Source organism: Lissotriton vulgaris, chromosome 8, assembly GCF_964263255.1.
Source record: "Lissotriton vulgaris chromosome 8, aLisVul1.2, whole genome shotgun sequence".
NCBI classification, from domain to species: domain Eukaryota; kingdom Metazoa; phylum Chordata; class Amphibia; order Caudata; family Salamandridae; genus Lissotriton; species Lissotriton vulgaris.
Window position 1 is genome coordinate 1,428,717,016 of NC_141696.1, and position 144,179 is coordinate 1,428,861,194.

Below are 144,179 nucleotides of genomic sequence, written 5' to 3' on the forward strand. Positions count from 1 at the left end.
TTTGAGAGTTATTATCAGCCTTAATATTAAACTCATCCCAAGGCTCAACTTCGACCCCCTTCTGGATAAGATAAAACAAGATTTGGATCGGGTAAATAGTCTTCACCTATCAATTGTAGGTAGAGGCAATTTTTTAAAAATGAATGTGCTACCCAGGTGTCTATATTTATTCTGTGCTATTCCCCTTGCCATCAATGATAAAATATTAAAAACATTAAACTCTTTCCTGTCCAAATTCATCTGGCAGCAAGGCAAGATTCGGAGGTCACATAAACTACTTTCACTACCACTGGAGAGACGTGGGCTTGCTATACCCAATACAATCCTGTATCATTGGGCGACATTTCTTCAACACATTGCTATTTCGATCTGCTTCTCTACCGCTGAAGGCAACGTCGAAATTAGCTCAATACCATCAATATATGAGCTTATACTTGGGCAGAAAGCGAAAGGTCTTTTTCTACGGCATACAGATTTGATGTACTATAGAATGAACTGTAAATTTGCTACTATAACTAGTGCCCTGAGGGTATGGAATAAGATTACTAAGCATATGCATATTGGGAAAATCAATAGGTACACACCTCTGTGGCACTCAAATGTTACAACTGGCATGGATTTTGATGCTATAGTGAAAAAATGGGAAAGGCTTGGTATTAGAACAATTAATGACTTTTTGTTAAGAGGTTTTGAAACTACCTTTTTAGATTTAAAACTGAAATATAATTTGTCTAATGGAGATTACCTTAAATTTGTACAACTGCATGCTAAGCTTAAAGCCAATGAATCAACCATCTGCTTGCTTAGAATCGAAATTATTGATGTAATGAGCAGATCAAAGACTAGATTTGGAATACTGTATGATATCTGAATGACTAAAATCCAGGACGATCTTGAAAAAAACAAAGTAAAGTGGGCAGCCAAACTGGGCGACCCAAATGTTGACATTTATAGAGTTTTAAAATTGACCCACCTTCTTTTTATGTCCAGTAACCTCAAAGCGCAGCTTTTTAAAACTATTTTCAGTCTCTATTATACTCCGGCTAAGTTACATGCATGGGGTAAAAGAGAGAATGACCTGTGTCCCAGGTGTTCACTTGGACCAGCGACCATAATCCACATGTTTAGTAATTGCAGTGAGTTGGACTTAATAAAAAGCATGATCTCAGACTTTTGGGAAGAACTGTTTGGACATAAACTCCCTGATTCTGACTATTTATATTTGTTGGGCTATGACAACTCTTTAAGCCTGTCAAGAAGTGAAGAAAGACTTTTATTTATTGGTACAGCGGTATTAAGAATCATCTTGTCCGCACGCTGGAAAGAGTCTGATCCTCCCAGCTTCCAGATGTGGCTAGCCCGTTTCTTAGCGGTTTATAGCTATGAAACAACTATTTATGCCACAAGGGGCTGCAAAGCAACGAAGCTGGGAGCTGTAATTTGGCTTCCTGTCAGTAACTGGAAAGCAGGAATAAGCCCGACTCTTCGGGGTAGTAATTACTGTTAGAGCTATATATTGTTGATGCTGCTGGTTGGTCCCTGTGTTTGTATCCTCTAACCTTTTTCAAGACGTTTTGATGTCATTGTTTCAGTTTTCAGTTTGTCTGCATCTGCTCCAATATTCTTTTACAGCATATTATTATTGTGTTATGTACTATTTTGAATTGTGTGTTTTTTGACTCGTGTCTGTCCTGGTTCAATAAAAAAAAAAAAAAAGAGATAATGTTCTGAAAAATATTTAGTGAAGTCATTGTATAGTCAATCCTCGACTTTACATTGTGCATGAAATAAGTATATGCTGGTGGCATATCTGCTTTAAATCGACCGTTAAGAATTCACAGACCCATCGGTTCCATGTCTTTAACAAATTGTGTGCCCATTTCATTACTGAAGGAATTAATCTCTTTTCCTAGCTCCTGCTGGGGAATTGACCATTGGTGGTCTTGTGATTGATTTATATCGTCCCTTATAAAAGGTGACATTAGGTTTAGATTAAAGTCCCCAGTGATCACATAGTCTGCTATAGGGTCTTCCAACATTTGTTCCATTAAAAAATTATTAAGAGTTGCACAAGTTGATTCCCTACTAGTATGTGTTGGCTGGATATATACATTAATCAGATATAAGATTTTAGATTTCTGATTAGTTGTTTTATATTTCAGTTTAAGTATTAGAATGTTCGTGCTACTTGAGTCCAGTCGCTCGAAATAAATGTTGCCAGGCCCCCGCTTGGAAGACCGAATTTGTGAGTTTTATTTGCATATTCAAAATGACCTGTGTATCCGTTTACATAAATGGTTTGGTTTCCCACGTTTCCTGTAAAAGAATAATCTGACATGGGCGCAATATAGAATCTATATGTGCATTGTGAATTTTATTTCCCAATCCATTTATGTTCCACAAACATATTCTCACTTGTCCCATCTCTTTTATATTTACAGCAGGGAACTTAGTTCTATTCGGTCATTGTTTCCTATCACTATGTAATGCCATGGTGATCCATTTTTCATTTATTTCTGAGTTTTTTTCTGATTTCCTTTGCGGTGTTGTCAGTCCTATTTCCTTAGAGGATCTACCCCGTGCATTTCTTAGTACTGGAACTATTTGTCTGTCTATTTCTGAATGGTGTAACTGTTTTTCATCAATAATAAGCGGAGTCGGATAAACCTCTGGGACTTGTTTAGTAATTAATATGCCCCAGGCTTTAAATGTCATTTGCTCTGTCAGAATCTGTTCTACTATTATCGAAGAATTTAATGTTAATAATGTGGGAGCCTGGAGACTTTGTTTTCCCGTCATAAATTCAATAGAGATGATATCCTCACTTACAATGTTAGATAAGGGTGGAATTGACTTAAATAATCTGAGTATATTCCCTCGATTAAGTATATCTTGGCTACCTCTGGACTCAAATTCTGGTGTAAAGATGAGTTGTACTTTATCATTTGGTAGGTGATAGGTGATGGTTATAAGCATCTGTTTCCTTGGCTTTCTTTGATTTATAAATATTTATTTTTACTCCTTCCCTGTTTTCGATAAACAGATGATCCAAATCGTGCAATTTTGTGGTCATTTTAACTTCGTCACTTACATTTGGTTTAGAATGTATTACTGTTTTTTCCTCAACATATTGATTTTGATGATAAGTAGTTGTTGGCGTTGTTTTATTAGTGCTCCTATCCTTCCTTATTTGAGAACTGAAGATAATGGGGACACTATCTTCTTCTTCATCTCCTTTTGGTTGCTCGTCCACAGCTTGAGGTGGGCTAACTAAGGTTCTAATGACCCCCTGCTCTTCTAATCTTCTAATCTTCTACTTTCCTCCATCGGTGGTTTTCCTATTTGATTTATTTTAGCACATTTTACTGATATATTTTCACTTGCTGGTTTTTGTTCGAATATAGGAAAATACTTATTTCTCCCATTCTGAATGAGTGATGAAAGCTTATTTTCCCCTCTTAGTTAATCTTTTCCTATATTGTGTCCACTCACATCTATAATTGTTATGTGGTCTTCGTCCGATTGCATTGCGACACAGTGTTTGACTTTTACATTTTTCCTTGCTTTACGTAATTTTTTCCTTCGGTGTTTTTACATCATAGTGAAGCCATCAATATCCTGATCCTTACCTTCCTGTTCTACTCTTGTTTCATTACTACTAGATTCATCCCTTATTTGGTCCAATAATTGTGCATCTAGTGATTGTATTTTTACGCCTTGTACATTAAGTTTAGTCTGCAACTTTATTATGGATGTTACTTGTGTGCCCTCAAGTATTTCTGTTCCAGTCATATTTTCATTCTCAATCTTATCCATAGTATTAGTATTTTTCATGTTGGCTTTGAATTTTTCATAAACGTTCTCATTTTTCTTTTGAATATCCCTTTTAGTATCTTCTATTATGCTAGTCAAAACCTCTTGTATTGTTGCTAGTTTGTCAATAATGGGAAAGTAGATGCATTCCGTGGTCATTTGTTAATTGTCTTTCTGAGCTCTAACTATCAGACCATTAAGCTCAGCAACTTTATTATCAATCCCCGCAACAGAGTTTGCCATCGTTTTTAGAAGATCAATTTGAATATCCATTTTATTGGATTGATATTGTAATGCTTCCAGTGTGAGTTGAAGTTTGATAGAAAATATCCCAACTTAACCCCGTATCTTTATGTTTTGTTCCCATTTGGTTGTTTTGTGCTGTCTTGCCATTTTGATATTTATTATCCAAGGAGTTTGCATGTTCCACCTTGAGGATATCATTTGTTTTTGGGGCAAAATCATTAATTTCATTATTTCCTGTCTCATCACCCCCAATTGGATTGTCTTGTTTTATTCCGTGATGGTCATTATCTTTTTGGATGACGCTCCCGGTTTTAGCACTATGGCAGCTCAATTGTGTATCCAATATTTCCTGAGGAGCTATGTACAACCTTTTCTTGATTTCTACATTTACTTCTATAGGAATCCATATGTGATTTTGTTCCATCCTGCCTCCCTGATATGGTGGATTGTCTTCCAAGGAGTTTGAATCTGAGTTATTTATAGAGCAATTTATGTCCTTAATCAATACATCTGGCACACTTGTTAAATCGGATATATACATTTCTTTTGATTTTTCTTGATGAGTTGTCGCGGAAGATTTAGTTCCGTTTATTATATCTTGGTCTGTAATTTGGAATTCATTGTCCTTTTGTTCCATTATCTTTCTTTGAGAGTTACACATTACGTTTTGTATGCTATTTTGTGTGACTTGCATATTGATTATTTCGCTGCTTATAGGTTTAATGGGGGTCTGTAATTTATTATTTTCCACATGTGGTTGCATTGTCATCAAAACTCCAGTTGGGTCCTTCATAAAGTGAAATCTATGTGGTATTTTACCTCATTTCTCAAACATCCGTGCTATTGGAGAAATTAGAGTCTGATTCAGCCCAACAGTATTTGATTTAACCTTTTTTGACACCCTAGATTGTTGTATTTTCTTTCTACGTTTTGTGGTTGGTCCTAATGTCCTCTCCTTACCAGAACGCATAATTCTGCTGTATGATCACCTTTATGACTAATATATTTTTTTCCCTCGTATTCAGAGTTATCTATCGTTATTATCCAGTACCCACTACCCAGTTCATCTGATTGGTCTGTTGTTCTGTTAGTAAGGGTAATCTGGTCAACTTACAGGGAGTCAGTTAGCACCTGGTTTATTCCTGCTTACCTCTCATTCAGCCTGATGTCCACTGGACGAAAAGAAAGAAAGCTAACAGGTACCGATGGACCGCCTACTCCATTCACTCCAACACCCTTGACCGACCCGTACTATATCTTCTGCACCTCCCCAGACTGTGTGCATTTTTTTCCTGAAGACCCAGTCACAAGATTTTGTGGCCGCCAATGCCTACTCCAACACCAATATGCCGATATTGCCGAACCGCCCAACACCAGTCAAAGGCAGCACAGCACAGGGCAATGTAATGGCGGCGTGATATTGAAATGTCAAGCACCCGGGCACTGGAGGTACCAGGAGCACCAGCCGTCGGGGTCTAGCAGTGAAGGTCAGTTGGGCTCATGCGGGTGGGTGTAAATGCAGGCCCCCTCCTGTAAATGAAAATCAAAGTAAGCAATGCTATACAGCAATGCGGAAGAATCTCTCCAGGTCCCGTTTCAACTCCTGTTCTCCTTCTGGAGTGGATACCACCCCCCCACAGCACCAAAGTCTGTTTTACTATGTGGCCGTTCCTCCTCTATGGCCCATATAATTCCCCCACAACACCAGAGACTGATTGCTCACCTCTGCTAGGGTCAAGGGCTTGGGTTTACTATCTGCTGCTTTCTGTTGCCCCCAGGTCGCTGGTAATTGCTCTGCCGGATGTTCCCTCTGTTGATCCCTCTGCTGATCACTAAATCTCCAGGCTCCAGACTGGTCCCACTGCTCCTGCGGCCCCTGCTGCCTATGGGGTGGCTCTGGAGTGGCCCTGGCTGCTACTGTTGCCTCTGCCTGGTCGCCAGAATGCTCCCGCCTGAATGCTCCCGCTGCCGGGAGCCTCGCTGTCGTTTCTGCAGTTCCCAGGATGTTCCCGGGGGTTGTATGACTATCCATCGTCCACATTATCATTGCGGGAGTTCTCATCGCGGCAATTACATCGCAAAGGCGGTCACACCGGCAATATTCTCATCGCACGTTGTTGCGACGCAAATGCTGCCATGTAATTGGATCACGTGTCACATCGGTGACTTTACGTTGCGCGACATGACAACGCGATGTTTGAGCCCACATGTTTAAAATCTTTTCAGCCAATGGGTTGGTGGGGGGTGGGGGTATATATCGTATTGCCCACCGTGTCTACAGCCATTTGTGCCTGTGTCATGACCCTGTAGACAGACTTTGCAATCGGTAAGTGTCCACTGTTTTTGGTTGTCCTTGCTTTGCCTCCCTCTGGTTTGTGCAGCCGTGGCAGTAGAGGGAAGGCCTACGTTTGCAGCATTGTTTATTTTGCGCTGCAATAGCTCATCCCGCGCTGCGCTGATGTGCTGGTTCCCAGCCGCTAGGCACACAACTATTGTCCCCTGATTAATTTCCAAAATATGCATCCTTTTCACCAAGCAGAGCTGAAAATGATGGTGAAATGTTAGCTGCTTTGTTTACCCACCACGCCGAGCAATGTGACAAACCCAGCCCCGTGCAGATCGTTTCTGCAATGTGCTTTTTATGTTAGTTTCTGTAGCGATATCTTATGATCATTAGCCTTCTTTCTCTCCAAGGAGCGCATCTTTGTATTAGAAAAATCCTCAGGCAAATATAATTAAACAGCATGGCCATTAATCTCTTGGGCAGACATATGTCAACATCCATGATAATGTGCATAGGCCAACTGGAGCAAAGGCAGATACAGCTCGCAGAGAGCATCCTTTCTGAGACTGCTCGATCTTAATGTTTTTACTGTGTCAGCAGAACAATGGGAGATTCTCTCTCTAACTCTAATAAAAAATTTATGAGCCCTTGCGTCACTTTTACGCTGCTGGTGCGTCACTTTTTGTGATGCACCAGTGGTGTAAAACATGCGCCTTGTTGCGCCATAATTACAAAGTGACGCATCTAGGTAGATGCGTCACTTTGTAAACCCCTGCTCCACATTATACCTGCGCCAGGTATAATGTATGCAAGGGGGGCGTATTGACGCAAGAAAGGGTCGTAGAAGTGACGCAGTGAAATCATTGAGATTTCACTGCGTCACTTTTAGGACGCCGTTGCGTCAAAATCTTGCGCCTGCCTCACAGCAGGCGTAAGACTGACGCAGGCCCTTTCACATGGGGCCTGGCCCCATATGAAAGGACGCATTGCTGGAGTTGCGTCACTTTTGTTACACACTCCAGCAATGCGTCACTTTTGAGCTTACAGATACGTCAGAAATACTGACGTATCTGTAACTCCTTGCGCCATGATGCGTCATAATGTAAATATGACGCACCATTGGTGTCGCAAGGAGAGTGCAATGAAAAGTGACGCATCGCTGTTTTCACGCAGCGATGCGTCACTTTTCATAAATGAAGCCCATGGTTTTCAAATTAAAATCGAGAATAACAATATTGCTCTGACATAAAAGCCATTTTTTAAGCAGTAATAAATAAATAGGATTTATACTGCATTCCTAGATTTCTGATCCTCTGTACTCTGTGGGGTGGGGTGGGGAACAGGGTGCGGCGGCAGAGGGGGGGTGGCCTCTGTTTCACTCGTTTTTGTGGCCTTCTGCCCTCTGTTTCCCTCGTTTTTTGTGGCCTTCTGCCCTGTTTCACTCGTTTTCCCCTTGTTTTTTGTGGCCTTCTGCCCTGTTTCACTCGTTTTCCCCTTGTTTTTCGTGCGCTTCTGCCCTCTGTTTCCCTCGTTTTTCGTGCCCTTCTGCCCTCTGTTTGCCTCGTTTTTTATGGCCTCCTGCCCTTTGTTTCAATCGTTTTCCCCTTGTTTTTCGTGCCCTTCTGCCTCTGGTAAAACTTTTCGCGTAGTCTGTGCATTCTGACTACCTAGCTTCCATCGCACATGTACTTAATTCCTTTCCGTAAAGACGTTTGTACTTGTCTATGTTGGATTTCATCATCTGAATTCTTACTGTAGTGTACCATAATCCGATCTGTAAATTGTACCCCTTTGTAAAAAAAATATTTTTAGGGATATGTACCATACTTAAATTGTTAATGCATTGTGTCATTGTTTTTTGTTGTTATTTTTTGGGCTAATAAATACCTAGTAAGTATTTAAGTATTTGATATCAATGCAATGTAAAGATAATAAAGATAATAAAAATGTTCCAAATTGTTTATTGTGTTTTTTTTGGGGTGACATTACATATCACCTTCATTTATATTTAGAATTATCCATTGGCTTCATTTTTGCATGGCACATCACAGCATTGTGTCCGAATCATCATCCATCCATCCACCCACCGATTCACCACACACACATCCATCCACCCAGCCACCCATCAATATTGACATATGCGCCATTATAACATCCACCATCAGCCATCCTTCCACCCATCCTTAATTCATGCATCCATCCACCCAGTAGTGATAGCGACTTTTTTGTTTTTCAAATTTACATCTGCGCCATTATAAAATATCTAGACTGTGAATACATAAAAAGGTAAGGTAGCGCTGCGCTTGTAAGTGTGGCAACTTCATAGGAGGCTTGAACCCTGGTTGAGAGCACCAAAGTCAGCAGAGCTATCCATCAGACCACATCCTCTCACTGTCATCGATGCAGTAATTCTAAGATATATAAAATAATAACAACGTTTCTGTTGGGATTGTGTCGCACAACAAGATTGTAGCCAGCATCTCAGATTGTTGCATGCGTCCCATCTCAGACCGTTTCTGTTCTGCATTTTTATAAAGTTGGGCATGTACGTGACATTGCAATGGCATAAGTTCGGCATGTATGTGATAATGTAATGGCATAAGTTGGGCATGTACGTGACATTGTAATGGCATCATTTTTTAAAGTTTTTTCAGCCTGTTAATTGCATGCAATGTTTCTGTTCTGACAAGGAAAAGCCCATTTTCTATTGCATTGTAATGGCATCTTAACATCGCATGCGTTGTAATTGCATGCGATTTTAATGCCATCCCGCCGTTGTAGCATGTAGACTAAAAGGCTGCGATGTAAAAGTGTATTTACATCGATGTAATGGGTATTTCCCGTTCCCGGACCGCAGAAAGCTCTCGCGGCACCTGGAATGCTCCCGCGGCTCCTGCCGCTACCGGAGTCTCACTGTGGCTCCCACCGCTACCGAGTTTTCCCCGTGAACCATTCCTGCCACGTTTACCGCGGCCGCGGGGGGAGACCGCACAAGACTTACGCGGCTTCTGCCGGCCTTGCCCTACCCCTCCTCGCGCAATAAACAGACCAGGCAGTGTTAAGCGTAAAAGGCCATTTTTTTAGTCCAGGCTGCGTAATCTTACAAAACAGTAAACATCAACAATAAATAACTTCAAACCCCCAGAACACTTCACTTCTCACTCGCTTCACCCGTTCTACATCCTCAGGACCACTCCATGCCCCATACCGTATCTCATTCATATCCACCAATCACCTGTCATCCTGCCCGATCCTTGTGACCTTCCAGCCATGCCTCTAGCTGCCATTCAAACTTCCCCCCAAGGGATGGGTGTGCCCCCTCTTGACCCCCTCTACCTTCAAAGTACCGCCTAGTGCAGCTCTGGCCAAAACTGGCGAGCCATAAAACCAACCCACAAACACACCCCAACTGCAGGGCGGGTGGGTGGTCTTCGCTAAACCCTCCCGATGGTGCCAGGCAACAGGAAGAGGAAGTCCCCTTCCTCCCCTGTGCCTTATACCCACCACCTAAACTCCTCCCCTTCCCCTGCCTGTCCTATCCCTGCGCGAATGACCCCGGGGGAAGACTAGTCTGCGACTTTGCTTCCCCCGGGGCCCGGCATCGCGCAATAAACTGACCACGCAGTGTTAAGCGAAAAAGGCCATTTATTAGACCAGGCTGCGCAATCTTACAAAAGAGTGAACATCAACAATAAATAACTTCAAACCCCCAGAACACTTCACTTCTCACACGCTTCACCCGTTCTACATCCTCAGAACCACTCCATGAAATGAATGAATGAAATGAAATGAAATGAAATGAAATGAAAAAGGATTTATAAAGCGCATGGCTGCCCGGGAGCGTCCCAGCGCTGAAGGTGCAGTGGAAACTGAGGAAGGACAGGGGGGGTGAGAGGCATACATTTTGTTATTATTGTGGGAAAAGATATGCCTTCAGAAGTTTGCGAAACTTCATATGGTTCGGTTCGATTCGCATCCGGGCTGGCAGGGAGTTCCAAAGGGTGGCTGCTGTGACCGAGAACCGTCGCCCTCCAGTGCGGGCCTTTTTGACTCTATGAACAGTGGCCAGGTTGCCTTGGGATGAGCGCAGGGACCTAGTAGTTTTATAGGGATAGAGTATTGTCCCTAGCATTGGGGGTCCTTTACCCTGCAAGGATCTGTGAGTGATACACAGAGCCTTAAATTTGATCCTTTCTTGGACAGGCATCCAGTGGAGGGCTCTGAGTGATAGTTTTGCTGATGCTCTCCGAGTGGTGCCTGTCAACAGCCTTGCTGCTGTGTTTTGGGTGCGCTGAAGGATATTAATAGTAGATTCAGGCGCAGCCAAAAACAGGGCGTTGCTGTAGTCCAATCTGGACAAGATGAGACCTTGAATGAGCAGCTTTTGGGAATGTTTCGGGAGTAGGGAAAGAATCTTCCGGGCTGAGCGAAGTAGGCCCACACAGGCGCCAGACATTTTTTTGGCCTGTGTTTTCATGGAGAGGTCTTGCTCCAGCCAGAACCCTAGGCTTTTGAGTTCTTTCTTAGGATGTGGGAGAGCTCCTAGACACAGTGGCCATATAGAGGTGGGAAGGGATGTTATTCGATGACCTAGAAGCATAAGCTTTGTTTTTGTGCCATTTAATTTGAGTCGCGAGTCGCACATCCAGTTATAAATTCCTGCAAGGCAGTCATGCAGTTTTCTGATTTTGTCTTTTTCCAGTGAGAGTGAGACAACCATTTGGGTGTCGTCAGCGTATGTGACGGCTTTGATCCCAAAGGGAGTGACAACATCCTCCAGGGGGGCCATGGAGACGTTAAATAAGGTAGGGCTCAATGAAGAGCCCTGAGGAACCCCACACTGGAGGGGGAAAGACTTGGAGTGTACATTTCCTTCACAGACCTCGAAGGTTCTGTCCTTCAGAAGTGTGCGGTGCCTCTCACCCCTAGATTAAGGAGACGTTGGATCAGGATATCATGGTCCACAGTGTCAAATGCAGTGCTTAGATCCAGGAGGATCAGTAATGCAGATCCTCCTGAATCTAAGATGCACCTTGCTTCTTCGACCACTGTGAGAAGGGCGGTCTCAGTCCCCTGACCCGGGTGAAACCCGGTTTGCGAGGGGCGGAGCAGATGCCCCATACCGTACCTCATTCATATCCACCAATCACCTGTCATCCTGCCCGATCCTTGTGACCTTCCAGTCATGCCTCTAGCTGCCATTCAAACCTCCCCCCCAAAGGATGGGTGTGCCCGCTCCTGACCCCACTCTCCCTTCAAAGTACCGCCAACCAGGGAACCTCCTGTAGGGTGGTCCCCTGCCCCACCCACCCACAGGTCCGCTGTCCCAAACCCTCGTGCCCATCCATGCTCACTCCTTGCAACACCATATCGCCTCATTCCACAACTTGCTCACCACATCCCGCATCTCCATCATATAGTACGCATTCCCCAAACGCGACAAGTGCACTCCGTCGTCCCTGAACACTAAAGGCTCCTCCAGTCGAATGCCTTCATGCGAGATCACTTTAATGTCCTTGTCCCCGCAAAAAAGTCTCATGGCCCTATTGAGTTTTCTCCTCACTTTTTCAATAGCCCCGTGTTTCATTGCCCCCCTCCAGATTTTCCTGGGTACTAATTCCGTCCAGGCAATGCAAGTCCCTGCAAGCCTTGACTTCAATACCTCCAAATGAATAATCAACAAGCCCGGGCATCCTTTTTGCGGGACCATCTTAGCGAGCCAAGGCAATAGTGCCCCCCATCGCATACCCCCTTTTCCCCACCAGTGCACCTCATGTAAGTGTCCTTTCAGTCCCAGGTTACGGCCCTACACCTGCTGTTCTGCGTACTTAGACGCCCAGTGCACGAAGGAGTGCCCCACAATCCAGGTTACCGTCTTGCTCCCCGGTCCGCCCAAGCAACCTACGAAAGAAAAATATGTTAGCACAAATCTACAGCCCCCAAAACCTCCCCCACCAGGTACCACACACGCCGACTAACTTCCTCACATACCTCTCACAACAGCGAGACTTCCATCTGCCAATCCGCCTAATCCTATCCCAGGACCACCCCAATCCGGCCGCAGCTGTCGCAGCCCCGATACGAAAGGAGTGAGTACCGAAACCAGAAGCCTCTAAACCGAGCACGCGCAAAGCCATGCGCAACACCGCCAACAACTGGCCAGCTGTCACTCGTGCCCCTGAGTCATGACAGAAAATTTCGCCATGCGTCACTCGCGCGGCCCCCACAAACCTCCGCCATTCAGCCACCGGGTACACTCTACCCCCAATCACCTCATTCAACAACACCCACGTACCCCTACCCAACTGATCCATCTTAGAGTACCCCAACCAAATCCCCAAGCCCCCCTCATCCACCCGAATCTCCTCGTACGCCCTACCAGCTAGCGCCCTCGTGCCCAACAATTGAGACACCCAAACGCACCAAAAAACATCCACACCATACACAACCTGAAAATCCGCACCTCAGAGAGATCATAGCAACAATCCGGCAACCCCCCAACCAGCCGAACCAACAGGTCAAACGTAACTGCCTTCCGCAGCCTACCCCCCCAAGCCTACGCTCCCTACCCCAACCTCGGAGCATTCTGTTCACAATCACATCCTTTGTAGGATCAAACCCCAGAAACAAACTACAATAAAAAGATTTCCCTGCCAGTTTTCCAGATATCGTAGCCGCAGTCAATCCCTTATCGATACAACACAGCACAAAATGCCCCACACCCTGTTCCAAGTCGGCCCGGTCACACAGACTCGACTCCTGGCTCCATTCCATGAATGCCCCAAACTCTGACCATGCCAGCTAAAGAACGGTGATGGATTAAACCCAGATCTTTTGACTGGGTGTGAGTGTTTGATTGATTCAGATGCTCCGTCCATCACCACCCCCTTTTGTACCGCTTTCATGCCAGCTTATACGTCTTTCTCATGGTGTCAGCAACAGAGCGCTCCACCAGGCCAATCATCCTCACTCCCCCAAGGCCCAGATGCCGTCCGGAAGCTCGGCCTTGCACATATCTGCTCTCGGTGCCAGTTGCCGGAACCGCTGCCACTGCGAGCGAGACAAAGCATCCGCAATGTCATTATTCGCCCCAGGGACATGCTTAGCCCTAAACACCACATTCAGATGCAGGCAAGCCAACATGAACCTCCGCAACAACCTCAGCACTCTCAGGTCCCTAGCTCTCTGGCGATTCACCAGCTCCACCACCGTCATGTTGTCGACGTGGAAAAGCACGGATATTTTCTGAAACTCCTTCCCCCAAACCTCCAGCGCCACCAGCAGAGGAAAGAATTCCAGAAAAGCAATGCTCCTCCCTTGTTTCAACCAGTGCTCAGGCCAACTCTCCGCACACCACCTCCCAGCCCAGAAAATGCCAAACCCCGCTGACCCAGCTGCATCAGAAAAAATTTGACATTGCCAAACCGCCCTTTCCTCGTCAAAGTCCAGAGAAACACCGTTGAAGTCCGTCAAGAATGATATCCGGGTCCTCAGGTCTGCCCGCACCCCCATGGACATTGCCATGCAGAGCCGCCAACAGAATGTCCGTCCTGCTCTGACCACCCTACACGCAAAGTTCAAGAAACCCAACAGCTTTCGCACTGCTCTCAAAGCAATCCGCTTCTCCTCGCTCGCCCACAACAGTATTACAGTCACCTTGGCACCTGGAAGGCGCACCCGCAACTGCACAGAGTCCAACTCAATTCCCAGGAACGTCAAACAACAGCTGGGGCCAGCCGTCTTTTCGGGGCGCCAAAGGAACACCGAAGCGGCAAGCCATCTCCTGAAACCGCGACAGGGCCCTGCCGCAGTCTCCCGAGCCCGCCTTTCCCAGGAAGAGAAAATCATCCAAATAGTGTGTGACCTCACGGCACCCACTAAGCCTCACCACCGCCCACTGCAGGAAAGTACTAAAGAGTTCAAACAGGGCACATGAGATGGCGCACCCCATGGGCAAAACCTTGTACACATAGATGGCCCCCCCAAACTGCATCCCCAGGAGCAAAAAATCCACCGGATAGATGGGCAGCAGACGGAAGGCCGACTTGATGTCACATTTCGCCAATTCGGCCCCCAGCCCACAGACTCTCACCAAACGGATCGCATCATCCACGGACGCATAAAGATCCCTGGAGTCCTCCTCTGTAATAAAGTCGTTAACTGACTGGCCCTCCGGCCACGAGAGGTGGTGAATCATCTGAAACGCCCCCTCCTCTTTCTTAGGCACCACCCCTAAGGGAGAAATGATCAGATCCTCCAAAGGACAATCAGTAAACGGGCGTGCTACCCTTCCCTCCTTAACCTCCTTCAGCAACTTAGCAGACACCACCCCAGGCAATTCCTTCGCAGACCGTACATTGTCAGCCCACCTCCGCACCCTGGGACCCTGATAGCCTACCCGAAAGCCCTCCGTGAAACCCCAGAAAAGCTGCAATGCCGCCTCCTGGTCTGGGTAACACGAGACTCACGGGGCCATCACCTCCACCCTAACCGGTGTAGGTGCCCTTTTGCCCAGGGTGGCCCTGTCCCTTCGCGTTCTGCCACTGCTCCGAGGGGGTGACAAGTGTAAGGCATTTGGTGAGGGCATGCTTCCCGCTGCACTTGGAGCACCCGTGTTTAAACTTACAGGGGTATCAGGAGCAGTACCCCCTGTTGTAGCTCCAACAGGCCCCCGTCGTCTATCCCCCTGGCTTACTGGGCTGACCAGATGTAATGGTACTGGGCACCGCACCTCTCCCCGCCCCGCCCCGCCGTGGGCGGGACGCGGCGGAAAAGACTGATATGCCACCGGCAAACCGCTGGCAGTATGTGTCGATGCGGTAGAATGCGTGGACGCCATCCATTGCACCCAGAGCTCCTAGTCCACTTCCCCCCAATTCTTCTCAGGGTTCGCACTGACTCTGGCCCTGAATTCTTCATCATAGCTCAACCATGCAACCCCCCCAAACTGCATTTGAGCCTTGCGAATGATGTCCATATACTTCAACAAAGCGATAGCCCTATCCAAGTACTTCTCACAATAAATACTGGCATATATCAAGAATGCCGAAGTCCAGTTCTCCATCGTCACCGGTACCCTGGGCCGCCTAGCCAGCTCCCATTCCTCCTCCTTCGAGCCCTCCTTAGCCTGGACCTCTCTATGCAAGAGCTTAAAGACACCTACAAACTTGTGCTTCCAAATCCTCGTCCTTACTTTCTCAGATAAATGTGACCCCAAAGGCATCGCCAGACCCATGTAGGGGAGCTTCCTCGGCAGTTTCACTCCCTTATCGTCCTTATTGTCCCCTTTGTCCGTCTGCACCCCGGCCGTAGCCACCGACTTACCATCCACCCTCTTACCATCCACAGGTGGTTTGCCCGTTGGCGTCTCAGGCTACCCGATCGACCCCTCCCCCATGCCCACCGACCTACACGCCTTCTTCCTACCCCCCTTTGGACCGTCATCCCAGGCCGACCACCAAGACCCCTCACCTGTGACTGCGGGCCGCAGCTCCCAGGGCTGTCCTGCGGGCGTCGACACCTTAGCCGCCACCGCCTTGTCCTTGCCTTTCGTCGTCGTCGGGGCCTGTAAAACACCAAGCTCGCTGTTGTCCACCCTGCCGGCTGCGTCATCCCGCACCTCCCCCTGCTCAAGCTCATACTCTCCTCACCGTAATCCAACTCCAGCACTGGTTCCACTTCCACAGTCGCACTCAACACGTCCTTCACTGCCCTCTTCACACCTTTCTGCACGCCAACTAACACATGCGACACATTCGACACACGCGCCGCCGGTGCCCGGGCCTGCGGAGGAGGGACAGCCGCCGCGGACCGCCCTACTGCTTCAGGCCTGCGTCTCAGGGCCGTTTTGCGCCCCGCTAGGCTCCCCCGGGCTCTGCCGACAGCTGCCGGCTTGGATCCCCTCCAACCCCTCAGGTCGCTCCAGCCTGAGTGGGCCCCAGCACCATCGGGCCTCAAAGCCGTCAAGGCGTCCCTGCTCCTAGCATCCTGCTCACAGGTCCCTCAGTGTCGCTTTCCTGGCTTTTGTGCGCCTTTGCGCCTCCTCTAACTTCGCCGCCCGTTCCTCCTCTGAGGTCGGGGTAGGCGGCCCTTCCAACTCAGTCCCCCACACTTCTCCTACCCTGGCCATAGTCTGCTCCGCCCACCTAGCCTCCTGAATCTCCTGAATCTGCTCCATTAGCCTCTGTTCCCTGACCCTGTCCTCCCATGACATGGGCCCCCAAACCTGGGGAGGCGGGGGCGGGCAGTAGCCCAGAAAACCCCCCCTTGTTGGCATGAACCCCCCCAGAACAGGCCCCGGGGGCACCCCCCCCCGACCCACAGGAGCCGGGTCCCCACCTAGCTCCCCGTGGCCCTCAGGCCTCCCGGCCGCCTGCCGCCCCTCTGGGCAGGGGTAGGTCCCCTGGAACTGGTGGACAAATCAATGGGGGCATCATCCCATTGCCCCTCGCCTTCTAAGGCAGGTCCCCCTTCCATGCCCTGCTCATGCCTGATCCACTACCTGATCCCCCCCCAGGGCCCATGCCCACACCACCGTCCCCTGCAGTGCCCTCAGATGAGCTAGCAGGCACATCACCAAGACCCGCCCCCTCAGCCAAGCACACTGGCCCCCAGGCGTCCACAGGCTGTGTCATGGGAGGCTCCACCCCCCCAGACACAGCCCCAGAGGCCCCAGGCAGGAACTGAAGCGGAGAGAAGACTCGGGGGCACGCTCTTGCGCTTCCCACCCCCCGCTGAGTCTCTGGGCGCTACGCCCCCCTCCGCTCGGTCACCTGCCACTGAACAAGAGGGGTGTCATCCTGGCACGCCAGCACCGCCGCCGCGACCCCGGCCGAGGCCGCGCGCCTGGCCTAAGAAACCCGGCTGCAGCAGGTCCTCCCTGCCCGCGCGGGCCAACAGCAGCAAGGCCGCGCGCACCTCCTCGGACGACACTCCCGACATGGCCAGGTGACATGCAACAAGCGTACGATGACCCAGCTGCCTGCAAGGAGCTTGCGACGCCCAAGAACCAACAATAAACCCCCCGGCCTACTCTAAACTACCTCGTAACTGTACTCCGCTATCCTTTGCTAAACCCTCCCGATGGAGCTAGGCAACAGGAAGAGGAAGTCCCCTTCCTCCCCTGTGCCTTATACCCCCCACCTAAACTCCTCCCCTTCCCCTGTCTGTCCTATCCCTGCGCGAATGACCCCGGGGGAAGACTAGTCTGCGACTTTGCTTCCCCCGGGGCCCGGCATTCCTCACGCTCCCGCACACCTCAAGGGAGCAGGGAGCGGAGGAACGGGCAAGACACAAGTCAGGAAACTGTTTGCACCAGCGCCAAAAGGGGATATGCGATATGCGAAGGGTCGAGGTAGTCAAGCCATCCCAGCGCGTCTTCTCGCTCACGTCCCCCACCGGCAATGCACAGCACTCTGCAATCTACCGGCTCAGTCTGAGCAAAGACACGCGAGCGGGATCTGAAAAATACATATGTGCAGGTCCTGAAGAATTGGTTGAAATTATTTGTTTCTGTGCCAAGCTGGCTGAATGACTTCACAAATGTTGATTCTAGACATGAATATAAATTAATAAAATGATATGTACGAAAAAGAGCACCCATGGGAAATTACATTTTCTTTCATGACATGTGTGCATTTTTACGATCTTCCCCCTCTACACCCTTCTTTGAACATTTTTGATCATTTTTAAATGTATTATTTTTTATTTTGCTTCTTTTTTCTATTTTGCATTTTTAATTGCAGTGTTTATTTGTGTTCTTCTGTCTTCGTGCAAGAAAAGCCTCACTGCCCTACATCTGAGGCTGTGCTTAGAAAATATTTTGTAGTATGTGCTTGAAGCGAAAACGATAATGTGCAGGAGCAATGACTAGAGAGTTCAAATGAATAGGTTATAGTGAAACTCCGTAAAGTATGCCCTGCCCTTCTAATCCCCTGACACAGTCATGCTGCGGTGGTATATTGCCCTTTGAGCTGATAAGTAACTCCTGGCAGTGAGAATGCACCTTATTACATCTGTATCTCAGGGAGGACTTCAGTTTGCACTGACATTAATATATACTTTGCTCTGCTGTTATACGATTGTTAGGTCAACATAAAAGATATGAGACAGCGACACCTCCCTTTTAAAGCATCAAAATGTTCTTAAAGATTAACTTATCTTCCAGGTGTTCGTTTCTTGGCTACTGACTGATGCATCTCTGGGCCAGGGCTTGCACAGGGAGTGTTCTTAGCCATGCTATAAGTATGGGTTCAGTACAGCCCTGTAATGCCTCCCTTGGTAAATATTCCCGAGTCCCCTTAAACAAATAGGGCGGAACGGATAAAATGATGGCCCGGTACAAGTATTGATCCGAGGCCTCCATTCGGCTATTGATCCGAGGCCTTCCAGGGACCCGGAGCCACCATGGTGCACACGACATCCTTGCTGCTGGCAGCAGTCCTGGTCACTGGTTTCAGCAACGTGGCAGAAGGACATGACGAGCAATGTAAGTGCCTCCTGCGCGTGATGCTTCTCAGTACAACAGTATAGGGCTAAACTGATCACCAGGAAAGGGCTTAAAGTGGGACGGGTCCTGCCGGTGCTCAGCACTGGCACCTCTAAAGAGCAGGCGTTGAGACGGGTCCCAACATTTTTTCCCAAGCTCTCAAGGTGAAAAAAAATCTTACCCCGGCAGCAGTACCATCCTTCACTGACTTTGATGTAATTTAAAAACTGACTCGTCTCAACATTTTAAAACTGAAGCATTTTCAATATTATATACAACGAAGCCATAGTTGGTGCTTATTTATCATATGCAACTAGCAACCATTGACAAAGCCAATAGTCCTGGCTTGTTGGAGGTGTCATGTCATATGTTGTATCATATATCTGGATGGCAGGCAAGCAGCAGACTATGCTAAGCCCAGATTTTTAGCGAATGTCTTTATAAGCTAAAAGCTTAGTTACATGGGCCACACCCCTTTGAGAGACCCCCTGGTTTTTTCATCCCACTTAAAGCCCTGGGTGCCAGTGCCAGGGTGCGCTAATCGCAATTTTGTGCTACTCGCCAGGACGAGTTCTTCCAGGTTTTCCCAGCCTTGGGCAGATAGCTTTGGGTTGGAAGTTTGCACATATGCTTTATAGCACATATACAGTAAGAGCATTGGCAAATACCACCCAACCTGGAATACCATTTTCTGTTGCAGCAGAAAAATGTCGGTAGTATGCATCGAAGTCTAAGCTCTATAAGAGAAGTTATTCATCTGTCTTGGGTTCATCATGGGTTAAAGCGCTGTTTTGTAAAGGAAGCATACTTATGAATTTATTGTAATAATGAATCTTATTTGCACTGGTTTTGTGTCATAACCAAAATGTTTACTCTTATTTACAATACCAGTTCTGTGGAATGCGCAGCACCCTTCATCTGCAGATGCTCTCATTCCAAGGTGCCAGCCCATACATAATGATCCTTTAGCCTCCTTTCAGGGTCTGGGTGCCCAACCTCTACACCATTTTTATAAATGTTGGGTAAAGATGTTTTCTTACTTAATCAGTTCACAGATTCCCATATACAGTTGCTATCTGGTTGTCGCGAATGAATTAGGAGGCTCAACCCTTAACTGAGTTTTGATTTATTACATTTTAAGATTCTAATTTCCAAGTTAATTCCTTTGTACACTCATTTGAAGTTTGCACCCAAGCTCTAGTCACCCCAAAGGAGTATAAGGTCCAGATACACTAACAGTTTGTGTTGCTTGACTGTGATGCAAAGCAGCGCAGAGCAAAACGTTGACACTTTCCAGCACAAAGTTCTCTTTGTTCTGGAAAGGAATCGTAAACCTGGATATGCGTGCGAATGCTATGCCTCCTATGCCTCCCCCGGGGATGGCATAGGCAGGTGCAACGAGGAGAAATATTTTCACTTCTCCTCGTTTTCTTTTCCTCTTTCTATTCGTGCTGCCAGTGGCGGACGGTGACATTTGCAAGTGGTGGGCGTAACATGATTGTCATACTTCACCGTAGCGAGCGAGCGTAGCGAGCGAGCACAAACACCCAAACAAATTTTGAAAATATAGTGAAAAAATGGTGCATTTTCAAGCAAATTTGAGAAAGCAGGAAGGTTAATAAAGCAATTATGAAAGTGCAGTTATTACATTATTAAAGAGATGACCCTATCATCATGGAAACAGTCTAATCCAAACAGCTGGGTAAGCCCCTCCTTTAGAAGAGAAAAAAGCAACCCCAGACCGGTTCCCCTTATTTGGGCCTTATCAGTGGGGTGCAGCTTGAGTCCTTTGGCACACTGAGCACTGACCTATGCCAGGGCATGCCTATTGCAATTAAGACATCAGCTGCAACAAACATTTACTTTACACAAATGAGAAATGATCCTGTTCCCCATGGTTCTAGTCCATCCCAAACTGCTGGACTGGTGCTGGTCTTAATATTAGCACAATGTGTTTTTGTACACATTTTTAACTCATGTGCTTGGGTCTAATGAACCCTGTAAACGTTTTGAATTCCTGCAATTCAAATTCAGTGATGCTTTAAGAAAAGGTTTGTCGTGGCCTATAGGGCCATCAGGCAGTGTCAGAGGGGCTAATCTGATAGGTCAGTGTGTGGGCTTGTTGGTGGACTGGGTTTTTGAAGGTTTCTTGAGCTTTTTTATGGCCTGGTGACCCATTTTTAGTTTGATTTTCCTGTTACCACAAACATTGCCTGCAGCAAGATCATATACAAGCAGTCTCCAATACCTTGCAAAGCACTTAATTGTCTTTGTGAATTTGAAAGTGCCCTAATTGCAAATGGGGGACACTTTTTTTTGTTATCTGATTCACTGATATGGGCCAATGTTATTTTGGTGCTGGGACTATTTTTCGTCCAAGCCTACCCTGTAAAATCTAATACATTGGTATTTATCCCACTTCTGGAGGGGTGAATCCAATATTTTGTATATCAACCAACTATGCTAATTACCCTAGCAAGGTTAATTTTATGCAAATGTATCTTGTCTGGATGTCATAAAATCTGCTATGGATCCCGCCATATTGAACCAAGAGTGAGTCTAAGGGAAATATTTAACTTTGTATTTTAAAATGAAAAAATCACATTTCAGTCAAAAACATAATCAGTAGCTTAGCTCACATTGCATGTATTCCTCAATTTTCTTAACCCGTTAACCGCCGCGGTAATTCCGCCGCGGTGCGGGCGTTTCCGTGCACGGGTGGGGCGCCATCGGCCAATGGCCGACGGCAGCACTGGGCAGGTGGTGTTGCCGTCGGCCATTGGCCGACAGCAGCAATTAACCCCTTCGATGCTGATGACGAGCTCAGCTCGTCATCAGCCATGGGTGACGTGTGCGGATGACGAGCTGAGCTCGTCATGTATCGCTGTTAATCGAAAACAGCCGCACAGCGCAAAAATCACTGCAGCAGCGATGCGGTAAAGGGGTTAAGAAAGGGATTCTTGGTAATACAAAACAACAATAAAACTAAAAACTCTCGTTGATTCGTCAAACGATAACCAACCACCAACTTGCACCAAGTACAGTCAGATCAATTTGATCATTGCACTTAAGTACTACCCACTATCAGTAGCAAATGTAATTGACTTTCATTTTAGACACTTCTCAAGTCTGCGCCTTGTTTCATCTAAAGTCTGTGTTTGCAGCCCATCTCGTGGGCTATTTGGCATTGTTATTCCCCCACAGAACTTAAATGGCTTTCCAGCTAATAACTGCAGGGTGTACTTTAATGTAAGTATAATTAAAGCGTATTCAGCTTTGGGCTGTATATTCTTTTCCCAATATTAAGGTCTAATTAGTCCTGGCCTCATGTTTTCTGACCTTTCTTTTATTGCTTTCTAATCATAGAAGATTTGTGTAAAGCATCTTTCATTGATGCTTCTGCTACACGATATCGCCTGGTAGAGTACATTTATGGGAAAGAACGAACAGCATTAACAACTCTTTGTTTCAAAATTAAAACAAGACACATTTTGTTTATTACTAAACTGTTTCTAAAATACAGTTTGAAAACGTGTTGTTTCACTAGTACGACATTTGATCTTAATGAAGATGTGCAGACCTTAGAAATCCTAAAGTTTTTATGAATGGCTAGCACGCACTGGAATGGCGGCCTGCTGTGGTCAGCAGACCACAATGTCTGTGATTGCTTTCTCAATAAAGCATTTTTTTTTAAAATGCAGCCCGCTTTCCTTAAAGGAAAACGGGCTGCATTTAAAACAGAAAAATGTTACTTTTCACTTAAAGTTTTCAAGGGCAGGCGTTGGTCCCTGAGACCACTGCCTGCTCTTACAAAATATGTTTGCACGCATTCACAAAGGGGAAGGGGTCTCATGGGACCCCTTCCAGTTTGCGAGTGGTTTACCACCCTTTTAAAAAGGGTGGTAAACTGTGAGTACTTTGCAACCGCAAATGCAGTCGCAAAACAATCATATTTTGCTGTCAGACTTGCTATTAGGATGAGACGCCCTTGGCACACCCCTTCCTAATAGTGAGTCTCAAACCATATTTTGGGAGTCGCTAATAGGTTAGCAACTCGCAAAATATGGTTTGTACATGGGGCTGACTAATTTTGCGGTCACAAACTGGCGGAATTCCTTTTAGCGACTGCAAAAAACAGTCTCACATCTGCTCCAAGGTGTCTACCCATAGCTTGTATTTTTCTTAAGTGCAAACAGTCTACATGCAAAATCCCATTCTAAGTTTGCTGTGAGGTGCCAATTTTTCATAATTATTTTCTTCAAGTTTGGGACAATATGTTGATACACAGACTAGCCCATCCATCGTTGGTTTCTCCTTCTTTTCTAAGAGGCACTTTTTTCTGTTTATACCATGCCGCTAAAGTGAATGTCTTGAGAGTTTTAGGGATTCTCTTTTCCCCTCAATTTTTCTTTTAGGATAGCAGCATTCTCACAATAATTATTTTGTGTTGTACAATTGTATAGGTTTCTTGTTCAAAATAAATCAGGATTTATAAAAATAACAATAAACTCAAGAACATTAAAAGACTTGATAATTTCTAGAAATTGTGTGGACAAAATATTTGTCGGCAAGGGTATTCGTTGTTGTTTGATTTACAAGTGGCCCCTTAGCTCAGTAAATAGGCCCAACCACCTAATCCAGTACGTTTAGAAAGTTGACATTTTCTCACTTAAAGTATTTTGTGTGGCTGCCTGTCTCGGAATACACGTCTGGGTTGAGTGACAGCTGGGCTGTGTGCATTCACTCTAGACACTTACACAAAGGGAGACGTGGTGTGACATTTGCATCCTGATTGCCCATCACCAAGCTGATGGGCGTTCCTGATGTAGAATTGGAGGGAGGAGCTAACACTTGCCCCTGAATATGGCTGTCCTTGTCCCACACAAAGAGCTACATACTCCCCTTTAGTGAGTCTTGAGCGAGGGCAGGAAAGGCAGGGACCTTGAAATCTTCAGAAGCCTCTTTGATGTCTTCAAAGGTACATTTGTATTTAAGGTCCCAAGATTCTTGTTTACGATCCAGGAAAGACCTGGCTTGGCAGTTCGGGCTGGACTATTCCCATAAGGAACAGGGTCAAGGCTGATTTTGATATGTCTGAATTTGAACTGGGGTGGGGTAGTGAGCTAAACAATGATGATGGATTCAATCCAAATCTGTGAATGGGGGTGAGTGTCTGAAAAGTTTCAGAACCCAGTCCATCATCTCCATGTGTTTAATTTTTGAAACCACCGAATCAGAACTTTTCTGGAGCCAACAACATTCTGCCTGGAACAGGAGCTGCTGTGCTCCATGAAGTACTGCCACTTTGCTAACTGCTTTGCTGGTTGGCCTGCTGCCTGCTGGGAGCTGTGCTGAAGGAGGGACTGCCACTTTGCTACCTGCTCTGCTGTGTTGGCCTGCTGCCTCTGGCCCAGGAAGGAGAGGGGCTGACCCTGCTTTCTACATCCTTAAACACAGGATTCTCCAAGGGCTTACTGGTTTATCTCCTATTTCCTGAAGTCACAGTCCTACGAAATACTTCTTGCAACTCTGCTTGTGCTGCTAGACTCTGCCATTTGTGAGTCCTACACATGCCTGAGGTGCCCCCTCCAGTCCTGGGCCACAGAATTGGGCTCTACAGCTGTTTCTGCAAATATTGATGCATTGTCGCTACTGCACCAATGGGAAATGATGCAGTGCCCTCCGATGCTGACTCCGGCGCAGTGCTGATCAGAAGACAGCCCTACGAGGCTTGACGATCACGCATCTACCTGACTGCGATGATCGATGACAACAGAGTGCTGATTCAGAGATGCCGCTGCAAGGGTCGACATCGACGCAGCGACGATCCTTCGACACGGACTACAAGGCTCCTCTCCATCAAATTGACCCGACTGTGTGAATGGGAACCAACGCATTGAGTCTTCAATGACAACGCTTCCTCCATACAAAGATACTTTTTTTGCTTGCTCTGCATAGATTCTGTAGCCGGCTAGCCCTTCATCGCATTCAACCTGAACTTTGAATCTACCCCGGTTTATCGCAACCTGAAGTAACCTTTTTGCGCTATTGACTTCTAAGCACTGTGTTTGGATTTAATCTTTAAAAATTGATATCTCGACTTCTACTGAGTGGATTTTTGTCATTTTGGTCTTGTTTTAATCAGATAAATATTCTCTACTTGTCTAAACTGGTGTGAAGTCTTTTGTGGTGTTATTTACTTCGTTACTGTAATTTAAGTGTTGCACACATACTTTTTACATTGCCTCTTAAGTTAAGCCTGACTGCTCGGTGCCAAGCTACAAGAGGGTGAACACGGGTTAATTTAGGGTGTGTCTCTTACTTACCCTGACTAGAGTGGTGGTCCCTACTTGGACAGGGTGCACACATCTGCCAACTCGAGACCCCATTCCTAACACCCTACTGCCTAATCTTGAAGACCCATGCTCTGGTGAGAACTCTTCCACTGGCAGGATCTTCAGGCTACATCCCGTGTAAATGAACCTGGGGGCATATTACCAAGGGGGGCGATAGGCAATTATTGCCGGTTTAGCAGCTGTTTTCGGCCGCTAAGAGGTGATAATTCTATCGCTCTATTAGCAAGCTGTCGCTAACTGATGTTAGCGACAGCTTTTAGGCGATAGCGAGCGGTTTGAGGCCCGCTTTGCATGTCACCGATATTTATCGCTAATGACTTGCAAAGTGGGCGTACCCAACCTGTTAGCGACTGAAAGCAGTCGCTAACGTCGCTATCGCCTATTAGCAAGGCTGGCGTAGCGATGGAAATATTCCCGCTATCGCCAAAAACTAACGCCTTCTCAGACCAGTTCTTAGCCATGTTATCCAATGGGAGGTGGATAACATGGCTAACTAAGAGCATTTCGTCGCTAATGCGTGAATATCGCAGTATTCTCAGCGATATTCACACATTTCGCCGCTATCGCTGGATATTTTAGCATAATGGAGAAAAACGTTGCTAATAGCATGTTTTCTCCGCGAACATATCTAGAGATAGGCAGCGATAAAAAAATTGCCACTAAGCCTATTTAGCAATAAATATCGCTACTTGTTGGTAATATGCCCCCTGGATATTTGGTGCAGAAAGTGCCATATGTATGATTGCAAAAATAAATACGCACAGGTCATGAAGGATTGGTTGAAATTATTTATTTCCGGCCAATGCTGTTTGATTTACTTCACAAATGTTGATTCTAGGCATGAATATAAATTAATAAAATGTTATGTATGAAAAAGTGCACCCATGGAAATTACATTTTCTTTCATGACATGTGTGCATTTTTACGATCTTCCCTCTCTACACCCTTCTTTGAACATTTTTGATAATTTTTAAAAGTAATATTTTTATTTTGCTTCTTTTTTCTATTTTTCATTTTCAATGTCAGTGTTTATTTATGTTCTTCTGTCTTCGTACAAGCAAAGCCTCACTGCCCTACACCTGAGGCTGTGCTTAGAAAATATTTTGTAGTATGTGCTTGAAGCGAAAAAGATAATGTGTAGGAGCAATGACTAGAGAGTTCAAATGAATACGTTATAGTTGCACAACACCCCGTGAAACTCCGTAAAGTATGCCCTGCCCTTCCAATCCCCTGACACAGTCATGCTGCTGTGGTATATTGCCCTTTGAGGTGATAAGTAACTCCTGGCAGTGAGAATGCACCTTATTACATCTGTATTTCAGGGAGGACTTCAGTTTGCACTGACATTATTATATACTTTGCTCTGCTGTTATACGATTATTAGGTCAACATAAAAGATATGAGACAGCGACACCTCCCTTTTAAAGCATCAAAATGTTCTTAAAGATTAACTTATCTTCCCAGGTGTTCATTTCTTGGCTACTGGCTGATGAATCTCTGGGCCAGGTCTTCCACAGGGAGTGTTCTTAGCCATGCCATAACTATGGGTTCAGTACAGGCCCTGTAATGCCAGCCCTTGGTAAATATTCCCGAGTCCCCTTAAACAAATAGGGCGGAACGGATAAAATGATGGCCCCGGTACAACTATTGATCCGAGGCCTCCCTTCGGCTATTGATCCGAGGCCTTCCAGGGACCCGGAGCCACCATGGTGCACGCGATATCCTTGCTGCTGGCAGCGGTCCTGGTCACTGGGTTCAGCAACGTGGCAGAAGGGCATGACGAGCAATGTAAGTGTCTCCTGCGCGTGATGCTTCTCAGTACAACAGTATAGGGCTAAACTGATCACCAGGAAAGGGCTTAAAGTGGGACGGGTCCTGCCGGGGCTCAGCACTGGTAGCTCTAAAGAGCAGGCGTTGAGACGGGTCCCAAAATTTTTTCACGCGCACTCAAGGTGAAAAAAATCGTACCCCTGCAGCAGTACCATCCTTCACTGACTTTGATGTAATTTAAAAACTGACTCGTCTCCACATTTTAAAACTGAAGCATTTTCAATATTATATACAACGAAGCCATAGTTGTTGCTTATTTATCATATGCAACTAGCAACCATTGACAAAGCCAATAGTCCTGGCTTGTTTGAGGTGTCATGTCATATGTTGTATCATGTATCTGGCGAAATGCCAGTCAAGCAGCACACTATGCTAAGCCCAGATTTTTAGTGTATGTCTTTATAAGCTAGGCGCTTAGTTACATGGGCCACGCCCCTTTGAGAGACCCCCTGGTTTTATCATCCCAGGGGTGCAAATCGCAATTTTGTGCTACTCGCCTAGGACGAGTTCTTCCAGGTTTTCCCAGCCTTGGGCAGATAGCTTTGGGTTGGAAGTTTGCACATATGCTTTATAGCACATATACAGTAAGAGCATTGACAAATACCACCCAACCTGGAATACCATTTTCGTTTGCAGCAGAAAAATGTAGGTAGTATGCATGGAAGTCTAAGCACTATAAGATAAGTTATTCATCTGTCTTGGGTTCATCATGGGTTAAAGCGCTGTTTTGTAAAGGAAGCATACTTATGAATTTATTGTAATAATGAATCTTATTTGCACTGGTTTTGTGTCATAACCAAAATGTTTACTCTTATTTACAATACCAGTTCTGTGGAATGCGCAGCACCCTTCATCTGCAGATGCTCTCATTCCAAGGCACCTGTCGATACATAATGATCCTTTAGCCTCTTTTCAGGGTCTGGGTGCCCAACCTCTACATCATTTATATAAATGTTGGGAAAAGATGTTTTCTTACTTAATCAATTCACAGATTCGCATATACAGTTGCTATCTGGTTGTCGCGAATGAATTAGGAGGCTCAACCCTTAACTGAGTTTTGATTTATTACATTTTAAGATTCTAATTTCCAAGTTAATTCCTTTGTACACTCATTTGAAGTTTGCCCCAAGCTCTAGTCACCCCAAAGGAGTATAAGGTCCAGATACACTAACAGTTTGTGTTGCTTGACTGTGATGCAAAGCATCGCAGAGCAAAACGTTGACACTTTCCAGCACAACGTTTTCTTTGTGCTGGAAAGGAATCGTAAACCTGGATATGCGTGCGAATGCTATGCCTCCCCAGGGGAGGCGTAGGCAGGTGCAACAATGAGAAATGTTTCACTTCTCCTCGTTTTCTTTTCCTCTTTCTATTCGTGCTGCATTCTGCAGCACACATAGAAAGAGGACATCCCCTCTAATCATTGTTTTCGTTCAGGAAGGGTTCCCTTGATGCACATAAACCATCATTGAAACAATGCCGTTTTTTAACTTCCATGTGTGCTAATGCAGCACACATAGAGGTTGGAAAAGGGCATTTCAGATTGTTTTGTGCAGGAAGGAAACCCTTCCTGAACAAAAACAGTCTCCCCATGACGCAGGCATCCTTGCACCATGGTGCAAGGGCTCCTGTGCCAGGGCATGGCAGCAGTTTGTGCGCCAGCGCAGGGGGATACACAGAGATGACACATATTGTTGTAAATATGTTACATTCCTCCGCTTTGAAAGTGACTCAGTGTGGCACAGCTAAATGGCGTGCGTTCCGCACTGAGTCACTTTCTTGTAAATCTGCCCCTGAGTGCTTATAAAAAGGCCATTGTGGAAGCCCCCATATGCTTTTATGGAGGGCAAATTCTGAACGCCCATGGGAAATTTTTAAGCTTGTAAAAGATTTCTTCGGTTGACAGCACGCTATCGCCTGGACTCTGCTCTCAAACATTCTGGAACCAAGTAGACGTCTTTCTCACTGAGAAGGTTCAGTTAATTAGGAATAATATTCTGAATATTGTTCACCCTATCCAGTCAAGATCCAGCAATGGTTATGCATGCAAGTCAAACAGCTACCTTGGCAACCGCATCCAAGATTGCCAGAAACCAGCCTCTTTTTCATTGGCCATCTATCTCATTAGGGGTGACGCTTGGACATAATACAATGTAGATTAGGCTCTCCACTGGATATTTTCCCATCTATTTTCTCCAAAGAAAATGTCTCTATTTCCAATCCAATCAATGTGGATATAGTTACACTTTCATTCACCACTGGAGATTTTTCCTTGTGCCTTGAAAACAGGATTGTTAGACCTCTTTTTAAAAAAGCCAATCAGCTACAATGTGATCTTTCCAACTATCATTCCTTCATTTTGCTTCCTGTAGCAGCAAGACATTTGGAGAACTTAGCTGCATCCCAACCTACATCATATTTGAAATAGAAAAATACTTTTGCAATTGTCAAGTTGTGTTTTGTGTCTCCAGAGTCTACTCTGGTAGCGGTACAAGATGACCTGTCTAGGGCTGCTGACAAAATATTACACTCAATTTGTCATCAGACTTTGATACTATGGGCCTCATTTATGAAAAGTGACGCATCGCTGCGTGAAAACAGCGATGCGTCACTTTTCACTGCGCACTCCTTGCGACATTCCTGATGCGTCATATTTAATGTATGATGCATCATGTCGCAAGGAGTTACAGATACGTCAGTATTTCTGACGTATCTGTAAGCGCAAAAGTGACGCATTGCTGGAGTGTTTCACAAAAGTGACGCAACTCCAGCAATGCGTCCTTTCACATGGGGAAAGCCCCATGTGAAAGGGCTTGCGCCAGTTTTACGCCTGCTGTGAGGCAGGTGCAAGATTTTGACGCAACAGCGACCTAAAAGTGACGCAGTGAAATCTCATAGATTTCACTGCGTCACTATTACGAGGCTTTTTGAGGGGGAACGCCCCCTCTGCATACATTATACCTGATGCAGGTATAATGTGGCGCAGGGGTTTAAAAAGTGACGCATCTGCCTAGATGCGTCACTTTTTAAATATGGCGCAAAGAGGCCCATTTTTTACACCGCTGGTGCGTCACAAAAAGGACGCACCGGCGGCGCAAAACTGACGCATGGCCTTCATAAATAAGGCCCAATGTGTCATGATCTTCTTCTATCCTGCCTTGAAAACTGCAGGATACTTAACATTGCTTTGACTTGTAGCTATCTTCTTTTAGACCCGGGAATCACACCATTATGTTATATTTGTTCAGATCTCCCAGACTAGTTCCACGGATGTCCCTCAAAGGTCTCTTATATCTCCTCTCGAATCTAATGTTCATACCAGGCTTTGTTTGAACACCTGCAGTCATTTGAATGTACTTTATACACTCCCATGCACGTTGACACCCAATCGATTTTTGAGATACAGAAATGTTGTCAAACTTTCCTTTCTTTCTGCTGAATATCAAACTGTGGGTGGATAATAACTGGTTGAAAATCAAGACCAGGCAACTCCTGGGCCTAATCATCCACAGGCCTCTCTTTCCATCTGTTGGCGAAATGATCTTGACCTACATGTAAAGAGCCTTGGTGTGAACACTGACTCTACAAGGAGGATGGATCTCGACTATCTTTGGTGGCTTCATTCAGCGTTTATTGGCTGAAGCACCTATGGGCAGTTTATTTATTTACAAGGACATATATAGCCACCCTGCATGACTTTTCGTGTCCTTGAAATATAGCCCCTTTACACAAAGCACTTAGCGTGAAAGGGCATGCCATAGGTGCTGCTGTGGATGTTCTCATGCAACACCCATGGCTTCTGCTGCATTTACAGATTTACGAGGAATCGTAAACCTGGAAATGTGTCAGAATCCTATGCCTCTGCAGGTGAGGCGTAGGGAGTCACAAAAACGAGACATTTTTTTTTATTTCTCCTCTCTTTTTTCCCCTCTTTCTATCCGTGCTGCATCTTGTGATTATTTTTGTGCAGGAAGATGTCCCTTTCTGCACAAAAACAATCATCCCCGTGATGCAGGCACCCTTGCACCATGGTGCAATGTACTTGCAATTTTCTTCGACTTCCAACTGATGACAGCCTTTATCCAAATCAAGGTGAGAGAAGACTTTTGCACCATTTAATTGTGTTACATGTAAGCAATATGTGGACCTGGATGTCGTTCTTGCTCAATTGCCTTGTTTGCCTGACGCATCTACAGCTCTTTCACTGTACTTTTTTGGTATTACCGCTATGGGAGAAACCCATGGCGTGAGGCCAGTTGATCGCTCAATGATAATGCTTAGGCAATGATTCAAGTTCTTTTTCAACAGCATCTTCTAAATGAAATGCAATTCATCTATGTCTTTGAGCAACAGTGCGGTCATCCTCATTAATATGCAGCTTTAATTCATATTCCTAAGCTTTCCTAAACCACAAAACAATGGAGGGAATTGACTATTTCATGATGAGCATTCAGGTTGTATTTAATGGAAAATGGAAAATTTCTCACATCAGCAGCTGTGCTGAAGATGAGTAGACAGGCACTTGACACTGTACCTTGAATCACATGGTTGTGCCTGCACCTTTGTTTTCTTGTGTTTTCATCATCACCACAAAGAACCTTGTATACACCTTGGTTTTCGACTACATAAGTTTCAGTAACGGAGAGAATTCGGCCAGTCCAACAGGAGCACATTTTTCTGAGGTAAACATCGATGTGGCACAACCATCTTCTTCACTTTCCATTGATACTGATATAGAAAAACTGCTTGACGATGATTCAGATGACAATCAACTGCTTTTAGTTTATAGATTTGCCTCAACTGATGTCACCGCTTGTGGGTGTGATTCAAACGTTGCTTCTGAAACATGCCGTTGGGAATTTTGTCCTTGCGCTGTGATGCACTTACTTTATCCTTTTCTTGTTAAACAGTCACACAGTGGTTCTGCTTTCCACAACATTTACACAACTGTCCAATGGTGAGGCATATGCCTTTGTGTGGAAATGAAAGTCACACCTAAAAAAACTTCCTTTTACTTGTAGACATCACCTTGTGTCCTTCAGTCTTTGGCTTACTTTACAAACTCATGACTGATTCAATCTGGGCACCTCCAGCCTCCATGTCATCAGCCTGTCTATCTGAGCCTTCTGCAGCTCTGGCAGCTATTAAAACTTGCTCCAGACAAAGAGTTTCTCTCAGCATTTGTCGTTTGCATCCATTGATAACTCTAAGACATATTGCTTTGCCACCTTTGAATTAATTGAAATTACAGTGTTTGATGAATGTGTTGAGTCTCTCTGCAAATTCATCAATGGTATCACCAACTTTCCGTTGTTTTTGACTGAAAATGTATCTTTAGTAATCTACTTTGGGCATTGGATAGAATTTGAGATTAAAAATGTCTTTAATCTGACTGTATCTGATTTCTTCATGAGTTTGCTTCCTCTTCCTCATTATTTCTTTTACACTTTTTGACTTCTTTTCAGCAGCAATATTCTTGCAGTATTTAACAATCTTTTTGTTATCAGTCTCTTCAAGTGCAACAAGATATTATCAAATATCTCTATCCACACAATCCACCTATTGCCAGTATTTTGGTTTTTGGCTGTATCGAAGGGTGGTGGTGGTTTCAGGCAAGTGGCAGCATTGTACCCATTTATGGGAGTGGCTGACAATGAGGGTGAAGCTCTTTCAGAGATTGTCAGATGACCACTAGATCCTGCGTCTTCTGCAACATTTCTGAGACCCTACAATGGATAGGCCTCTGGATCATACTGGATAGTCTGTGGTACGGTGACCTACTCCTTGGTCTCCATCGGAGCCCTTCACTTTCTAGAGACCTCTGAATTTGTTCTGAGCCACTAATTGGCCACTTTGGTTGTGTGCCACCTCAGATATTGGACAGCTCAATAAGCACAAGCCTTGTCCTTCTTCTTGGGTCTCCACGCCCAATGCTGAGGTTGTGGAACTCCATTTATCAAAGCTTTGGTAGCTGCTTCCTTGTCAATTGTTTTGTCAGCTGGCACTTTATGTATGTTATTCGTATTTCACTTTAGCAGTCTTTAGCGCTTCTTTTCTGTACATATCAGCCTTTGATAGTAACACTCCATGTAACGTACGACTTTGTCTGGTGTGGCAGTGCTGTACCTTTACTTATGTCTTGACCATCAGGTTTTCAGCCAATGATGAGTAGATTCTCAGCAAAGCTTTTATTATCCCCAACTGGTTCACAGCACCTGGAGCGGGGCTTTATTACACATGTATCAAGCATTGATTCCATACTTTGATGATGGCACACATGGCATGCACCAGCAGTTTGCTTGGACCAAAGCAAACTCTCTGGAAGAGTACTGTCAATCTTCAAGTTACTTATTCCTTATCTCGTCGCCATTTGTTGTGTCTTCCCCAACCTGCATACCCACCAATGATGACAACACTACTTAGTTTAGTATCACATGTCTTCATTCTTCTATGAATAACTGCAAACTCAACACTCTAAATCAGCCTTCATTGCATTCTGTTCTAACCATTACATCAGAGCTCTACAGAGTCCATTAAGAGCCAAAAGGGTAATTGCTAACTCACAAGACACTACAGGATCTACATAGCTCTCATCCTCCTCTAAGGATGCGGAAGGGTAAGATGCGAATAAGGCACTACTTGATATAGCACAGGAGTCCTTATCAACAATTACCTTATTTTCACCCTGTGTTTTAAAATGTCATCACTAACATTACAAGCATTGTTTCATTGTCATGCCTTTCCTAGGAATCAGTGCTTAAGTTGTAAAAGAAAGAGTGGAGGTTCCCACACCTCAGCAGCCAGTGGTTGTTGCATCCAAATACCATGGAGGCATACGCTTGAATCCAGCACAGGCCTCTTTGATGCACTACCAGACACTCCCTGCCCCTTTATCTCACCCTTGCAGGTTCCTGCTTTCTCCCTATGTGACTGGTTTACCGTCATTCTCTTCCTCTGTCTTTCTCCTACGTGTGCTATCCCTCTCTTGCTCTTGGTAAATGTCTGATGCAGAAAAATAAGAAGTGGTCACAAACATGACTTCATGTGGCCCACACCGGCAGCCACCAGTTCCAATTAAGCACTGCTCAGATTCTGTATGTAAAGAACATTCACAATGTTGGTGTAAGAAAAATGGGGTTGTTGGTTGCATGGAGGCAATCTCCTCAAGCACAACAAAAAACACAGTCAGGGTGAACACCAAAAGTCACTAAATTAACCTCTGCCAAACCCTCTACTAGATTGGCACAAAAAGCAGTCAGGCTTAACTTAGAGGCAATGCGGAAATGATATATGTAGCAAACAGTAATAAAGTGAAAACACAAGAAACATGCGAACACCAACTTAGACAGATAGAGTCAAGGTTGATAAATTATTTGACACCTAAACAGCAAATATCCAATCAATAAAACCAGATTTATGAATTTCTAAAGTTTTTCATAACAAATAGTGCCTGCAAGATCAAAGCTCCAACCAAATACATCTAGCTGCATGAGACCTGGTCAAAGTTGAAAAAAATGACCTGCCATGATGGAGAATCGGTAAGATACAAGAAATGGATTGGACCCAGTCAGTGCTTACCTTCGTACTTAGAAGAAATTTTGAAGAAACTGTAAAGTTCAGCGGGGCAAGGATATAGGTGTACCCAAGGAGGGAGTGTAAATGTGAGGAAGCTGCTGGATGAACTTTTAGTGAATATTATTTTATGTGTACTTTTTGGAAGTCAACAATCTTCATCAGGCAGACTCTGGAGGCTGAGGCTGATCAGATTTCCAAGAGGCTGGATATTCCTTCACCACTAAACAGGATTTGCTGCTTCAGAGAAGATAGTAGCGGGAGCTATTGCGAAGTTAGGCTAACTGGCGAAGCACCTTGAGGCGGGGGAAGTTGACGAGAAGGTAGGTATTACCCTCCCCTCAGTTTTGAGAGCAGTTTGTAAAATAAAAAAATTCTATGTCCCCAATTTGGATTTTGGCTGTCAGGGCACCTTCATCCCCACAACCAAGGGTTCAGGACTGGAGGTGCACCACTTGGGGGTTTAGGGCAGCCTGGGTACAGGTGCAGGTTCAATATTAGGGGATTGATGGTAAACTCTTCCTCATCAGCAGAGTTTGCAGCATTTTGCCACTTCATGCTCTGCTTGACACAGACATAGGTAAAAACTCCGCCAGCCACATGCGAATCGGAGTTTACCAACACACTCATCCTTAGACTTCAGCCCCCAACGAGTTGTGCGCTAGGAGGCGCTTTTGCAGCATGGTTTAGAAAGGGGGCGCGGTCTCCAATGAGTTCTCAGCAGTACTGCTGTGGGGGCCTTACTTCAGCAGCCAAGGAGACTTCATCCCCCAACCAATATTGGCCTGGAGGACCATTTGCAGAGTTGTTGAGAAATCGGGCAGGGCCTCTGACGAGGACTTAGCTGACCAGCTGTGGCAAACATACTAGTTGCAACAATATGGGTTCTTGGCCCCCAACTACTCTCAGCATTCAAGGGGACTACATTAGAGGTGTCCGAGCACTTAATAAATTTAATGAGGCAACCCCATGTTATCCAGTGGGAGAGGTAGGCCTCACAGTAGAGGAAAACAAATGTAGAGATTTTCCACTACCAGGACATGTAAAAGTCAAAAGTAAATCCCAAACCTTCTAATTACAATGTGCTCTGCCCTATGGGCTGCCTACTGCCTAAGTTAGGGTTCACTGCCAAATATTGCCCATGAACATATCTCTATACCAAAATATTCTGACCAATGTCAAAAATATTGTTTTCTATACTCATAATGGTAAGTACTGAAATATTTTTTAAAAAATTGATGTCCCTAATATCATCGTATACAATTATTTTTTTTAATATATATATAAGGGGCTTATTGTGATGTCGGCAGAATTGCTTCCACCCAACACCGACTCGGTCCTGGGACCAACCGACACCCGGTCGGTGGTCCAGACCGACTCATTCCAATGCGGCCAAATACTGTCTGTCTCAATCTCCCTTTTCCTTAATGGGAGCTTGTGTTACGGCCGTAAACTGGCCATAACACAAGCTCCCATTGAGGAAAGGGAGGTGAAGTTCATCCCTGTACCCAGTGTATGGCACCACACGGTGCCTGCCATAAGGTGCAGGGCTCAGGACTCCAACCAGAGACCATGCACCAAAGGGGGCCCTGCTGGGGCCCCCAAGCACGCTTTCCGACATTGCTTCCATGTTGGACAGACCGGCATGGAAACCATGTCGGAAACCGTGATCGTAATCTCAAGGGCAAAAACACCCACCCTTGAAATTACCTGCTGGCTTCCGACTGGTCGACGGGCTCTCCAAGCACGTTGAAAGCCAGCCAGAATGACTTGCCGGTTTACTTTTAGACACCTCCAACATAATAAAGCTGTCAGAAAGTGAATCCGACCGCAGGTCAGAGCACTTAAGGACTAAACACGCACATATCGATATATATTTACATATATCTCCTTAAAAAACGATCATGCTTTTTTAATTTAGATTATAATTCCTGAATTTTGTTGAATGAAGTAATAATATAACATAAAATATATATATATATGTATGTATTACCTACTGGTGGTCGGTAGTTATAGTTAGGACCTAGTTTCCATAGGAAAAGCGTTGTTTGTTTTCCTAATAACTTTGGTGCCGTTTGATGAATATTCCCGAATTATTCAAAACAAGTTATCAGCTCCAGTCAGCTCCTGTCTTGAAAGTTTCTGGGTGATTTGCCAAGCGGGGGCCAAGCAAAAATGGGGGTCCCAAAAGTTGTTTTCCCCATGTTATTTTTCATAGAAACTTTAGACAAAGCTCCAGCCCGGACTGCTGAACGGAAATACGTAAAATTTGGCAAAAAGGTAAGTCTTGGTTCAGCAAGAGTCCCTTTTGTTAAATGGTGTGAATCCGTTCAGTAGTTCCTGAGAAATTAGAAAAGGAAAGTTTTCGATATCTGGGGCAGCGGTGGGTTCGCGAACCCTCCCGACCACGAGATTCATTCTAATTGGCTGCCAACACTCTGAACCAGGAAGTGTTGTCAGCCATCTTGTGAGAACTGAGTCACAAGAAAACCGTGGAAAAAACATTAAAAAAAAGAAAAGGGGGCAGGGTAGAAACACCCTGAACCCCTAGGCCGGCTCAGGTGGTCCCACAAAGTTCCTCAGGGCCAAAAAAATAAATGTTTTAATAATTTCAGCTGAAATCACAATGGGGTCGCAAATCCTTCCCAAATTATTTAAAAAAAACTAAGAGCAGGCTTCTGTGCTTCATTTAAAAAAAGCCCCAGTGTGGGCCAGGTCCTGGGGCACTGTAAATTCATTAGCGGGGGCGCCATGCTGCCCCGGGGACCGCCACCTCCATAGGGCTGTTAAAAAAAGCATGAGGGTCGCAGTCCACGCCACGCTGCCCTGGGGACCACCACCTCCCTGGGGCTCTATTTTTTATAAAATAACCTGTGTGGGGGGCTCGAGCCCCCCACATGCCTGGGGCATTTGCCCCCAAATGCGGGGTTCTGTTACGGACCCCTGAGCCCTGGGGACCACCACCTCCTGGGGATTTGCAATGGTCGCGGCCCCCTCCTTGGGCCCTCCATGGCCCTGGGGACTGCCACCCCTCAGGGCCAGCTCCTGCAGTGTCCCCGGGTGTTTAACCCCAGGACACTGCTGTTTTCCATGGGACACAGGCCCGACCGCTCCCTTCACCACTCTGCAAACAGACCCTCTGGCGAGTTGTAAGTTGGAGGATTAAGTCCCCTTGAATCATGAGGGTCCCCTGGGTCCAATTTGCCCACCAGGTACCTCCAGTAAGCGCCCATGAGCTGCGTTGTAGAGAGGTGTAAAAAGGGGCGTTGTCTCAGAACACCTTTCCGCAACGCAGCTCTGTGCTGCTTCCTGGAGGTACCTGGTGGGCTAGTTGGCCCCCAGTGACCCTCAGGATTCTAGGGGACTTAGTCCCTCAATTTGCAACGTGCTAGGGGGCACATTTTCACAGCGGTGCAGGGAGGTGGCGTGGCCTGATATAAGAAGTTAGCAATCCTGCTGTGTGGGACTTACTGGTGGTAATAAAAGGGATAGTTGGTCCCCAAGGTTGGCGTCGGGGGCTTACTACTACTCCTGTTACCTCCAGTAAATACCACACAGGTGTTTCAGAGGCTACCTTTCTCCACCACTCTGGAAAGGCGACTGGTATGTTATAGTTAGAAATTTGCATTTAAAAAACCTTTGAATTTTACTTTACAAACCATAGGTTTTAGGGACGTTATAGTTAGAAATTTCCATTTAAAAAAACCTTAGACATTCACTGACAAAAGCATAGGTTTCAGGGACATTATAGTTAGTTGGACATTTCTCTTGTACTAAAACATATAAATTGCCGCGTTATAGCTAGTTCAGCTAAATATAACTTGCGCACCCGCAATGCACTTCTGATGACGTCACATATTACATCATTCATAGCATGGTCAGTCACATCCCTGATGACATCACTGATGATATCTCAAATGACATCACTGATGACATCACTAATTACATCATCCAGTGAATGTGTGTTTCTGTAAAGTTTAAATATGTTTTATATATATATATATGCCAAGGTGTATTGAAGAATGAGTGGGTGTATACGTTTGTGGATGGAGGATTTTGTAGGTGTGTGACTGATTGTCTAAGTGAGTGATTAAACATGTCTTACTGAATGCATAGGTTAGTGACTAAACTGTGTGAATGTCTGTATCAGTTGGTCTGTTGTTGTGTGCAACAGTAAGGAAAGTGCTAGATTGCAGAGGGGTAAAAGTTACTATTTCCACTCCTGTCAGCACAACAGCAGAGAAAGTGTTGGATTGAAGAGGGGTAAAAATAACTATTCCCACTTCAGTCAGTGCAAAAGCAAGCGTTAGATTGTGGAGGTGTGAAACTTACTATTCCCACTCCAATAACTACAACATTAGAGAAAGTGTTGGATTACGAAGAGATAACAGTTACTATTTTGACTCCAGTCAGGGGACAGCAGGGAAAGTGTTGGATTGCGGAGACATTGAAGGCCTATCTCTGGGCCAAGACTAAGATCGCCTATCTTGGCATCAATATATTACCCCTAAGCTGGCAGACCTTTATCGAGAAAACATCCCTCTGCTACTGTCCCAACTGAAAGCAGACCTTAAATGATGGGCACAAATGTATTTATCATGGCTAGGGTGCATCAACACTATTAAAATGCTGATACTACTTAGGGTTTTATATCTCATACGCAGCCTCTCCATTTAATTGGACTGAGAACTTTTACCTACCGTGCGCACCTTCTCATGCAGTTTATCTGGCAGAACCACAGGGCCTTTTATCTTTCAAATTGCTATGACTTGCCAAGGTCTCTGGCAGCCTGATGCTTCCGGACTTCCACTTTTACTGCATGGTAGCTAAATTACGGGTTATCCCAGAGTGGTCACTCAGGGAATCGTATGAACACTGGTTGCATATGGACTGGGTACTAGTGAGCCGAGTTATTTGGAATGTCCTCTGGAAGCCAAAAGATGACTGCCACCCAACACATACCTCAGCACCCCCACAAGAATGACTCTGAAGGTGTGGGATAACTTAGTTAAGACTGTGGGTTGGACTACTTTCCCCTTCCTCTATGCAACAGTGCTCTCTGCTCTCGTCTGCCCTCCCCCAAAACCACAACATTTCACTTTCTGGGAACACATTCTAGGGGTAGATATACCAGAGACACACCGGCACACTCTTTGGAGGGATATCCAAAAATGTGTTTGTTCTATCAGTTTGATAGAAGTCCATTATAAAGTACCCTATGATTGGTGCCTATACCCCACTAAACTAAAAATAATCTTTCCCCATACGTTAGAGTTCGCACTCGTGGGTTTTCTTGATGCTACACTCAAACGTCAAACACGCAGCAGAACTTTTATGTGGCTTAGCTTGGGAGCAGCTAAATTGGCACTGGCAGCTGCTTGAAAAAGGAAGGAAGCCCCTTCACTCACACAGTGGCATGCATGCTTGTGGCAAGCTCTCTCTATGGGGAGACTAGCATATATTTTCTGTGATGATTTAAAAAAATTCTAGTTTACTTGAGGTCCGTTAGTCGCCTACCTTAGTGCCTCTTACCAACTGTGTGCCCTACGCATTCTAGAGCCCTTCACCTCTTTGAATTTTAACCCAAAACTGTTGACCCGTTCGTTCCTCCCACCACCTCTCCCCTTGATGACACATCCTAGGTTAATGGGCTTCCCCCAGCAATGATTGTATAGTGTAATTAGATGTCAACTCTTCCATATACCCATGTTTTCTTTTATTGGTAGATTTGTTTACATGTATATGTATTTGTTTCAACAGCAGTTCTGCAAAGTGATTATGTGATTTTAAGGGAGATCCCCTAACATAACAGGTGCTGTACCCTACAATAGCATGTGGTTGATACTTGGGGGGCACATTGGAACTAACGTGCTGTTACTTGTTGACTTTGTAAAACTCAATAAAACAACTTCGCCAAAAAAACCTTGTCTGAAAAATAAAAAAGTTAAATTAACATTATAGTTAGGTGTGATAAAAAGATATATTTTAGCGTAAAACAAATCTTAGAAATTCACTCTGGGCACTGCTTATGACCTCACATATTACAATACTCATAACATATTCTATGAAATTATTTATGACAACACTGATGACATCTCAATGACATCATTGATGACATCACTGATGACATCATTAAATGAGTGTTTTGTTTGTTTAATAGGTTACATAGTGGTGGGTAAGTACATAGTGGTGGGTATACAGCCGGCATCCAGTTAATGAGTGTAAGTATTTACAAAACACATGCTCCTAATGCATCATAGGTGTGTAGCGGTATTAAACATGTTAAAAATCTTTGTATTCAGGAGTAACTCTGTGCGCAGATGCCAGTTGATGACTTGTGTCCAGCATTTTCTGAGCATGTTTTTGGGTGCTGCAGAAAATGTTTGCAACAGGGCAAAATGTACATAGTGGTTGCTAAATATTATAAGCAGCCTAGAGTTATTACACTGTATCGTCGTAGCATGCCAATTTCTATATAACGTTGAAGTCTGTGTGCACCAGGTACTAACCCAAATATATGTGCTTGTTTGGCTTCAAAAGATGGACAGCTTTCACAGTATGAAGGCTGAAGGTAATATGACCTTAAGAACCCCCAGATCTTGGTTGTTTTAAGTGAATAGTCTCTCTTTGAACACGTTTTGCACTGTATTTAGTAGATACTTTTTAATACTCTGTGGCGTATTTCTCATAAGAGTTTCAATGTCTGTAAAGAGTGTGGCACAGAGTAAACTCTCTTCATCGAGTAAACACTGTTTACAGTACCCACTTTTCCACTCATATCAACTTCATTTCTCAATGTAGGTTCGGTGACTGTGAGGGGTTTGATACAGATACAGGCTGACCGTAGTAGAGAGTTAGTTTTGGAATAGAAGTTGAGTATCTTGAGGAATTATTTTTTTCTGAACAGTTAAATACAAATTAAATACCATATGCAGTAAGGATTTGCCATATATTTGTGGTTAATTGGTAATGTAAACTAGGCTACCTGTGACGTGTATGGTATAGGGTCAATGTTGCCCATAACACAAACTTGTTACACTCTAAATTTACCCATACTGTTTGTTGTATATAAAAAAAGGTACCGACTGGTCAATGATTTCTTGAGTGTTGTTAGGCAATAACGAGCTGTGGGTACTGGCCCACACCGCCTCCCAAAGAAGCCCTGGACTACTTTGCTGCACTATCCTCGGGGAGTCACATGCTACAATGGGGCACTTAGTTCCCAGTAAAGAGAAATTTGTAGACGTCTTACTTGTGAAAGACTCATATCCTTCACTGCTAATAATCCAGTTTCTTACAATAACTATCTATGGGACACTCATCAAAACACACAATTGCAGAGTGCATGATCTCAGGTAAAACGTAAACTCCAGATTCTGGAATTATCTAACTTCACTTCTCTCAGATGCAGACAGACTTTCACAGAGTAGCAAAGGGCAAGCAAATGGCAGCAATTGCTTTTCCTAGCTACACCTAATTGAGATCCATAGCCTTAACCTTTTTGCACCACTAGTAAACCAGACTGCTTATTCTTACAAAACGCCTAAATGGGTTTATTGCTCATTTTACCATTTTGTCTTTCAAGATTCAAGCCATCACAAAGAATGTTTGGTGGCTACAAGTGACAGAAGAGAGTGTGGTTATCCGGGAATAAGTGCAAAGGAGTGCAAGAAGCGATGCTGCTGCTATGATCCAAAAGTAGCAGGCACCCTTTGGTGCTTCCATTCCAACAAAGAAGGTACTACATATATGGGGTGAATAATATTTCTCTAGCAATTCAGTTTAATATCTGTTTTTAAGAATGTCTCTCTTACATTGACTTTCCTCATCTTCTCTCTATATCATGTGGAAAATGTTTGTTCTCTCAAATTGATTCATTGCAAAGTGTTTCAATGAAAATGTTTCTCCAAAATAATTTCTCAAAGCACATTTTTCTTGTAAAAGAATGTATACAAAATTGCTGTTTGTCTATATCAGTTCTGCGAGGCATCATAATTATTATATCTCTGTGCATCAACAGCTCACTGTAAAACACCACTTTCCAATTGTATCCTTGCTTGTGTTCACTGTATGCAATAAAGATACACCAGATTCTGATTTGAATATTTTAAAATATATTCTCATAAATACCAAAATATTTGATTAATTTAGAAAACCTTTTATTGCACAATTCACTGGTGGCTATGGACTTCTCCAAATTTAATTAATCTGTGTTAAGGATATTAGCTGATATAATTAGGATTGATAGTCCCTTATCCAATTTATGATAGGGATGGCAACAAAGTAGCACATGCTGCATAAACTGCCCAACATTGATTTAAATCAAATGACTAAAAAGAGTGAATGAGCACAAGTTTAGAAATAGATTAACATATATTAAACATTCAATAACAATCAGTGATAGTTGGCTAGTACAAAACAAAAGCCCTCATTATGATGTTGGGCGATAAGCCACCTGACAGCTCGTCAGAGGTTTTCCGAGCGACATCATAAGTTTCCACCTAACCGCCTTATTATGATACTGGCGGTCGAATTCCGCTCTACTTCTGATGAGTGACAGGCGGAATTGTAATCCCAAAATGGAAGCAGAGTCAGCTTCAGCTCCACCCACAGGAATATAATTTCACTTTCCACCTGCCTTTTTATGATGGTCTGTCCGCCATAACAAGGAAGGCGGAAAGTGACCTTGGGGGCCCCTAGCAAAGCCCCTTTTCCCCCTGGCCCTCAGACATTGATGGGGCATGGGGACACTAAGTATCCCTGCACCATGTGGTAGGCACAGCATGGTGCCTGCTAAACTGTGCATGGAAGTTTGAAAACATCCATCTTTGTATTGCAGATTGTGCTGCTTCCCTTTTTCAACTGCTGCACAAGCTGCAATAGAAAAATCTATGTTTCCGGCCACCCATACGGCAGTCACATCCTAAAACTGCAGGTGGAACCGCAGATTAATAGTCGGGCAGATTCCATCCCACTACTGGGTCAGTCAGACGCTCGTCCAACCGACATCATAATCTGGCCCGAAATATAAATTGTTAAAAAGGATACTTTATACAACTAGATAGAATGATCAACCTGTTTTTAGAGCACAGCAAACAAATAATACATGTTGGAAGTCTTGATACCCGTATAGCATAAAGTTCAAGTGCATTTATGATGTTGTAAACCTTCCCAGCTACCTGAGTAACATCATAAAGGTAGCTTTCCTGGACTCAGATTGATGCAGAGTCTCTATATTGAATAGTTTGTACGCAAACTCACACAGCACTATATAATGCATGACTTTAATATTTTGAAGATCACTGATTATTGATTTTAGTCAGCAGAATATCTAAAATTAACAATAGCTCTTCTGATAATTGATTTTTCTTAGGTTATGTTTTTACATAAATAAAGAACTTTTAGGAATATTAATTGGACAATTGCAAAATGTTATGTTTTCATATTTGCAAAGTTTATTGTGAAGGGAGGAGTCCCACATTTTTTTAACACATCTTGGATAGATTTTCTAAGAGTATTAACCATTTATTACCAACTGTAGAAGGCAAATGGTAAAGACGCCTCAGTCCAAGTTCAAGTTCAAGCCCAATGGTTTGGACTGCCAGAGATTTGCCCGTTAATTCATGATTTTGAATTTTTTAGCATTTGGTCAATGATATACATTTTGTTCTGTTCCACTTCATAAAATGATGCATACAGCATGTACAAATATTTTAAGGAATAACATGTGGTTCATCAGTGATTGTTTAGAATCAATGGCAAAAAGCCAGGTTATTGTGTCAGATTTCAAATCTGTTTCAATTCAAGTTAAGTTACCCTGAGTGCACAACACTGTATATAAAGGCGTATGGGACAGCAAGGTTTTCCTTGGTTAGGTACTTCTTAGTCCCAAAGACTGGGAATGCTCACAATCCTCTGTTAGAGCAAAGGCAACAACAACCATAATAATGTGGCTTATTGCATAGAATTTCGGTTGTGCTGATGTAAGCTCGATTTCAAACATCTTAAAAGCTTAAGAAAAATAAAAAATGTTCACATATTCACAAAACCCCTGTTACAATTGGGGGTCTCTGGTTGGCGCAAGTATTCACTTGTGACAAGCAGGGACCCTCTCCTCTAAGTCAGGGCGAAGGATGCCCCTTAGAATTACCCTTGCTCACCCTCTAGGTGCTTGGAGTGAGCAGCCGAGGCTAATCTTCAGGCTTTATTGGGTTAAGCATTTGTAATCACACACACAGTAAATATACCAATCCCCCCACAAATGGACACCAGGCTGTGGATATGTAAATATGTCTCTTTATATAAAAATATCTCTATGCAGGTAAGACTTTATCACAAGACCAGTATACATTTTTTTAGCTAAGCCACAAAGTTTGAATATAATGGCAAGTTCTCTTTTGGTTGGTATGCTGCTTTCTTCTAATTCATTTCACTTAGGAATAGTTCTTTTAGTCCTTTTAGCACAGGTCCCCGCAGTGCGGCTCGGGTCGGGCTGTCTGTGCCGCTCGTAGCGCTTCCCTGCGCGTCGTAAGTGCCGAGAATCAGAGTCCTGCTGACTCCCAAGCTTCTCGCGGTGCGCCACTTACGGTGCGGCTGATCTCCCAGGCCGGGTACGAGTCGTACGGCTCTGCTGCGACTCGCACTTGGATGCGCAGGAGGAGACGTCCGGGCCGGGTACATGCCGTAGGCTGTCAGCGGGGTGGCGGACAGCTGGGAGCGTACGGGGCATGGCTGAGGCGCACAGAAGTAACGGGGAATAAAACGGTGGGGGCCCGAGCCCCTGGTGTGCTGGTTCGTTTCTAGGGCGCGACGTCCACGCTCGACTTTTTCTACCAGGCAGGCAGACGGGTTGGTGCGCTTCGGTCACGGGACGTACCTTGGGGTCTGTTAAGGCAGCAGGCGAGCTCACAAAGGCAGACGCGACATGGGGGACCTCCGGAACAGTCCCTATGGGTGAGGATTCCCTCACTGTGCGGTGCGGCCTCTCCACAGGTCAGAGGGCACAGCGGGGCGGCCAGGTGCGATCACAACGCACGGGCGCCGTCCAGGCTTGGAAGTGCGCTTGTAAGACCAGGATTCCAGCGGGAGGGGGGAAGACAGGCAATCCAGGCACTCCAGTAACGAGAAGGGGCAGAGGTGCAGGCGGCCTGACCCGAGGGGCAGAGAGCGGCTCTTTGGCAGAGCGAGGCTCTCAACGGGTAGAAGGGCGGGCCGCTCCCGAGTGCCACAATTCTAGGAGGGGGCGAGGGGGTGCAGTCGTACCTCCGGCGGGAGGAACTCACGGCTCCGTTGCAGATGAGCCAATGCACAAAGAACCCACTAGTCCTGGGGTTCAGGTCAGGGGGCAAGCTCAATCAAGCCCTTGGAGAAAGTTCCAAGAACAAGTCAGCAAAGTCTTTCCAATAAGTCTTCTCCTCTCCTTCCTCAGCAAGGCAGACAGCAGGCCAGTCCTCCCAGCTTCTTCTTCTCCTTCTAGTTGGGCAGAGGTTCGTTGTGGGAAACAGGATCTAGTTTGCTAAGAGCAGGGCTCCTTCTTTTATACAGCAGTTCTTTTGTTCTTTCAGGCCAGGGGGGCCTTTGCATAGCGTAATTCAGTTTTGAAGCACTCTGTTGTGCTGTTCCTGGCTTTTCCTTTCAGTGTGAGGGGCAGGCACATCAGACGCTCCGCAGGAGGTGGAGCCAGCATTCAGATGACAAGTACAGCCAGGAGTATCTTGTTGACAGTCTTCCCTCTTCCTGTGCCAGGTGTCGGGCAGAGTCATCAGTCGCTCCCCAGAGTGCAGATCCAGCATTGTGGTGGCAGAGCAAAGCCCTATTCAGAGTCCGGGGGCACTCCCACCTCCCACTAAGGTGTAATCCTTGCATTCACCACCTGTCATCCCCCAGCCCTGTCACTCACACGACCCAGACAGCAGATACACATCCTAGCAGAGGCGGGCTGAAATGGTTAGGCAAGCAAATGCAAACTTTCTAAAAGTAGCATTTGCAAACACAGGATATTAAAATAAACTTTACTAAAAGAAGTATTTTATTATTCTCAGTTCAGGCATACTAAACCTGAATTTCTACCATGTTCCCTGAGCCTGCTGAGTTTATAGGGTGTAATAATGCCAGCAGCCCATCTTGGCCTAAGAGAACAGGTGGCCTTACAATAGTGAAAAACGAATTTGGCTGGCTGTAATTCACTATTAGGACATGCCACACACCTCAGGGCTTGTCCTACCTTACACTTACAATGCACCCTGCCCTAGGGCCTACCATAGGGGTGACTAACATGAAGCAAAGGGAAGGTTTTGAGGCTGGCAAGTATGGGCACTTGCCCAGCCAGCATGACAGTACCAGACTGCACGCAGGTTCTGCAATGGCAGACCCTAGACACACTTTAAGACTCCTTCTGTGGGTGGCGCAACCAGCGCTGCAGGCCCACTAGCAGTATTGGCATTTACAAGCCTTGGCACTCCTGGTGCACTTTACTGGGGACTGACAGTAAATCCAATGAGCCAATCATGGAAATCAATCACATATACACTTTACAATGGGAGCACTTACACTGCGGCACGGATTGGCCATGGCACAGTGCCTTGAGCAGCGGATACCAGCAAAAACATCTGAGGCACATCAGCAAAAAGTGGAAGGGAAACTCACGCCAAGGTGCCAGGTCTAACACGTGTCCCCTCCAGCTGAAATGTGGGGAGAACTACCCTTCCCCAGGGAGTTCCTCTTCACTAAGGTGGAAAAACCTGGACAGACCGTCAGCATTGGCGTGATCTGTGCCAGGGCGATGTTCCACCGTGAAGTCCATTCCCTGTAGGGAGATGGACCACCTCAAAAGTTTTGGTTTCTCACCCCTGATTTGCATCAACCATCTGAGGGGCCTGTGGTCTGTCTGAACCCGAAGTGAGACCCAAACAGGTAGGGTCTTAGCTTCTTCAGTGCCCAGACCACAGCAAATGCTTCTCGCTCAATTGCACTCCACCTACGTTCCCGTGGAAGTAACCTCCGACTGATGAAGGCTACAGGGTGGTCCCAGCCCTCCTCAGTCATCTGTGAGAGAACAGCCCCTACACCATGCTCTGAAGCATCCGTTTGCACTAGAAATTCCTTGGAGAAATCAGGCGCCAAGAGCACGGGCGCCGTGCACATGGCAGTTTTCAGGGTGTCAAAAGCCTTCTGACAGGTGTCAGTCCAGAGCACATTCCTGGGCTGCTTCTTAGAAGTCAGCTCTGTCAAGGGGGCAACAATGGTGCCATATCCCTTGACAAACCTCCTGTAGTACCCAGTGAGCCACAGGAAGGCTCTCACTGCAGTCTGGGTCTTGAGGGGTTCCCAAGCCAGGATGGTCTCAATTTTGGGTTGCAAGGGGGCCACCTTGTCACTCCCCACTTGGTGTCCCAAGTACACCACGAGCCCTGCCCGATCTGGCACTTGCTTGCCTTGATCGTGAGGCCTGCCTTGCGCAGGGCCATCAACACTTCCCAGAGGTATCGCAGGTGTTCTTCCCATCTGCTGCTGATGTCATCCAGGTAGGCGGCGCTGAACTCAGGCAGTCCCGCCAACACCTGGTTGACCAGTCTCTGGAAGGTGGCAGGGGCATTCTTCATTCCAAATGGCATAACCCGGAACTTGAAATGCCAATCTGGTGTGGAGAATTCTGACCTCTCTTTTGCCCCATCGGTCAAGGTGATCTGCCAGTACCCAGACGTTAAATCAAACGTGCTGAGGAACCAGGCAGCCCCTAGCCGATCAATGAGCTCATCAGCTCTGGGGATCAGGTGCGCGTCAGTCTTGGTGACTGAATTGAGTCCTCTGTACTCCACACATAACCAGAGTTCAGGTGTGGCTCCCGGCGCAGCAGCCTTTGGGACCAAGACCACGGGGCTGGACCAAGGACTGCTGGATGACTCAACCACCCCAAGAGCAAGCATTTTGGAGACCACCTCCTTGATGCAGGCTCTGACCCTGTCAGTTACTCTGTAGGCCTTATGCATCACAGGTAAGCTGTCTCCTGTGTCCACATCATGGACGCACCAATCTGTGACACCAGGAACCAGGGAGAACAGATCTGGAAACTGCCCCAGCAATTGGCGGCTGTCATCCTGTTTTTCAGGCATCAGGGTGGGTGAGAGGTTAACTCTATCCACTGACCTATCTTTCTCAGAGCCTACCAAGAGGTCAGGAAGAGGCTCAGTCTCCTCCTCCATCCCATCATCAGTTCCCACTTCGGACCTCTCCAAGCGGGGCTTAAGGCGGTTAACAAGTAGGACCCTCAAAGGGTTCCTGGGAGACTGCATGTCCACCAAGTAGGTGACAGGACTCTTGCGCTCCACAACCTCAAATGGACCGGTCCACTTATCCTGAAGTGCACACAGCTCCACTGGCTCCAAGACCCACACCTTTTGTCCAGGTTGAAGCTCTGCCAGAGTGGCATTCTGGTCGTACCACCGCTTCATCTCTTCCTGGCTGGCTTCCAGATTTGCCTCATCAAGTTGCCTGAATCGCCTGGTCTGGTTTCTGAAGGCCAGCATGTAACTGTATACATTCTGGGAAGGTTTCCTGGGAGATTGCTCCCAGCCTTCCTTTACCAAACTCAGAGGTCCTCTCACTGGGTGACCATACAGCAGTTCAAAGGGTCTGAGCCCTAGGGACTTCTGTGGCACCTCACGGTATGCAAAGAGAAGGCATGGTAAGAGGACGTCCCACTTACGCCTCATTGTACCTTCGAGGCCCATGATCATGCCTGTTAGGGTTCGGTTGAATCTCTCAACCAACCCATTTCCTTGGGGGTGGTAAGGGGTGGTGAACTTGTATGTTACACCACACTCTTGCCAAAGGGATTTCATATACTTGGATATGAAATTGGTGCCCCTGTCATTCACCACCTCTAGAGGAAATCCCACTCGTGAGAAAATTCCCATCAGTGCCCGTCCCACCACGGGGGGCCGTCACTGTCCTCAGAGGGATGGCTTCAGGGTACCGGGTGGCAAGGTCCACCAAGACCAGGATGAACCTGTTGCCCATGGCTGTCTTGGGGTCCAGAGGCCCAACAATGTCAATACCCACTCGCTGGAATGGAGTTCTGACCACGGGGAAGGGTTGCAGAGGAGCCTTGTGCTTCCCTCCGCTCTTACCACTTGCCTGGCAAGTCTGACAAGATCTGCAGTAAGCATCTGAGCTCCTGTGCATTTGGGGCCAATAAAAGTGGGTGACAAGCCTGTCATAGGTCTTGTCCATCCCCAAATGTCCTGCTAAAGGCACATCATGAGCCAGCCCCAGTGGGAAGGCTCTGAACTTCTGGGGTACCACCAGCGCACGGGCTGACCCAGGTTCAGCAACCTTAGGCTCAGAATAAAGGAGGTCATTCTCCTAGTACTAGTTCCAGACTGAACACTGTTGGCCTGGTCTGCAGCCTGTTGCTGCATACCCAAATAATGAACCTATTTCACCTCGGGTACCTATCTCCTCCAATTCAGTTAGTCCATGCATGATATTTGTGATGTTAGCTTTATAGCTGTTAACCTGGTTATCTACCTTTTGTATGTTTGCACAAAATCCATGCATGGATTACTTTGCAAACTCTGCCTTCCTCCACAAAAAGCAAATCTAACACAAGGCAGTTCTGCATGATCAGGGAAACATCCTTTACAACGCAACTTTTACCACGCAGTTCCTTTACGACGTAACTATTACAACGCATGTCATTACAACGCATTGCGCTGGGGGGCGCTATAGAATAGGGAATAGATTTAATTTACTATCCAACACCTTCCCTGCTATCCACGGGGACTGGAGTTGGAATAGTAAATTAAACTATTCACTATCCAGCACCCCTAAGCGCTATGCGTTGTAACAGCATGCGTTGTGAAAACTGCTTCGTAACAGCATGCGTGGTAAAAGCATGCGTTGTAATGTCATACATCCGCATGATCATAGCTCTCATAGCAAGCAATAATAGTGAAAGCACCAGCGTTATCAATGGTGAGCCTGTCTATCAAAGTCGACAGTTTTCTAATCTGAACGTCATTTAATACACCTCCTACTGAAGGTAAGAGTACTCCAAAGACATCACTAAAGCTCTTCTTAAAGCCTATCTTACTTAGTTGTATATAACAGTTATGAGTTAAATCTAAGTTGTTATTGTGACAGATTCTAGGAAAGACTAAAGCTGCATAGCAGCTACCTAATCAATTATGTGCTACCTGGAAATAAGCTAATTTATCACGTACATAATAAATACTCTTGATACCTCGATCTTAGCAAAGGGTCTACCCTTCACTAGATGCTCATATTCACTCCAACCCACTACCTTGACAGTCTCATTACCCTATTTTTCCTAACCATGCAAAAAATTCCCTTATTGATAATAGCAATGCCTAATCTTAGTGGTGGCTCCTTCAAAATGTCTTTTCCCTTTCCAATAATGTGCTGTGTATTAACCTTCTGGCTTGCTTCCTCTTCCTCTAGTCGTATCCCGCCATTTAGTTTGTCTACAAAGACCCTCTCATCTTTGCTAATATTGCAAGTAAAATAATGAATGCTTTGGTAGTAGGACTTAAGCTAGTCAAGGGGATAAAGAATTGTATCATAAACTTACGCGGATACCTTGGTTTAAAAGACTTAAAGGAATGATATGCATGTTTAGTAGACCACAGATACATATTTGTATCAATTACTATTTTCTAAAGGTCTGTCATAGTCAGTATAGAACAGCTTAAAGGAATGTTGCTGATAGAATGGATTCAGCTTAAGGAAAACAGCCCATGAGAAAAAACAAGACCAAGGTTGTTGAAAATAGGCATCCCTCTCATTTGCGGAGGCTGGGAGATAAGAACAGACAAAACAGCCCCCTAACCACATGATGTTCATATATTGAGCTAACATTTGAAAGTGAACATTATAACTATAATAACTTTCAACATAAGGAACATGGGAAACCTAACCTTCCTGCACTGCTTGACTAAAGGGAAGTCTAATGATTGTGTTTACAGGAACACAAGAAACATTTCCACCCAGTAAGAGGGCATCTAACATCTACCTAACTACTGAAATAGGGATGTCAACTGCCAAAACTGTAAGTGACATTTTTCTGTTTCATTGCACCATGTTATCTTAAATCAAACTGAGCAAATAGGTGTTCAAGAGATTTTGATTCTGCATCAACCAGAGCCCTGAAGCTCTAAAAGTCCTCACTTTAGTCAGTGATCTGTGTAAATTGAGCACCTTTAAGGTTCATCAATGTCAGTCAGAAAGTCATCAAACTCAATGTCAATTCTTGCAAGATATGTCCTGTTAGGACCTGAGTACTTGTAGTATTCTTCCTCTCCCTTTTAGTTCACTTTGATTCCGTCATGTCTAATCTCTCAAGGGCGTGGCTACGGAGCCGATGGGGAAGGCAGCGTGAGCTCGGATCTCCGCGCCCGATCCCCAGAACTTCTCCTATTTTTGGGGCCTCCCGGCCCCCCCGAGTCTGGCTGACGGCATATTGAGGTGCGGGGGTGTCGCAACGAGACTGCGGAGCGGCGCTCGCCCGCCTCGAGGGAGACCGGAGTACTTGGGGACGCGGCCGGCAGCCGGGACAAAATGGCGCCAGCTAGGACGACCGGAGCGGCTGGGAACTGAGTGCGACGGCCGCTCAAGAAAGAAGTGCGCTGGGCCGGCGGGCCTTTGCCGCATTAATCGGATTGTAGACCCGGGGAGCCCTGCCCAAACTGCTGTGGACTGCTGCTCGGTGGCTTTGTGAGGCGGGGACCTAGCGCGGACTGCAGGTCGGAGGCTGGCCCCCCAGTGATGCTGCCGCACGAGCAGGGCGGAGCCTAGCCGAAGTGTGAGCTGGGTGCGGACGGGGGTGCTGGACGAGGGGGGCCTCCCTGGTTTGCCCGCACTCGGCATATGTTCGGCTGGGGGCCGCTGCGGGGGCCCTGCTATTGCCGCGCTGGACCCCAGAGTGGTGGCTGGGAGCGGGCCGGTGTGAGCCTGGCTTGCTGAGCAGTGGGCTGGCGGGAGCCCCCTGGCCATACCGGCGGAGCCTGGATGGAGCGCCCTGAGCTTGCCCGTTGGGGAGCTATACTGGATGGGAGCGGTGAACCTGCCGAGGGCCCCTGCCTTACCCCACAACCCTTGGGCGAGGTGACGGGGGATTGCGACTGGCGGCTCCTACTGGAAAGGCAGGGCTATATTCAGAGGGACTGAAGCCTCCGGGGGTACCTCACTGGCCCCAACGATCTGGTGGAGGCGCGGCGTGGGAAGGCAAGCAGCGATGCCTGGAGGCGATCTTGTCATACCTCCGGCTTGAGTGGAACTTGCGCCCAGCAGTGCTGCGCTGGTGGTGAGGAGTGGGATGCACTGGGGGTGCCCCTGAACTGACCTCTACCGGATTGGGCAGGCTAGGTGGCTACTGTGGCGGGGCATAGGGGCGAAGAAGAAGGCGACGACCCCAAGGAGAGGCTTGGGGCGGCCCTGTGGAAGAGGAGTTCCCTGGCGACTGCGGACTAGCATTGGCCGCCCATTGAAGACACGGTGTGCACGCCCGGGCTGGCTGCAGGGGGTGTGGCCTGCGGCGAGGGGACGGTGGAGGAGCGCTGCGGCCGGGAGCTTGAGCAGACGGACGGCGGAGAGGGCACCCTGTGGCCCTGGGCCGAATCGCCTATCCACGACGCATGGGAGGAGAGACCTACTGAGGCTGAACAGAAGGAGCAAGGAGACGGCGACACGGACTTGGAGTGCTGCACTAGCGGAGACCATGGGCAAGCCGCGGGGTCGGCGTGAGGGCGATCAGGCCTCGTCAGATGCTGAATCCCCTCTCCAGGGGACCAAGGCGGAGCAGGAACTGCCGCTGAGCTCCGGACTGCAGCTGCAGCTGGATAAAATATTGGCGGCCATCACAGACACTCACGTGGCCCTTCAGCAGGACATTGCGCAGGTCACCAGGGGACTGGCCTATTGCGGGCGGACCATTCCAAACTGGTGGACTGGGTGAAGCAGACGGAAACCACGCTTCAGGAGGTAGGCCCTGCACAGACCGCGCTGAACGCCTCCCCGGCTGGGGTCCTGGAACGTGTCACAGTGTTGGAGCGGCATGCTGAAGAGGCGAAAGGCAGGAATAGACGCAATAACATCCGCGTAGTGAGGCTGCCAGAGAAAATTGAGAGATCGGATATGGTGGCTTATTTGGAGGATTGGCTTCGCACAGCTGTGGCCCCTGAGGGCCTATCGACATTTTACACCTGGGAAAGGGTGCACCGGGTCCTGGCTAGACCACCGTTGCAAGGCCACCCTCCGCGCCCGGTAGTGGCACGATTGCTGCACTTTCGAGATCGGGACTTGCTTTTACGACAGGCTCGCAGCGATGGCCAAGTGGACAATAGCAACGTCACTTTGTTCCCGGATTATTCATTTGAAACGCAACAGCGCTGAATAACTTTTCAAGCTGTGAAGAATAACTGTGAGCGGAGGGGATCCAGTATTCCCTATTCTTCCCGGCTAAGCTTCGCATTGTGCTGGATGGCAAGTCTCATTTTCACGACACGCCGGAGGAGGCCTGGGAGTGGCTGGAATCCTACAGAGCGGGGAAGGATTGCCAGGAGGCGGAAGCACGTGAACTGGCAGATCGCAGCGGCTGCGGCGCTGTAACTGCAGTCTGCGGAAGCCATCGACCTAGCAGAGGCCATAGAACGCAAGGGAGCCCTGGATGCAGTGTTGGCGATCTCTGGTGAACTGTTGCAGGCCACATCGGAGGCGTCTGAGCAAGGCAGTGGAAAGGGCCAGTCGGAGGGGGAATCTTCGATCTCGGACAATCAGAGACTGCCGCCGATCACCCCTGCAACGGCTGATGGACTGCTGGATGAGTGATTGTGGGACTGTTTAAGGGGACGGGGGATTGACTTTAGTGAGTGGCCTTGATATGTCTGGAGTGCTGGGTGGCGGGCTGCTGAGTGCTAATGTGGATGAGCGGGGGGGAGGTTGGAGGCCTGGTTGATGAGTGCCTGGGGCTGCAGTGGAAGTGGGGAGTTGTTCGGGAATTTGGGGGGACCTGTGAGGAAGGATGATTGGGGGGATTCGGGGGGCAGACATGAGCAGAGTCTTTGGATTTTTGTTGCAGGTTGCGCCTTAGGCCCTAGCCATTCCCCACCGGATGGTATTGTTTCGTTTGCCTTGACTTTGCATGGTGTGTGCAGTTGGGGTTGTTTGGATGGGTTTCACTCTGTTAGTGCCTGTTCTTGGGGGGGTGGGTAGTGCAAGGGGTGGAAGGGGGCGACTGGGGGTTGGGGCTTGTTTGTTTTGGGGATGTTGCTTGCTGGTGCGCCTTTGTATTTTATCTGTGCTATCAAATGTTTCCTTTTTGATTGTGGATGACCCTGTTTGGCAGCTAGGGGAGGTGGGCTGCTTTGAGCGGGATGTTGCGAAGTTGTTATGGGTCTGGCTTCTGACGTGAAATGTATAACCTGGAATGTTTGGGGATTGCATTCTATGCAGCGTAGGTATAAGATCCACTCCTATTTGGTGCGCAGGGGGATACAGGTTGCTTTCCTGCAGGAGACACATCTTACTGCCACTGAAGGACCGGCTCTGCAGCGTTGGTGGCGCGGGCAGCTGTATTATACTACGTATTCGGCCTTTGCACGGGGCGCCGATTTGGGTTAGGGCCGGGGTTCCATTCCAACTGATAGATCACACAGTGGACCCGGTATGTAGCGGCACGCGGCCGCTTGTATGGCCGCGTGGTGACTCTTTGTAGTGTCTATGCTCCTAATGTGGAGCAAGCATCCTTTTTGGAATCTTTGTCCTCCTCCCTTGCCGATTATTTCACGGTGCCGGTCCTGATGGGGGGGGGGGATTTCGACTCTATCGCTGATGTGACCATGGATAGATCGCACCCTCCGCTGCCTTCGGCCCCGATTCATAAACTGGCTGCGATTCGCACCCATTGGCAGGACAATTGGGGGCTTGTTGATGTTTGGCGTGTGCAGCACCTTACGGATAGGGATTATTCCTTTTATTCGGCCCTACACAACCTCCATGTCCGGCTTGCTGTTGTTTTTTGTAGTGCTGGCCTGAGCGCGCTGGCGGTCAGCAGTGAGTATCTGACACGTAGCTTATCGGACCATAACCCTCTAATGGTGAATTTCTGTTGGGTGGGGGAGTGTCCCAGAATTCCTCACTGGAGATTGCGCCCCAAGATGTTGGAGGACTCAGTATTTTGTGCGGAACTTGGCGAGGGGGTGGAACGCTACTTTGCTGAGAACGCGGGCACTGCCTCCACGACGGCTATGGAGTGGGATGCTTTCAAGGTGGTGGTCCGTGTTGTTTGTATTGCTAAATGGGTAGGGGTTCGGAAGCTGCTCCTACAGGAGATTGACCGGGCTGAGTTGGCTTTGCGTGCGGCCAAAAAGGCTCACTCTGATGGCACTGGGACACGTGTCGATGTATTAGCTCGAAAGGAGGCGGTGACCGGAGGTGTGGAGCGGCTTTGTTGCTTTGATTACAAGGCGTTTGTTGCTCGTGCATACGCGAAGCGGGACAAGGTGGGGACCCTGTTGGTTTGGCTTGTGGACCCCACCCCTTGGAGCATGCCTATCCTGGCGCTGACATCCCCCGCTGACCGGTTGGAGCATGATCAGCAGCGGATTAATGAGGTGCTCAGTTCTTTCTATGCGGACCTCTACACCAGTCGCCTACAGGCTGACGGGACGGGACCCCAGGCGTTTTTGGAGGGCCTAGAGTTGCCAGTGATAGAGGAGGAAGAGGCGGATGCCTTGGGGCAGGATGTTACACTAGCCGAGATCCGCTGCACAATTAAACAGTTGACGCGCAACAAAACGCCTGGGAGCGACGGCTTGCCTACTGAATTGTACTCGACGTATGTGGACCTCCTGGTGCCGCAATTATTGATGGTGTACTGGGAGGCTCGGGAAACGGGGAGGTTGCCTGGGTCGACAAGGGAGACCATTATTATACCGCTTCTTAAGCCTGGGAAAATGCCGACTGATTGTGCTGTGTATAGGCCTCTTTCCATGCTCACTACAGATTATAAAATATAGAGCCGGGTGTTTGCCACTAGACTCCTCCCGTTGATGACGTGTTTGGTGCATGAGGACCAAGCGGGCTTCATCCCGATGCGCAATACTGCCAGCAGTGTTCGTAGGTTGCTCGGGATCCTTGATGAGGGAGGCGGGGGGACGGTGAGGCATTGATGCTGTCGGTCGACATCGGTCCCGGAAGCTTGTCTCCTTTCCGGTAAAGAATTGGCTTGGTAGTTTGGTCTGCCCTGTTCCCATGATGCACTGGGCCAGGGACAGACTAATTAGCATATAGCCAGGTTCTGAGCTGGGATGGTGCAGTGAGCTAAATAACGGTGATGGATCAAGCCCTGATCTTTGGACTGGGTAAGAGTGGTCTGCTTAATTCAGACACTCTGTTCATCACCACCCCCTTTTTTGAATCGTTTTTGGCCACTATAGGTGTGGCAGGGTATACTCAGACATGAGTCCCTTGCTCACTGCACCATCAGGATTCAAGCAAGCCGGGCCGACGACGGCTGAATTGCCAGAAACCGGTCCCCGGAAGCTTGTCTCCTTTCTGGTGAAGAATTGGCTTGGTAGTTTAGTCTGCCCTGTTCCCATGATGCACTGGGCCAGGGACAGACTAATTTGCATATAGCCAGGTTCTGAGCCGGGATAGTGCAGTGAGCTAAAAAACGGTGATGGATCAAGCCCTAATCTTTGGACTGGGTAAGAGTGGTCTGCTTAATTTAGACACTCTGTTCATCAGCTTCCCCTTTTTTGAATCGTTTTTGGCCACTATAGGTGTGGCAGGGTATACTCAGACATGAGTCCCTTGCTCACTGCACCATCAGGATTCAAGCAAGCCGGGCCGACGACGGATGAAATGCCAGAAACCGGTCCCCGGAAGCTTGTCTCCTTTCCGGTGAAGAATTGGCTTGGTAGTTTGGTGTGCCCTGTTCCCATAATGCACTGGGCCAAGGACAGACTAATTTGCATATAGCCAGGTTCTGAGCTGGGATGGTGCAGTGAGCTAAATAACGGTGATGGATCAAGCCCTGATCTTTGGACTGGGTAAGAGTGGTCTGCTTAATTCAGACACTCTGTTCATCACCACCCCCTTTTTTGAATCGGTCGACATCGCTAAGGCATTCGATAGCCTGGAATGGCTCTACCTTTTCTCGGCGATGGAGGCGTTTGGGCTTGGGGCTGGGTATATTGGTTGGACTAAATATTGTATTCATCGGCCACTGCCAGAGTCCGAGTGGGGCGGGCAGTTTCTTCCTCCTATCCGGTGGGACGGGCACTAGACAGGGCTGCCCGCTTTCTCGGTTGTTGTTCGCTCTCGCGATAAAGCCGTTGGCTGCGCGCGCGAGATTAGGAGCAGCATACCGGAGCCTTCGACTCCGGGGCCGGATCCATAATTTTTCACTATATGCGGATGACCTCCTTATGTTTTTGGAGGACGCCGGGGACGCTTTAAGCGGGGCAAGGAACCTGCTTGATCGTTTCGGGGTCATCTCAGGCCTGCGGGTTAACTGAGCCAAGACCGGCGATTTCCCAGTGTCTAGTGGGTGCGGCCCGCCGACATTACCACCCGGGTTGACGTGGGAGCCAAGGTGCCTTCCTTATTTGGGAACGCGGGTGTATCATGCACAGGCGTATCTCTTTGAGAGTAATATCGAAAGGGTTCTGAGGGGATTGAGGGGTAGCATGCAGTTTTGGGGCTCCCTGCCGTTGTCGGTGATGGGTCGAGTCGAACTCCTCAAGATGGTGGCGCTTCCTCGCCTATTATATTTTTTTAGGACTTTACCGATACGGATACCGGTGGCGTTTTTCCGATGACTCCGATCAGTGGTGAGTAGCTTTCTATGGGGGACAGGGCGGCGTAGAGTGGCTTTGGACACATTGATGAGACCGCGAGAGGAGGGGGGGCTCGCCTCGCCCGACTTTGAATTATACTATCTGGCTGCGCAATTCCAGGTCCTCACCCAGGCGGTGGCACTGGAGTTTCGGGGACCGGTGAGGGAGACCATGCCTGATGTGCCGCGGCACGTGCTGTTGTTTGTAATCTTCCAGCAAAAACTGAGACTGGCTGAATTGTCCATGGTGGATAATACCCTCCGGTATTGCTGAGGTATCAAAGCAGGATTGGGGTGCTGCAACCGTATGCGCCCGAAATACCGCTGGACATGTGCACAGCATTGCCGCACTGTGGCGACTGGTCTGGCCTGGCAGATTGGGAGGAGTTGGGTCTGCAGATGGTGGGAGACTTTTATGCTGACGGGGCACTGTTGCTGTATAGCGCCCTTCAGGAATCATTTGGGCTCCCGCAGGGACACTTCCTATTGCATGCAGCTTTGAGTGCTGCTCTGTAGAAGTATTGGGGGTTGGGCTTATCTGAACCCCCAGCCAGTAGATTGTGCCAATACGCGGTGATGGCGTCGGGCACGCATAAGGCGATTACATGTTTATATAAAAGAATGACGGGTGACGGACTTGCTCCGCTTTTGAGACTGCGGGAGCAGTGGATGGCGGATTTGGGAAAGAATATCCCTGATGTAGCCTGGTCACAGATACTCCGAAGGGCGTGAAAGGGCACTCAGAATGCCAGGTTCCAGCTGTTCCAATTCTTTGTGTTGCATAGGGCTTATCTTACCCCGACGAAAATTAATCAATATTTCCATGGTACTGCAGCAAGCTGCCCCAGATGTTCGACTGAGGGAGCGGACCTGGTCCACATGCTATGAAATTGCCCGCAGTTAGGCGCATATTGGGAGGAGGTGACGGGGACACTCGGTAGGATAACGGAGCAGCAGATCTATAGGGACGTGGGGGTGTGCCTATTACACTGGTTCCCTCACACCAGCAGAAATAAGATAACTAGCAAATTCCTGGACTTAGGTCTCATTTTGGCCAAAAGAGAGATAACATCCCACTGGAAGGCAGTGGCAGGCCCTAGTTATGTGAGGTGGAAGGCTGCGCTGATACTGTGGGCGGGCAGTGAGAGTTCACTCAGGATGCAACAGGGGCATAGGTCCCACAATGATAGAGCGTTAGAAGCGGCAAGGGAGTGGGAGGCCCTGGTGGCGGATCTCCGGATGGCAAATGAGGAGGCGGAGTCAGACTCAGGCACATCAGCGGGGGAGGAGCAGGCGTAGAAGGCACTCTCGTGGTTGGGAGGAGTTAGCATGGCGGGGATCCCCGTAACCTGAAAGGTTGTTGGACATTTAGTGTGAACAAATTGCCGACCCGAACTACTATGGCACGAGAATGGTTCGCACATGACATTGTTTTCCTGTGGGAATGGCGCCAGCTGCTAGGGGGGGCGGGGAGTTGTAGATCGGTCAAGGGGCCATGAAGGGTGACTCATTGGTAATCAGACTAAGGTTCATGGTTCCATCTTGTGAATTATTCTGTATTGATGTGAGTCCCTTGTATGCTGGTTGTGTTGTAAAATAATAAACAGATTTTCAACAAAAAAAAATCATGTCTGATCTCTCACTTTTGAGGGCTTATTGCTCTGAAAGTTCCTTTTCCTCTAACTCACTAACCTCTCTTATGCTTTCTGGTCACTTTGTTACTATTAACAGTCTCTTTGGTTAGTCTTTGTCTTGGGCCACCCTTCTTCAGTTGATGCACAATCCTTGGAGGTGCTTGTGATATTTGGTTCAGAGGAAACGGATTCAGTTCCCCCAAACCAGACTCAGGTAGGCTTAGTTCAGCTCTCCATGAGTTCTTGCTGTCTCTGTGGAGGCATATACTTAATCCGGTGGTTGGTGTCTCAGTTGTTACAGAAATTACATTTTGTCAAGTTTGCTCTATGTGTGACTGCAAGCTCTTAGACTGGCCTACCCCTTCTTCTTTGGATGACTCAGGGACTTCAACCTAGGTGGACTCAAGGAGTTAGTGTTCTTTGGGTCCGCTTCTTCCTCTTCTCATCTCACCCTCTTGGTGTGCGAGACATGTATCCAGTTCAGTAGATCAGCACACTTGACTGCAGTGTTGGTGACCGCAATCACCTGGTATGGGCCTTTCCAACACTCTTCCAGACACAATTTCCAAACTTGCTTTTTCACGTGAACTCAATTGCCAGGTTTCAGGTTGTGACCCAATTGGCGCAGCAGCGCAATCCCTTGAAGCATTTAAGAACCAGATCATCTCTGATACATCTTGTGAGGAGACAACCCTGTCCATCTACACAACGTGCTTCAAATGCCCATCAATACTAGAAGAAGTGTGTCAGGCAATTTAAGAGAAGTGGCATTTGGCCAAGTTTGCCCTGATAGTTTCATTCAGTCTTCCTACAATGCCTGAAACATGTGATCTGTAATTGGAAATAAATCTCTAATCTATCCCTAAAGCTGCGCACAGTAACCTCATTATTTCATATTTGAAGGGACTGATTCGAGATGTACTGGCATCCCAAAATGCAGGATCAATTCCCACAATAGTAGTTTGGTGACTATTAGGCTGTCACTGGGCACCCAAATGTCACAAGCCTCTTATACAAATCCCACTTTTTCCCATCCGGCCCTAGCTCATTGAAAGTCTGCACAGTTTTCAACAACATATTGATGACAGATTCTCCCTCTGCATTGCACGGTTCATCCATGTGAAAAGTACCGGACTCCAGAGCACAATATCAGGCAATCTCATCAGCATACCAGTTGCCTCTGGTGACAGAGTCATTGGCACTGTCATTCTGCAGCACACTTCACCATAGCAATTTATTTCAATAACTGAAGGGCTCCCATTAGGTTGGAGACAAACAATACATTCCTGATGGGTGAGCTGGCGGATGTCATAAATCTTCTCAGCAACCATAACTGCCCAAAGTCGTTCACAATGTGAAATCCATACTGGTGTGAGTGTATAGGGTAACTCACAAGCCTTCGGATGTCCAACAGGCTCTGGTGAAAGCAATTCATTGCGCTACCTGTCCCAACATTACATGGTACAGGTAAGAGGCTTCACAACCCCACTCAGAATGCACCCAGCATATGTGGTACTCAATATTCTGCATCAATCTCTTAGACAAGACCCATCAACAAATGCTGTATGAGAAAATTCAGGAAAGGGGACATCCATTATGTCAGGCCTTGGCTTTTTGCACAATTTGGTAACACTAATGCATGCAGTTGTGGTTAAGAATGGGCGAATTTTGCCAATCTGGCTTTCGCGAATTTGCGTATTTGCAAACTCACAATCCGCAAAATCCGCGAATTCTCGCAAATTTGCATTTTTTTTTTGTGTTCGCAAGGGTTTCTGCCAGTTCGCGAGGGTTTTGTACCAGTTCGCAACTGCGAACTTACTTGTCGGCTCGCAACGGTCGCGACTTTGTTGTTTCTACGTCTGGTTCATCATCACAGGTTCCCAGCACCCTCTGTTTCACTACTGCCACCCTCTGTTTCACCCATGCCACCCTCTAGTACATCAATGCCACCCTCTGGTTCATCACTGTAGATTATGGGGGGGGGAAGCAAGCACACCTGCCCTGCTTCAACTGACATGAATTAATTTGGGGTTGATTTATTAATGTGTCACTGTTTTAAAATTCCAGTCTGGCACCTGCTTCCTTATCTGTAATTTGCTTTCTGTTGCAGTGCAATTTTTTTTCCAGGACCTTTGTGGCCTACTTGTAGCTATTCTATGAGCCTGCTGTGAGGGTCAGAGCAGGGTCATAGAATTGTTGCAACTAGCAACTGAACTCTGGAGGGGCTCCAGTCAAGAAGCACTACAGGGAATGGTTACTAATGATGAGTTTGAACTTTTGCACCTGCTCAGTGCTTTCAGTTTTGTAAAACTCGTTTTTCTGCAGAACAGCAACTGTAATGCCCCAAACAAACATAGGCAACTGAACTCTGGGGGGGGCCCCTCAGGAAGTACTACAGGGAATGGTTACTAATGATGAGTGAACTTTTGCACCTGCTGAGTGCTTTCAGTTTTATAAAAAATTCGTTTTTCTGCAGAACAGCAACTGTAATGCCCCAAACAAACTTACTTGTGAAAGTTGATTTCTAATCCAAAAGTGATCCAAAGGGAGTCAAAAGGCCTCAAATCCAAAAAAGTGCAGGCAAATGTCAACCTGAGGAGTTATTCTGATAAAAATCATCATTTTCAGACGGTCTATGCTGCTTGCTATTGGATTTCTTGTGCAGAATTGCAAATTTTGTAATTTTGCGAGTGCGAGATTGTTGCTGCCTACATGTTCGCAATTGCGAACTCTTGCGATGCGTCGCCAAACTCCTGTGGGATCCCGCAGCAAGATTCAAAATGGCGCAGCACTTGCAAAATATCGAGAAAAACAACTCGGCAAACGCTGAATGACGGTAAGTGAACGCCGCACGCCGCAATATTGTATCACCAAGAAAAAAAATCTGCGGCGTGCAAATTTGCGGATTTTCGGTAAATTCGCGAAAGTTTGCGGATTGCGAATTTACCGAAAATCCGCAAAATCCGCGAGCGGAACGGATTTTCCGCCCATGCTTAGTTGTGGTCAAGATCTCCCTCTTTGTCTCCCTCTGGGGTTGGTAACAGAGAAGCAGGGCTTAAGGCATTACGTCTTCTAAAAGAAATGTTCTCAACTGCCACAATCATTCAGTCATCGTGGGTTAAGCAGCCATTGGTCAAATGTTACACGCGGGTGCAAGTCATGAGAATTTGAATTGAATATGGGTCAATCACGAGTGGATTACACTTCAATATTCCTTCAATTTGCTGAATACTTAGGCTTACCACTGCAACCGCTTTGAGACAATGAGTAACGCTGTGGCTAAAAAATATTCTATGGGGCGCTCACACTCCCCATGAATCTGCGTCAACACAGACACAACACACCCATCTTGCTCATGACTCTTTTGTGTAGTTTAGCATTACAAGAGCGGGTGCTCTGCAAATAGATTCCTGAGTTCCTCAACAGCTTCCATGTTTTATCACCCTTTGGTCCCGGGTCATTGACATCAGTGCGCATCAACCTCAAAGAGTTTGGGATCCACTGTCGGCAGTAGACAATCATGTCCAAGAACATTTGTCACGGTTGAGCTACATGGTCATTTCAGAGTTTCTAGGTTCTTTTATATTCTGATTGAAATAGAACAGGCTCGCTGTATACCCTTGAGGAATGCAACCCTACACAAGAGTATTCCTTTGGAACCGAAACGCAAAGAAAAACTGGCTTCCTTCATGAAGGGGAGCTGAGAAGAATGCTTGTCAATGCTCAATGACAGTTGGAAATTGAAGCAGAGCAAACAGTAAACAGATAATAACACTTAGAAATGAGTTTTTGCATACATGTCACTCATACGTTGCACCCATGAAGGAAACCACTAACGTGCGAAGAGTAGAAGCAGCACATATAGAAGTAGCAAATCATCATATTTAGTTATTGTTTGTGTGGAGGAAGGGACACCTTCTTGCCCATAAACATCCATCAATGGCTTTTTTCTCTTTCTATGTGTTACTTCTATGTGCGGTGCAGAATGCATCAAACATAGACAAAGCAAAAACAAGGAGAAATAAAAGCATTTCTCCTTGTGCACCATTCTAACTCTTGCTCTTGCATGGTGTTAGTTTTTAGTGCTGCCACAGATTTACACCTCCTTGTGAATCTGGGGCAGCGTCAAAAGCAATGGGTGTTGAGGTGGTGTAACGTTGCTTTGTAACTATGTAGAAGAACATATCGCCATTAGAATATTTCTAAAAGTGAAGTTCAGGTGGCGATATGGCTCTTGCGGGGTCTGTACCTCACTTTGTAGGTTAACTGGTGGAGTTACAGTGGTCGTGTGACCTCCCGCCACAGGGGTTGTGAAAGCCTCTCTATGGGGTGGGCCTGACACTATCACATTGGGCTTTTTTTTGAGATCCTGAGGAATGCTCGGAAGGGTGTGACTCTTTGGTGTGTTACCGATGAGCGTGAAATACCCATTGTCTAGGTCTGAGCAGGAGGTGAAAATGTGGACTCTTAGCAATTTGGGGGGAGTTCTTACTTCCAGAGTGTTCACCGTGATTGTTTCAGTTTCAACTGGTTGTGCTATAGCAATTGGTGCGGTTGTTGCATCTTATGGGGTGGTCTTAATCTAAAGATCTCATATATGAAGGCATCTTTCGCCTCTCTCTATACTTCTGCCTCATCCTTAAATGTCTTTTTCTCAGTAGGTTGTTCCTTTTTTATTACCTTGCCTTCTATCAGTGAGTAAGCTCTAATTGTTTCAATCACTCCCTCCCTCTACTTCTTTTGCCTCTCATCATCCTGGGCATTTATCCCCGAATAAACCTTGATTTGGATTTTTAATGCAAACTTCTTCCTTTTTTCCTCATTTGCAACTAGTACCAAAATATTCAAGGCCTCAGACTGTCTGGGTCAAGGCTGAAGTCTCATGTCATACATTCTCAGCATAACATTTTTTATTCTGGGAATGTGGAAAGTCCAGCTCAATGGTAGTCGTAATTCCCCATCCTTGAACATCTATTTGTGCCAAAGGCACGTTTGTAGCCCTTTTTTTGCTGCCATTTTCCTAGCTGGAGTACCTTCTAGTAGGAAGTGCTCTTCATTAGTTACATCTCTCTTTTCAAAAAAGGATTTCCTATTCTGATAGTGTTTACAGTCACTCCTTGTCACAATTTCACACAGCTTCTGTACAATTGGGTTTACGATCTTCCTACCAATACTAGCATGTTGCGGCCAGAGGTCACCCTATCAGAGTGCGACTTCAGTTTCTGTATGACACCAAATGAATACTGCCAAGCTCTTCTGAACTCTTTTCACCATGATTAACATTTGTTCTGATTCGCATAATCAGAAAAGTTCTACAGTACTAAGAAGACTACTTGCTTCCACACACCAGCAGACAATCGAACTGCAGGCTTTGCTGTACTCAGCGTAGTCACTCTTGTGCACCAAAGCAATGAACTGCTACTGAGCTCAATTAATACACTTGCACAGTAGAAATGTTACATACCTATTTTGGTATAGCTGATAGCGCATCACCTTAGCAGACAGTTCAACAATTGAACAAATGTAACTTTCTTCAATTTTATGCCGTATACATAAAATAAGTCAGAAAAAAATACAATAACTGCCGACCAGGTATTTGAGACACCTAGTAATTAAAATCAAAATCTATCAGCTTTATTCCACCACATTGCACCTACAACAAATCCCAACATGTATTGCCTTAAACCTCACTTCTCATTTGCCCAGCGCATGCGCATAAATCAGTATATTGATGCTCATGTCTTCCCTCTTTGGTTTACCGCTACCTTGTCATTAGCAACTAGGACCGGGATGAGGCAGGGTGAATTTTAATCTCTGGATGAAACTGCCTGAACCACGAAAGTAGACTCATTGGTTCTATAGCCAAATGGGTTCATTTAATGTTGAGCATATCCAATCAGAATCATAAGCTCTGCTACCAGATCTGTCAGCATATACATCTCTTTCAACTTCACTTACCCTCAATCAGTCATTCAGGGGGGATTATAAAGTGCGCTACTCACCCGTGAGGGGGAGAGGGGGGCACGACTCCGGGTCGAAGAGCAAGGTCTTGAGGTTCTTCCTGAATGCTTGCAGATTCGGGGAGCGTCTGATGTTGACAGGGAGCTTGTTCCAGGCCATCGCTGCGATGTAGGAGAAAGCCCTCCGGCCAGTTCTGCTTCTGCAGATGCCAGCAACCTCTGCCAGGGAGAGGTCGGCTGAGCGGAGGTTACTCATGGGTATGTGGAAGGATAGTCTCTCGTTGAGGTATTTGGGTCCGATGTTGTTGAGGGATTTGTAGGTGTGTGTGAAGAGATTGAAGGTGACCCTCTTTTCGACGGGGAGCCATCCGAGGCGGTAAGTAGACATAATATCGAGTTTTTTATTTCGACTAGACATAATATCGAGTTTTTAATATCGACTAGACATAATATCGACTAGACATAATATAGACTACAAAAATATTGACTCGAAAAATGTAATATTGACCAGAATAGCAATAATATCGATTCAAAAATATAGAATGGACATAATATCGACTAGACAGAATATAGACATAAAAATATCGATTTTAAGGTAAGTTAATATTAATGTTTAATTTTTGCGTAATATAATTCTGTAGCGGGTTGTGAGTTTATAGGGGAATAGGGTGGGCAGTAATTTAAAGATAATTATTTCAATATGTTATTTAAAAAATTGGTTTTTATTTTAAATTAATTGTTAATTAATTATTATTTGGTAATTAATTAAAATATAATTGGTAATTAATTTTAATTGATTAATTGATAAATATTTTATTTTTTGTCTGTTAGTTTCTGTAGTGGGTTGTGGGTTTATAGGGGAATAGGGTGGGAAGTAATTTAATTATGATTAATTAAATATAATATTTAATTAATTGGTATTTATTTTTAAATACATATTAATTAATTATTAATTGGTAATTAATTAAAATATAATTGGTAATTAATTATAATTGATTAATTGATAAATATTTTATTTTTAGTCATTTATTTTCTGTAGCGGGTTGTGGGTTTATAGGGGATTAGGGTGGGAAGTAATTTAATATTAATTAATTAAATATGTTATCAAATGTATTGGTATTGATTCAAAAAAATTGTTAATTAATTAATAATTGGTAATTAATTAAAATATAATTGGTAATTAATTATAATTGATTAATTGATACATATCTTAATTTTTATCATTTATTTTCTGTAGTGGGTTGTGGGTTTATAGGGGATTAGGGTGGGAAGTAGTTGAATAATAATTAATTAAATATGTTTTTTAATGTATTGGTATTTATTTAGAATTAATAGTTAATTAATTATTAATTGGTAATTAATTAAAATATAATTGGTAAATACATTTAAATGATTAATTAATAAATATGTTAATTTAATTAATTTAAATTCTGTAGTGGGTTGTGTGTTTATAGAGGAATTGTTTTGGAAGTAATTTAATTGTAAGTAATTACATTGCTCAAATAAATATATTGATTTGAATTTGTAAAATATTTTTAAAATTGAAATTAATTGATTGTTAATAGGTAAATTATTAGTATTAGTAGGTAATTTATATAATTAAATAAATATTATTTCTCAATTTAATAGATTATGTAATATATTTTACACAATTCTAAAATAATTAAATTATTTTGTAATAGATTTCAATATTTATGTTATTTATATTTATATAACAAGTATTTACTTTCCATACTGTTGCACTCGCTGGAGTTGGAATAGTAATTTTAACCACTACGCTATCCAACACTTTCCCTACTGTTGCACTCACTGGAGTTGGAATAGTAATTTTAAACCCTACGCTATCCAACGCTTTCCCTACTGTTGCACTCACTGGAGTTGGAATAGTAATTTTAACCCCTAAGCTATCCAACGCTTTCCCTACTGTTACACTCTCTGGAGTTGGAACAGTAAATTTTACCCCTACGCTATCCAATGCTTACCCTACTGTTACACTCTCTTGAGTTGGAATAGTAATTTAAACCCCTACGCTATCCAACGCTTACTTTACTGTTACACTCTCTGGAGTTGGAATAGTACATTTTACCCCTACGCTATCCAATGCTTACCCTACTATTACACTCACTGGAGTTGGAATAGTAATTTAAACCCTTACGCTATCCAACGCTTTCCCTACTGTTGCAATTATTGGAGTGTTAATAGTATTTTTTACCCATACGCTATCCAACCCTTTCCCTACTGTTGCACTCTCTGGAGTGGTAATAGTAATTTTTACTCCTACGCTATCCAACGCTTTCCCTACTGTTTCACTATCTGGAGTTGGAATAGTAATTTTTACCCCTACGCTATCCAACGCTTTCCCTACTGTTGCACTCACTGGAGTTGGAATAGTAATTTTAACCCCTATGCTATCCAAAGATTTCCCTACTGTTACACTCTCTGGAGTTGGAATAGTAATTTTTACCCTTACGCTGACCAACGCTTATCCTACTATTACACTCACTGGAGTTGGAATAGTAATTTTTACCCCTATGTTATCCAATGCTTACCCTACTGTTGCACTCACTGGAGTTGGAATAGTAATTTAAACCCCTACGCTATCCAACGCTTTCCCTACTGTTGCACTCTCTGGAGTTGGAATAGTAATTTTTTTCCCTACGCTATCCAATGCTTTCCCTACTGTTGCACTCACTGGAGTTGGAATAGTAATTTTAACCCCTACGCTATCCAAAGCTTTCCCTACTGTTACACTCTCTGGAGTTGGAATAGTAATTTTTACCCTTATGCTATCCAACGCTTACCCTACTGTTACACTCACTGGAGTTGGAATAGTAATTTTGACCCCTATGCTATCCAATGATTACCCTACTGTTGCACTCACAGGAGTTGGAATAGTAATTTAAACGCTACGCTATCCAACGCTTTCCCTACTGTTGCACTCACTGGAGTTGGAATAGTAATTTTTACCCCTACGCTATCCAACGCTTTCCCTACTGTTACACTCTCTGGAGTTGGAATAGTAATTTTTACCCTTACGCTATCCAACGCTTACCCTACTCTTGCACTCACTGGAGTTGTTACAGTACATTTAACCCTCTTGCTATCGTACGGTAAAAATATTGCATATGTTTTGTTAATAATATGTAGATATATATATATATGTATTAAAAAAAATTATGTTACATTAATTATTTCTTAATTGTATGTTTATTTAAGTATTTTAAATATGTTTATATTAATTTAATTTAATGTTATATTACTTTTAAGTTACTTTTAATATATTTTAAAAAATCGATATTTTGACATTCTATATTTTTTACACTCAATATTTTGGAGTCAATATTTTTGTACTTACCTGTTTGAAGATAGGAAGTCGATATTCTGTCAGTCAATATTTTATCCTCAATATTTTGGCATCCCAATATTTTGTCAGTGATCCATCAGAGGCCTTGTAGGTGCTGGGTCATGTGCTTGTGGCTTGGTGTCCCAAGGACGAGTCGGGCTGCGGTGTTCTGGATGGTTTGGAGTTTGTGTAGAAGAGTTTTGGTGATTCTGGCAAAGATAGCATTGCAGTAGTCCAGTCTGCTGGTGAGGAGTGATGAGTGATGAGTAATGAGTGCGTGGGTGACGGTCTTTCTGCAGTCAGGAGGGATCCATTTGAAGGTCTTGCGGAGGATGCGGAGGCAGTTGAAACTGGTGGAGGACCCAGCTTTGATCTGGAGGTTCATGGAGAGGGAGAAGTCCAGGATGATGATGAGGTTCCAAGCGTGGTCTGTTGGGGTGGTTAGGCTCCCGAGGTCGGAGGGCCACCAGGTGTTGTCCCAGATGGTGGTGCAGGGTCCGAGGATGGGGACCTCAGTTTTCTCTGAGTTAAAGTTCAGGCAGCTGTCCTTCATCCAGGCTGCTACATTCTACATTCCTTCCTGGAAACAGAGTCTGCTGATGGCGACCATGTAGACATTGAAGAGCATGGAACTGAGTGATGATCCCTGGGGTACCCCATAGCTGATTTCCATGGGTTTGGAATGAAAAGGGTGGAGTCGAATCCTCTGGGTTCTGTCGGAGAGGAAGGATTGGATCCAGTCGAGGGCGGCTCCTTGTATTCCTGCTTCATGTAGTCTGGCTGCGAGTGTGCGGTGTGAGACAGTGTCAAAAGCTGCGGAGAGGTCTAGAAGTATGAGGGCAGTGGTGCTCCCGTCCAGTAGCATGCGAATGTGGTCGGTGGCGGCGAGGAGGGCGGTTTCAGTGCTGTGGTTGCTGCAGAATCTGGATTGGGAGGCATCCAGGATGGAGTTCTCTTCTATGAAGGCTGAGCATGTCAACGGCTCAGTCCAAGAGCGACGTAGTACCTACCCGGACTTTGGTGCTCCTCGATTTGGCCCTTCTTTATCTCATGTAAGACCCAGTAATTAAATAATACCATGACGTTCTCAGTAAGAAATACATACACTGGCTGAACTGTTAAGGCTTTACATTAAGAATATTTTATGCAGAAAACATGAATATGTCATGAGTAGGGTTTGCAGCAAAAAATACAGATCATAAGCACAAAGGAATCAGTAAAGTTTAGTAGTAAATCCAGCACAGATGTGCCTCCTAAAAGTGGGAAAATGGGGGTTCTTTTAACGTAGGAAATACAGGTCCTTTAATAGGATGTTAGAAAGAGGATTTCACACATTACTAGACAAATATATTGTTCTCAGGATATGCACCAATGAATAACAGGCAACAAGAAACATTTAATACAAAATACATCCAAAGATTCTCTTATAATACTATTACATTGGATTCAGAGATTCTCAGAGTCTATTCAGGTTATGAGAATTATACCACTGTATACATGGCAGTCTAGGGCAGCTAGGTTGTCGTTGGTTAGGTACATATAGTTCCCAAAGACTGGGTAAGCTCACAATTCTCTGTTAGAGCAAAGGCAGTGACAAAAACAATAATCATTTGGTGTATTGCAATATCATTTCAAAATGGAAGATGATACCATTTCAGTTATGTTGGTGTGACCTTGATTTCAAGCAGTTCAGAAGTTTGAGAAAAATAGAACAAAATTCACAACTGCATTGAATTTAAAATTTGTAGACTGCTAATAATGTCATTCAGAGCGACTAACAATTGTAATACTAAAGGATTTGCTAGACCGAAGGTTCCATTGCTTTCCAGTTTCACCCTGGTCTCTGTATTTATTTTTGCAATACAACGAAATTGGTTCCCTTCGTATGTTACTCTCACCTGTTCATTGAGGAGAATGATCAGGAGAAACTGTCTTTAAGCTGTATATTCCACTGGAAGTAACTGTAATACTCAACCATGATAGGTAAATAACCATGTTCTCTCTCACCACTAGCCTCTTAAGAGTCTACAATTGCAGCTGAGGGGGGTAAAGTAAGGGCCAGGAACGGTCACTATAAAAAGTAAACAGTACTTTGATTTATGAAGCCTCGCAAAGCCACCCTGGCCTCATAAATTATGACCAAATTGCTGTGTTGCCTTACTCTGCACCCAGGAGACGTTCTATGGAAATTGCAGTCGGTTTCCCCACTCAACACCAATGGAATTTGATGCTGCTCCAGATTTACAAAGCAATGTAAACCTGGTGAAGCGCCAAGTCCGTTCTCCTCTTCAGGTGAGGCGTAATGAGGACAAATGCCTAAATACAATGCATTCCTGCCCTTTCACTTTGGTGTAGGGATACAGAGCAAAGTTCCTTGCTGCTCTGCCCTATACCAAAATCAAATAAATAAGCCCAGTAGTGTCTCCTAATTAAAGTCCAATCTTGGCACACTTAATGATGCCTACTGATTTCTCTCTGTGCACCTGTGCCTTAGGGATTGGTGGTGGTTGATTGGCTGCTCCAAGTCATTGTCAGTTACAGAGACAGTTTATGTCAGTGCTAATGACTCTTGTTGCTTTATCGACAATTCAGTAAAACACGCTTTCCACGTGCAGGTAACTGATGCTGCTTTGTGCTTTGTTTTGAGCAGATAAGAAGGAGTGCTCCCTGGAGCCCAAGGACAGGGTAGACTGTGGCTACAAGGGCATCAGCGCTGAGGAATGCCACAGGCGCAGCTGCTGTTTTGACTCCAGCATCCCTGGAACTAACTGGTGCTACTACTCCCGGTCACAAGGTAAGCAGCTTACCCTCAGTGGGAGTCTGCATGGTTGCTTCTGCTGCTATTCTCTTGTTGACAGTAAAACACTTGATATTTAGATGCTCACTATCCAGTCAGTGCACTATGACGTTTGCATTAACAGAGCATTGTTGTGAAGGTCTTGGGTCAAACTTCTGTCATAAGAAATCAGGGCCACATTCACAAATACAAACAAACCTTGGTCGATGGAATTCAAGAGTAAGTCAGCCCTAAGTCAGAAGTAGGACACTCACTCTGCTATTCACTGATCATGGGCAGCCAGCCGTTCAGGCACCTCCAGATAAACAAGCAGATAGACCAGTATAATAGGTGGGATATCCACTGACTTACACAGGTTCTCTTCAGCCCTACAAGAGTCAAGAGGCTCATGAAAAGACATTTTAGAAAGTTTGCTTCAGGCTGCAGAGGGAGCATTATGCTTTGCAATTCTAACATTTGTGACCAATTGTAGTAGATGCTTGAGTAATGTAATTTGTCCCACATCTTTAGGAATCTGCAGCTGTCTGACTGGAACATTGTAGGTTTGATTCTGAAACGTCCAGTTTTCTCAGCATGCTATAATGAATTGGTTTGTGCCACAAGGAAAATCAAGTACTGCCACAAAATGGATAAAGTGGGACAGGGTTCATTGAAAAGACCACAGGTGCCGACTTTGGGGCTGGGGAGTCTTGTTCAAGTCTCGGTATTGGTTCAACATCCTGTGAATCTGGGCAAATCATTTAATCTTCCCTACCAACCACAAAATAAATGGGTCCTTGTGTAATGCAACTGGTGCTCACGAAAAGTGCTACAATCTCTTCGGGTTGCAGAACTTTAAATAAATAAAACCAGAAGAGCAAACGTTGATAGAGCAGATAATGGTGGTTAAAGCTCGGTACACGGCAACATAAATGTATGTATTTACTTGATGTTGTTTTAATAGTGCTCTTTGAAGCACTACAAATGAGCACAGGAAGAAAGGAGGAGCATCAGTTATCAGTGTCCTGGGTGGTTTGGTGTGTTACCTCTGCCCACAGGAGGCACAGGGCACGGGATGGGCATTGACTTGAGTCTTCTAAGCCCATGTGTACTTTACCTAGTCCTTAGCAGTAGAATTTGCAAACTGCTGTGGAATTTCAAAAGTCTTCCTCAAAAAGAGTCACCCCCTCAGCATTTTTGTCCCATCACATCCAAATCCTCCACAGTTGTAAAGAATTTGAGAAGAAGCATGCAATAAAAGAGAATTGGGGGCATATTTACAAGCCCCTTAGCATCATTCTTGCACCACACAAAGTAATGCAAGAGCAACGCAACTTAAAAATGAGATTTATGAAGCAATGCAAAGCCCTCTTTCGTGGCCCTGAGTGGCTTCATAAATCATGAGTAATGCATTGCAGCGCAAATCACTACTTTTCATTACTCCGTGCCAGGGAGCCGTTTCCATGTGGCTTGTGTGGGTATTCTCACACAGCATCGATGGATTCTGAAGCATTCCCAGATTTACTAGAAGTGGTATGTGCCAAAAACCTACACCTAACCAGGTGAGGCGTAAAGAGGAGAAATATGTTTATTTCTCCTCGTTTTTAACTCTTTCTAAGTGTGCTGCATACTGTAGCACAAGTAGAAGGAGTAAAAAACACAGGGGATTGTTTTTGTGCAGGAAGGTGTCCCTTCCTGCACAAATAAATCCTCCTTACCATGCAGGCGCATTGGCACTAAGTACCAAAAGGACGCTAAAGCGGATGAAATGGCAGGATTTTGCCATTATATGGCGCATTCCTACCCTTCCCCTGTCATGCAGTCCAGTGCAGCAAGGTGACTTGCTACATTGCACTGCATGACTTGACCATAAATATGGCCCATTGAGCATGGCTTTGAAGTGTGAAATACAACTATATTCACAAGAAACAGTTATTTCAATTTGTGGCACCCAAATGCATCAGTCCTCCCCAATGCTTTATTCTAGATGCCTTTCAATTGTTTAAGCAATCAGGCATGGTTCGCAGCTCACCCATTCGTTGCATGGTTCTGGCACTCATCTGGGAAAAACATTCCTTTTAATTATGGGTCCTCACGTGAGGCTTTTAATAGCTGCTTTCACAAACCAAACAAAGCAGAAGCCAACCCATTGACTGCCTCATGCACCAAGGGGCATTTTGTACACTTTATTGATTTAAAATGCACACTTAACATGCTGCACCAGTCCTCTTGCAGTGCATTATGGTAAACACAGTTTTGAGATTGCTGACCGTCAGTCTTGAGGGATGCAGACAGACTTTGTGGAAACTAATGCACCTCCATAACACCATCACTCACATCTATACACTGCCAATAGGCCAACAAGTGGCAACGGCAATGCTGTTCAAGTGATCATGTGCATTTGACAATGTTTGCCTAACATTTCATATAACCTGTTTGCAACAGATAAAAACCAGTGTGTGCTGAAACCAGCACAAAGAAGAGATTGTGGCTACAAGGGGATCAGCGCCAAGGAGTGTAACTCAAGGGGCTGCTGCTTTGACTCAAAGATCCCTGAGGTCATCTGGTGCTACTACACCAAGGAACAAGGTGAGATAAATGGCAACTTGATGACTGGTAAGGAGAAGCACCAAAGACAACACACATCTAATCATGACAGATAAGCCCACACCCACTTAACACAGGGTCAGGTCAACCAGGTAAAGCCGGCATAGTCCATTATTCCCCCCACCCCCCATTTCAATAAAGCAATTGTGAGTCTTCTGAGTATATATAAATGCAAGAGGTGGGCGAAATTTGCAAAACTGACTTAAGCAACTATCTGATTTGCAAGATTATATTATCTTGATAGATAGACCTCAACAAGTGGCAATCCAATCAATGATTGTGAGCAAATAACAATTGCCGTGGTCAAATGTTTGAAAGATAATGGGAATTTTTCATCCTGAAAGCCTTCACTGTGTGTGTCAACAAATAAAACAAAAATCCCCCCTGGTTTGATGCCCAATACCTGGAATGGCAAAATGCAAGTTACTCAAAATGAAATTGGCTAATATATCATACATGGATGGTTGTTCCCACCACAAATTCTCTATTAAATATAAAGCTAGTCTAAAAAGTAATACATTTTCAGCATACACAAAGAATTGGGATGAAATGATGGTGGAAATTTCGCCCAACGTTGTTAAGAAATTTCGGAAATTGGTGTGCATCGCGGTTCATGGCCGAGAGGCAAGAACACGAAGTATGGTATCTACAGAGGGTTCGGTAGATTATTTAATGTTAGCTTATGCAGGCAAAGACAATGTTAGCATTAAGAAGATGTCTACCACTGGCATTGAATTGCTCGCCTTAGTCTCAGAATCTGCAATAAGAGGTAATATGATGCAAACAAAATTAACTAGATCTGCAGGACAGGATAATAGGCCAGCACTCAACAAAAGACTAACATAAACTAGTGTGTGAAGTTCTATGCAAATGTGCTTATACAATGTACACCTGCACAGACTTACCGTAAGAATTGGAAAGGGCAATGCAGTAGTCCCCAAACACTACTGGTTAAATTGTTTAATTGATGTGGGAGCAAACATTTATGCCAAATTAATGCTACAGGCTTTTACACAATGTTATCAAGAGTTGAATCTGAGTCCATTAGGACAGAGTGCCTTTAAGCCTGCGCACTCTACTATCAATCTCTTCTTTAGCCTATGGACTATTTCACATAAATCCTTAGAAACTGGAGGTTCTTTTCTACTTTTTCTGTCTTTAACTTGATAGAACAATAGATGTAGTGGGTCACACTAGAAAACGTGAATACTCTATTGGGGATACAGTTGGCTTATAAAGGAAACTGGTGGAGTTTGAAAAGTACTGCAATAAAAATAACTTAATAATTAATTCAGATAAAACAAAAATTATGGCATTTGGTGAGAAGGAGCATTGCTTCGTATGATATATTGGGCAGTTCAAAATTGAGGAAAATCATTGAATATAGGTATTTATGGATGCGCTTTACTAATTGCCTGAGCTGGTCCACCCAAATAGAGACATTGAAAGCAAAAGCATTATCAACCATTGCAGCTTTACATAACTTCAAACAAGACCTTGGAGGGCATTCCCTCCAACTGTTTATAGTAGCCTAGAAAACACTAATCCCTCCTAACATTCTACACAGAACAGAAGTGCTTAGCTTAGACAAAAGTTTAGATTGGCATACAACCGGTACAAAAACGACTATCTTTAACAAAACATACAATGGCATCTGCTAACTGAGTGGAGGCTGAGCTCCAATCCTGGTCTATGATTATAGTAACATTAATGTTTTGGAGCAAATTACTAACACTTGCACAACCTAAGATAGCCACCCTATGTTGAGATGGGATCATCCCAAGTGATCTTAACTGGGCTCAAACAATAAGGAAACATCTGAAGCTGATGACAGATGTAATGAAGATCAAGAATATTAATACGGCATATTCACTAGCCCACTCTTAGAAAGAATTAATAATGATGGGTGATTTAGAATCAAGAGATGAGGATCTTTGATGTTTAAGAGGAAAGCCCTCAGTTGGAGAACTCATTGACACATGGGAGGCCAATTCTACATCCCCTTTTTATTAGTCTTCGCCAAAATGTGCCATACTCTTTTTAAAACTAGAGAAGGATTACACAGACTCTATGCCCTCCCTTCTGGGATTCTTTAGGAATAAAGAAGGTATGTGTCGATGTGGACTTCAGAGGGATTATAGGATATACTTTTAGACTACCAATATGGCCATCTAGTTATGAATGGTTTTGCATTACCTATTTGCGATTACCTAATTGATAATCGCAAATAAGGTACTGCAAAACCAAAGGGTGCCAGCGGACCTAAGGCCCCTGAGAATCACTCCAAAAACAAATATGCAAATATGTGCACTAAATGGCACTTTGAAAAAAGCATTTTTTGTGCATTTTTTAAAATTGCACATGGTTACCACTGACTTAGAGTCAATTGTAATAACATTTCCTAAATGCACCATTTGCATTTAGAAAATGCTTGGTACATGTACTTAGACAATCGCTAATTGTGATTTCTTGTATGTAGTTGCAATTTTAGGTAATCCTAGAAGGTAGAGACTTACCTAAAATGCACTGCCAAAGCCTTTCATACATCTTGAAAGGATATTTTGCAATCACAAACCGTCTAATTGTAGCGATGCGCACCGTTTGTGAACGCAGACTAGGTTGATACATGGACCCTAAAAATTAGGGCCAATTTGAGAAACCAGTTCCACTCTCAGATTTAATGCACTCCCATTGTGACCTCAGTACAGTTCCAATCTCTTTGATTAAAACATCTGGGTCTCATATCGAATAAAAGAAATATGTAATAAGCATGCGTTTCTAGTCTGAGGGATTGATATATGTGGGTTTCGTTGCAGTTGACCATGATCATGGGACTCGTCCTACACTCTAAACTACATTCCACGCCAGTTCTAATTTTTTCAGGTGCTAACAAAAAAACTTTGTTTTACACTTCAACTTCTATGACAAATTTGCCTTACACTTGCAAAATTCCACTAGTCCTTGGGAGTTTATCATTGCAAAGTGGGCCTTTTGCACACCAAAACTAGCAAGTGGGCCTGGATTTGCTCATCTTTACACACCGCAACAAGGCACCGTGCTGCTTTGCCTTGTATGAAAAGGAAAGAGCAGAAGGGTGCCATATCTACTAATATATGGTGCACTTCTACTCTCTCACAGTGCTTGTGCATTTCATCCTAGTACGAACACAGAATCCCTTGTGCAAAGGTGCAAGAGTGCTTGTTTTGTAATCAGGATTGTTGTGCCTAAAATGATACCTTCCTGCACAAAAACAATCCTTAGAGATATGTTCCTCTTTCTGTGAGTGAGGCAGAACACAGAACACATGGAAAGAGGAAGTAACAAGCAGTAATGACGATAGTTTTCTTTGTTAAACCAGCCTCACATAGGCACTCAATCCAGGTTTACTGCTTTTAGTAAAACTGAATTTGCATCAAAATACATGGGCGGATGCATGAACACCCATGCTCCACTAATGCAACGCCTACCTGATGCAGTGTAACGCAGCACAGCCTGTTGAGGATCTAACAGCCAAATCTGTGATGTCATCAGGGGGAAAAGGGTGTGTAATGTCACTTGTGCTAGCACAGTCAATTTCTTGAATTGACATCCATGGATATAAGACTTACAACAAAACCTTAAAGGCAAAAATGGGGGGTGTGCCATGTGATTTCTTACAACAGTTTTTCCCTGACTCTTGGCGGTCTAAGGATTGCTTTTCTATGCCTTTTTATGAAAGGCTGAAGTATGGAAAATGTATTTGTAAATCAGTACCTAAGTGAAAACAGTATTTATAAGCTCTAAAGTTTCCTTAAGAAATGATACATCAATGAACAATTACTAACACAACTGTTTTGTTACACATTTTCTGTCCTGTGGATATAGTTGATAACAATAGAAGAAAGACGTTCAATTTTTCGCTTCAGTGTTACTAAATCAGCTTCCTGGTGTCACTCCACTTGCAATCATTATCCTATGCAATTGGTGTCTTTTGTATCCTTCTTCTTGTGACAACATGAGAACGCCATGTTTATAACATCAGGAGTTTTGGTGTAAAGTCAAATTGAGACTAACTTACAGCAGGTATCACTATTGGCTGTTGATGTGTTCCTAATGATGCTGACACATGCTATGATTTCTCTGCACTAAATAGATAAACAACAATGTGGCCTTAGACCTAAAGAGCGGACAGAGTGCGGCTATCTGGGTATCCCAGAAAAGGAGTGTCTCTCCAAGGGCTGCTGCTTCGACTCAAGCATTCCTGAAGTGATCTGGTGCTACCACTCCAAGGCTCACGGTAATTACTTAATGTCAATACCTTTACTCATGTCATATGAACACTGCTTCTTAGACTTTTGTTACAACAAATTAACATATGAAGATATTGTGAAGGGACCCAAGAGTATCAACCTACCTTGCCTACCTTAAGGAAATGGTCGACCCCTACAATAAATCTATATTTCACTAACTTCTTCCATACTTTATATGAGACTTATCCTTAGGTGCCTGAATGGATATGCAAAATGCTTTGAATAAGTGGTCACCTATGCCAAATGATTAGGCCTGGGTAGTAAATTCCATTCCGCTTGTGGAATTTGCGGAATTTGGGTAATTTCGTGTTCCGTGGAGAATACGGAACTGCCAAAAATTCCACGATCCGCAGATTTCAAAATGCGTGTTCGCAAGATATTTCTCCCCGAGCTCGCAAACAGAGTTCGTGAACAGGAAAAAAAACTTTGGGAATGGGCGGAACAAGCAATTCTGCATGCTCGCAGAGATTTTTTACTGTTTCGCGCAGCTTTGCGTAGCGCGACTACGCAAATTCCACCCACACCTACAAATGATACTGTCTGCAGCGTTCTACGGGCACCAAACGGGACATAAGCACCATTATAACATGAGGCTCAAGTGCCAATGACATCAGTTCCTTTTTGTTTGCGCCCTCATTGACACAGGATTCAAAGCTAACAGTTTTAGTCTTTTCTTCATGTTTGTCAAGGTATTCTACTTTGTTCAGGATATATTCTTCAGGATTTTCCAGTTCTAGACCTTGTAAATCATGCCCTGAATCAATGTCTAACCTGGGCTACCAGAGAGATTGCATGCCTTTTTTATGGAGATCATATTCATCACTCCTCCTTTCACAAAAAGCTCATGAGAATGAAGGAACACTCATTGTTGTCTTCAAAACTGATTGCGCAAATGAGTTGTTCTCCACCTGGCTCTCAGCTCAGCAAGCTGATTTCCAGAGTGAATGTTAGCAATATTCACCACTGAATTCTCTGCTACACCTTGTGGCATCATGTAAAATGATGAGGCTCCCACCTGTAGAATGTGGTGGGGTGCCCTGACTGAATGGGGGGGGGGGGCTTAAAAGGTGCAGCTGCCCTACACTACAGGGACTGACCCAAACCAGGCCCCAGTTTGACCTAAGGACTCAAATACTTTTCCAGAGCTGTCACAGTTGTGGGTGGCATTCTTTCCAGATTTTTCCTCTTCATCAAAAACTTTTAGCCCAGCAGTGTAGCAATTAACAAAGGCAATCTAAGCACTCACTCTTACAGTTCCAGTATTTAAGATGAATGAATAATTGCTTCGGCTAGACTTGCATTGAAGACTTCAAACATGACATGTTTGTTAGCCAGATATGCTCGCACATTAAAGGGAAATCGTATCTGTGTTACCATGAATCTTCCTAAACCATACAAGAAAAGATTAAAGGAATTGATGCAGGATGTAAAGGCTCTGTCAGAGCAAGGCATGTAGACTAATCTGAATGTGGCTGGTTCTTTGGCTAGGTTATCGGACTTCTTTCGGGTTCTGCTGAGAAATGTATGGATAAGACTACCTGGCCCCTGTCTAAGGAACATGACTGAGACTTAGGCTATGAAGTAGTGGATTTTTGGGTTCTTATTTGGGTAAGCCAAGGATTTGCCAGTCCATTAGGAGACAGAATGGGATGTACTAAATACTCTGTTCCCTACATCATCTGCATATGAACAAACTACATTATGTTTTTCTGCTAACATCATCATTTGTTCAGGGAGCTCTTCAGAAGTTGTGGGTCCACATTACCCCTGTCATTCTGATATCCCTGGCTTGGGTTAGGAGGCTGTGGTGCTCTGACCTGCTGCAAATCAGTTCAGAAACCCCTCACATCCACCCAGCAATAGAGATTCTGTTGTCCCAGAGATGAGTTGTTCTACTCTGACCTTCAGCTGCCAAGGCTCTTGGAAATTGCAGCTCTCTCATCATATGAACTTTCTTTATAGGTAATGGATATTTTGTTGGCAGCTCGATACCCTTCTATGAGAGTGGATGACTCTAGCAGATAGTATTTTCTTCAATCTATATAGTATTCTCAGTCCTTACATCAGATTCTGCCAGACCTTTAGGTCCTACAACTTATGGTTCTCTAGCAATGAAGGGTCTCAATATCAATGCCATTAAATCATACTTAGCTGCAAACTCTATTTGCATTCTTTATCCTGATCAAGCTTCTTTCCTCAACATGCATTTATGGCCTTTTAATTGACTATACATTGGGAAGGGGCATTAAAAAGCAATCTATCTACAATTGGTCTTCCATTATGGTTAATCACTTTATAAGCATGCTAGCAAACTGCCTCTGAAACGTTTCAGAGTGTACTATGTTAGTACACTCTGAAACAGCACTGACTTTGTTAAGAGCTATGACATTACAGAAGATATGCGAGGCAGCTACTTTGTCCCTTGAGCATTCTTTAACCAAACAATATTGGTTTGATTTGACTAAGAGAGAGAAGACCCAACTTCGAAGGACAGTTCTCCTATCCTTTACATTTGACTGCAGTATTTATATCCTCAACTCTCATGTGTGGATGTTACTTAGGAAAATTAGTGATTTATCTTCAAGAATGTTCTTTCTGATACATGTTTCATCTCTGTCTACCACCACCTGCACTCACACTACCTCCTATTTGGGCTTTCTTTTAATCTACTTCTTAGCTATATTTTAATCTTTGCCATCTAGGCTTCAATGAGAGCATCACATGTGGATGGAGCTGATGTCACTGGTATCATTGCATTCTATTATAATGGCGTCAAACTCACTGTTTTCGTGATGCTGCATGTTATGTCATTTGGCTAAAACTGGACCCAGCCAGACCATTGAAAATATTTTTCAGGTCCAGTCTGGTTGCGGAGGTAAGGTTCAAGCAATGTCCAGGAGCTGAATCATCCATGAGAAATAATGTTACAGAATATAAGTTCAGATTCTATGTTGATTATGGGACGGTAGAGTTTGGTCAAAGATATGGCCTCGTAACCATTCTCATTGTGAATCCGTATTTACTGAGTAACACAGAACAGTTTCATCTTCTTTTATAGAATGTAGAGCAGTAAAGTGTTCAGGGGCTGTGAATGAATCCTATGCCAGAATTTATTTGGGAAATGTGGATCACTTTGATATTTAATTTGAAACCAAGTTCGCCCAAAAAAAGAATTGCATGATAAAGGATGAAGGCGGTCTAAATATTATTTCATCAATACAGTAGACACGTTGAAAGACAGTAATTGGGTTCACTGAAGTGCCAAGTTCAGGTTTGGGGAGCAACATGTATCTCCCATCCTGGAAAAGAAAAGGGGACATCAAAGGAATTAATGGGAAGCACTTTGGTCTGGAAAAGGGTACCAAGATTCACAAATGTCAAAGCAGATTTTTTTAATGGGATCCTTAACTTAAAACGATTAGCAAGTAGCTGTTTTAGATATAACTTATCTAGCAGCAAATGCATTGTTCATCTCCGTCACCGGGGATGCTAACCTAGACAATCCCAGGGGCCATTATGACTAGGACGATTGGCCGCATTTGTCATCTCAGCCATTCCAAACCTTGATATACAACGCGGGCATGAGACGGCGTAAGTTTTAGTACCAACGTGGCGTTTAGCCTTAAGATCCCACCATGACCACACACCACCAGATGTGGAGCAACATTGACAAACAGCTCACACGACTTTTATTAAACGAGTTGGTTAATTAGTCGGGGCGCATCAACCCTTCGGGCACATTCTAAAGGATTCAGGAGGCCCTGACATGAGTGCGGTCTCATTGTAGCCCTGAATGTACAGATGATCTATTTAGAACAATTTTTACAGCGAGCCCAGTGAATTTCAATTTGAAACTAGCGCACATCATTTTTTAACTGAACAAGTTTCCCAATAGCCATTACACAGTAGCTGAAACCCTTACTGGCGAATCCCAATAACCCACACACATTAAGCTTCTATTTTTACTGGAGAAACACTCCATTAGTCACCTTAAACAAAACCGTCCTAAGCCTATGGTATTCTTGACAAATGTCTCTCAACTATATAGGGAATGGTTCCCTCCTTTTCTCTAACAACCGTTACCATCCCTCCTTGCACAGCCTTAAAATAGATGGAAGCAAATGTGCTGACCGCCGGGTACTGGTTTTGCCTGGACACTAGACATTTTAGGTGAGTCCGATGTTTTCAACACCATGATGTTTTCTGCAAATGACATTATTATCCGCAGGGGCATGCAGTCCACCTTTGCTCACTGGAGGATATTTTTTCACCATGGTTTTTATACTCTTTTAATGTGTTGGAATCATGAATTACACAATCAACTGCATAGTCCTAAATGATGTTTGAAGTCACTACAGTCATTTGTTTTTTAAACCCAGACCTGTTTTGTGTGCCTTGTGTCTTCTTATTCTAGGTAGATCCAGCTTAACACAGGTATTTTGACACATCAAGCACCTTCTTTTTGTGACACGTTTTGTAAACATTCCGGATACTTAGATAGATCCTTTAGTGTAGGCAGTTATCGCTCTTTGCTGTATGGTCCTGAAGAATCGCAAGTTATTAAGCACTTACGCGAGAAACATGTTGACTGTTAAATACACACACTAATAGGGAATATTATATTCCATTGAGTGTCAGTTATCTTCCTTTTTAATTAAGGCAGGAGACCCCCAGAATAAAATTGCATTCAGGTACTCCCAGCCTTATTTTAACTCACCATCACGTCTACACACTTCTGACCCCACAACCGCACTTCACCAAACTGCAGTTGGATAAAAGATCTCTGGTAAAGTGCCCCTCTTTGAGGTGAGCCCATTGGGTATTGCACCGCCGACCCGACGAGGAGCAGCCCATATGATGAAGCATGACACCTGAAAGGGTGTGTGAGGGTATTACATCCAACAAATGGAAGCCCCTCTGTAGATCTCAGTGAGACCCAGTGGCACCCAGACGCAGTGTGACTTTGTTGTAAATTGGATTCTTGTCTTTCTCTTTAGTGTAGTATGTCTTTCATATTGTTAGCAAAGGGTACCATGTTAGAACATTACCAATGTTCTAGGAATGTGTTCTTTCCTAGCTGTGATTCCAAATCTGGTCAGTTGGTGACTGGTCAGTGTTGTTGCCACTTGCTATTTCCTGTGCTACGAATAAACTACACAGATGCTTTATACTTTCTGTGTTCCTGAGATGTTATCATCTACAACATTTTGGCGAGAGCTTTGAGACTGACCAGTCAAGAGGAAGCAAGAAATTTGTAGTGGAAGAATTCATCTTGATGAAGAATTATCGGAAATAGAAAGTAGTGGCAAAAACGAAGGAAGGACCCATAGCTTGTAACAACGGTAGTATGTAATCTTAAAATCGTTGAGGAATGGAAATTAGTAAAGGCCGAGTGAATTTACCGTTTATCTCATGAGCCAAGCGTGAGCGCTGATTTGGAGTTTGTTCTGACGTCGCATTACAACTGACTCGTATCCTGCTGTGTTTACCCTTCAACACGCCGGCCATACCAATGCCGTTGCTATGCGCGTCACAGTGAACGAGCACCAGTTATCTTCAAGCGCATTAGAATCTGCTGAAAGAGATTGCATGATAGCTTCTCATTGGAAGATTCTTTGAAGTGACGCATTCACGTCAGTCACGTTAGCGGCCATCTTGTTGAAGTATCACGAAAGAAACATAAGCACATCGGAGCTCTGGTATTCGAGGAGTGAGGAACGTCACTTTACACGGTGATACGCTCACCTATATGCGATCGAAAAGAAGAGATTACATTTACAAAGAGGTACTTTTGTTTTTACAGAGATTCTTTTTGTTTGAAACCTATTTTGAGTGAAATGCTCATTTTTTACACAATTGCAAGAGGACACTAGTAAAAAACTCATATGGTTGGACATAAAAGTAAGCTATACTGTTTTAAACAAAGGAAAAGCGAAATAAGAGTGACATTACTGTTTGTGAAATTATAGTAGAGTGTAATTTACAAGTATTAGGATATACATTATAGTAGAGTGTAATTTACGAGTATTAAGATATACATTCACTAATATAATACTTGTTTTTTTCAAAATGACACAACAGGTAAATGTAGCTTTACCACCACAATTTTTAAGCGAACCGGGTAATCCTCTGATCTCATTGGAAGATTGGATTGTGATGTTCAATAATTATATTGAGGCAATTGATGGCGAAGAATTTTCAGCTAAAAGGAAAAAATCTTTACTCATGACAAGAATAGGGAAAGAGGGTCAGAGAGTATTTAAGTACCTTCCTCATGTGTTAGCTTCAGGGAGTCAGACTCCATTAGATGAATTCAAAGAAGCAGTACCTAGATTAGAAACTAGGTTTGCAAAATAAGAAAAGTTAGTGTTAAATAGGTACAAGTTTTACAAAAACAAACAAAGAGATGAGGAATCAATCGATGATTTTGTTGCTAGACTGAGGGAGTTATCAGTTAAATGCAACTTTGGGCAAATAAATGATGAATTGATATGAGATCAATTGATTGTTCAGTGCAACAATCGCAAAATCCAAGAGAGGTTATGGGCGGCGAAAAACCCCACGTTAAAAGTTGCTATAGATTTGGCAAAAGTAGTGGAAGAATCCGAAAAGTGTATGAGAGAGTTACAGAAAAGTGGGTTAGTTCAGAAAATAGGAGAGATTTCTGATAAAAAAGAATGTTTTGAGTGATGTTAGTGAAGATGAGAATGCTGCCATTGCCATAGTGAGGAAGAAAGGTTATACCCTACAAAAGAAAAACACTTTATATAAGAGTCAATACAAATGCTGTAGTAAGTGTGGTAGTTCTGCACACTCTTCAGATGCTAAATTCTGCTTTGCGAACAACAAAGAATGTTTGAAATGTGGAAAATTGGGGCATTTTGCAAAGATGTGCAAGTCGAAAGGCAAATCTAAGGTAGCCATAGTGGATGACGCTTCAGAATTAAAGAGGGAGTTCAATAAGTTATTGGTGGTGGAAGATTCAGAAGTTAGTTCATGTCAGGAGAGAAGGGAAAAGAGACCAAAGGCAGACTTTGTTGTTGATAAGAAAATCATTAGTTTAATGGTAGATTCTGGGTTAAAGTGGACTATTATCCCACAATCAATGTTGAAGGACGTGTGTGGTGGAAAGTCTCTGTTGCCTTGTGATATTTCTCCCACAGGTTTTCAAGGAGAAAGAATTGATCGTCTGGGATTCTTTGAGAGTGACATTTGCTTCAAAAACAGATCAATTGTTGGGAAAGTTTATGTGGCGGTCGATGGACCACCTATTCTGGGTTGGATCCACCAGTACGACCTCTATATTATAGTCAATCCAAGAGCAGATGAACAAGTGATGGTCATTGATGACCTAAATGTAAATGACATTTTATTGAGTGCTAAAAATGTGTTTAGAAATTAACTGGGTGAGTTAAAAGGGTTTGTGCACAAGATAATGTTGAAGGAGAATGCAATTCCCATACAGCATAAAGCAAGAAGGGTCGTCTGGGTCAAGGGTCCCAATAGCAGTGAGGGATGAAGTGAAAGAGGTCCTCGAAGAAATGCTAATCGAGCCGGTTGAAGCTTCAATGTGGATTTCTCCGGTCGTTATCTCTCAGAAGGCAGACAACAAGATGAGATTCTGTGTTGATCTCAGATCATTAAACAAGAGTGTGATAGCAGATGTATTCCCCTTGCCTAATATAGGTGAGCTTGTCTCAACTTTAAGAGGAGCGAAGTTCTTCAGTAAACTTGACCTAAAGATTGCATATCACCAGATTAAGTTGCACGATGATTCAAAACATTTGACTGCTTTTAAACGGGCGAAGGGACATTTCAATTTACAAGACTCCCATTTGGGCAAATTTCCACTGCCAGTGTCTTTCAAAGGCTTGTCACAGAAATTCTGAAAGGCATTGACAAAGTGTTATTTTTTCAGGATGACATACTGATTTTTGGGGACACTGTTAATGAGCATAACAATGTGTTGAGAGCTGTATTATCTAGAATAGATGTAGCAGGTTTAACGTTAAGGAAAGAGAAATGCTCATTTATGGCACAAGAGATAGAGGATTTAGGTTATTCCATTAGTGTGCTTGGTATCAAACCTAAAAGAAATGTGTTGTTGGCTATTGAATCGGCGCCCTGCCCAGAAGATAAGGACCAATTGAGGTCTTTGATGGGTCTGATCGAATTTTATGCAAAGTTTGTTAGAGATTTTTCATGTAAGACTGCTGTTTTGAGGAGTTTGCTTAAGAAAGGAGTTAGATTCATTTGGAGTGGTGAACATACCAAGTGTTTTAACAATATTAAAAAGGAGTTGTGTAATTCTAAAGTGTTAACACCGTTTGATATTAAACGTACTTCTACTTTGATGGTAGATGCAAGTAGCATTGGTCTGGGGGCAGTCTTATTACAGAGGCAAGGTAATGAAGACAAGACCATAGCTTTTGCATCTTGTCCTTTGAATTCATCTGAGCGGAATTATTCCGTAATAAAGAGAGAGGCGCTTGCTGCAGTTTGGGTTACACAATATTTCCGAACTTATTTATGGGATACTAAATTTGTTCTCAGGTCTGACCACAAACCCTTATTGAATGTGTTGGCTCCGGGTGGAGCGGGTAAGGGATCACCAAGGTTAGCGAGGCTAGCATCTAGATTGCAAGATTTTCAGTTTGAAATACAGGGGCATATTACCAACGAGTAGTGATATTTATCGCTAACTAGGCTTTGCAACAATTTTTTTAGCGCTAAGCATCGCCGGAAATTATCGATGAGATAACTTGCTATTAGCAACGTTTATCTCAGAAGTGATAAAAAATCCTCACGCTAACTGCTGAATGAGAGATTATCGCTGGAAAACCAATGATAATCTCTCGAAATTTGGTGTTAGCTTGATGATGAGGGCTCACAAACTTAGCCATGATATCCACCTTCCATAGGATATCATGGCTAAGTCAGGAAAACACCAGGTGTAAAAAAAGCAGCGCTAACCGCGATTAGCGCTGCTTTTTTTATCACTAACAGGGTTAGCGATATCCTTGATAATAGGAGAAATGTCACTTAACAACATTTCTCCTATTATTTTTCTCTGGAACGCCCCCTTTGCATCTCATTAGAGATGCAAGGGGAAGCGTAGAGAAAAAGGGTGCTAACATGCTAATTTGCGTGTTAGCACCCTGTTGCTTATAGGGAGATAATTTTATCTCTGCGTTTCTTTTAAATCCCTTGATAATATGCCCCACAGTTTGTGCAAGGATGGCGCAATGTTCAAGCTGATTGTTTATCAAGGCTTCCAGTAAAGGTAGATGGAGATGATAATGTTAGTGTTGATATTCAGGAGTCTGCATGAAGTCCAAAGCCAGTAAGCAAGGAAGGTCAGAGACTTAGAGTCGATCTTGGGTAGTCAGTTTTTATAGTTCCAATAGTCCAATTGTGACATTTGTTGTCGTACCACCATGGGCAGATCACCAAGTGACTCTTCTTCTAATCAGAAGGTACGAATTGGTAATATTCAGATTAGTCGACACAGAATTCATTTACTTTGTTGCTCTTCTTGGGATGAAGTAAGAAAAGAGTCCCCATGCTTTCACACAAAGAGGTAAAGAAAAAGGAACTATTTGCTTCGGAATGCGATGAAAAGTAAACTTTTAAAGCAACATTTGTAGAAATGTAGCAAGAGCTCTTCAACTATGAAATAATGCAACCCTGAGGAAAAAAGGCAATTTAATGCATTTAAAGTCAGCATTCCTTATTTGGCGAAAGAATCTCATAATTAAATTCAAGCTTAATGAAAGTAATAAGCATATCATATATTTAAAGAATTATAACCTTTGTCAACGATTATTGCATAGAAATGTTCAACTCTAAATATTTTTTTTTTTTTAATTTTTGTAAACCTTTATTGTGCATTAGTAAAAGAACAAATACGGGCCCACAACCAACAGGCCGGCCACAAATACGTTTGAAGCACCAAAGCAAGCAATACGGTGACACAGTAACACATCAGTACGATAAGCAAGCATTTAGAGTTATACTGTAGAGCATCATGATACCGTGTCCCAGGAATAATGAAGGTTTGTTTTACGTTTTTGTTGCAGCTATTAAAGTTCGACATTTTGGTTTTTTACAGAAATAATAGTCTAAGAAAGTGGAGTCCGTGCAAGCAAGAAGTGACAGTAGCAACAAGTTTACCACGCAATCAAATTACCCAATAGTCAAGGCCCTCCAGGCAGCATGGCAGCTCGAAATTTGTACGACAGGAGTTACACATCGAACATCATGCCAGTGTCCACCGCCACCCACCCCTTAGCTGTATCAGACACGGACCCAAGATAGAATAAAGAGGGAGAAACAATACAAAGAAAAAATCAAGGCACCATAGAAACTGAAATCAAGGAACGAAAATCCCATCCCCCAACCCCCCACCCTACACGCATGCAGAGGCTACGGCCTACCCCCCCCCAGCAGTGTGTTTGTCGCCCAATAAACCCGAAATATAGGACAAGGAAGAAAGAAGAGAAAAGAAAAAGGAATAATTATAACATCTGAAATATAGAGAGTAAGAAAAGAGTATTCTAATCTACAACTCTCATAAAAGAAAAATAGGCCGAGAGGAGGGCCAGTTACACATACTCCCGGTCATCACCGGCCCCATAAACATCCTCCACCCCAATATCATCAGCACGATATAAATAGCAAACAATATGGCAAATGGGGAGAGTCACTTCTAAATGTCCAGACAAATCAGACAGAAATCAGCCCCAACCTAGTCCCCGCCCGCCGGTGTGTCAATTCCACTAAAGAAACCGCCTAGCCCTGGCCCGATCGTGGATGTCCCCCCATACCCACCCTCCATGGAAAGCCAATACCTTCTGAGACAAAGAAACAAAATGGCCGCAATGAGAGAGGGGGAGGTACATGAGCACAAAATGGACGTCGCCAGCCTCCAAGAAGTTCGTTGTCCTCGATTAAGAGTCCCTCCGATACATCCAGATGGCAAAAGTTCCACAACAGGGAGAGCGAAATCCCCAAAGAGAGAGCAAGCGAGGGGGCGAGAGACCATGTATCCAGTGCCCAAAACAGTGGCGATGTTGAGTGAGGTAGAGATTCAGTCTCGGAACGAGAGGGAAACAAAGTAGCACCAACAGGACTGATGGGTGGCCGTGAGTCGCTACAAGTACCGGCAATAACAGTACTAAGTTCGCTATGGGCACTCGGAGACATTGTATCCCAGTCAGCCAGCTGCAAGGGCAAATCCAAACATTGTCGGGAACAGACCCTCCGCTCCCGCCCCAGATCGAGCACAATTGCATCAAGCTTCTCACCCAGTGTACGATAGTCATGTTCCAGCGCTGATCGTAGTTCACCCAGAGCAGCTAAAACACCTCCATAAGACCACGCAGGCTGCGGTCCCTTTGGTTCCAAATCATGGGAGGATGCATGTGATTTAGCCCCCAGCTTGGACGTGGGATCGCAGTTCCAAGGCGAGGGTGGGCAATCATCCCCACCTTGCAGGTGAGCAGGCATCGCCATCTTGTCGACGATCCAGTGCTAGAGCTGGGGGGGAGGGGTTGCGAGGCACGACTGATTTTCAATACAATCCCTCGGTGCCTCCAGGGTCAACTCTCGGACAGCGGTTCTTGCAGGGAGCCGCATCGACTTAGTTGATAAGCGAGGGCGGAGGGGGGGCTCGCCGATGCCAGGCAAGAGCAGCGATGGGGTCCAAACAATACTCCGTCAGCGCCAAACAAAGGAGTCTCGCACACAACACGTCTCCGCCTCGCACTCGCGCTACAATTTCAATGTGCAATGAGACCCTGGCAGCCTGTGCAGGTCATTCTGTGTCCCGGGCAGAGGCAGCGCTTCCCCAACTATGGCCCCCAAGCGAGCAGCCCGGCCGTCACGGAGCCCGCGAGGTCTGGTGGCGCGCAGCGATGTGAGCGGGGGTCCAGGGCTGCGAGGCAATCTTCAGATATCTTCGGTCACCGGGCGGGCGGAGGACTCGGAGGAACGCTGGCAGCACATCTTCCCGCACGTCCCGCCGTTGATTCACCTCAGGATATTGAGCAGGATTCCGGTGCGGGACTCAAGGGCCGGCGGAGCCGAGAGCCTACACGTCCGCTACGGTCGCCATCTTGGCTCCTCCAGCAACTCTAAATTTTTGAAAGTGCTTACACATAAAACATAGTCAAACGCTAACATATAATTTTTGTTTTAAGATATCTAAGACTGTTATAGTATGAAGTATTTATACTGAAAGTTTCAATAATATAAAACTTTACATAAACAAGTCGCACAGTGTCTGCGTTTCAAATGTTAGTTTACAATAGAGAAGTCAAAGATGTTAGGTTTCAATGTTAACCCTTTCAACGCTGATGACGGAACCGCTCCGTCATCAGCTGCGGTGGTGCTGTGCTGATGACGGAGCGGTTCCGTCATGGTCCGCCCGCCGCTCATGCGCGGCGCGAATTCCGCGCCTGCGCTGAGCGTTCTATTGAGCGGGCGTGGCCATGACGGAACCGCTCCGTCACAAGCTCAGCGCAACCGCGGCTGGTGACGGAGCGGTTCTGTCAGCAGCATGCGGCCGCCGCGCGCCCGCCCCGCCCACTTAGAACTGCGGCAGGATAGCCGCCGCAGCGATGTGGTTAATTGTTGCACAGTTGTGTGTGAGACCCATTTACAATAATAATTATGTTGGTTAATTTCCAATATAGCAAACATTTTCATCAATACTCTTTATTATGATTTTGTTAAAATAGAGTAATTAATTCATTAGCATGTCGAACGTATTGAATCTAAAACTCTTTGGTTTCTACAAATCCCCAAGCACACTTTTAAGGTGCTGTTACTTCAGTTTTTATGTAATTTTTCTAGACGTGTGCAAAGTGCACTTTCATTTTTGTTTGTCAAAATCAGTTTTTATGTTGTGTGAAGATTATACAGCTTAATAGCTGTAACGTGTGTAAGACTAGAGAGAGAGGAAATCGTATCCAGCATGACATTATCTCTCCCCAGCAATCAACGGCATGTCCAAGCCCCTTGTACAGTACATGTGTAGACATTCTAAATAGTGGGGACGGCCATAGGGACAATCTGCCAATGTTTGGCAGATTTCCCTAATAGGTCACACTAACAACCCCACGGTCTCTGCCACAGTTTTGGGCCATCTGGTGTCTTAAATAGTTGAAGATCAGAATGAGAGGCATTTTAACACATAAGACAGTGTAAATGGTTGTTTGTGACTTGAACTTTAAAAGAATGCCTAGTTTTTGTCTCGAAAAGTAGCACCATTGATTTGATAGCTCTAAAGCAAATCAGGGAATACAATAGTGTCACCCAAAGTAAAATAGCAATACAATATAAACACAGGGCATAACTCAAAAAATTGTCAAAGCAGAATGCAAAACAAGACCCAGAGGACAATACAATGATAACAAAATGCAGTAATGCAGTACAAAGCACAAAATAAAAATAATACAACACTAAACGCTGAAATAAAATATAACACAGTTGAAGCATTATTTTTGTCGACAAATCTACTTTCATAACACAGTGGGAAAAGTGATTAGCGCCAAGCACCACCTTACGACCCACAAAGTATATGTAGTGCAATACAAAAATGTTTAGTGATCTGTTACGTAGTTTTGTTTTGTTTGCAGATGTTTCTAGAACTGATAAATACAAGCATTCTGTGTTTAATAATGAGCAGTGTAATTGCACAGAGATGGTAAAAATTACATAATGTAACATGTATGTATATTTTTCTTTTTTCAGATTTGCATAAATGTTTAGTGAAACCAAAGGAGAGAAAGGACTGTGGCTTCCCAACCATCAGCTCACAGGAGTGTCATAAAAGAGGATGCTGCTTCGATTCAAGTATCCCTGAAGTTCCATTCTGTTTCTATCACCAAAAATAATATGGTAATGTATCATTTGTTTGGCATCAGTTTAATGGACTAGTTTTCAGTTTGTCACGCCTTCAATGTTGTGTAAGCTAGTTTTAACTCAATTCAGCACAGGAGCAACAGTTGTAGTATTGTGTTGCTTTAAAGGCAGTGTGAAGCACAGTTTTATTAAGTAATTCCCCGTTGCAAACACGTGGTCTAGCTCATTAATTTTGTGCCCATGAGATGGAACTTCGCAGCAGTCTCTTATTCACTGCATTTTGTTCTGTAAATATTTTACATTGATCAGGAAGAAATACCTAGTTCCAGTACTCAAAAGGTGGGGAGTCAGACAATGCAGACCAGCATTATTAAGAATGCAAAACTTGGAAGATGATTTTATTATGTTTGCAATATCGCTGTTTTTAAAAAACATGTTAAGATATCGCGCATCAATGAATTAACTGTAGCTCCTTTTACCTGTATATGACTGTATTTATATGTTTGCAATATCCAGCATCTATAAATTGACTGAAGCCCCTGTTTAACTCCTAATGATTGTATTTATTCGTTGATTATGTATTTGTGCTTTTATGGATTCTTAATTATGAATTCGAATAAAGCTATTTTTGATTTGATTTGATTTAAGTAATGGTACTATTGCTCTCCGCTCCTGCACTGGCACGCTTTAGGTTGCCACAGGCCATTGTATTCTCCCGTCCACAGTACAGGAAGGGTATGTGTGTGATGTGTAGCATAGATTTTTCTTAGACGTAGTTTAGCACCTTTCCCACTCTGTATGAGTGATGTACAGTACGTCACAAATGCAAAGTTGGAAATGTTTTGAGGAAAGAAAACTTCTCAGAATGTATGTCTGACTCAAGGATGCTTTCAGTTGCAGTACAAAGTGTTATCTACCTTTTTCGAGGCTGTTGCCCCCTGACCCTGCCAGGTCCTGAGTTCGAGACTCTGAACCCTGGCGGTCCAGTGGGGAGCGTCTCTGCTGCTACTCTCTTCCTCTGTTTTCTGCTTTCTGACTTTTGCTCCCTGCACTTTTTTCCTCCTCCCTTTTCTATCTATGTTTTTCTCCACTTTTTGATGTTTTTCATTTTCTCTTCTTTCTACTCTGTTGTGCCTTTTTTCCCTTCTGTGCTCTTGACGTTGCTCGTCCCCTGCGGCCCGCCCCACCCCTTCCGCGCCGTTTTCCCACCTCCTATCGGTCAAGCCCTCCCTAACACTACTTAATGCAGCCACTGCACGTGGGATACAGTTTGGCTTTCCATAAGAACTGATGGAGTATGACAGTAGGTCTTGTTTTTAAATTGAACAAACACACGGCAGTGATTAAAATTGATGGTTGTGCCAGTGATTGTTTAGCTCGTTTTTAGTTTGTGAAAGCAAAAAGAGTGGACATGTTTTGCTTTGACGGTAGGGGGTCAGAATTGGTGTGCACACAAATACTATTCGTGGTGCGTATTTTACCTTTTCACACTTTCAATTCATTTGTGCACATTTTTTTCACATTTTCTTTTTGGTTGTGGAAGCTGCCAATGATGAAAATCGGAGCACTTACTTACTTATCTGCCCTAAATACCCCCCCAATCTTCTTTTAGTTAATGTAAATACCAGGGACATGGTGGGTGGTAGATCATCTAAGACAATCACTGAGCTCAATAGCTTTTTAGACAGAACGAGTGAAGGGAATAGCTTAGTCAAAGTAGGAGATTTTAATGCTACATTTGAGCCCCTGAACTCTCAGGACAGCAACCTTAGCGCAGACGAAAATGCTCTGTGGGGTATCCCCAAGTGGAGATACCACCAATTAAAAAGTGGACCGAGGCAGCGCTCCAACTCAAAGTGCTCAGCTTAGAAAGGAGAGTTAGGGCAGTGAACGGCCGCACACCCTCTGCCCGCTTAGGATCCCACACATACAATAATGGCTTGAGAAGTAGTCGTATCGACAACATCTTTATTAATACAGAGAACTGGTCATATTTATTGGATATGGAAGTTTGTGCAAGGAACGAAAGCAACCATAATTCAGTACTGTTAAAACTCAAGGTAACAGGCCATGTAATACCTCTGCCCATTGTCGAGACAGCAGGCGCCATACTAAGTAATGACAAGAGGAGGGTCAAGTGGTCTCGGATTGTTGAGAATGAAAGCTCCCTTGGTAAAATGAAACAAGAGGTGTTGAGTACATTAGATAGACTTCAAAAATGTAATAAAAAAGGAGAAATCATTCTTAATATCATACGACTCCACAAGACCATGTTCGAAAATATTAGGCACTTCTTTGTCAAACCCCTCAAAACACCAAAGAGACCTTTACCAAAGCTCGACCATTGGGATAATAAGGCCGGCAAGGAAGCATACAAGCAGCTCTCTCGGGTAATCAAAAACAAAGATGTAGACAAGATTAGAACAGCAGGTAAAGAGCATAAATCTACGCAAACTTTACAAAAAAGGAATAGGATGGACAACGGTGGAGGGAACTTTTACAAGCCAGCAAAATGAAAAATATGCAATCATTTTGGCAGTTGGTAAATTGGCATAATGGAGGTCAAGACTATATTCCCACAAATCATATTGCGCCCGACCAGTGGGTATCCTTCTTCGAGAACCAATTTGCAGTTGGAGAGAATCCACCCCCCTTTTTAGTTCCAAGCACAGATGTAACAGTATCATTCTCTATTAGCGAAGTGGAAAACACCCTGAACTCAGTACCAAAGGGCAGGGCTCCTGGCCCTGATTGTATTCTGGCCGACCTATTCTTATCTGACAAGGATACTTGGCTCCAACATATCTTAATCCTTGCCAATGCGATAGCTAGAGGAACTTCCATTCCCGACTCCTGGCGAGGAGCTCAAATTTTACCTGTTTACAAGAAAGGGGACTGCTCAAGTCCAAGTAACTTTAGGCCAATCAGCCTAATCAATTCCACACAAAGGTTTAGGGCTAGATTGGTCCTGAACAGAATTCAGACATGGATGGCAGAGAATAATATACCATCCCCTATTCAAGCAGGTTTTGGGGCCCTCGTAAGTACAATCGACCAAGTCTTTTATTTTGTTCTAAGTTACTGGTGTGTTGTACTACTAGCGGGCAGAACTATTTATGCCGCCTTTTTAGCTCTCAAAGCAGCATTCAATACAGTCCGAGAAACAAGCTCTGGGCTGTATTGAAAGACCTAGGGTTACCCCTGAGCTTTTACAGTTTGTAGTCAAACTGCACGAATCCAACTATGCGCAGGTTCACTGGGGATCACAAGGAAGTACCACCACCAAATTCCCAATTCCTAAAGGGTTTGCAACAAGGGTGCGTTTTGGCCCCCAGTGTGTTGTTACTGTTCATAAACGGCGTGGTTAATTACTTCTCAGAATTTTCCACCGACACACCTCTGTTGCAGACAAAAAGGTCCCAATACTTATGTTCGCTGCTGATACCCTAATTCTATCTAAAACACTCACCTTAGACATATGTTCCAGAGAAAAGCAGAAGGCACCAAATGGTTAAAGTAAGAAAATGCCAAAATGTTGCTACATGTAGCATTTTCAGAATTGCAATATGGGGGTACCATCTCTTCCCATTTGGAAACTTTACCTATAAGATGTAATAAGGCAAAAGTATTTCACTACCAGGACATTTAAAACTTAAAAGCACATTGCCTACTTTTTAATACACTGAACCAGCCTGTGGGCTGTCCAGGGCTTACCTTAGGGGTGACCATACGTAATAAAAAGGAAGGTTTGGGCCTGGCACGTAGGTTCTCCTGGCAGGTTGATATCTCAATTTAAAACTGCACACACCGCTCTGCAGTGGCAGGCCTGAGACAGATTTAAAGGCTACTTTAAAAGTTTAAAGGCGACTTAAGTGGGTGGAACAATCTGTGCTGCTGGCCCACTGGTACCATTTCATTTACAGGACATGGGGACATGTAGTGCACTTCACAAGGGACTTATAAGTAAATCCAACATGTCAATTGTGGATAAACCAATGTTATCATTTTTTAAGTAAAAATTATATGCGCTTTAGCACTGGTTAACAGTGGTAAAGTGTCCAGATTCTTTAAAGCCAGCAAAAACAGTTAAAACAGGTCAGAAGGTAAAACGCAAGGGGAAACCAAGCCAACGATTCCGTGTCTAACTGGGACAGGGAACTAAAGGGCAGACAGGGAACAATGCAGGTACAGAATTTAAAATTCTACCACCATACATGGCTCTTCCTGTCCCTTAGCTGCCCCAGGAATGATTTACAGTGGCAGAGACCTTTTAAAACTTTGCAAGTACTGCACTTTGCAACACTTGCAAGCTTGCAAGTCACCTATATTTACAACTTCACACACACGAATTTACCAACTAACTAGGAAGAATTCTTAGTTCGAAACAGTCCCACCTAGCTGGGCCAGGAGGGTGTGTCTCATTCATTGTAAGGTTGATATTCTGTGAGAGGGCGGTGGATAGTCACCATGACCAAATACACACCCAGGTCAGAATTCTAGGCAGAAAAAGCTGTTGGTTGAGGCAAAGATTATGGGCCAGATGCATCAAAGGGTTTTGCCCATTCTGTGTCTATGGGAAAATGTGTTGATGCATATGGCCCTATATGTGCTATCCTGCCATGGAGCTTGAGCTGACACTCAGTTATGCCTCTGGATAGAAGGCCTGGAGCTATCAGATCGAAGGCAGTGAAGTATGTTAAAGTTCCCATAAGATCAACAGGTAAACCATGATCATACTCTTATTGAGGGGAGTTTTTATTTATATACCCAGGCCAAGGCCAAGTGTCAGAGGACCAGGGACAGCAAATGCAGGAAAAATCAAAGCAAGTTAGGGGGCCTGAGACAGGTTTGATATCTGGCACATCAAAGTAGTCTCCAGTTTCATGCTACTGGTGTCAAAGATGTTGCTAGTGTGTGTATATTAATTGTTGGTGACAAAGACCTGCTTGGGTTGAAAGGCGTTGCCAAAATAAAATATCGCTGAGTGCTGTTCTGTGCCCTTCTGTACTGTGAGGCACTACTTTTGACAGATTTACTACGGGACCCGTACCGGTTGGACTGCACCTGCAGTGATTGGTGGATGCGGCCAGGTTCTCTTACAGGAAACTCTTCATGAATATATTTAGATATTTGTACACATATATACAATAGCCAGTAGGTATATATAGTTAGGATTGGCTACATAGGAAATCCCCAACATTCTATTGGGAATAACTTTGGCCCTGGTTGATGAATCTTCGCAAATTTCTCAAAGAAGATGGCTCGCTCCGCTCCGCTCCTTCCCTGAAAATTTGGGGGGGATTCGTCAAGTGGGGGCTGAGAAAAAAGGGGGGTCCCAAAACGTGTTTTCCCCATGTTAATTTCCATAGGACCTTTAGACTCGGCTACAGCCCGAACGGCTGAATGGAATTATTTGAAATTTGGTAAAATGGAAGAGACTGGTTCGCAGATTACGCTTTTCTTTAAATGGTGTAAATCCGTCCAGTATTTGCTGAGAAAAATGCATTTAAATCCAATTATATATCTATAAGCGCGCACGCGTGCGCGCACTGTCCCCGCCTGCCTGAAATTGGGCCGCCGCGCTGCCCGCGGTGACCCGGAAGTGCTGCGTGGCCGGCTGGAAATGTCCGCCCCCACCGCAAGGGGGAAGAAGGATGATGGCGGCTGACTCTGCAGGGCTCCCGTGATGGGAGGGAGCCCTCCCATTCGCAAGAGAAGCGGCTAAGTGCCCACCTCGTTTTTGTCTCCGCCTGCCTGCCTAAAATCGGGCCGCTGCGCTGCCCGCAGCGACCCGGAAGTGCTGGAGCCGGCCGGCCAATCCCAGCGCGGCCGGCCGGGAATACCCGCCCCCCGCCGCGAGGGGAGAAGAAAGAAGACGGAGGCCTGGTTGATTGTGCAGGAGGCTGTCCGTGGGGTGGGGAGCACCTAGGCACCCGCTATGTACACCGTCTGCCGAGAGAGATCCAGCCAGGTGAGCTTCGGTCTATAGCACAGAGCGAGCCAGCAGCGGCGAAGTCCGAGCACTTCCTGGCACAGCAGCAGCTGCAGAGCGACGCATTCGCCTCCCAGACTGGAACTGCCGAGCCGCTGCCCGGAGCATGCCGCGCACACTCCCCCTCCCCTGCACAGAGCACACCAAGACAGACCGCGAACACTCAGCCAGGTAACAAACAGCACACGCCACCGGGGAGAGGCAGCTTGTGGAAATAAATCATGACCGCAGGACTGGAACCGCGCTAGGACACAAACAAGGCCTGTTTCTGTTCGCATCTTCACAACAGCACCTGTGCCAGTTGCAGTAAGTGCTGATGAACACAGCATTTCCAAACGTGCGTTGTTCACCCAACCTTCAACATGACGCGTCGCCCTTCCTGACAGTAACTACTCACACTTTCTTTATGTACATACCTTCCCAGTCTTCAAAACGCATGCATTAAATTACTGTAGGTCTCGTTTTAATAAGTTTTACCCATGGTTGCTCCCTTTTTTAACCACCTATGACACGCTACTGACTTGCTCAACTCTACAATTATTTTACCTCCACTGCTTCTTCTGCCAGCACAATAACATAGATACTTCCTTCTCAATCCGTTTAAGAAAAAGATCTTCGATAAGTCACTCACGCTTTTGATTATTGTTTGGATATTATTAATTAAATGGTTTATTTAAGCATGGACTAGTATCTTAACCACTCATAAGCCATGACTTATGTATACAAAAAAATCGGAAAGGTAACTTATTTCATGCCTTTTGAACATGGCACTATAATAAGCATTACATAATTTTACCTTAAGGATTAAGATATTTCCCCCCTAATAACGCGAATCAATGTGAAATCCATGCCACAGGGTTGATTTTCTGTTATAAAGCTGGGGGAGCCTTGAGACCAACCACGGACCTCTCTCATCCCAGACAGCTGCCTGAAAACAGCCGAAATGTTGTGATTGCTAGTTTAGATGGAAGAAATCACAAAAGCGCAAAACGCCTCTGCTACTACCCACAGGTAGTCTGTCACTTCAAGGAGCACCCTCCCTTTACAGATCAATAAACAAGTTCACATTCCTCCCAAAGGTTATACACTATATATAGTTAGGAATTAGCCTTTAAAAAACCAATGATAAAATATATATATATATATATATATATATATATATATATATATATATATATATATATATATATCCACTGAAAAAACCAAAGGTTATACACTATATATAGTTAGGAATTAGCCTTTAAAAAACCAATGATAAAAATAAATATATATATATATATATATATATATATATATATATATATATATATATATATATATATATATATATATATATATATATTAGCATTTAAAAAACCAATGAAATTCACTGAAAAAACCAAAGGTTATACACTATATATAGTTAGGAATTAGCCTTTAAAAAACCAATGAAATTCACTAAAAAAACCATAGGTTTTAGGCCTTATATAGTTAGGAATTAACATATAAAAAACCATTGAAATTCCTCCTATATAGTTAGCTGGACATTTTATTGACATAAAACCCAATGAAATTCCATATATAGTTAGTTGCAATAACTATATATCGCGCACCCGCAATCCACTGCTCATGATGTCACATATTACATCATTCATGACATGGTCAGTGACATCACTGATGACATCACTGATGACATCTCAAATGACATCACTGATGACATAACTGATGACATCTCAAATGACATCACTGATGACATCATGACACACCAATACCAGTTACTACATACGCACTCACTGATTCCTATGTCTACGCACACATTCACTCATTCACCCATACAATCACTCGTACATACAGTCACTCATTATTACAACACTGTCATATGCACTCATACACCTATGCAGACACTCACACACTGCCACTCATCCATGGAGTTACTCACACACCTAGTCAGTCCTGTAAAGAATCAATCACACTTCGATTTCCTCATCTATACAGTTAAACACAGAACACCTTACTTTTTGAAACATATACTAACACATAATTACTCTCTTATACAATTACTGATACAAGTACACATTGATCTGCACAGAGTCACTCGCCTCCCAGCCAGTTACACACACACTCAGTCTTCCATACAAATACTTGGGCAACCAATCAATAAGCTATATAGCCACTCATATAGCTACTGATCAACACATGCAGCAGCTTGCACAACAACAGACATATTGATGCACACTTTCAGACAGTTTAGTCATTAACCCATGCATTCAGTAAGACACATTCATTCACTCGCTCAGTCAGTCACGCACCTGCTAAATCCTTCATCCAGTCACTTATACGTCCACTCATTCTTCAATATGTAAAACATATTTAAACTTTACAGAAACACACAGTCACTGGATGATGTCATCAGTGATGTCATCAGTGATGTCACTGACCATGTCATGAATGATGTAATATGTGACATCATGAACAGTGGATTGCGGGTGCGCGATATATAGTTATTGCAACTAACTATATATGGAATTTCATTGGGTTTTATGTCAATAAAATGTCCTGCTAACTATATAGGAGGAATTTCAATGGTTTTTTATATGTTAATTCCTAACTATATAAGGCCTAAAACCTATGGTTTTTTTAGTGAATATATATATATATATATATATATATATATATATATATATATATATATATATATATATATATATATATATATATATGTCAACAATAAATCTACCTTGCCGACAGCCTGGGGTCTGTGTCTTCATTTATATATATGTGTGTGCTATATATATGTGTGTGTTACATACATTTCCCTGTTTCCTTCCACGTGTGAGCCCAGTCCCAGAAGGATTTCTGACAAATTAGAGTGTCAGCACAATAATGGGACACTGTGATAGCCCCAACCATGGCACAATTGCTGCTGCATTTGCAGTTTTCAAAATTCATTTTCAGTGTCATGCATATTCCATGTTCTTTTCTTTAGTCCTCTGCCAAGCATGTTGATAACTGACAGAAACTATGTAATATGCATCATGCATTCATATTTGATTTGTCGGATATGTGAAAATTTAGATGAGTGCTAACTATTATTTTTTACGTTATTTTTAGATATGGACTTTTATTACCCGGCTGCCTCATCATGACGAATTAGCGATTGAATGTAATATCGTGGTCACCTTGTTCAGCTAGAGCGTGTTCGGATCAATTAAGAAATGTACATTTAACATAACATTTCTTACGTGCAATTTGTCCATAATGCATATTTTATAGCTAGTTTTCAGTCTACAGCAATAAAATGGCAGTGCTGAGTTTCTGTATTGTAGTTTCATTCCTTAAATCATATTCTGGAGATAGTTTCTTTTTAACAGGTTTGCCTTGTATTAAGCATGTTACTATTTTATATGTTCATATCATAATGCAACAAAATACCAACTTGTCAGGTAACAATTGTCAGTGGATTCATATTCCTTCCAAGACTGTAGGTGAATAAATACTTGCTACTGACACCTGCTGTGAACTAAATAGCCCTACAAATCAAGGGCCATATTTATGGCCAAGTCATGCAGTGCTTCGCAGCAAGTCACCTTGCTGCACTGCATGAAGGGTAAAGAGTAGGAATGCGCTGTATTTAAGTCATTATGGCACATTCCTGCCTTTTCCCCAATACTGGTGCCCTGGCTGCCTAGCGCCAATGCAGGCAAACTTGAGCCATGCTGCAAGTGTGCCTACTTGTAAGTAGGGTTGTTTATGTGCAGGAAGGGACAGCTTCCTGCACAAAAAAAATCAGCCGAGGGGTTTTCCTCTTTCTATGTGTGCTGCAAATTGCAGCACATATTGGAAGATTTTTGCAGCACACATTGAAAGAGGAAAGAAACTAGAAGCAATAAACATATTTCTCCTTGTTGTGCCCCACCTGGGGTGGCAAAGGTTTTTGGCGCATTCCCAGGTCTACTACTTCTGGTAAATCTGGGAATTTTTACGAATACATGGATGTTGCATGAGAACACCCACGGAACACCTGTGAAGATGCCTCCCTGGTGCAAAGCAATATAACAAAGTGATTTGATTTGATTTTGATTTGATTTTGTGATTTGTAGAGCGCTGAATTGAGCTGCCTGACAGTGAAATTGGTACACCGTGGGCTAAGCTGAAAAAAGCCAGGTTTTTAGTTTTTTTCGGAAGGACCACAGTGAGGGGCTGTTTTTCAGTTCGAACGGAAGTTTGTTCCAGGTTTTATCAGTGTTGCCCATGAAACTTCTCCACCCCACCTGAATTTTGGGGTTATGAGGAGCTTGGCACTACTAGATCTTAGCGTCCTGATTGGTTTATAGGGTTTTAGTTTGTTGTTTAAGAAACGTAACTCAGAACCATGTAGTGTCTTGTAGGCTAGGCAAGCTGATTTGAATTGAATTATTTTTTCTACCGTAAGCCAATGTAGTCCTCTGATCTTTTGGGCTGCAGGGTCGAATTTGGGGATGTTCAGAATCAAAAAAACAACTATTTAAGGAGGGTCAAGGGGAATATATTTATAGACCGTCCAAACTCAAATACCCCTAATGAAACCACGAAGAACAAGGAGAGTTGGAGGGTCTGTGAACCAAAAAGCCGAGCCTATGAGGTCCTCATTAGAAAACCAAACTTTTGGATTGCACTGAAACAGACCAAGTGGTCACAAGACACTAAGTGTATGATAGATATCCTATCAGCCCACCCACTCGGCGGAGCCTCGTCATGTAGGACGTCTAGTACCAGGATGGTGTGTCCAAGCCCAGATGAGTTGGCTAGACAGCACACAGTTCTGGTTCATACAGTGGAAGTGTCCATGCCACTGGGCGGTGCTGGTAAAGTGCAGTGCAAACAAAAAAGGGTGAATAAGTGATGTTAAAATGGCGGTCGAGGCAAAAGAAAAGCTTTTTATTGATATTCACCAGGACGCCAGATTAAAAAGAGATGTAGAACAGTGTGACAAAATCACTGTTTACTGTGCTGTGTTGTTTAAATAGGCCAACATGTTTCTGCCAACAGGTGAAACTACACCGGCATTCTTCAGGGCCACATATATAAGATGTTGCTACTGCATAGGTACACTCTAATAGTAATATGTAAAGTGAAAAAAACAGACCAAATTATAATAAAGGACTGTCAGACTAATGGTGTGGTCACAGGGACCATCCTACCGTATCCTCTTGAACCATTTGTCGATAGAGGATGCAGTCCTGTGAACAAAAACAGAAAGACAAAAACTATTCTGTGTTCTTCAAACATAACAAGCTTATCGTGTCGTGAGGACCATTGTAAGACTCAGCGAGGCCAGTCCATATTAGAACGACTAATCCATATAATATAGGTTGCATTTAGAGTAAACCACAGACATTGCTGAATACAAATTCTGCAAAAAGTAAACAAGACTTACCCAGCAATATGTGGGAGTCAAGCCTCACCTCACCCGGCAACGGCTCGGAGATTGAGGCCCCGCTCTAAGCACAAACAAATAAATGTAAACATGTAAGCCCAGGTGACTAAAAGGATCTAAAAAGAATCCTAAGTCAGAACTATGTTTCTAAGGTTTGTGCGTATAAACAACTGGTTTTATGATTTTTTATGACCACACCATTAGTCTGACAGTCCATTATTATAATTTGGTCTGTTTTTTTCACTTTACATATTACTATTAGAGTGTACCTATGCAGTAGCAACATCTTATATATGTGGCCCTGAAGAATGCCGGTGTAGTTTCACCTGTTGGCAGAAACATGTTGGCCTATTTAAACAACACAGCACAGTAAACAGTGATTTTGTCACACTGTTCTACATCTCTTTTTAATCTGGCGTCCTGGTGAATATCAATAAAAAGCTTTTCTTTTGCCTCGACCGCCATTTTAACATCACTTATTCACCCTTTTTTGTTTGCACTGCACTTTACCAGCACCGCCCAGTGGCATGGACACTTCCACTGTATGAACCAGAACTGTGTGCTGTCTAGCCAACTCATCTGGGCTTGGACACACCATCCTGGTTCTCGACGTCCTACATGACGAGGCTCCGCCGAGTGGGTGGGCTGATAGGATATCTATCATACACTTAGTGTCTTGTGACCACTTGGTCTGGTTCAGTGCAATCCAAAAGTTTGGTTTTCTAATGAGGACCTCATAGGCTCGGCTTTTTGGTTCACAGACCCTCCAACTCTCCTTGTTCTTCGATGTTCAGAATCAACCTGGCTGCCACGTTCTGTAGCCTGTGTAGTTTTAGTAGCAACTGTTTTCGTAGCCCTACATATAACGCATAGCCATAATCCAGTTTAGATAATGCTAGCAAGGTGACCAGGGTTTTAGTGGTGTCTGGTGGGATGTATGGTAACAATTTCCTGATCAGTTTTAGTGTATACCAAACAGTTGAGGAGAGGTTGTTTATTTGTGTTTCAAAGGTAAGTTTGGAGTCAAATATGACACCCAAATTCCTCACATTGTCCACCGGCGAAGGACAATTCCCGAGGCTGTCTGGCCACCAAAGGTTGGACCAGATGTCCGGCTCAGCCCCTATCAGCATAACCTCCGATTTATCACCATTAAGTCTCAAACAGTTGTCCTGCATCCATTGAATGACCTGGACTATGCAGAGCCTGAATCTATCTGCGGTCTCTGAGGTGTTATTTGAAATTGGCACCACTATTTGGGTATCATCCGCATAGGATATTGGGATGAACCTGCAGTTCCGGATGATGGCGGCCAAGGGGGCAACATATAAATTAAAAAGGGATGGGCTCAGACTCGAGCCCTGGGGGACCCCCCAGCGCCCCAGCGCAGGCTGAAGGACCTTGAGACAAATTCCCCAAATTGGACTGAGAACATTCTATTTCCAAGGAAGGAGGCCATCAGGTTGGTAGCAGATGCATGAAGGCCTAAATCCTTCAGCCTGTTAATAAGGATATCATGGTTTACTGTGTCGAAGGCCGCCGACAAGTCTAGCAAAATGAGGGCGGCCTTCCCTCCTGTATCCAGTATACCCCTTATTTCCTCCGCTGCCATCACCAATGCTGTCTCAGTCCCATGCTCCTCCCGAAACCCATATTAGGAGTCGTCTAGGGCATTTGTGCTCCTGATGAAGCCTGCCAGTTGGGAGTTTAGCAGTTTCTCAAGAATTTTGTCATGAAAAGGGATTCTTGAGATTGGCCGGAAGTTGGCTGGAATGGAGGGGTCAAGGCTAGGCTTCTTCAGTAAAGGCAGGACCGAGGCTGCTTTCCATGTTTTCGGGAAGCAGCTGGACTCAATTATGTTGCTGAAGAGTGGTTGGAGTTGGGAACTCAGCAGATCCGGGAACATGCGTAGGACCTTAGGCGGGCAGGGGTCTAAAGGGCCTCCGGATTTATTGGACAGAACCAGCTGTCTGATCTCTTCTACTGAGGGTACTGAAAACTTGAATTTGGAAGTGGGGGAGTTGGGGTCTAAGTGGCTGTCCTGGGTGATGTGCTCCGGTTGCCTGGCGGCCCCTGAATCTGGGACGATGTATTCATATATTAGTCGCACCTTGTCCGTAAAGAACTGTCCTAATTTGTTACACACGTCCTTGCTACCAGTGACATGTTTGGCCATGGGCTCTGCTAGTTTTTTTACCGTAGTGAACAGTTGTTTACTGAAGTCTTAGGCCTCATTGATTTTTTTTACAAAAAGTGCCGATTTTTCTTCCATTAGCCATTTTTTATAAGTAGCTAAGGCTTTGGAATAGTCAGCTTTTTCTTTAGACCCGTAGTTTGCCCTCCATCTCCTTTCTGCCCTCCTGCAAGCCTGTTTTTGCAGTCTTAATTTCTCTGTAAACCAGGGTTCAGAGTGTTTATTCCTTTTTGGTTTTATAATTTTAATGGGGGCGATTGTCAGAACTGCAGTTTTAATCCAGTTCTCTACCTGGTTTGAGGCTGTGGAGCTGAGCCGTGTGTCTAGTTCAGCTATATCGATCTTTTCCCAGTCCTGGTTAGGGCGCTCCCCCTCCCGGGGTGCCCTGACCACCTTAGTCTGGCCCAGGTTCAAGGATAAATTGATTACTTTGTGATCAGACCAGGGGACAGACATCACATCCCCTATTGTGATGTTAGGATTGGATGTGAATATTCCATCCAGGGTATGCCCAGCGGAATGAGTTCCTTGCTTCACTAATTGGGATAGGCCACAACTGGTCATGGTCTCTAGAAAGCTACTCGTATTACTATCATCCACTTTTTCTAGGTGGATGTTGAAGTCCCCCAGAATCGTGAAATCTGCCCTGGATAAGCGGGCCTCAAGAGCGGGTCCCAATAATTGTGCCAGAGGGATGTTAGCCTTTAGCGGCCTGTACAGTAAAAGGCCGGAAAACTTATAGTTATTTGTGATGTGGATATTAAAAGGATGCGTTTCACACTCTGGGGATTTCAACCTCTCGAGTCCCTGCACATGCAGGGTGTCGTTGCTAATAATGGCTAGGCCTCCTCCTCGCTTCCCAGTTCTGTCGGCGTGAAGGAGTGAGTAGCACTTTGGTACTGCTAACGCCAGGTCAATGTTAGACGCTCTGTCTGCCCATGTTTCGGTTATGAACAGCAAATCCAGATTGTAGGCGTTGATCAAGATTGCTACTTCTGTTTTCTGTTTCATCAGGGATCTGGCGTTCACCAAGGCGGCCTTTGTTTGTGTATTTAGTGGGAGAACCTGTGGGTGGCCGCAGGGTGCTGCCGTCCTATAGTGTGTGTAAGAAAACATGAGATGACGGGCTTGCCTTTGGTGCGCTTTTGTCGTGCCTTTGGTGTGCCCGCTGCGCGCACGAATCAGCAGCTGTTTAAATTGTCCCAGGGCTTCAACGACTAGCCCGCTCACTCCCGTACTGCTTTCCCAATCCGGAAGTGGAAGAGCTGTGCTTGCTACCTGCGCCCTCCGCCCCCTCCGTGCAATTGGCACTTGCCATGACGGACTGGGGGGCTTTTGGCGGGTAATGGCGATCTGGGAGTCAGTGCAGGGTGGTAAGGATCTCCGTTCTACAGTTGTAAATTCACCGTAGTATTTAATTAAAACAGTTGTAACATCACCGCTTTAAAATGCGCAAGTGTAGTCTCAAATCACCATACACCATACGAATGTTAAAATGAGTAAGATGTACTTCTTTAAAATGAGCGCGAGTTATCTGTGCCAACACCACTCACTCGCAGCGGCAGTCTCAATGAAGCGGGACTTGCACGGAATTTGCACGGCGTTGCATTACTTGACATTCACGAAGCATTCAGCAGCACACATAGAAAGAGAAAATCAACTATATGGATTGTTTTTGAGCAGGAAGGTGTCCCTTCCTGCCCAAAACAAATCAGCTCTACAACTGAGACACTATTGCACCATGGTGTGAGGGTGCCTGCATTGGTGCAAGCAGCCCTTTGAGCGCCAGCGCAGGGAGAAACTACAAGAATGTGCTGTATCTGATAGATACTGCACAGTCTTGCCCTTTTCTCTTTGATGAAGGGCAGCACAGCAGGAAGGTTTGTGATGCTGCCCTAACCCAAAAATTGTAAATGAGGCCCTTCATGTTTAAATTGCTTCACTTGTGCAAGTGCGTCTCAAATGGGCGCGTAAACATGACCATGCGAATTATTGAGTTTTTAAATAGTAACACATGCTAGCTTACTGCAGTTAGAAACAGCAAAAGTGAGGTAGGGAGCACTGTATGTCAAACAATTTAGGCCCATATTATCAAGCAAGGGCAATACATTATCGACGCTTGTATCGGCAGGAAACTGCCGCTAAAGCGGCGATAATGGGCTTGATAATATGCCCTTGTGAATTCCCATAGCAGCCCAGGTTAACACCAGAATCCGTGCTTCAATGGGAATGCACAAGGGCATATTATCAAGCCCACTATCGCGGCTTTAGCGGCAGTTTCCTGCCGAAAAAAGCGACGATAATGTATTGCCCTTTCTTGATAATATGGCCCAAAGTTCTCTGTATACCTAATTTCTGCGAAGGCTGGAGTGATGGCATGGAAGATGCAAAGCTCGCAGAATTTGTTATACGCATTGCTTAAACACTATGAAAATGTAACTCTCAAACACACTGCATATTTGCATTCAACAAAAAGTGATATATTTGAATCACGAATTATGACATTGTTTATGTAACTGTGTATCTCATGTGTCACTTTATTAATGTCACCATCAGTGACCTATGATAGTAGTCCATCATCGACATATTCGATCACAGACACTTATAATAAATATTTCTGGCCTTTATAAGTTCATCTCAAGCGTGTTTGTTTATTTTACATTGCTCAGGAATTCTTCGGTGTTGGGTGTTTTGCGTTTCAGGAATGTCACTGTAGACATGATCAACTGCATTTAGATTATCAAGGTGCATCAACAAATAACCACTATCACGTTAAAACAGAAATATGAATATACATTAGCATAGTTCATACAAGATTCATTGGTAACAACCTCAGGGCCCTCAAACATGTGCAAATGTCCTGGACGCTTCTCTGTCTGTTACCTGGCCATTTAAAACAATACAACGTGCATTGGTAGCCATGCTGCAGGAAATTATATTACAATGTTCTGATTGACACCGTACTGCTGGCAAAGGCTGAAAACAGACTGCAGCGACTCTACATTCTAAGACTACGTACCATCAGAAATTACAGAGAAATTTAGGGAAATGAATTGGATGGGTCGCTCATTTGTCTGTTGAATGGCTTTTTGCTCACGTAGTGGGCTGGTTTTACAATAGTGAATGTGACATATAAGTAACCATATATAGAACTTATTTGAAACGGGTTGAATATATTTGTTGATGAGCAACTTCCGCATTAACATATTTGCAAGCTCTATACAAGCTCTCTGGCACAGAATTGGTACATGTATCTCTTACAGGATATTTCACTATCAATTTAATTGGCTGCTCTCAGAAAAAAAATGTGAAATTGTACAAAGAGTACTGTCATTCAGACATTTCTTGAGTTAGCTTTGGGGCCTTTAAGCTTTCCTTGACAGGCTGCTAACTTGTCTGTGTTTTCAGGGTTGAGGCCTGATTACGAGTTTATGTGTTATTTATCAGACGTGCTAAATAAGAACACCACGGGGTACATTATTTATTGCAAATTTGGGGGGAATAACCAGCGGGATGTTGGTGTTTAATGCACTAAAGTATGCATGGTACTGTAAATACCATACAATACCCCCTGTTATGGTTCTACATTGTTGCTGATTTACGTGGCCCTGACATTTCCCTAGTATGGAATTATATGCACAGTACAACTACTGTGTTTTTCCTCAAAAGAGAAAATAGTGCTCTCTATGGAGAAAAGTGTTTCCCATTACCCCCAAGAAATGTGGAAATGCTCTTGTCCCCTTTCAACCTTGTGAAGAGACTTACCCCGGTGTATGAAAGTCAACCTTTTTCCATAATCACCCCAACATTTTCACTGACTACAGGGCCAGTGTCTGTCCTCTAAAGGTATATGGTAATTGGTATAATTATAGTCCCTAGTATTGGGTAGGGCATGTAGTGGACTTAATTAACTTAAGTGTCCACGGCCGTGGTGCCTAGTGTAATTTTAATACCAGGCCTGCTTTGGAGGCTAGTTTCAAATAAAATGATGTCCAAATTAGACTTTGGAATTAAGTGTACTTCCGAAAACCCCAAACTACCTTTATTATAACTTATAAGTCACACCTAAGGTAGTTTCTAGGTGCCTAAAGAGTAGGGGGTATTGTTATAAAAAAACAAGGAGAATAGAAAATGTGTTTTGTATGGAATACAACTAAAGTAATTTTCCCTATTGTAGTGCTGCTAGCCCCGTATGCTAAAATGGGAAGGCTTTATTCAATGTAATAAAGTCTATCTTTACATTAGAGCAAGCTAACAATATCATTCAAAGTATCACATTAATGGTCACATTCAATCCAACAACTTGCCAACATTGGATTTAATGTGACTATTACAGGAAATTAGTTTCAGAACTTACTATCCTGAAGTTACCTAAAGCAGCCCGGTAGTAGCCTCCTCTGATTGGTCAGCTTATGAAGGACTGAGCCACACTGCTCCTTCAGTAGGTGTGAAGAGGCCTTAGGCTAGAGCAATACATCCTTTTGATGGCAGGAGGTTTGCTTCCAGGAGAAGCCAGGGAGAGGAAAGGGGCTGCGGAGATAAGCTGGATTTCAAAGACAGGAGAACAGATGTCACAGGACTCAGGCCAGTCCCCACTTCCGTGATCCCCAGCCAGATGGGAGCCCCCCTAATTAGATTAGGAGAGGGTCTGGAAGGAGAATGTAGTTATTTGTTAACCACACCTTTTGGTTCTGTTCCGCAGACACACACACACACCAAGGAAAGAATTTATCCATTTTGATTTTTGGGAGAACAGGGCATTCTGTCTCACAAATATAGCACGCATTACAGAAAGTGGCCATAGCAGAGTGCGGTGGCTTTGCCCCTATTGATTAGGGTGTCTCCCCCTACTGCCAGCTCAGAATGGAGGATAAATATGGGAGAGCTGTTGAATATCCTCAGAACAAAGACTAGAACAAAAGAAGAAGACGAACTGCCCTTCTGAACACTTGGACACTTGGGCTGCATCAGAGAAGGCTTGCACTCAAAAAGACTGCACCTGTTGCACTCATAAGGTTCCACGAATAAAGAACTGAACCTGACTTAAAGAAAAAGGGTGGACTCCCTGATCAGCAACAGGTACAACAGCAAGGGTGGTTTCTGATTATTGGCTGAGGGGACGCACATCTCTAACTTTACAAGCCTTATTGATGGTAATTACAAAAAGGAATTACCATCCACATTTCCATTATTATGCAGTGCCTTTGCCTGCTTAGCATGACGCTCGCTAAAACGGATGTCAGGCAGTTTTTCTTACACACATGTGCTGGTGTTCATGTTCCAATTGTATGGAGGCAGGTACAGCTGCGAATGTTAAGCTGCCTATGGGCTGACATGCTGCCAGCCTGGGTCTTCAAAACTTGGGGGCCCTTTGGGACCACCCAATAGTGTTATGGTAAGCGTTACATTCTGAAGCAGCCAGGGCATGTACAGTATCAGAACTGTACTCCCTGGGCTGCTTGTCAATTATTTACAGTAGCCTCCCACCACCCCTCCCCTTCCCGAGTCGTTACAGGGTGACGAGATGGAAAAAGGGAGGAGTTGTAGCCTGTGCATGAGGGCCTGATGTCACACAGTCACACGACTCACCTCTTCGCTCTTTGAGGCCGGATACTGTGCTGCATGCTTAAACCAGTACACTGTGCTGCTTCTGTGCCTCGTGTATCTGTTTAGGGCATTTCAGCGGCTTATGAAATTGACTGCTGGTGTGCAGTACCTTCATCTGCAACACCAACTAGATGTAGGTGAGTGAAGGACATGAGTTAAAAGTTGGGTAAGTCAGTCTTGACAGCTCATGTTTCTATTCCTCCCTTTCCCTCTTTATTGTGTTCGTTTCAAACTCTAGTTTGCTGCCTAGGACAGTAAACTAGGATTTTAAACACGCACAAAAAAGAGAATTTGATGCTTTTCAGTCATGGTCCTCAGTGAGAATGTAAGCTGGTTTTGAAAACACAAAGCCTCACTGGCTACACATTAGCAACAACATAGAAATCCACTTGGAGGTCCCCCAAGAGAGTGCCTTCAACGGCAGACCTTTGTAAGCTCTTGCCAAAATATTCAGTTCCCAGTCCTTTTTCTGTCCCATATTTTTGTATTGGAAGCACTGCACTCTGCACCATTTTTTAACTTAATGTTTTTTAATTACATTTTTACTCTGTTAAAACCTGTAGAATATGATATCTCAGACTATATGTGTTTGTTTTTAGCACATAAAATTTACTTCACCAGTGGAGTTCGGACAGACTGCACATCCCTGGTTTATGAGAATAGCATGGTAGCTTTTGAGGGCTGTTTTATGGCTTTGGCCTATTTCCTGGAAGGGGGGGGGGGGGGTCTGCTGTTTTTTCTTCCCCTCTGTATGGCTTCTCTTCTCTCCTTGAAAAGGGGATGGGTACTGGAGGACTGGTGAAGCCTAGGACAGTTTGTCTCATGAAGGATGGGTACTGCCAGCAGCTCCTGCCAGTTGGTGCCTTTTACTGATTTCTGATGAATGCCCTAGTGGCAGGTGAACAATGCATAGGGACTTAAAAAGCAATCAATAACAGCAGAATATGATAATTGGGCCGTTTCAGAAATGTTGAGAAGAGAGACACACCACTTGTCTTAGGAGAGGCTGAAAGAGGGGCAGGGTTAAAGGATGGGTTCAAACAAGGGCAGACAATGTCCAGTCTCTTGGGGTTGGTCTCAGAGGAAGAATGATTGGTGCGCATATCACAGTGGATGACATCCCAACTCACACTGTAGTGTGTCCTGTGGCCCAAGGTGGAAACCACCCCTCCTCAGCTGAGGAGTGATACTCAAATCACTTCATGGTAATGGTAGTTTCAATAACTTCTGGACCTGAGCAATTATTTAGTCTTGCAAAGCTGAATTGATGTGTGTATGCCAACATTATTTTTTCTCTGACCTCCCGTTCTCAATCACTTCCACCTGGAAGACATGTTGATTGATATTCTACAACCTAATGGCTGATGTAAGATGCTGTTCTGTCCATTGATACAAAAATGCCCAAAAGGCTGCTTGTAAAGAATAGATACACCAATTTCTGGAAGAGAGAAGTAGACCTACACATATATGGCAATGGGCTAGATTATTACAGCTCAATGTATACAGTGTATCGAAAACTGCCTAGCTAGCCTCCGAGAAATACAAAATGCATCAGCCAGAATTGAGTACATATGCATTGCTTAGATTACACTAGGAGCCTGTGGACAGAATAATTTAGTTTAAGGTTGCATTGCTTATTCTTAAAACTTTATGTTCTTGAGCTCCCAGTTACTTAAAGAACCTTTTCAGTTGGTATGGAACGGAGAGAACTTATAAATGTTAGGAAAGTGTACGCCACCACTGCAGGTTTGTCTCATGAGTTGTGAGTGTATGTGTATCCCTGGCTGCATGTCACTGTCCTCGGTGACTTCACTTCAGGGGCTGTCAGTCTGATCTTAGGACAGAACCTTCAATCTTTGATCCCAAATATCACTGGTATTAAAAGATCATACGTTCAGTGCTTTTCTCATAACGTGCACCCCAGGGCCTTTGAATGCCTAAACATTAAAAGCCTGTCCTCATACAACAATTGCAAATGAAAAATGGCTCTACGGCTCTGCTACTTCAAAGTCCTTTGCCATGCAAGTAAACGAAAAGCGCAGCATCTTTAAAAGTCCTGAAAGCGTATTTTGTTCGATCATAAAGCCCCTCATTCAGCACAGCGGGTGCCTGAAAGTGTTGGAATCACTATAGGTGGGAAAGAAGGATTAGGTAATGGAGAAGAAAAATGGAATACAGCCATTACATTGCATACATTGCAACGCATGCGATTACAAGGCGGTCGTTACAAAGATCACTTTGTTACCTCGCAGTGCATTACAACGCAAGTCGTTACATTAACTTGCTGTAGGGGGCGCGCTAACCTTAGGAATAGTATAATTTACTATTCCAACACCTTCCCTATTGGTGTGCACAATGGAGTTGGAATAGTAAGTTATACTACTCCTAAGTCCAGTACGCCCCCAACAGCAAGTCGATTTAACGACTTACGTTGTAATGTACTGCGATGTAACAACGCGGTCGTTGTAACGGCAGTGTTTTAATTGCATGCGTTTACAACACATGCGATGTAAGGTGCTATAATCAGGAAATGTACAGTTGAGATGGAATGATAGGGAACGCTTGTGATAGAAATGATCCTCCTCAAAAAGTCACAAGATGCTTCAGCACTAGTGCACTGTGGGCTGGAGAAGAGCTTAGAAGAAAGAGCAGGTTGGAATGTAAAGGTTTAGTAGCCCCAGGGAATTCATACGCTGGCTGTGCTTACATACAATGTGTGCCATACAGACAGCTCATCCTTCTCCATCACACACAAAAGGAAGAATACAGAACTTGCCCTTGCAAGTAGTCCATGTGTTGGAAGAAGAAATTGCTTTGTTGCAACTAACAATCTGGTTGTTGCGCTGTGCCCTGCCTCTAGTACCACTGACCGCTGTTTAGGTTAAGGATATCTGAAGTTTGACGCTGTAGCAGAACAATCTAGTCTCCTGATTGCAATGCAGGACAGTGTGTATGAAGTTTTCAGAAGTTTTGTTTTGGTGACAGCCTTGTACCTTGACATTGAGCGTGGAGTATTTGTCTGTATGCCCCAGGGCAAGGGAGAAGGGTTGTAGGCAAAGTATAAGATGTGGCAGTTTACCTAGAGGAACTGGGCAATGGATTCTTGAGATAGGGTATTGCTCCACTTGTGATACCTCATGGCCTCTTAGTGTCCGCATGAACATTTAGTATCCACATAGATGTTTGAGTCAATTTATGAAAGAAAGTGTCATAGAGAGTAGACCATTTATATTTACCCCATTTTTGTGAGGAAGCCCATCAAATCTCCTTTGGAACAGATGCGATCGTACTGGAAGATTCAGCATTTACGATTACCACTTTTAAATTTCACCAGCCGCCACTGTACAGAGATGGAAGACGTCACCTTCAAAGTCCATGCGAGGATCTCCTCAGCTGACGAAATGCAACTGTAATTTTCTTGGACTGTGCAGGTTCATTGTGGGAAATTGAGTCCTAGCCACCAAGAGGTAATCCAGAGTTTCTGTACCCTTGGCTGGAGCCACTAAACACTTATTTTCCCCAAAGGAACTCAGAAACAACCACATCTCAAAGTTTGGAAACTTTCTGCAAAGTTTTGCAGAAAAGCTCCAGGAGGAGTCTGGCTCGACATCGAGAGTCAAGCTGCATTTGTTAACTCACAAATCAGCCTGACCGCACTGGTTTGTCCAGCTGAAAGCCTTGAAGCCTCTCGTTGTCGAGGACAAAGACTTCAAGAGGCTCAACAAGGTATCGCACTGCAGTAATTCATATCTCCGGTTTCCTCCATTGTTTTTTTTGTCTTTTTGGTGTTGTTTTTAAGATACAAATATTCTCAGTTTTTATAAATTTGTGTTGGATTTTTATTGTGTTTTGTCTTTTACTTATTTACTGTTCTGATTGAAACAAATGCTTTACACATACATGTCTCCTATCTGAAAGCCTGACTGCTCATTTCCTATGCTACCAAGTGTTGAGCAAGGATTCATTTACTGACACTTGACTAGGCCTATTAGTAATTTTAGTAGTATTGCTAGAGTACCCCCACCTACTAATAGACCACTTTCCTACACCCAGCCCTTCCAGGTGTGAATTACTAGCAAGTTCCACAATTGGAACTGATCAAAGGGAAGTTTGTGAAGGGCCCCAGGCTGACGTTTTTATGAGGATTCTCAAAGTTTAAGTGTGAACGCTCCCTTAATGACTGAATGTGCCTCGAAAAACACACTCTCCATGCCTTTGCAAGGGGTTTACTACTGCCTAATATCATGCTGTAACTGGGGTTATATTATTTAGAAGTATGACAATACAACATCTGGGACACCTTTTGGGAATTGCTTACACAAATACAGTCATTTGCACTCCTAAAATGACATTATTAGCACAGATGTCTTTGTGAATCAAATAAAAACGTCAGATGCACATAGAGTAATTTTGTAAAACCACAGTGCATATTTACAAGTCCCTATCTCCACCACAACGTCACTTTTACTGATGTTGTGTTGCTGATAGGGGCGTTACCTTATTTACAAGGCAGTGTTAAGCCACTTAATGTGGCTTAACAATGCCTTGTAAATAAGGCACCCTTTCATGCTAAGTAGAGCGTGTAGCCGTGGGCGTTCCACCGCAACACCCATTGATTTTAATGTTGCCCCCTATGTACAAGGGTGGCGTAAATAGGAGGCAGCTGCAAAATTAAGACCAGGGAAAACCTGGTTTTAAACAGGCAAAATGAGGACAAATACTTTATTTCTTCTTGTTTATTCTATCTCCATGTGTGCTGTTTTATGCAGCGTACATAGAAACAACAAATTGCCATTGATTGTTTATGTGCAGAAAGATCTCCCTACCTGCACATAAACAATAATTTCCCCCAATGCAGACACCCTTGCACGATGGTACAAGGGTGCCTGCGTTGGTACTAGGCAGCTGAACTCAGCGCCAGCGCTATGGGAAACGCAGGGGCGCGCTGCATTCTTGTGCATACGGCACATCCCTGCGTTTTCATGCCCATGCTCCACCCTTGGCATGCCCCCAAGGGGTGAGGGTTACTTTTCCATAATTTCCAGCACTAAACACTTTTAGCACTGGAAAGTTAATTGATAAAAAAAAGATTTTGTGTGGATTTGCATCACTTTTGTGACGCAAACACAGCACATACCGGTAGATGCATCAACGTTTGAAAGTGCGATTTCTTATCTGCGAAAAATAAGGAATCGCATATAAAGAATCGCAAATGGCTATGCATCATTTTTTACGCTAAATTTTTGCGTTTCGGTAAAAATCGCATTTTTCACAAATTCGCATTTTTTATGCGATTCCTTAACTGCGAAATCGCTTTTTGCGGTATCGCATAATGCGATTTCACACACATGATGCATCTCATTTACTGCCAACTGCCTAAAAGCCAGTACAGCAATTAGGCGCAGCTGCCCCTCAGTTAGAAGGTGTGGTAAGGGCGTTCACAGTGTGAGCTGTTCGCGGCGGTTGCTGTTGGAGTCTGGAACTTGCCTTTGAAAATGGAAAACGAGAATCCCGTTGCCGAGGGGCCTGCTCGAAAACGCAAAATCAAGTTCTCTGATCAAGAACTGGAAATACTCATCGAGGAGGTGACTGCAAGACATGAGCAGCTGTTTGGAAAGCTGTCTCTTAAGGTTCCTGAACCTGTGAAAAGGAACCTGTGGATTGCAATACAATCAAAAGTAAATGCAGTCGGAGTGGCACATCGTGATATCAATAATCTCCAGAAAAGGTGGTATGACCTGCGCAGCCGTGCAAAAGAGAAGCTCGCCAAAAGAATGAAATCTTCAAATCTCACCGGAGGCGGAACACCCAGGGATACTGCAAACACTCCCCTAGAAGAAATGGTGGAAGCCACACTTTTGCCGGAGACTGTAGTCGGAGTTACAAACATCGACACATCGGAGATTCCAACTCCTACTGAAGGTAAGTGAATGCTATGTGGGTTAAAAAGTGTGACTTCAGTCCATGAATTAACAAGTAATGATGTGTGTGCTGCATTTTGCTTTAAAACTGATCATCCTGAGTCCCAAAGTCTCTCCCAGTCATGATTAGAAAGACTTCGGAGCAGTGCATTGTGGTAGTTGTAGGTCTTTTGTTGGACTACATAATGAAGAACATTAGCATCACATATAAACATAGCCACATGCAAATTGGAAATAAGACACAACATCATTTTGAGTCAATTCATTCTTGAACTTTATATAGATATAGAGTAATGTCATTGCAAACAAAAAGTAACAAATGTTCTCCCATTTCGTTGATCCATAGAGCAATTACAAGATCTCATCGAGCATGACTTAAGGGATATGCACCACTCAGAAGGGCCTGATAATGAAAATGAAAATGCTCCCAGTACATCTAATGCTCATTCAGTGCCAAGTGAGAGAGAGCGAGTGCGTCAACTGCTCCAGACTGATTCAGAACCAGAGCAGAATGTAAATGTGACACCAAGCCAGCCACAAACCACTCCTGCAGTGTCAAATACATCGATGAGCAGGCGTAGGAGACAGCAACAGTTCAGACTGAGTCGAAGTGCAGCGCGTGAAAGTGGTGTGGATGCTGATGGAACCTTCACAGGCAATCTTGTGGAGGACAAAATTTTGAAGGTGCAGCGTCTGCAAGGAAAAGACATTCGGATTATCAAAGGCAAAATGGGTCACATAAGCGAACAAATGGGCACTTTAGCAAGCAGTATGAATGCGATGATCAATGTGATGAAAACTGGCCATGAATCAACAACATCAAAGCTTGACCGGATTGCTAACTCTTTGGAAATGATGTGCAATTTGTTTAACAAACATCAAAAGATTTCTGCAAAAAAACAGGAGAAACTCTTGAACAGCATGCAGACACATTACAAGGAAATGACTTCCCTTACTAATTGTACCCGTGCCCTCTGCAAACAAACACTATCCACACAGGTACTTTTGATGAAAACTTTCAAACACATACAAAAAGGTGTGGGGGCATCCCTAGAGACATCTGCCGAAACACAGTCCAAGGCATCCACTGGAAATGTCATTGAAAATGAGGAACGGGGTGACACCAGTGCTGAGAGTGCCACATCTCAGCATGCCTTGTGTGCCACACGGAGAAGTATAAGAAAGCAGAGTGATGCCACTCATGGCAAAATGCTTACTGTGAAAAGTCCTGGAAAGGCATTAGGAGTGCGTGGCCACAAAAAATGACATTTTGAAACATATTGCAGGGTATGCATGAGTGCCATTTTTGTTCAATTCTAGTTGTTCGTTGGACCCTGCCTGGTTATTTGGCCGACAATTTAATTTACATTCCAAGTTGAGTACGAGTCATGTAGGCATTAATTTAATTTGACCATTAAAATGCAAACATTTATCTAAACATGAACTGTTTGGAGTTTTTCTTACCTCTTTCAAAAATAATGCTGTGTGATCTCTGCCCTTCTCCTCCTGCCCTCTGCTGCCTCTGGTCCATGTGCTCTTGGTTGAGGTTGTGGAGGCTGATTTATGTTCGGAGGTAAGACATCGTCCTCATCAAGTTCGATTCCCCTTTCCGTTGCTAGATTATGTAGCATTGCACATGCAGCGACAATTTTGCAGCAAATGTCTGGTTGGTACTGCAATGCTCCTCCAGTTTTATGTAGAATCCTGAAGCGTGATTTCATGACTCCAAAGGTACGCTCTATGACATTCCGTGTTGAAATGTGCGCCTGGTTGTAGTGCTGCTCTTTCCTTGTACTTGGGTTCAGGTATGGAGTTAATATGTAGGACCTCACTCCATAAGCACTATCTCCTGCAATAGAAAGCAATGTAAATTTAATGTAAGCATACATGTGTGCAGTTCAAATCAAAGTCTGTAGAGTTGAATGACTCATTTACCTAGTAGGTATCCATCTCCAAATTCACCGGAGAGCAATCTCGCATGAATGGCACTATGTCTAAAGATGAAGGAGTCATGGGCACTTCCAGGGTAACTGGCAACTAGGTCTGTGATTATGGTTTTTGCATTGCAGATAGCTTGAATATTAAGGGAATGGAAGCATTTCCTGTTCCGATAAATATATTCATTTTCAGAGGGAGGACAGATGGGAACATGTGTACCATCTACACAACCAATTACATGAGGAAATTGTACCATATTGTAGAAATCCAGTTTGGTCTTCATTAACTCCTGGGGTGTGGATGGGAATTGGATATGTAACCTTATTCGTTGTAACATGGCATTTAAAAAGGCATTAAAAATCGGGAAAGGGAACTCTGAGACACGCCACCAGCAATGGCCACTACCCCCTGAAATGACCCCGATGCAAGGAGGTGCAACGAACACAATACCTGCACATGGGTAGGTATGGCTTGTGTCCTGCGTGTTTGCCTCTGCAGGATTGGGTCCAATTCCTGGATTAAATTTAATATTAAAGTGGCATTCAGCCTATATTTCTTGAATATCTCAGCCTCTGTCTGCCCCAATAACGTTATGCGCACTCTGAAGATCCTCTCCTCGATGAGCCTTCTCCTCCAACCTGCAGCTGCTCTCAGCCTCTGTCTGCGTGCCAAAAAGTAAAGTGCAGCCATCTTGAAAGGCTGGGTCATGGTCTGAGAGGTCCTTATATGCAGTACAGGTGATTGACAGATCCACTCCTGCCACTTGCTGAAATTAGCACCACGTTTGAGTTCTTCTTATTTTTGCATTTCCTAATAGCGATTTTTGACACAATCGCAAATTGCTAATTTTGATGCATTGCATTTTTTCGCAAAATGACAAGAAATCGCAATGTTAGCGAACTTTTTTGGGAATCGCAATTGGAAATGCGAATTCTAAAAATGCGAAACACTGCCAAATAATGATGCATTCCGATGACATGCTTTGCATTCGCAAACGGCCGTATATTGCGATTCGCATCGTTTGCGATTGCGAATATCGTTGATGCATCTGGGCAAAAATCTTTGTAAATCTCCCCATTAGATTTTAAGAGACGCTAGAATAATAACTGAACTGAGTGCTCCATGTTAGTGAAGCAGTAATGCAGATATATTAATTTCTATACTAAATATAAAATCAAAGCCCTAATTATGCAGACTTGGGAGGTGAGTGATAAGACAGACATATTCGTATTACTTGGGAGTCAGAAATTATGGAAAAGTAAAGCAAAGCAGCACATGGCGCTGCTTTACATTTCTTGGTGCCATGGGGGCATGCAAAAGGGTGGAGCATGGGCATTCCCATGCAACCACCCAGGTTTTCTCATGCTAAACCCAATTTACTAAATAAGATAGATTGGTTTTAGCATGAGAAAACTGTGTCTTCTTAAAGTAGGCGCAAGGAAGGAGAAATGCTTTAATTTCTCCTTCCTTTACCGACTTTGCATGCATGCTGCACTGGGCAGCACGCATACAAAGTGGGAAAAGATTTGCATCTTGTACAGGTAGGGTACCCTTCCTTTACAAAACCTATGCTAGACTCACACACACACACCCTAGAGCTATGGCGCTAAGGTGTGTGCGTGTTGCATGGCAGCTGTAATCAGTGCCGGCGCAAAGGAAATGGGAGGAGTGAGCCATATCTGTAAAGGTATGGAGCTGTCCTGCTTCCTCCCTGTTGCACAACATAGGCTCTTCGACCGGAGCCAGCATATTTACATTACAAATTTTAGGAAATATTTTTACCTCCATTTTGTTACAGAATTCTCCAATATTTTATATCAATAACTTCAATGGCATACAGCAAAGTTGTGGAACTTTAGCTCTATACACAGCAATTTAATTGTTAAAATGCCTTAGACCTAGAGCCCTATAAAGTGACCAGAGTGCATGATTATGCCGAGTAAATGAAAACTAAAATTATAATAAAACTGTCTTATTATTTTATTTTTCATTTTCTTCCTTTAAGCAGTGGGGTGACACTCCCCCGCTGTTAGATCTGGGGGTCACTAGTTGGCAGAGGTAGGTACCAATGTCCAAATAGGGACTCTTGCTTCTAGTCAGGGTGAGGGGGCTAAACTCTTTGCATAACCCCTTCTCACCAAAATTGGTAGCTTGGCACGAGCAGACAGGCTTCTCAAAAACAATGTGTAAAATATTTGTACCAACACTCACAGTAACACAGTGAAAACACCACAAATGGACTCCACACCAGTTTAAAAAAATAAAGTATCTTTATCTATACTACACAAGACCAAAACGACAAAAATCCAGCATACACTGTTCCAAAATAAGTCTTTCAAAAGAGCTCAAAGATTTGCACAAAATTATCCACAGTTGCGTCACTTTTAGCCCAAAGTACCTGTAGATGCGATAAAAGTTGCGTCTAATCCGATCTGTATGGAGAGCGATGCAATACCTTGTGTGGATTCCGGTTTGCAGGTTCGCCGGTAGGAAGCGTCTCGCACAGGCGCGATGTGACGATCTTCAGGACGGAAAACGATCTTAGGTGCGGCAGAGTGTACGGCGCAGCGTTGATCTTCTTCTGTTGCAGCCCCTTGATGCGTTGACTCTGCGAGGATGTTCGCAGCAACGGGATGCGTACACAAGCAAGCGGTGCAATGGTTCTCACAGCGACGACAGGCTCTGCGGCAATATTCACAGCGACAGAAATCTTTCCAGGGCGATGCTCTATGCAAGCAAACAATGTGCCGGTTCTTGCAGCGGCAGCAGGCGCTGCGATGATCTTCGCGGCAACGAAAATTCTCCTTCACTGTTGACGATGTGTTCTGCAAGCGAGCGATGTGTGCAAAATTGTAGATATTCTTTTCTTCTTCTTTTCCAGCTCCCAAACAGCAGTCAACAACCTCCAGACGCCCCACAAATGGATCAAGCAATCTAGGCAGGTCAGAACTCACACAGCAGAGTTCAGGGTTGTTTTGATATAAGTATAATTCACATTGACCTTATATAGGTATAGAAATCATACCCATATTTAGACATAACCCATCCAGTCCAAATACAGGCATGGCAACTTCAACTCATTCCAAAAAGCCACAACGATTTCTTGGAAAATTCGACTTCAGCAGTCAGGGACATCCCCTTGCTTGAATATTGATTTGTCCTTGAAATCATGGAGTTTTCAAAGAACTACCATTCCCTTGGGGTTCTTTGATGACTTTATTATGTCCGAATTCCTGTCACACTAGGCACCTTCAAGGTATAAATATGCCTACACTTGCCCTAGCAAACACACGGTGGTTCCTTGCAGCTCGACTATCTATTTATTTATTTATTTATTTAAGAAGCTTATAAAGCGCACAGCTACCCCCATCGGGGGTGTCCCGGCGCTGCAGATTGCGAGCTAGAAAGAAAAGGGCTGCTATGAGATGGTAAACAACCAAGTCTTGAGTTTGCTTTGGGACACAGCCTCCGAATCTATGAACCTAAGATCCAGAGGGAGGCTGTTCCACAGTCTAGCAGTGACTACTCCGAACGCTCTGCCCCCGCTCCTGGCATTGCGAAATCTGGGAACCACCAGGAGGCGTAGGCTGTTCGATCTCAGAGATCTGACAGACTGAGATAGTTTAAGTCTCTTTCTCAAATATCCCGGGCCTAACCCGTTGAGAGCAAGGCCAGGATCAGAGCTTTGAACTGGATGCGGCGGGTAATGGGAAGCCAGTGTAGTTTTTCCGGTAAGAGGCAACCGAGTGACAGAAAGGAATATTGCCAATCAGCCTCGCAGCAGCATTTTGCACAATTTGTAAACGTTCAATTTGATAAAGGGGGGCGCCCGCATAAAGAATGTTGGTATAATCTAAATGCGACGTGATCAGGGCATGAACAATGGTCTTGCGGGAATCCAAAGGGAGGTAAGGGAAGATCTTCCTGATAATGCGTAGTTTGCCAAAGCAAGCTGGTGTAACCTTGTTAATCTGAGATTGACAAGATAGAGCATTATCAAATTGGAAGCCCAGATTTCGAGCTGTTTGAACTGGGACCGGAGGGGGATTCAGAACCGTAGGCCACCACTGAATAGCGGGCAGTACACTTTTTTGATTAAAAAAATAAAACCTCAGTTTTGTCAGTATTCAATACTAAGTGGTTGGAAGACATCCAGGAGCAGATATTACTTGCCAGATGCAGCTTGCTACAGCAAGTGCCGAAGGAAGCCGACCCTCCAGCTGACGCACTGATCGAGAAGCTGTCTTTTCTCGAGCTGAGATCCAGCTCCAGTGTTTCCAAGCTCCCCTCGCAGGGTGTTGGGAAATCAAATCCGAGACTGAGATACCAGACCTCCTTCATTCTAAAACCAAGGTACGGAGCTGATTGGACCCTAAGAGAAATCTTGCTTAGATTCTTGGCAAAGAAAAACTAAACCTATGCTACACCTCACTTACTTCTTCCCTCGTACTAGACTTAGGTTAGGTACATCGGGGTAGTCGTATTTTAGAAGCACCAGTTGAGTACTTTTTAGCCTTTGTTATTTATGTATGTATTTATCTATGGTCTAAGAAATCATAAAATGCTTTTGCAGTATTATTTCATAATACTCTTCTTACTGTACGCATTATACTTTGCAACCAGTATTACGATTGTAGCAGTTCACTTTACTTGCCTGAGAAAGAAGACTGTTCAATAAATCCTTTTATTGAAAACACCCATCTCTCTATTTCTCTGCACCTCTGATGAAACGAAGCATGCACGATTGACTGAGTAAAATATCTATCTATTGTTTCCACAACTCTGAAGATACAGTAATTCTTGGGGATACAAAGTTGTCATGTTTATGTGGCTGTCAGAAACAAATCCCTTCTTGTGTATAGGAGAAAGATTCTAGTGACCCTCTGAGCTAACTGGCATTCACAATGAAGTCTAATATATTCGATAGAGATCTAGTCGACATAAGTCCTACGTCAAATCTATAGGATATCTTTATTAGCACAACACCGGGGAGGCTTGTGGCACAAAGGAGAAAACAGCTGCAACTGGACACAGGCTCCACATTCCTACTGATGTCACATACATTCCAGAGAAGAATGCCATATTTAAAGGCAAAGATACAACACATCTCCCTTTTTATAATAATAAAAATGATGAAAAGGAAAAGAAACAAAAACATGTAAAATGTATTAAATAGGATAACAATACTAAAAATACAGTGGAGAACTTTGATTCTCTCAAGAAACACATAAAAACCTAATTTAAGATATTAGTCTTGTAAATACAATGGAGATCTTTTAGCTCTGGAACTGCGAAGGAGATGATGAGAAATGTCATGAGAAGCTCCATGCAAATTGTTGGAACATTTACATCTTGACTTCACATCACCATCCCCCTCCCTACATTTTGCCAAATGAGACATGCTCCAAACATCCCCACCAGCAAGCATGACAACATTCTTCATAACCTTTACTAAGCATCTAGGCCCAAATTATTTAGATTCCCCTTTGGGTGGCCACACTGCCTTTTTAATAAAAACAAAATCACCCACCTTCCATACATCTTTCTTTGCTCCCATTTTTGTATCAAACCTCCACTTGTAGTTATTTTGGTAGTTCCTAACTTTCCAATCGTTGACAACACAGCCCTGTTCCTTAACACTTGAGTTTAGAACCAGCCATCCTACCCTTCAGTCTTTTTAAAAGGAGAACAACCAGTAACACTGTTGGGTGTGTTTCTATTAGCCCACAACTTTTCTCTAAGAACAGGTTTAAGCGGGACTCTCAACTCCAAAGCAGTTTTTGCGGAATCTCTAATCAGTCTATTCATGCTCTCCACCAAAACATTTGCCTGGGGAGCATAAAGAGCAGTTCTTTGGTGAGTGATTGATAAATCATTTAAAAAATCAGTAAATTCCTGTGAAGTGAACTGCACTCCATTATCAGAGACTTGGATGTCAGGAATCCCTTCACAAGTGAAAGCACCCTTCAAAAACTCAATAACATTCCTAGAAGTGACAGAACTCATGCAAGAAGCAGACACCCCATTAGATGTATAATCTACTAATACAACCACAAATCTTTCAGAAGGAGCCAAATTATCAAAAGGGCCGACTAAATCCACTGCTAGCTTGGACCAAGGACGTTCAGGTATTGCCACAGGGGAAAGGGGAGTAGTTCTTATTGTCCTTGATTTGTCATTCCGCGCACAGATGACACAATCTTTAACAACTCCCTCAACTTGACGATCTACTTCAGGCCACCAGTACGATTCCCTAACTCTAGCCTTTGTGAGACTACGACCCAAATGTCCTTCATGAGCAAGGTTAATTACCTTTTCATGCATCAACAAAGGGGAAATAAGTCTTTCTCCACGAAAAAGTTCACCTTGCACAATGTTTAACTCCTCCCTGACGTTCCAATATCCTTTTGCACAATCAGGAACATCTTTCAAAACAGGCCAACCATTAACCACAAAATTCAAAATATGTACTCTGGCTTCATCATTCATAATACAATTTTTCCACTGAACTTCATTTAATGCTGATTCTTTCACCCACGAAACTGTGTGACAATCCGAGTCATATCATATCAATATCAATATCGCTTTATTCGATTGTTAAAAGCAATCATAAAAGCATACATAATTAACAGAATTAATAAATTTCAATTCACTTCAATAAATTTACAGTGGCATTATACAATATTACAGTATCTTGACAAAAAAAGGTAAAAAGAGTATATACACAGTAATTCATAAATATCAAAATTCCATTTAAAAATCCTTTCTCTAATTAAAAAATACACTATGTGATCATTGATTTTCTGCAGAAGATCACTTTTTTCAAGAATACTGTAATTACAGCTCAATGATTGTCCAGATATTGAGAATTTAACATGGCCAAACGACATTGACGCAAACCCATCTCAGTAAAGGTAGTCGGTTTCTAGATCTGAGAGATCCATAAAATTTACAAAATAAAAAGACATGCATGGTGGTTTGGAGGGACTAATTATCACAGGGACAGGGCTGTAAATCTTGCGACCAGTCATTTACAGTTGGAAAATTGACCAGCCTACGGAAAATTCCAAATCTAAAACGGGATAATAAGAATCTATCATAGTTGTCAGGGACAACTCCGTGGACATTCTTAAGGAATCCAAAAGAGACAAACCCTCCTTCCTCAAGTCTTTTCGTGAGATGTCTGACATAGTAAGGGGATTTAGAAAGTACTCAAGCTTTCTGATATCTGTAAGAAACTTGCACACATAGCTCAGCCATGGTATCCTCATCGCTCCTTCTAATTTCAGGATATCTGACTGAATATCTCTATTCAGCTTGGTTTCACCTTTGATCCACAGCCTGTGCCACAAAAGCACAGGCTCAAGCTCTCCGAGCAATCCAAGTCAATCACAACATGCTTCTACAAAGGAAGTCTTGAAAGAAAATCAGCCGGAACATTTTTTAGACCAGGCAAATATTCCACACTAAACTTGTACTCAAGAAGCCCTTCAATCCATCTTTTAATTCTAGGCGTAGTGCATTCCACATTCCTGCAAGAAAAAATTAGCACAAGAGGCTTGTGGTCTGACCTAATAAAAAATGGCAAACCCCACAAATAAAATCTAAAGTGTTTGACAGCCCATGAACAAGCTAGAGCCTCACACTCGATCACCGAATAACGTTCCTCAGCACCCTTCAGTGAACGAGAAGAAAAACCAATGACCCTTTCAGAGCCATCAACAATTTGAGAAAGGACTGCTCTCAGACCACAAACACTTGCGTCAGTTGTCAAAATTGTCTTTCTTTTTACATCAAAATGCCCTAAAGTTGCATTTTCCCAATTTCAGACTTCACAATATTGAAAGCCTCAACACACTCTTGGTTCCAATTAAAAACGGTGCTGTTTTTCAAAAGTAGTCTGATCGGTTGCATGACACTAGCAAAATTGTAAATGAACTTGGAGCAGTATTCTGACAGACCGAGAAATGACTTCACTTGGTCTTTGTTCGAGGGAGAGGGGAGGGAGCTTTCAAAATTGCCTCTGCCAAATTAATCTTAGGACTGATTCCTTCACCTGAAATGGAATGTCCAAGATAAGATACGGAATTCACCCTGAATTTGCACTTTTCACATTTTCAAGGTTAACCCAAATTTTTGCAATCTTGCCAGAACATCAAATACAACTTTATCATGCTCACATACATCATGACCATGCACCAGAATGTCATCTTTAAAAAACAGTACAGAATCAATGCCAGACAAAACATTCTTCATAACTCTTTGGAAACAAGCAGCAGCACTCGCCAGCCCAAAAGGCATTCTAATCAATCTGTAAGTTCCTACAGGGATTAAAAATGATGTCAAATGTCTCTATTCTTCATGAAGCATGATCTGGTGATATGCTGCCGATAAATCCATCACACTGAACACAGTAGCTCCACTCAATTTTGATAGAATCTCATTAATATTCGGCAGAGGTTGCCTATCAACCCAAATTGAACCATTCAAACTTCTTAAGTCAACACACATCCTAATTTTGGTTCCATTGTCCTTTGGTGCTAAAACAATGGGTGCAAGCCATTCTGAAGATTCTATTTCTTCTATTACACCGAACTTAAGTAACCTGTCGATTTTTTCTTGTAAAGGTGTCAACATAAGATTAGGTACTTTCCGTACCTTATGCACCACGGGTTTTGCGTTTTCATTTAAAATTATTTTGTGCTTGAAACCACTCAACAGCCCTAAACTGTCAGTAAAAACACCCGGGTATTTTTCCACAATGTCCTGAACATCACCCTGTAAAGAGACTAGCATGACCTGTTCAGGTGCATTTGGATTTAAACCAATACCCAAATCTCTTTGATGACGCCAACCAAGAGGACTGTCCCCTCGTTTAGCAACATAAACTTTATCTACGGTTTCCCCGTCTTTAAACACAATGGTTTGTACTGAATAGCCAATCAAATCAATCTTTTGGCCCCCGTAACCAACAGGATTAATGTCAGGTGTTAACAGTTCTATGTTGTAAGATCTAAAAGTTGAAACCAAAATTTGTCGCTAATTAAGGTATATAATGAACCTGAATCGGCCAAAACAGGGACAATCTCATCACCTATGTGTATGTCACATTTTGGCATGGTTATGGCATCAGAGTCTACACCTTTTACGTCATTAACCATAACAGAAATGCAATGTACAGCTTGTTGACCAAAATCCTCTTCATCTTCGACAAAGTTCACTTTGTTGCTTTTACACATCCATGCATAGTGACCCTTTTTCCCACAATTTCTGCAAGTATTACTCTTTGCAAAACAGTTTGGGAAATTGGATCCATGAAATTGGCTACCACACCTCAAACATTTAAATTTCCCTTCTCTGTTCCAATTAGAATACTCACAGAGGTAGCATTCACTTCAGATGACAAATTATCCTGCCCCTTTTCGTTAACATTAGAGACTGGATCATAGGGACTTGGGCCTTTCCGTATCTCTTTAACCCAATTGGAGGTATGTTCAACACTCTCAACAATAGTTATAGCTTCTTTCAAATTCGGATTCTTGGATAATAATTTTTCCTGAATTTTTTGATCATTTGTACAACGAACAAGCTGATCACGATTGAGAGAGTCAGTCAGTTGTTCAAATTGGCAAGTCTGTGCAAGAGATTGTGCTGTTCTATTCTGGTAAGACTGCTGCTTGAAACAAACCTGAAATCTCTGCCGCTTATCTTTTAACTCAGCCACTTGTACTTTGCGAAATTGCGCTTTTAACTCTGGACACGGATACTCAGAGCGACTAGGCTCAGCTTTTTATTCCACCTATTTTTAAAAAGGGAACGGTCAGGCTTTCTTTTCAAAAACGTATCTGTCACTCATTTCTCTCTGTGTCTGCCGACTTCCTAGCCCCGGTCCACCACGCCAGTGTGCCGATTGAGTGGAGGGCATCCTGAAAGCAGCGGACAAATCGCTAGACACTTCCGGTGGGCGGGAGGGCAGAGCCAGTCACCCGCACCTCGCACTATATTAGACCAATGTGCCAGCAAACGTGCATCGGGCGCGCCACTGGCGTGCCAAAGGCAAGCCCGTCTGCACCCGTCCGCGACCGAACCGGGCAAGGGGCAAGCCACTATGCTCAAATTATCACCTACTCCATTATCGAACTGAAATCCCTTCACTCCAAGAAACTAGAAATTGACCAACGCTGCCGGGCAAAAATAATGACAAACGGCATAATTGTGCCAAGATCCTCATTCCCCGAACTCAATAAGGATATACATCAAAATAAAAACATGAACCTTAAAGCAAAAAATAAAGGAAATCCCCTCACAGTAACTTACCTCAATACCCTCTCCCTGATCAAACACCAAGTAGAAATACACAATCTACCCTCAACCGATGAACCAGACATACTACTGCTAACAGAAACCTGGTTAAAACAGGACTCCTCCTCCGATGTCCTAGCAGCACTACCAAGCAACTATTACATCCTTCAAGCCAACCGCCAACAAGTAAAAAACGGAGGGGGGGTGGCAGCCATAATACACAGAGATCTAAAATTCACAGCACTTGTCCCCCTAGACCTGCCACTAGTCTAGAACCTAGTGATAAAACTGGAGTCCTATTCGGCTCCCCTTATATGTGTCATACTTTATCGTCCACCACAAAACATGCCACATTTTCCATATTCCCTAGGTGAACAGATGACTCACCTCATAACCAACAACGCAAAAACTCTACTCATAGGGGACCTCAACCCCTGGGCCAATGACCCAGCAGGCGGCCCTCACACGTCGGAGTTAACCAACCTATTGATGGGGCTTAATCTTGGCCAGCACATCACTTCCGCAACCCACATCAAGGGACATATATTAGATAAGATGTGGTCTTCAAACTTGAACATAACTGATCTAGATGTGACCCCCTGCATCTGGTCGGATCATCATCTCATTAAATTCTCAATAAACAACCTAGCCAAACTTAAAATCCTCCAATCAGACCTCGGTTACTACAGGAGCTGGAACACCATTAATAAAGGCCACTTTCTCGAAACTTTGACTAAAACAATCCCTTTCACCCACGCCTCCATTGAGGAATGTGAGGAAAATCTATCATGGCCCACTTAAGAAAAAACAACGGGCCCGCCGCCATGATGCACATAAGCGGTTCTCCACCGATTTAAAAAACTGGCACTACGACAAGCAGAAAGGAAATGGAGAAATAACTATTCACTAGAGGGTAAAAACACCTACCTAACCGCGCTAAGAACCTACAAAAAAACAATCCTGACAGCAAAAACTGATTCTTTTTCACAAAAAAACCTTACCTCGAAAATTGATCAAAGGACATATTCTGAATAATCAATGAACTTTCCAACCCTGACAGAGTAAACCAAAAAATCATACCCTCACAAGCCCTCTGTGACTCCCTAAACAACTTCTTTGCAATTCTAAGATGGCGACCACCATTCAACGTGAATAACGCTATTATGTACGTTGTATGAATATACTCTGAAATGGGATAATCTAGTCAGAATAGGCTTTTTCAATGATTCGTTTAGAAAACTATCACGAACTAAAGATTTAGGAAACAACTTATGAATATTAGAATTTTGTTAGTAACTACAGTACAAATACTTAGGAACTTTAACAAGATGGCGCTCCCTACCCTATATAGGAATAGGATGCTGACACAGAGATACGCGATCCGAAGCACGAACACACTAAATCAAGGTGAGAACCTTTCACGCGGGTACTAAACTGGTTACCACTCAGCGTTTGAATAGAATAGCAACTAAATGTGTATTGTCACACTTTTTATGAAACGCAAAGCAGAACTTTGACACGACGATTTTGATGATAGAATGAGTGAAAAACATCAAGTAAGAAACAATAATATCTTACCAAACTGATTAATTTAGAATAACGCTAACTACGTTTTTACAATAATATTAATAACAATGTCAACTCTTATAGATTACTATACTTGAGAACCCTGAAACTTTGGAGATTTGAATGGAATTTAGAGTTAAGAATCGCTAAGGGATATAGGTATGAAATCCTATAACAAGGTCGCAAACTATACTGTATACTAATCCACCTATCGAATGAGTACGAATCACAAAGGTGAAGGCTTTCTATTACACCCAAAACTAACATTACACTATGGTGGTTCTCGCTATGACTTGGTAAAAAGCACACTACCATGTTTTCTCTTTTTACTTTTGAGCACATTTGTGTCAGTGGGATGTTTCCCCTTAAAACTCTTAGTGTAAACCAAATTCCTTTTACACTTAAGGCTAAGGGAAGAAATCAGAAAGTAACAGATATTATGTTTTGTTTGGGTTGCAGCCCTGATGAAGTCGATGGTCGATTGAGACCAGACGAAACATGTGTTGGCTGTACTTGATTTGAAGATTAATTTGAAGGATAATTTCAATGAAGATGCAAATTGAAATATACCAAGAATAAAAGACTTTCACTTGAAAAAGTAATTTGTGGACATTGAGTAGCTCGATGAAAATAGTTATCTTGTTTGAGCTAATCTAGCACTGTATTCTTGTCGTAGTAACCGACTTGTTTCATGTAGAGCACCGAAAACTTACAACGATTTACTGTAACTTACCTTTACCTGCTGTGCGCTCAAAATCAAACAGTTACAGCATCCTTTTTGTTCTTTGTTGATAAAATTAAAAATATCAAAGCGAGTAGCCCCTTATGTGCAAAACCCACGTATCAAGCAAAATCCAAAAACACACAAAGGCTTGAACACTTCCTAAGGATAGACCAAGAAGCTTTCACGGACCTCATAATGAAGGTTAAATCTGGCTCCCTGAAAGATTGCTGCCCCCCTTGGATCCTAAAGGAAGCTTTTACAGCCTGCTCAGGCCCTCTCATGACCTTACTAAACACCTCACTACCCCAAGGATATGTTCCCAACAACTTTAAAGAGGCATCTGTCACCCCTCTCCTGAAAAAGCCAGGAGCAGACCCCGGGACCTTGGCCAATTATTGTTGCTTCCCTACATGGCCAAATTACTTGAAGCCCACATAGCCAATAACTTGTCGGCCTTCCTGGAACAATCAGACTACCTGGACAATCACCAGGCAGGGTTTCGCCATGCGCACTCCACGGAATCTCTGGTACTATCAGTCTTGGACCACCTACGAGCAAAAGCGGATGGAGGGTCCCCCCAAGCACTCGTGCTTCTTGATCTCTCCGCCGCGTTTGACACGGTCGACCACAACATCTTGGTCGACCGGGTCATGGACGCAGGAACCCAAGGACTGGCTCTCAAATGGATAAGCTCCTTCCTAAACAACCGCTATCAAGCGGTCCGTTTGGGAAACTTCACAACCTCCAAGATTAAAAACACATATGGCGGCCCCCAAGGCTCTTCCCTTTCCCCCCACTTATTCAACCTATATCTTCTCCCACTCATCCATGCACTTAAGGAAAGGAAAATTCAAACCTTTAACTACGCTGACGATTTTCAGCTAATCTTCCCAATCAACAACTCCCCCACTACTGTTCACAAATTGTAGACAACAATGCTGTTCATCCGGGACTGGACGAACAGCAACCATCTTAAATTGAATCCGGATAAAACAGAGGTCGTCCTCACAGGTGGCCTACCGAACCCCTGGAGCCCACTTTTCTGGCCCAAAGACCTGGGACAATCCCCCACCCCTTCTACCTCTGCCAAAACCCTGGGGGTAATAATAAACAGTGATCTCACCATGAATAAACAAATTGGAGCCGTGGTCTCCACTTGCTGCTTCCAGCTAAGGAACATTAGTAGATTCCTTAGCCAGGAAGCAAAGATCCAGGCAGTCCTTGCGATGGTAATATCCCACATCAATTACGCCAATTCCCTATACTTTGGCACCCCGACCTACCTCATCAACCACCTTCAAATGATTCAAAATCATGTGTCTAGGCTGGTCCTCCAAGCAAATAGGCGCGAACATACCACCCCTTTGCGGAAGAAGCTACACTGGATCCCTATAATCCAGAGATGCGCCTTCAAAGTAGGATGTATCATCTTTAAATCCCTGAACAATAAAAATCCTATATTTATTGATAACTTGATAAACAGATACACCCCCGCTCGCAACCTGCAATCTGCCCATCTGCACCTTCTGGTCATACCTCCCTTCAGGCTAAAACGTGCTGGAGGATCAAGATTGCCACCTTAGGCCCCAATTTGTGGAACTCCTTACCTCTTGAAGCCAGAGCATGCAAAGACCTCATGCGGTTCCGCAAACTACAAAAAACTTGGCTATTCAAGCAGGCATACTGTTAACATCTCAGTCTACTCAAGCTGGCTGTGGGCCGTGCAGCCTTACACAGGATTTTAGCATTCAGATTTCACCCCCTGCCCCTCAAAGAATTATACACTACCTAGCCGAGAGGAATGGCGATCAAGGATTGCCGGCTCTGTGAATACAAACGCGAGTCCTTGGATCACCTCCTACTTTGCTGCCCGGCCCTGCGCGCAGCTCGCAGCCTTTACCTCAGGCCCATTCTTCTACAATTGGGCACGCGCACTGCAAAGGAGGCAGTCCACCTACTGTACACAGTAAAACAGATGGCCACGTTTGGCAAATTCATCCAACAGACCCACACGAAGTTTATGGCCATCTTGGGCTAAGTGACCAGAGAACCAGATAACGCACGTCGGGCCGAAAGTCTACGGGCATTATTCCTCCCAGACCCCAAGTATCCTGATCCCAACTATACAGACTTTCTTTTAACATGATGATTCTTTTAACTTTTGTATTTTGTTTTTAATGCAATGCTTTTGAGTAACCAAGCAATAAAAGTATTCATTCATTCATTCATTCATACTCAAGCTGGTTCGCCTTTTCATCTTAGCCTAATTACCTTAGAACAGCTCCAAGAAACCAACCTGGTGTATGTGCGCTTAACAAATAAAGATTAACATAGCATAACATAACATTTAAGTGCTGCGACATAATTGGCAACTCTCTCTCGCCTTTAGCTTGCACGTGCATAAAAAAGGTGTGCCTTTCCATAACTACATTTATACGTGCTCCAAAATGTCTTTGTAACAGCAAAACACTCATTTCATAGACATCATTGGGTTCTCCCGCACCTCTGCCTATGGGTAAATGATCTAGACTGTCATATATGTTCCTTCCCTCAATTCCAAGATTGTTTAACAAAACAGCTTGTTTTTTAACAGCAGAGAACTTTTCACCACCAATGGCAATTAGATATGAATCAAAAATCGGCTTCCATTTTTTCTATGGTAAGACTGGTTCACCTTGTTTATTTAAGAATTGAGGTGGTTGATTCATTCCTCCCGCTGCCGACATCCTGAAAATTACGCAAACACAACAAGCCCCAAAAAATAAATTGAAATAACAACCTGAAATAACAATTTAAAATAAATATGGAAAAATAACAAACTGAGAGACTCAATTTGAGAAATTACACAATTTGTCATCTCTTCCAATGTTATTTCTGTCTTCCATGTTAGATGACTCCTTTTCTTTTATGTGACTTCCTTAAAATCGTATATTATTTTTATATATATATATATAGTGAGCAAGGCGGAGGTTGCCGCCGAAACGCGTCTGAGCAGAAGTTGATATGCAATAAAAATCTTGAACTAAGATACACGGAGTCAGCGCCTTCTTGGATGGTGAAGTTTGGTGTGGTAGTAATATATATATATATATATATATATATTTATGTGCCAATAATATATGTATATATATATATATATATATATATATATATATATATATATATATATATATATATATATATATATATATATATATATATATATATATATATATATATATATATATATATATATATATATATATATATATATATATTTATGTGCCAACAATGTCCCAAAGTCAATTTTGCTATAAAAAGCATTAGAAAAAATGTAAAACTTTGTCCATTAAACTTCACGTAAAATATTTCTTCATGTCAATAAACATCACAGTATTTTTTTTTAAAAGTCTTTTTTAAAAGTGTGCCAAATGAATTACACTCCAAACATGGGCTTTCTTAGTTGTATCGCGTAGGAAATATCAATGACGATACACGTGACTGCTACGTCAGTGTACGTCGATGCACCCTCAGCGTCGGCATTCACTGCGTCTTTTAAAGATGGCCAACGCTCGGGAAGTCTGCTTGTGTTTCTACTCGCGCTGCCACTCGCGCTTCAATGAGAGAGGACACGTTCCCTTTGCACGCGTTCGGCTCGTGCTGCCACTCGCGCTTCAGTGACAGACCACGCGTTTGGCTTCAATTTCAAAAGATGCATCCGACTTCCTAGACACTCAGTAAGCATAACGCAATACCGATACTCCAAAACTGCAATGACTGTTATTGGCTAAAAACTTTGTATCTCCGCATGTCATTCAAACTCAGAGACGCCTCGAAACAATTTAGGAAGTCAAAAAATAACTAACTGCCCTTAAACTTTGATATTAAATTCACAAAAATCCATTCTCATTCGTGGGTTCTTTTCCGGTGTGTGTCATCCCATCTATCGTCGCCAGTAAAATAATGTAGACCTTGAATAAATTGATTGAAGTATCTTTATTAGCACAACACCGGGGAGGCTTGTGGCACAAAGGAGAAAACAGCTGCAACTGGCCACAGGCTCTACATTCCTACTGATGTCACATACATTCCAGAAAAGAATGCCATATTTAAAGGCAAAGATACAACATATATAGTATTCCAATGTGCAGAGCCTATTGGGAATATAGGAACTACACTACAGGAGGGAAGCTGGGTGTGAAGTTCTTTTGTTCCTGGGACTTCTGAACAGGAGGCCAGCTCTCCTCAGACCCTTGGAGATCTCTTCAAACAGGGGACACAGCAACAGCAAAGTCCTTCCCCTTTCCTTGGCAGAATAGCAACTGCAGGTCAGCCTACAAACATACTGCAGGGCAGTCCTTCCTCTTCAGTCTTCCAGATTTTCTCCTTGGCAGAGGTACCTTCTTGATTCCAGGATGATCTAAAGTCGTGGGGTGTGGGTGCCCCTTTTTATACCAATATTCTCTTTGTTTTCTGAAGGCAGAGAGGCCTTTGCCCAGTACAAACCAGTTCTGGTCAGTCCTGGAGCACTCTGTTTACATGGTCCTTCTTTCCTTTGAGAGAGAGGGGCAGGGTCGTCAGCTGCCCAGCAGGAGGTGGAGCCAGCATTGTGGAAGTCAGGCACAGCCCTATTCTGGCCTAGGTGCTATCCCCTCCCAACACTCAAGATGCAGATAAAGCCATTCAGCCTAGTGCTGACTCACCCAGCCTCCTGGAGCCACCCCAGCCCCTGTCACTCACAAACCAGACAGTCAATTCACAAACAGGAAAAGGCACACAGAAAGGTCAGACAAGAAAACAGCCACTTTCTAAAAGTGATGTTTTCAAACACAGGATTAAAAAAACATCCTTTCTAAAAGATGGGTTATTAAATTCTGAGTTCAGGGATGCCAGGCTTCAATTTTCTATCTTGCTCCTATGGGAAGATATGCAGGTAAACATTATACACAGCATTCCCCATTCTAGCCTATGGGCAACATAGACTTTCAATAGTGAGAAACGAAATTGGCAGTATTTCACTATCAGAGCAGGTCACCCACACTAGTACATGCTCTACTTTTCACATACACTGCACCCTGCCCAGGGGGGGTACCTTGGGCCTTCCATAGGGGTGTCCATTGTGTACAGAAAGGGAAGGGTTAAGCCTGGCCAGTAGGGACACTGGTCAGGTCAGTATGGCAGGTAGCAACTGCACACAGGCACTGCGCTGGCAGGCCTGAGACACCATTTTAGGGCTACTCATGCATTCCCACTAGTAGCATTTGAATCACCAGCCTGGCACACTCAGTGCACTTTACTAGGGACCTACTAGTAAAACAAACATGCCAATTATGGATAACCAATCATAACAGCAATTTATACAGAGAGCATATGCACTTTAGCACTGCTCAGCAGTGGTAAAGTGCCCAGAGTCCTATTGCCAACAACCACATGTCAGGAAAAACAAGGGAGGAAGAAGCAAAAGGTTTGGGGATAACCCTGCAAAAATGGACATTTCCAACACCCGCCATACATGCATCATAGCGAAGCATCCCCCACGACACAACACCTTTTGTAAGTTATGGCTTTATCTTCTGAGCTCAGCCTCCCGATCTATAAAATTGTTGACATCCGCCCAGCCTTGTGGATGATTCAAACGGCTCTTAACAAAAATGTTCACAATGGAATCAATCAGCGTTATTTACCCATAATTATTGAGTCGGCAAAGTTAACCTTTCTTATGTAATTGTTAAATAATACTGCCCTGCTAAGAGGTCAGAATTGTTCTGGGCCGATGCCAATAGTTAACAAGCATTTGCAATGCAATAGGTCTCGCATTTACGTGAGTTTGAGCTATTAACATTGGAAATGACAATGCCTTTTACAATGCCCCTGGTTCAACAGCATGTTAATGAACACGCATCAGCCCAACTTCTTTCCTTGGTTTTTGTGGTGTCTGGTAGGGAGGGATAACTTTTCTAGCACATGCAGGATTTTTTGGGGGATGAGTTCCTTCAAACGTTTAACAGATTGCATTTTTTGTGTCTTTTTTTAGGTCTGTCGTTAGCCAGGGCCTTTTAATTTTACCTTTTTTATTCGTATAAAATACCAACTTATAGTACCTACTTGTGTGCTGCAAAGCTAGCCACTTATATGGTCCCAATGGCGCGACCTATTGGCAATGCCAATGCTTGTTAGAGATGGTCGACTGTACACAGAAAGGCAGGCTGTAATGTATTCCAGCGCCGGATTAGTTTATAGCCTTTTTAGAAACCATTTTATTTAACACAGTTGATACTGTGTGTAAAAGTTGTATTTAGTTTATTCTTCTTACTGCCTCGTTGTCAAAGTTTTCTATGCTGGTGAGAACTGCCTTATGCTGCAACAAGAAGGGACACTGGCAGCCATGTCCACATAGCAACAAGGGGCAAGCTGGTCTCTCCTGCAGCTCCTCTGCTGAAATAGCTTGCCAGTGATCTTCTCCCATTTTTTGTGGGCTACCTGGGTCAGGAAAGCGTCAATCACCTAAATATTATGTTTCTTCAATCAATCAATCAATCATCAGATTTGTAGATGCTTCTTGTCACCTATGAGGATATCCTTGCTTCTTGATTTCTTCCTCGTTGTCCCTGAGGCACATTATAAAGTAACCTTGTATGAGTCTACACTGCATGTAAAACCTGTGACCTTAATGAGACTGTTCCTCGGTTAGGGTGATTTAACTACTCTTTGTGGCAGAAGCATGAAAAGGGACAGTGTATGGAAGTCGGGTTTGTCATTCTAATCTTTCATGGAGGGAATGGCAAGCATGCGCGAAATTATTACAATATAGGCTTCATTACTTACATTTGGAATATCTACGACCTGTGCTGAAGTAATGGTACAGTCCTAGAGAAGACTGGAACTATCCCGTGAACCGAGTTGCAGTCTACAGGGAAATGGCCACGCCATCCCATTAAAGCTGGAGCGGGGGAGAGCTCAACCTGCACAACTTGTGCAACAGTTCCTGAAATGTGCGGGTGCTCCCTGCGCCGGCTCCCACAAATGTGATAAGCAGTCCTGCTGAGAAATATCAGTGCCCCCTCGCCCTCCTCCGCAAGTGATCAGCAGCGTTTCTTTGCAGTGCTTCTGCTATCGTTACTAATTTAGCAGCCCAGCTGATAAATGGTGGTGGTGCTTTCGATTTTACGCGTTGTAGACTTAATTACAAATGTTGCCATTTTTAATAACGCCCTTACGCACTGCTATACTGGGTATTTGTTGTAACTCAGATATTTTGCACTGTGGGTCACTACGAATTGGTTCTATTCGTCCCTGCTGTCCTCGTCGCCGGCACGTGTACTTTGGGGACATGAACAATAGAGGTGGGTAAGACAAAGAAGTTGAACTACAGGAAAGACTAAGAGCCAAAACACGAGCCGTGACCGCAAATACGTTGTCACGTAAATTGTTTAAAAAAAAACCTCACAGAAATGACCTAAATTGAACTAAATACATGTACGCTTAATTTAAATGTGCAGTTACATTACAGACTGCAGCAACACAATAACACCTGACGCTTGATAGCGTAGTAGACAGCATAATTCAGTGGCTACATATTACAACATGGATATTAGCACCAACATAACATGAACAGCTCCTTGGGAGGGAAGAAGGGGGGCAAGCACACCGACTACCATTTTGTGTGTGTAAAAGGCCGCTTTATTGAAACAGGTGCACATCACATTTATTAAACTGGCAAACTGCCTTACAAAACTGAAACCTCTCTAAACATCGAGTTACCTGACCCCTTTTTGTTTTACTCCCCCCACCCCTACGATCCCCACATGATAAAATCCCCCACCCTGCAATATACAAACATATAACTCAATTACATCATAATACTATCCAGTTTTATCCCCTACCTCCTAACTCCAAAACCTCCCAAGACCTACAGTCCTATTTGCCTTCTTGCAACTGTAACTAACTACCCTCTAATGTCAACTCCCAAACTGGTTACGCTTTCCCCGCTCCCGTTTCCCAACTCCCCAAACTTCACGAGAAAGTACCGAAATCCAGCCCAACTTGGCCAACATCAAAAACAACTCCGCCAGCACCTGTTCCAAGCGACAGCTTACATATAACCACCCCCTGTGCACCTGTCCCAACCCAGCCACCTGACACAAAAACCCTTCCTGTCCTAAAACCTTCCCAGGACGACCAAAAGCCCAAGCCAAAACCTAGGGAGGGTGGGCGGGGACAAAAAGCTCCTGACTAACACGTTCCCAGCCACCAGGTCTCAGTATCTAAAATGGTGGCTGGGACCCCTCGGGAACACTATTTATACTTTGTGCTGCGGGGCTCCTTTTGGGCTGGTTTTGGGCTATCCCCAGCCAGCCCAATGCGGCAAAATGGCCGCTCGCTTGTTCTCCCCCCTTCCCCCTCCCAAATCTGCCCGGGGGGCAGACCTCGCGGCTCGGCTGCCCCCCAAACCCCCCTTGGGAGGGAAGAAGGGGGGCAAGCACACCGACTACCATTTTGTGTGTGTAAAAGGCCGCTTTATTGAAACAGGTGCACATCACATTTATTAAACTGGCAAACTGCCTTACAAAACTGAAACCTCTCTAAACATCGAGTTACCTGACCCCTTTTTGTTTTACTCCCCCCACCCCTACGATCCCCACATGATAAAATCCCCCACCCTGCAATATACAAACATATAACTCAATTACATCATAATACTATCCAGTTTTATCCCCTACCTCCTAACTCCAAAACCTCCCAAGACCTACAGTCCTATTTGCCTTCTTGCAACTGTAACTAACTACCCTCTAATGTCAACTCCCAAACTGGTTACGCTTTCCCCGCTCCCGTTTCCCAACTCCCCAAACTTCACGAGAAAGTACCGAAATCCAGCCCAACTTGGCCAACATCAAAAACAACTCCGCCACCCAGGGAAAGGCGGAGGTTAGGTGCTTACACCGCCTCCCCCTTTTCCTGCCCCCCCACCCCCCACCCCCATTTTTGCTGCAGAAATTGAGACGCCAACCGCTTGCCCCCAACTCAAAGCGCACCCCCCAATAAGCTGGCCTCCCTGACCCATGCAACCTGAAACCATTCATTATTGGGACTCAGCTGACCACCAAATAAGCTATCCCGTGTTTGCCACCTGGCCTTCTTTACAAACGAAAGCTCCTCCAACCAAATCAACACATCCCGGGCTAAGAAACCATTCCCGACCTGCACGAGCAACCATTGTAAACAACTATGCCCCTTCAACGTCCCCTTGCGCGTTCAAAAGAACTCCGCTGCGCCCATAACGCCGATACCCCTGCGGATCCTCGCCACCGACGCGTAAAGTACCCCCGGCCGCACCACCGTCCATACGCTTTAGACGCCACACAACTCCGAAACCGGCACGTGCCCTACCACTGCTATCAGCCCCCCTCCCTTGCCTAATGCTTCCACCTCGCTAACCTCCCCGACACGTACCAACCTGCCCGCAAAAACCGCGGTGTCCCCCCAGCACATGAATTTCCGACACTACCCCCATGTGCTATTCCCCTAGAAACTCTAGCAGCCCCAATATCCGCTGCTGCTTGTCTGCCGGCAACCCTGCCTCCATCAAAACCCCCGTCCAACCAACCCAAATATTGACCGCGCCATGCCGGCCCCACTGTCTTTGGATTTCCAACACTGGCACTTCGTGCCATGCCTCAATCACCTCGAGCCGCCTCAACACCTGCCGCTGCTTGCCTGCCGGAAACCGTGCTTCCCGTAAACACCAATACCAGCTCAATACCCAGAATTGACAGCGCCGTGCCTGGCCCCACTGTCTTTTGACGTTCCAACATTGGCACCTCGTGCCTTGCCTCCATCCCTTCGAGACGCCTCAACATCCGCCGCCGCTTGTCTGCCAGCAACCGTGTCTCCAGCAACACCAACCCAGCTCCATACCCAAATTTGACAGTGCCATGCCGCCCCCACTGTCTTTTTACATTCCACACTGGCACTTTGTGCCTTGCCTCCATCACCTCCAGTAAGCACCGAGACCACTCAAATCCAAATTTGACAGCGCCGTGCCTGGCCCCACTTGTCATTTGAAATTCCCACACTGGCACCTTGTTCCTTGCTTCCCTCACCCCTAACAGCCTCCACATCCGCTGCTGCTTGTCCGCCGGCAAACGTGTGTCCAGCAACACCAAGCCCAGCTCAGTCCCAAAATTGACAGCGCCGTGCCTGGCCCCACTTGTCTTTCTGAATTTCCCCACACTGGCACTTTGTGGTTTGGCTCCATCACCTCGAGCCGCCTCAACATCCGTCGCTGCTCGCTTGCCGGCAACCGTGCCTCCAGCAACCACGAGACCAGCTCCTGACACAAGGTGACAGCGCCGTGCGTGGCCCCACTGCCTTATCCGGTGCCCATGGCACCCCAAGGACCTCCGTGATCTCCTGAAACCTGTCCAGCCCACCTGGCAGTTCGTGGAGTCCGGGGCCCCGCCACGAAAAAGAGTCATCCAGGTAGGGCTGAAACTCCCCAGTGACCCGTTCGTTCCATAAAACCATTGCTGGAACCTACGAACCTTCAACCCCGCGCAGGACCTTGCGCAGCCCATCGGCAATGCTGTGTCCACCTACCTAAGGAACCTACATTTGGCAAAACAATATTCCCCAGGAACTGGGCCTAGTCAAAGACCATAATAAAAAGTGGTCCTTAGGGAATTATTTTAAAGTTATTTTTACCTTCAACTGTGTCACCATAGTGAACAACATTCCATAACGCTCCAGGGATTATTATCAAATCAAAATGCTGCAGTGTTCATAAGCTACCTAAGAGCATACCTTACGTACATCACCAATGTTGCGCCATATTTCATGCATGTCTGGCGACTCAAATATCCAAGCTACTCAGGTTGCCATGTGCGGTGCTGTTTGACCCTTTTCCCCACACTATACGGTCAATATGTGCACATTCGCCATATAACATTATTCCTCCCTTATATACCTAATCCCAATACCATGCTCAGTAGTCTTATACCTGGAAGAGTGTCATAGCGTCGACGTTTGATCTCACACACCCTTATCCCCGATACCTTCACCAGGACAAGTGTTGCACCAAGACTCTATTGTAAAATCACACATGTCCCAAAAACAACATACTTACGACCCATCTCCTAAGAACATGTATATGTATTGTCTGCCCACCCCACACGGAATGCCCCCAAGCGCAGATTCATAATGTCCCTGCACCTCTGCCACTCCCAAATTGTCCCCGTGTCCGAACACCACTACACCATCACAGATTCGTGGAGTGAAACGTAACCCAGGTCCCATACGGCTGTCCAATCCGTGGTGCCGCACCATACTACTAGGCGAAATGCACACTCCTCTAACATCCATGTTTGCTCTTCATTACTCACCAACACGACCGGCAACTAAGACCTAAACGTCTGCTCCTAAAAAAGAACCAAAGTCCGTCACCGCAACCACATGCCAGTTACGTCACCTCCTACTGCTGTGTAACCATGCACCATTCTGTATATCTTACCTTCCGCCTCTCTTTGAGCAGAAACTAAAATTGAACAAATGTCTCAACAGTACTGATATTCTATCGTGTTATGAGACCTTAGCGCCCCCATGAACGAATCCAACTGTACTTACATCCCCTGTACTTTGCCCGGGCAAC

General features: G+C 44.2%; 1 protein-coding gene across 4 annotated transcripts; it reads left to right on the forward strand.

Annotated features, from left to right (window-relative positions):
* The first annotated feature begins 18,507 nt into the window (after positions 1 to 18,507).
* LOC147698871 (uncharacterized) lies at positions 18,508 to 119,464 on the forward strand. Of its 4 annotated transcripts, none has more exons than XM_086935483.1 (7): positions 18,508 to 18,830; positions 42,171 to 42,323; positions 72,030 to 72,173; positions 74,601 to 74,744; positions 78,895 to 79,038; positions 92,807 to 92,953; positions 102,000 to 102,202. In XM_086935483.1, the coding sequence occupies exons 1-6, from the start codon at positions 18,749 to 18,751 to the stop codon at positions 92,947 to 92,949; spliced, it is 810 nt and encodes a 269-aa protein (XP_086791609.1). In that variant the 5' UTR covers positions 18,508 to 18,748; the 3' UTR covers positions 92,950 to 92,953; positions 102,000 to 102,202. The 4 variants fall into 4 exon arrangements, with proteins under 4 accessions (XP_086791609.1, XP_086791611.1, XP_086791610.1 ...); XM_086935485.1 differs by lacking the exon at positions 102,000 to 102,202 and adding an exon at positions 118,373 to 119,464 and having other exon boundaries at positions 18,562 to 18,830; XM_086935484.1 differs by lacking the exon at positions 18,508 to 18,830 and adding an exon at positions 26,696 to 26,974.
* The last annotated feature ends 24,715 nt before the right edge of the window (positions 119,465 to 144,179 follow it).

What these genes read in the sequence shown, in the direction of transcription:
- LOC147698871 (XM_086935483.1), top strand. Translation starts at nt 18,749, where the DNA reads ATGGTGCACACGACATCCTTGCTGCTGGCAGCAGTCCTGGTCACTGGT. An exon ending in AGAAGGACATGACGAGCAAT is followed by an intron (nt 18,831 to 42,170) that starts GTAAGTGCCTCC and finishes TTGTCTTTCAAG; the next exon opens with ATTCAAGCCATCACAAAGAA. An exon ending in CTTCCATTCCAACAAAGAAG is followed by an intron (nt 42,324 to 72,029) that starts GTACTACATATA and finishes TGTTTTGAGCAG; the next exon opens with ATAAGAAGGAGTGCTCCCTG.